Genomic DNA, 144,179 nt, shown 5'->3' on the forward strand with positions numbered 1-144,179 from the left:
AGTTAAGCTGAGTCCAAGGTATATCGGGCCGTATAAAATTCTTTGACGGATTGGACATGTTGCTTATGAGTTAGAATTGCCATCCGAATTGGAATTTGTCCACCCGATATTCCATGTATCTATGTTGAGAAAATGTATTGGAGACCCTTCTCGAGTCATCCCTATCAAAGATGTACAAGTTACAGAGGACCTATCATATGAAGAAGTGCCAGTGGCGATATTAGATCGGCAAGTCCGCAAGTTGAGAACAAAAGATGTAGCTTCCGTTAAAGTATTGTGGAGGAACAAAAATATGGAAGAAATAACATGGGAAGCAGAAGAGGAGATGAAGTCTAAATACCCTTACTTATTCTAGAATGAAGATAACAAGGATGCTGGTGGAAGACAGGATACATTGGAAGAAGAAACGGCTCTATGAGGTAAGCAATAATTTGAGAATACTCCTCCTTAATACAAAATGGTGATATGTAGATAATGTAAATACGCATAATACTTTGTGTAGCCTTGTGAAGCCATATGTTGGGCTTAATTGCTTGCAAGTTTTTCTAGTGACCATTTTATAGGGGAAAATTGATCGGAAATTTCCATTGGAATCCACGATGATTTAAAATCCCCATAAACCCTTACATTCGAGGACGAATGTTCCTAAGGGGGGGAGGGTGTTACAACCCATATCCACATGTGTTAGTTCATGCCATATATTAGTTAACATAAATCCAAGAAGGAATTATCTGTGAGATGATAAGAAGTCAATCCTATTGGTCTTAAGTGATACAAGAGTGTATAAGGGTGATTAACCAGTATTAGAAGTTAAACGAATCAAGGATGTTGTAACTCGTATTTTCAGGTAATCTAGCGGTGCTTAATACACTCAAGAGGTCATTTATTAAGTTATTTTAATCATATAATATCCGTATCATAAGTCTTGAAGTCAAACGAGTTATGAAACAAAAGTCGACAAAAGTTGTCGCAACTTAGGTTCATAATTTTACTTAAACATTAGGTCAAATGTTTCTAATCTTTTCTCATAATTTACAAGGAATTACGGGGTGATCTACCAACCAAATTAAATATCTATGAGTCTAGTTTCCAACGCATTAAACCGTTCATCGATACGATCTCGGAGTAGAGAGATATTCGCATTTTCGCGAGACTGCGCCAAGCACCTCTCTATGGGGCCCACTAAGTCGGTTTAAGATATTTGGACCTATATAGGATGACTCCAACCCGTTTTAAGTCAATTCTTTTCACTATTGTCAGACCTTAGAACCCTAGGAACATCCTCTCAAGGTTCTCTCAAGATTCAAGACCCAAAAAAGGGCAAACAACACAAATCAAGTGTCGGGAATTCCGTGGCGCTAGTAAGTCTCTTGTTCTTCTTGTTGTTGCTCATTTTTGTGTCGTTCCAACTCATGTGGGAGGTTGTTTTAAAGGGTTTATGTTCTGTAAATACTCCCTCATGTTCTTAATATCAATCCTAGGTGATTTCAAGCCTTCTAAAGTGATTCTAGTGCCGAAAAACACTAATTGATCGCTAGTTTCGTTTTTTTGTTGTTGTGGCAGCATTGGAGGGATATTTCATGGAAATTTACGGTCAAATTGGAGTTGTTATTTCTGTATAAAGGTAAGGAACCTCTTAATCTATATGTATTTAAGATTATCCAAGTTGCAGCTAAGCCATTGAAGCTAGAACTTGTGAAATATATATCGAAAGGCTTGGAAGTAATGTTATTGTTTTGTGGACTGTTTTGCGTGGTTGTTGGGCTGCGTATTTTACTACTATCTTGTGGAGTTTTGGAGGAGGAAGTGTGTGGAGAAACACCATATATATGTAGGGTTATGGGCTGATAGTTATTCGTAATATTTTCAGGTTGTTTGATACGACTACGGTGGTCGTCGTATGTATGGAGTGATTAGGCTGTGTGTGGACTATTTTGGGAGGCTCAATATGTTTATTATTGATGTTGTTTGGGCTGTTTGGTGATTATTTTGAATGGTGTGAGGTCATATATATAGGGGAGGTGCTATCCGTTTCATCGTAAAATAGGTTGTGGTCGATACATAATAGTTATGACGCTTAAATGATAACGATAGTATCGTTTATCTTATTGTAGACTAAGGAGTTTTGACAATTGCATAGCTTGAGATTGGGGAAGTATATACAAGGTATGTGAGGCTATCCCTTTCCTTCTTTTGCACGACTCCGATTGCACATAATGTAATGAACGATCTTCCAAGATACTCTACTCTTAGAAGCTAGCAGTACTTACATTGTTTTCCCTCTTATGGAACGATTGATGTTAATGTTGCTTCTCTTAGTCTTATGTTATCAATGTTGTTGGTACTTCCTGATTCTTATAAGGTTCATAGTGAAGAGTTAGTCCTAATAACGTGTACAGAGGATACCGACCTTACGTCACTCCGAAAGGTTTAGAATGTGATTCCATGAGTCGAACATGCATTATATATATGTATCTATTTTACTCTACAGAGCCACGCTATAGTTGGCCGGGTACGACACCTATTGTGCAACCACTGATCAGTTGGGTTTTACCGAGCTCCACGTGGCCGGGTACGATTCTACCGAGCCTATTATGGCCGGGTACGATATGATGATGATGATGCCCACAGAGGCGAATGCTTTAAAGGTTTATGTATTTATACATATGTATCATGCATTTCATGTAAGTAGCCCTCAGAGGTACTAAGATGTTACAGGTTGTATATTCTCTATCCTTGCTTACATTACTGATCGTATTTATGGTTCCTTGCCTTACATACTCAGTACTTTATTCGTACTGACGTCCTTTTATTTGTGGACGCTGCATGTCGTGCTGCAGGTCCTGATAGACAAGCAGGTGCAGCTCCCCCACCACAGTAGACTGTCCAGTTCAGCGGTGATTGGCGAGATCCCTTCTCCGGACATGCCTTGGTCTTGGTATGCAATTTTTGTTATAGACATTATGGGTATGTCGGGGCCCTGTTCCGGCTATGTTGCAACACTTATGTTCTTTTAGAGGCTCATAGACAGGTGTCGGCTCATGTATAGTTTGGTATGCCTTGTCGGCTAGTTTTTGTTGTATAGTCTTTCATAGTAGCATGGTAGCTCATACCTTATACGTAGTTTCTTGATTGTCTGGTCATCCCCTGCTATGTATGTTCATGTCGTCATATTTTATTGCTGGTTGTCCATGATCTAGGTCTACCATTTATATTGATCTAGTCAGCCTTAAAAGATAATAATGAAGGTTAGATGAAATGTACGTTGGTGCTCGGCAAGTGTGGTCGGGTGCTAGTCATGGCCCTTCAGTTTGGGTCGTGACATTTGATTTGAGAAACAGTTCGTGAGTTGACTGGCTCAGGGAATCGATCCCTCGACCTTTCTCCCGCCTCCTGTCCAGTTTCAGTCCGTTCGAATTGGGCTGTTTGGAGCCTGAAACTGAAATGGGAATTGGGCTTTTCACAAGCCTGGTTCATTGGGCCAGCAGTCATGAAATAAGTTCATAAGGTTTGGCCATTTCAAATGAAATAATTGTTTAGGATTTTCTTTTATTTTTAGAGACAAATAAATAGAAAATAATAGTCACTTTAGGATTGACCTTTAAATAAAATGTTGAAACGAGCTTCGCCCAACGAAATATAAAATTGGGGGCCCTCAATAAAAGCTAAAAAATATTTAGAAATTCGGGACGGGCCGTTCAGCGAATTTCACGGCCTTCCTTAAAATAAATATGCGTTAGATTCTTTAGGCACAATTTAAATAAAATAATCTTCTTAAACTCGGGTGCGCATTGATGCGACCCAAATCCAAATCTCAACGAAGTCAAAATGTGTTAACAAACACGGGTGCATTTATTGCGACGTGGTTCGAAACGCGTTTTCGCGACGTTGCAATTCTTTTAAAATAATAACAAAAGTAGTTTACGAATAAAAAGCACATAAGCTAGCATGTATTTAAATAAGATAAAATCAAATACAACAGTAATGAAACCGTGCTAGAACCACGGAACCCGAGAATGCCTAACATCTTCTCCCGAGTTAACAGAATTTCTTATCCGGATTTCTGGTTCGCAGACTGTGATACATAGTCATATTTTTCCTCAGTTCGGGATTCAACCGGTGACTTCGGACACCATTAATCTCCCAAGTGGCGACTCTGAATAATTAATAATTAAATCCCGTTCCGATTGTTCTTTAAGTGGAAAAATTCCTTTACGCCCTCGCGGGCGTAGGTGAAAAAGGAGGTGTGACAGCCCCGTTGGTGCTGGCGGAAATTTATCGAGAAATGACTCTATGCAAAGCAGGGGCTCAATTTTTCGAAGGTTGCAGCATCCTTCTGCAAATGTGGTTGATCGAGCACCTTCGCCATCATCCCAGATTCATGAGTTATGGTTCGAGCCCGAATAACTTTATCACTAGTTACGAGGAGAGGATAAAAGATTATAACGCACCAGAAGGCTTTGAAGCATGGGTCTCTCACTTGAAAGTTCTTAACGCAGGTCAGGTCGAGTGGACTATAGGATGGCTCCCGATGACAGAAGACATCTATATGACTGCTACCAAAGGTTACCTAATATTAATGGGTGTAAGGAGTATCCATCCATATGCACCGCAGAGGGTCTTGAGGCAATTGGGAAGATATCAGATTATGCTTGAAGATGAAGATCTAAGCACCCAGGTCATAGAGTTACATACATAAGCAGCATTGCCCGAGGCTATAGTTCAGCAGGATTGGAATAGTTGTCGGTATCTAAAAAATGGCACCCATGTACTAGACATCACCAAGGGGGAAGTAGATCCAAATTATGCTGCTTGGTTTGAGAAAATGTCTTATGTAAACGACGAGCCAGAGCCCGAAAGGCCTGCCAAGAGGCCTCATGTTCAAGCCTTTGATGATAAAATTCAGGAGAGGTTTGGGGGGAGAAGGAAAAGGAATATAAGGCCAGAATCCATGGCCTACGAGAAGAGTTGAGAAATGTCACCTTCAACAATGATTTGCAGGCATAAGAGGCCGAATGTGAAAGGAGAAGATTGGTGCGAGAAAATGAAGCCCTCAGAGCTCAGGTTCGACAGTTGAAACTTGAAGCTAAGAATCCAGGCCGAAGCAGGAAAGACGAAAGGCTTATTTACAACCTCACACAAAAGGTACGTGACTATGAAGATGACCTGCAGAAAGCTGAGTTTGAACTAGCAAAAGCACGGTCGAGGTTGGCTAAAAGCGCCGAAGGGCGTGCAACTTTAATTCAACGGATGAAAGAAAGATATGAAAAAGGGGTCACAGGTTGGGAAAAGGCAATTGGCAACCTCGAGTGTGAAATGGCTAAACAAGCCAAAGATTTTAAGGCTGAAAGAGAACATTGTTACGCCTTAATGGCACGGTTAGAAAGAGACTTGCAACAACTTCAAGAGCAGAACCAGGTAGCCGAACGAACTTTGGAAGCCAGAACCGAACAAATTGGGCGTTTGTTGTGAGAGAAGGGCGTCATAAGAGAGCGAGTCAAAAGGGTCGCTAACTACATCGCGATGAAGTGCAGTAGCTATGAGGATATGACTAGATCTATGTTCTTCGCTACTGTGATGATTTTCGTTCGCCGGGTAATGGAAAATCTCTACCACCTCCAAGGAAATTTAGCGAGTCGGTCCGCGGCAAGGCCGAATGATGCCCCGCGAGTCCCGGGGGGAATTGAGGCACTGATATATTCGCGATTTCTTGAGTCTGTATTTTCTTTCCGTTAAAGTTTGCCAGTTGTTTTGGAGTCTGTATTTCTTTTAACAGAGTATGTGGGTTGATTATTTTTCTTTAGTCTGTATTTCGTCTTTCATCAGAGTCTGTTAGTTTATGTTTAAGTTTATTTCCGAATCTTATTATGAAAATTTAAAAATTCCAAAATGTTTTATTTCACACTTATCTCCAAGAACTACGCTTGGTCTGATTAATGCGGGGTCATGATACGTAGGCAATCTCCATAGGATTTGACCGTAACAAAATGATAACGAGAGAAAGAAAATAAGAGGAAAACAAGAGAGTAAAGAAAAAAAAGAGAAAAGAGAGAGAGCGGAAAAACAAGAAAGAAAAGAGAGAAAATAAAAAATCAAGAGAGAATAAAAACAAAGAGAGAATGAAAGGAGGGAAAAGAAAAGAAAGAAAAGGGGAAGTTTGCAATTAAAAGGCTGAGATGACGCATGCAACCGATCAAATACATAATAGAGACGGTTAACTGTTTAGGTGCATTCATGGCCAATGTGCGGTTACCAATCTGTTAAAACCCAATCGCTAACAAAGTTATTGTTGATGCATTGAGTCCAGGCAGGTGGTTAGTTGATTGGCATTCTGGCAACTCACTCATACAACACCCGATCGAAAGACAGGTTGAATATGGCCGACCAGGAACCGAAAACCAGTATTGTCGACCCATCGAACAAAGTGGAAGAATTGGATGTTAATGCAATAAAGGAAGAAATGTATAAGCTAAAGCAACAGATGGCTGAAATGTACCAAGCCTGGGCAAAGGGGCATCCACCGCCAGTCTATCCTGCTAACCCTGCTTATATCCCACCATCAGCCCAACCTTCGGAGCCTCCTACTGTGAACTCATCTCCAGCCTTTCCCCTCTACCAACAATGCCAAGGCACCACCTCCCATACATCACAAGCTCCTCCACCCAAACAAGTCCCCTACCCTCCCCTACCAATTACACCTGTTTTTGTGGCACCTCCACCTGCTACATTCTACCGATCTTCCAGTGAACCCCTGTTCCAAACTCACGACAACCAGTACTATCCCCCTGAACCCACCTTCAAAGTTCCAGAACCATATCCTTACACCCCTCATCTTGATCTCCCGATAGAGACCGAGAATCCACCCAAAAATCATGAGCATGAAGAGATGATCAGAAAGGTCAATAGCTTAGAACAGTCGTTCCGAGATTTGAGGTGGTTAGGAGGTCAAGTAAATGTGGCCTATAAGGATTTATGTTTGTTCCCAGATGTTCAGTTGCCAGCAGGGTTCAAAATGCCCAAGTTTGATCTATACGATGGGAATGGTGACCCAGTAGCACACTTAAGAGGATTCTGTAGCCATATGAGAGGAGGAAGTGGAAGAGATGAATTGTTGATGGCATATTTCAGCCAAAGTCTAAGTGGATCAGCCTTAGAATGGTATACCAGACAAGATCACAACAGGTGGTACACATGGGACGATTTGGCCCAAGCCTTTGCCTGTCATTTTCAATACAACCTCGAAATTATCCCAGACCGTCTGTCATTGACAAAGATCAAGAAGAAGCCCGGTGAGAGCTTCAGGAAAATGGATTCCATTGGAGAGAGCAAGCAGCGAGGGTTGACCCTCCGATGAAAGAAAGCGAGATGGTTTATTATTTCTTGCAGGCTTTGGAACCCACTTATTTTGGTCACTAGGTGTCAGCAGTAGGTAAGTCCTTTAATGAAGTCGTAAAAATGGGAGGCATGGTTGAAGAGGGACTCAAGTCCAACAAGATCATGAGTTATTCCGTGATCAAAGCGACCACTCATGCCATTCAAAACAGTATTGGGGGTATGCTCGGGAAGAAGAAGAAGGAGGATGTTGCGACAATTGAGTCAAGAGCTTGGGTTGGATCCAGGAACCTTCCCCGTTCCTACAACCAGCCGTGAACCTATCCCCAAAATTACCCCCACACTCCATATAACCCACCAAAAACCTATACCCAACCTCCCGCTCACTCACCACAAAATCTGTACCAAGATCCACAAAATAACTATCCACCCCCAAAAGCCTACAGAAATCCTTCTAGAATGGGATTTCGACCCAACCAAACCTTTAAGAATGAGAGGTTGTAGAAGCAAAAGACTTTCACTCCATTGGGAGAATCATATGCTAGTTTATTCCATAGACTAAAACAGTTGCGCATGTTGAATCTGATCGAGGCTAAATTGTCGAATCCCCCTCCCAGAAATCTTGACCGCTCGGTGAGTTGTGAGTATTGTTTAGGGGCCCCGGGACATGACACAGAGAAATGTTGGAAATTGAAAAAAGCCATTCAAGAACTCATTGACACCAATCGGATTGAGGTCCAAGCTTCGGAGGCGCCCAATATCAATCAGGATCCCTTGCCAGCCCATCATGAAACAAATATGATTGAGATACTGCATAAGGTAGGGGAGCCTAAGAGGCCTTCGTAAACTGTCATGTTGATTCGGGCTAGTGAAGTCAGGCCATTTGAAAAGTCAGCAAGTGAGAAGTCTGTGATCAAGTTGAACAGAGCAAATAATGAACCATATGTGGAGGTCACGAAGGGGTCCTCAAGTGACGTTGCAGGAAAACATGAAAAATAAAAAGTGGTTGTGCCAGGAGTGACGAATAAGCCTGTGGTAATTGTGAAGGGCGCCCCCGCAGATCCTGTCAGTATCAAACTGGTAACTAAATTACCGATAATCAACAGCAAGGCAGTCCCATGGAATTATGAACGAGTGACCATGACTTACAAAGGGAAAGAGGTTAAAGAAGAAGTGTGTGAGACTTATGGTTTGACTCGATCGGGGAGATGCTTTGCCCCCGAAAAGTTGAGAAATGCTAAGACATCAAAAGATAATCCAGTGTTGGTGAAGAAAACGGTGACTGAGGAAGAAGAAGAAGAATTTCTGAGAAAGATGAAAGTGCAAGACTATTCCATTGTGGAGCAGTTAAGGAAGATACCAGCTCAGATCTCGCTCTAGTCATTATTGATCCATTCAGACAAACACCGTCAGGCTATGATGAAAATCTTAAACGAAGCCCACGTTCCTGACAAAATCTCAGTAAACCACTTGTAAAAGATAGCTAACAAGATATTTGAGGTAAACAGAGTCACTTTTTCTGATGATGAGTTGCCCATGAAGGGTACCGAGCACAATAAAGCCCTCTATCCAACAGTGAAATGTGAAGATTCCGTGGTTACTCGGGTACTGGTTGACAATGGGTATAGAACGAACATTTGTCCTCTCTCCACATTGAACAAGCTGAAAGTGGAGGATGAAAGAATTCACAAGAACAATATTTGTGTTCGGGGATTCAACGGTGGAGGGGAAGATTCAGTCGGGGACATAGTGCTTGAGCTCACAATAGGGCCAGTTGAATTTACTATGGAATTCCAGGTACTCGATGTGGCTGTTTCTTATAATCTGCTGTTGGGATGACCTTGGATTCATGCTGCCAAAGCGGTCCCTCCTACTCTGCATCAAATTGTCAAGTTTGAATGGGATCGATGGGAAATTGTCGTACACAATGAGGATAATTTGTGTGTGCCCAATGATGCCATTGTTCCGCTCATAGAGGTTGAAGACGACAAGGGGCCATGGGTTTATCGGGTTTTCGACACAGTATTGGTAGAGAAAGTTCCAGAAGGAAAGTGCGTTCCAACTCCAAAGGTAGCTACTGCATCTGTCATGGTAGCCGTTGAAATGTTGAAAAATGGTTTTGTACCGGGCAAGGGTTTGGGTGCATCTCTGCAAGGTATTGTGCAGCCAGTTTCTTTTCCAAAGAATCTAGATACTTTTGGTCTGGGGTTCAAGCCCACAGTCGCAGACGTGAGAAGAAATAGAAAAATGAAACAGAAAGCATGGGCATTGCCAAAGCCAATCACGCGTCTGTCCAGATCGTTCAGGCCAGGTATCAGAAAGGAACTATTGTCAAAGGTTCCTGGATCACTTATTGGTGCCGATGGAGACTTGGAGAAGGGGTTCGAAAGGTTATTCGCCGAGGTTAACATGGTTGAGGCTGGGGAAGGGTCCAGCAAGGCAGATGTGCAATTCGTGGGACCATGTGCAAAAGTCAACAACTGGGAAGCTACTCCTCTTCCTACCCGGAGGGAGTCTTGGTAGTGGATTTTGATTTTCTTTTAGTTGTCAGGATTATTACAGGGTCTGTAATTCAGATATTATGTTACGTCCAGTTGGATGTGTTAAAACCCTGTTATCTTTAAATTCAATGAAATGCAATTGTTCTTTTCCCTTCATTTCTTCTAATTTTATTTTATTTTTCTTCTTTTGTATAGTTCTTTTTATGCTAATATCAATGACACGACATGCAAGAGGAATCTTAGGCCCGGTTTTAAAAGCCAATCTAACTCTGAAATAATAATACAAGAAATTGAGTGTGATGACGAGTTGGAATTTGATGATGAGGCCTATGTAGAAATTAGTAAGGAACTAAGTCATTTTGAGGAAAAACTCAAACCTAATTTGAACGATATAGAAGCAGTTAATCTAGGGGACCAAGATAATGTCCGTGAAACTAAAATAAGTGTACATCTGAAACCTCAACTCAGGGAGGAGATAATTAAAGCATTGTTCGAATACAAAGATGTTTTTGCATGGTCCTATGACGACATGCCGGGTCTAAGCACTGATTTAGTGGTTCACAAATTGCCCACTGACCCGGAATTCCCCCCTGTCAAACAGAAGCTGAGAAAGTTCAAAACGGATATGAGTGTAAAGATCAAAGAAGAGGTCACCAAGCAGTTCGATGCCAAAGTCATTCGAGTCACCCGGTATCCCACCTGGTTAGCCAATGTTGTGCCTTTGCCGAAGAAGGATGGCAAGACTAGGGTGTGTGTTGACTATTGGGATCTCAACAAGGCGACTCCAAAAGACAATTTCCCATTGCCAAACATCCATATCTTGATCGATAATTGCGCCAAACATGAGATTGGTTCTTTTGTGGATTGTGACGCGGGGTATCATCAGATCTTAATGGATGAGGAAGATGTAGAAAAGATGGCATTCATCACGCTGTAGGGAACATACTGCTATCGGGTCATGCCATTTGGCTTGAAGAATGCTGGGGCAACCTACATAAGGGCAATGACAACAATATTCCATAATATGATACACCAGAATATTGAGGTGTATGTGGATGATATGATCGTGAAGTGTAGAAAGTAGTCTGACCATGTCAGGGATCTGAGGAAGTTCTTCCAAAGGATTCACATGTACAATCTCAAGCTCAATCCTGCAAAGTGTGTTTTTGGGGTGCCGTCTGGAAAGTTGTTGTGGTTCGTAGTCAGCCATCGGGGCATTGAACTGGATCCATCGAAAGTCAAGGCCATCCAGGAATTGCCACCTCCGAAGAATAAGACCGAGGTGATGAGTCTGTTGGGAAGATTAAATTACATCAGCCGGTTTATTACTCAGCTCACGACAACCTGTGAGCCAATCTTTAAACTATTAAAGAAAGATGTTGCGGTCAAGTGGACAGATGAATGATAGGAAGCCTTTGATAAGATAAAGGAGTACTTGTCAAGTCCACCCGTGTTGGTCCCGCCAGAACTAGGGCGACCTTTGATTCTATATTTGACGGTTTTGGACAATTCATTCGACTGTGTATTGGGTCAATATGACATCACTAGTAGGAAGGAGCATGCCATATATTATCTCAACAAGAAGTTCACATCTTACGAGGTTAAGTACACTTAGCTTGAGAGGACGTGTTGCGCCTTAACTTGGGTAGCCCAGAAGTTGAAACATTATTTGTCCTCTTATACTACTTACCTCATTTCTCGCTTGGATCCGTTGAAGTATATCTTCCAGAAGTCTATACCCATGGGAAGGCTTGCAAAGTGGCAGATCTTGCTCACATAATTTGACATTGTCTATGTGACCCGGACCACGATGAAAGCACAAGCATTGGCCGACGTCTTGGCTGAGAATCATGTGGATGAAGAATACGAACCATTGAAGACTTACTTCCCTGATGAAGAGGTAACGCGCATTGATGAGTTGGAACATATTGAAAGGCCAGGATGGAAACTTTTCTTTGATATGGCTGCTAACATGAAAGGCTTTTGCGTAGGAACGATACTTGTCTCTGAAATATGGCATCATTACCCTGTTACGGCTCAGCTTCGGTTCTACTATACTAACAATATGGCGGAATACGAGGTATGCATTCTAGGTTTGAGGATGGCTATGGATATGGGTGTCCAGGAAGTCTTGGTTTTGGGTAACTCGGACCTGCTGGTGCACCAAATTTAGGGAGAATGAGAAACACGGGATTTGAAACTCATACCATACAGACAATGTTTGCATGATCTTTGCCAGCAGTTTCAGTCAATAGAATTCAGGCATATCCCAAGGATCCATAATGAAGTTGTCGATGCTTTGGCTACTCTGGCGTCAATGTTACATCATCCAGATAAGGCTTATGTGGACTCTTTGCAGATTCAGGTCCGTGATCAACATGCTTACTATAATATGGTGAAAGAAGAATTTAATGGGGACCCATGGTTCCATGATATCAAAGAATACATCAGGATGGGGGTACATCCGGTACATGCCACAAGTGATCAGAAAAGAACAATTCGACAATTGGCAAGTGGATTTTTCTTTAGTGGAGAGGTGTTATACAAAACAACCTCAGATCTTGGATTGCTAAGATGCATAGATGCCAGACAGGCCACAGCTATCATAACTGAGGTACACTCTGGAGTTTGTGGACCGCATATGAGTGGGTACGTTCTGGCAAAGAAGATTCTCTGAGCAGGTTATTATTGGCTCACCATGGAGCGAGATTGCATCAGTTTTGTGCACAAGTGTCATCAGTGCCAAATGCACGGAGATTTGATTCATTCCCCACCATCTGAATTGCACACAATGTCGGCACCATGGCCCTTTGTTGCTTGGGGCATGGATGTCATTGGGCCAATCGAGCCAGCAGTATCAAACGGACACAGATTTATTCAAATATCATCTGTCGGTTTGGGATTCCGAAGGTAATCATCACGGACAATGGCGCTAATCTCAACAGCCACCTGATGATGGAGACATGTCAGCAGTTTAATATTATACATCGCAATTCCTCCCCATATCGACCCAAGGTGAATGGAGTAGTCGAGGCAGCCAACAAGAATATAAAGAAGATACTTCGAAAAATGGTGGAAGGTTCTAGGCAGTGGCATGAAAATCTTCTGTTTGCATTGTTGGGCTATCGCGCTATTGTCCGTACTTCAGTAGGGGCCACTCCTTATTTGTTGGTGTATGGCACGGAGGCAGTAATACCTGCAGAAATTGAAATCCCATCCCTTCGGATCGTCGCTGAGGCGGAAATTGATGATGCCAAGTGGGTCAAAACCCGCTTGGAGCAATTAAGTCTGATTGATAAAAAGAGATTGGCAACAGTATGTCACGGCCAACTGCACCAATAGAGAATGGAGAGAGCATATAACAAGAAGGTACGTACACGGAAGTTCGAAGTGAGTCAGTTAGTGTTGAGACGTATCTTGCCTCATCAGGCTGAAGCAAAAGGAAAGTTCGCCCCAAACTAGCAGGGGCCATTTGTCGTAACTAGAGTGTTGTCCAATGGCGCGTTATATTTGACAGATGTAGAAGGAAAATGTGTAGAAATGATTACCAATTCCGATGCAGTCAAGAGATACTATGTATGATTTCTTTGTTTGATTGTACTTGTTTGTATTTGGCATATCTTGAAGATTGAAATGATGAAGGCATTTTGTTCTGCTATCTCAACACTTTATCCCTCGTCATCCCTTTTGAGCCTTATTTATTTTCTTTCTTACCCCTCTTTCGGAATCAGTAGTGAATATCAGAAACACAATCGTGAAAGATAAGAAAAAGAAGAAAGAAAAAGAGAAAGAAAGGAAAGATAAAGAAAAGAATGAAAAAAAAGGAAAAAGAAAGAGGAAAAGAGAAAAGAAGAAGAAAAACAATAAAAAGAAAAAGAGAAAGTAAAAGAGAGAGAAAAAGAAAGAGAAATGAAAAAATCACAACAACATAGTAATTTCTATGACATGAACTACGTTCGACTTGATTCCTTTTAAGGATACGTAGGCAGTCTCGCGGTTCGATATCATCAAAATAAACATCCAAAAGCCCCCAAACAAGAAACTGGGGTAGACATCGTGGTTGTTGTGAGAAATCTGATTACGAAAGTTGTAATTTTAAACCATTTGAATTGTTTTGAGCCCTGCATGCCCTTTCTTTCTAACCCTGTCCAAAATCCCACATTACGGTCCAAAGAAAGACCTTCTGATCAGTCTTTGAGAAATGCCAAGTCGAGCAGGTAAAGGTAATTTATGTCAGGGGCAGCACTCTGGTTCAAGCAGGAGAGAAATAAAATGAGAGAGTCTTATTGGTGAAAACCTTCACAGGCACCGTAAGGCGACGGGAGTTGAGAGAAATAAAATGAGAGAGTCTTATTGGTGAAAACCTCCACAGGCACCGTAAGGCAATGGGAGCTGAGAGAAATTAAAATGAGAGAGTCTTATTGTTGAAAACCCTCACGGGCACCTTGAGGCGAAAGTGAGGTGGAAAGTCAACAAGTGAGAAAGGTCTGTTGGTGGAAAACTATTTCAAGGCACCGCAGGATGAACAAGGTCAAGGTTTGGGTAAAGTAATCAGGTCATGGAAATTCTGAGGCGACAAAGTACGACAACTGAAAGTTGATTGGTTGGACAGATTGGGCCGATTAATCCGAAATGCATGTCATGATCATTGGTACCAGCTGTTCCACTCAGATAAGTTTCTTTTTTCTTTTTCCCTTTGTAGCAGTCATCTGGTTTTGGATTCTTCTTATCCTTATCTCGCAAAGTCATTGCATTTTATTTTCTTTTGGGTTTATTTGTCTAAGATGTTTTAATTTCAGTCTTGTCCCAAGTAAGGGGAAAAGAATTTCAAAGCTCACTACCAACTTCCAAAAATTGCAAATCACAATGTGGTCAGAGCATACTAAAGACAGCATGATGTAAGGTGGAATGATTTGGTAATATCATGAGAGATGCAAAAGTTTCAGATAAAGGGGTTAGAGGTGTGAAACAACAACATGGGTATAGAACACTCGGTTTGTCAAAGGTCGTGGGAGTTGAAAGTTAGTCAAAAAGTTAAAGCGGTTCAGGGCCAGGTCGGGAAAGCCATTCAGAACAAAACAATGCAGTGGAAAGATTTTCAGCAAGAATGCCATCAGCTAACCACCACCATAAACTGACAAATTTTCTTTGATTGAAACAGGGGCAGAAAACTTGTTTGTTTCGGAGAAACTCTCCGTAGGGGAAAGAGAAAGCATCAAAATAGGTTTGACCGTAAACTTTCAAGACCCTCCTGGAAAATGAGACCTAGTTTAAAGTTCAGAAATAGCATAATCTAGCATAAATGTATCCCAAAAGAATATAAGTTAGCTTAGAAGTTTGCATGTTCGATATAGGATTCAATTAGGAGTTTCCAGGACCCTCCTGAATAATGGGACTTAGCTTTAAAATTTCGATTAGATAATAACATTTAGCATAAGCTCTGTTGTAGGGTAGTATAATTCAGACATGAAAGTTGTCACCCTTAAGATAAAATTTGACATTTGATTTTCAGGACCTTCCTAGATAATGGGGAATAGTTTAAAGATTCTCTTAGATAGCAAGATTTAGAAGAAGTCACACCTGTAGAAGATATAACTTAGATTTAAAATTGTCGTTTAGTTAAGAGTTGTCAGGACCCCCCTACATAATGGGACCTAGCTTTCAAATTCTTAGTAATATTTGGTAATATGATTCAGTTTAACACTCACATATATGCCTAGTTACCAAACTAGGGCAAAAAAATTTCTTTGTTTTTGTCTATTTTGTTGAAGTCAGGAGCCCGCCTGGAGAGCAGGGAATACATTTCAAGATGAAATCAGGAGCCCGCCTGGATAACAAGGGAGTACAATTTAAATTTTAGCTTTCAAATTCTATGTTTTGTCTATCTTAAAGTCAGGAGCCCGCATGGAGAGCAGGGAGCACTTTCAAGTTGAAGTCAGGAGCCCGCCAGGAGAGCAGGGAATACATTTCAAGTCAGCAATCAGGAGCCTGCCTGGAGAACAAGGGAGTACAATTCAAGTTTTAGCTTTCAAATTCTTTGCTTTGTTTATTTTGAAGTCAGTAGCCCGCCTGGAGAGCAGGGAATACGTTTCAAGCGCATCAGTCAGGAGCCCGCCTGGAGAACAAGGGAGTACAATTTATGTTGTAGCATTTAAATTCTTTGTTTTATCTATTGTGAAGTCAGGAGCCCGCCTGGAGAGCAGGGGATACATTTCAAGTTGAAGTCAGGAACCCGTCGGGAGAGCAAGGAATACATTTCAAGTTGAAGTCAGGAGCCCGCCTGGAGAGCAGGGAACATATTTAAAGTTGAAGCAGGAGCCCGCCTGGAGAGCAGGGAATACATTCAAGCGTAACAGTCAGGAGTCCGCCTGGAGAGAAGGGAATACATTTCAAGTTAAAAGTCAGGAGCCCGCTTGGAGAGTAGGGAATACTTTTAAATGCAGCAGTCAGGAGCCCGCATGGAGAGCAGGGAATACTTTCAAATGTAGCAGTCAGGAGCCCGCCTGGAGAGCAAGGAATACTTTCAAATGTAGCAGTCAGGAGCCCGCCTGGAGAGGAGGGAATACTTTCAAATGCAACAGTCAGGAGACCGCCTAGAGAGCAGGGAATACTTTCAAATGTTGCAGTCAGGAGCCCGCCTGGAGAGCAAGGAATACTTTCAAATGCAGTAGTCAGGAGCCCGCCTGGAGAATGGGAAGCATCTCAGTTTACAATTCAAGGCGGCAACAAAGGAATTTTACCAAGTGAATACAAGACAACAAGGCAACAAGAAACACAAGAGCAAGTTTGAAGATCTAGATAGGATTTTGTAAAACATAGATCATAGTCTAGTCTAGCTTCTTTTATTTTAGACATAGTGTAGTAAGGGGTTCAGTAAGCAGTAATGGCAATAGCAGCAACAGTGAAAGCCCAGCTTCACGGTAGTCCCAGCTACCAAAACTTTCCGAACTACACTGACCTGATTCCTCTTTAGCCAAGGATATGTACGCAACCCCGGAAGCAGGTTGCGGTCAAATCTTTCAATAATGCTTCCCACGGAGGATTCAAACGGGCAAAAATCGCTCGTATCCACTCACTTATCTTTGCACGAAAACTCTTCGTGTTTCCGGGCAAAGAGGGGCAGCTGTGAGCACGTGATTTTTGCCCTATATGAATTACTCCCACAAATTCAAAAAACAAATTCCCATTATTTGCAATTTCGTAGATTTTTGTAGCATTTTTCGTTAATTGTTTGCATTTGTCTGCGCATGTTAATTTTCTTTAAATTCATGAAAAATACAAAAAATATGTTGCATTTGCATTCAAGATTTAATTCTATATTTTTAGATTTATTAGCAAATTAGTTATTTTAAGAAATGGAAAATCACAAAAAATAACTTATTTTTACACTTTTAAATTTTAATTTTGAATTTTGGCAGTTTTCCTTTAAATTTGGTTTTAATTAATTGTGGTTGTTATTATTTAGAGTTAATTATCTGAAGTTGGTAAGATAATTTGATTAATGTAGTTGTTATTTTTAATTTGTGGAAAAGGAAAAGAATTTTGGAATAATAAAAGAAAAGAGGGAAAAGGGATTAGAGAGGATCATATTTTGGGCTAAAACCAATTCAATTTCCCCCAGTACAAACGAAAATTCCCTTCATGCCCATCTAACCAAGCCCAGATCCGCCTCCAATACCTGGTCTGCCCCACTCAAATGAAAACGACATCGTTTCATGGGCAACAGATCAGGACCATCGAGGTTTCTTGATCGGACGGTCCTAAAGATGGGATCGTCTGATATTTAAATGTATGAACCACTCAGACCCCCCCCCCCTCGTCGTCTCCAACACTACCAAAGACCCCAACTCCACCCCACCGTGCACCGCCGCCGGAAATCGCCCCACAGCGGCGGTAGGTCTCCGATGGCCACCGGATTTACACGCTAGATCCCTCTTCTTCTCCTCATTCCGAACCCACACTCCTTTCCCCTCAAATCCCACCAAAACTCTTCGAATGTTGGATAAAAGAGGATGACCAAGATCCTAATTCATCCAATCGGGTCCAAACTCACACCAGAGCTCCCCTTCCCCTTCCTCATCATGAATCCACCATCAACCCCTTTCAAATCCCACCGAAATCCCTCAAAACTCTGAAACCCTAGCCGCCGCCTTTATTCTCTACGGTGGTGGTTCCACCTCTGTTTAACCCTAAATTAACACCCTAGGACCGTCCTCTCTCCCTCATCCCAAATCCTCACTCATATTTCTTCCAACATCTCTGGAACTCCTCGAATATCAAATCGAAGAGTCGAGCCATGAGAGTCTAAGGTCGAAATCATGCATGCAAGCAAGCATTTTCATGAATTTTCCGGTTGTTTCAAGTCGGTTTTGACACAAAATAGTGACACTCGTTTGTTCCTCACCAAGAACAAATGTTTGCCACTGTGTTGGGTCGAACCAGTGCCTCAGTTTTGATTTCAAGTCTAGCTGGTAAGTCCCGTTCGTCTTTCCTCTTTTTTAATTTGTTTTCTGATTTATTAACTATCCTGCTAGATTTTTGGTTTGGTCACTGAGCTTAATTAGTTAGCTTAATTAGTTCCCCGCCTGTTTGTGCTTGTTAATTAGTTGATTTGTTTGGTTTTTAAGTTTTCTAAATTTTTTTGGGTTTCATCTTTGGGCTCTGAGGTCAGTCTAAGACCTCATGTTAAAGGAATTCTATTTGGTTTGAATCTGAGCCCATGTCTGTTGAGCTATTTGTTCAATATGACCCATTTGGTTCTCAAAGTAAAAACAAGGAACTTGAAGGGTAATTTACGGAATTGGGGTAAGGAATCTTGTTCTAACTAACTAGGAAGCTGGGGTTGGGGCTGTTATGAATTTCTAGATTGTACATTAAGGACCCTTAAGCTAAAACAAGAACTAAAAGGAGGGTAAAGGGTAAATAAGTAGTTCTGGGGACTGCCCTATTGGCTGGGCCTATAAGAGGTATCATTCTTGCCTTTCAAGGCAAGATTTGAAGAGCTAAAAATCCCTAAAAATTCCAGACGACTAAAAACTTCAGAAAATACTGTTTCATTAAGTTCTTCTGCTAATTTCTGCAATTTTCCTAGTGATGCAACAAGTCCCCACTAGCTGACCTTAGAAATGAATTAAAATCAGCTTTGTTGAAGTTTTATTGGTCCATTGTTTGGATTGAACTAGTTTCTTGTCGTTTACTTCAATTTCTGGGTTTGAAATTTGATTTTGGAGCTGCTGGTTAGTTCTGTTGATTGGTTTCTGTTGCTAACCCTTGCTCTTGTTACTGCTCTTTGCTGATCTTCTTACCCTTCTCTTATTTGTGCTCTCAGGTACATTTTCTTAAGCTTTACTTGATGTAAGTACTATAATGAAGATGGAAATAAAAGCTAAAAGCATGGCAATCAACCTGGCATTACTATTTGCATGTTATTGTTGTACTTTGGTCATTTGAAGTGTCACGAATTCTGACACTGTTATTCGATGAGATTGATTCATATAGTTGTAATTATATTAGGACTATGGAACTTTTGTATGAGAAGATTCAGTTGTATTAAATGAACCCTCGACTTGTATGGCTTTAAGTGATTTAGATCTGCCATTATATCTGAATGTTAGCATTTAAGGGGGAGTTAATATGCAGTTTGTTCTGGTAATAAGTGTGATTATGTATTTAGTGTTTAGTTGATATGTATTTGGTGCTTGAATGAAACAATGTTCTTGGCTCATGATAACATTTGGTCTCCATGCTTGCCTACTATTCATCCGGTTATTCATGTGTAAGATAGTTTTATGATTAACAGTTATTGTGACTTAAGAATAGTACCAAAGATTTTCTCTTGAAAATTAGATTCATAGTGGCAGTTCCTCCTCTTGGTTATTCGATCATTTTAGACGGGTATTGGATTGTTAGATTTGTGCCATTGAACAATAATGAGCCCTAAAAAATTGAATATGGGTTCTTACATTGGCACAGTAATTTTGGTTTTAATTACTGAAGTATTGATAGGAATTTGTTCAAACGTCCGTTTCAGTAATTGGGCCTCTTAATAATGGGTTTGATATTTTATAAATCGGATTTGCAAGATACTAAATACTTCTTGAATATTCGTAGAAAGCCTTTAAGGCCGTTTTAAATACAATTGTGATTGTGTACACGTTCGCATGATATGATTACAGTTCTAAAAACTAATTCGGAGTATGCGTTCGCGCAACTTCGAACAAACCTTCTTAATAATAAAATGGGTTTTCGTAGGTTATTAATTAAATTAGCTCATATAGTCCGAGGTGTGTCGTCTACCATTTAATCATACAAAATGACAAATGTTCGTAGGTTTCTTTAGGCACGCGCAACTTTGGCCAAACTTTTCTTTTTTTATAATAATAAAGCGTTATTAATTGTGGACACGTTCGCGTGACGTGATTTTTTGACACGCCAAATAAATGGGTACACGTACGCGTGACCCGTTTCAAGATAATTTTCTTAATTAAAAAGCGGTAAAGGATAAATGCACATAGGATGTAAAGACAGTAATTAAACAATTTTAATAAGCCAAGTATGATCAAAGCGACCATCCTAGAACCACGAAACTCGGGAATGCCTAACACCTTCTCCCAGGTTAAGAGAATTCCTTACTCGGAGTTCTGGTTCGCAGATTGTAATACAGAGTTAATCTTTTCCTCGACTCGGGATTTGAACCGGTGACTTGGGACACCATAAATCTCTCAAGTGGCAATTCTGATTTTTAAATAAATAAACAATCCCGTTTCGATTGCCCTTTAGTTGGAAAAACTCCCTTATATTTATACCCTTTATGGGGTGTAGTGAAAAGGGAGGTGTGACACATATGTATGTTGCAAGTGTGGTATGAGGGGTCACATTCAAAGACATTTTCATTTGTCTCGCCAGATCATGGGAAGGGGTGCGACGCAGCAAGCCAGTTTTGCAGCTACTACATCCACAACGCCTCCCCCAGCCCGAGGCACTATAGCGCATGCAGGGCGTGCAGCAGTTTGGGGTGGTGTCTAGAGCCCGGGATGGCACAACATGCTTTAAGCTATGAGAAGGTGTCCAAATTCGGTGGCTTATCCAAATGTGGTTACATGTATATTGACTATCCAATCGCATGATGTGTATACGCTTATTGATCTGGTTCCACTTTGTCATATCTCACTCCTTATGTTGCTATAGAATTTGGGACAGAACCGGAACAGCTTTATGATCCATTCTCTGTATCTACTCTCTGAATGATATGTATCATTCGCTAAGCCTCTCTATCATGATTATCTTACTTACAACCTCTTAGGGAATTGAGTTTTATAATAATTTCTTCGAATTGAGTCACAACTCTAGGTTAATATTTCCCACTTGCTTCCCTAAATTCTCAACAAGGGACTATACCTGATGAATTTCTTACAGAACCTTTTGATTCAATGGATAACATCTGCTCAAAGGTGCTTATCCATGCACCGCTGTAATGTTTATCTACGTGGTGTCATATCCAACGTAAAATAGCCTAATGCTGAGATCCTTCATGAGCCATTATTTTTCTCTCATGTGTACGTGGCTCCTATAGTTTAAACAGTCAATCTACTCCTTTTTGAGCATTATCTTAAAACCTTTTCACTATCTAGTAACCTGAGGAATATCTCAGCTCCCATCATATGTGTACATGTCAATGGAAGCCATCACTTGTACGCATAAAGTATCTGTGTCACGACCCAAACAAAATGGGCTACGACGAGCACCCGGTGCCTTACCCAACCCGTAACATATCTTTCTTATCATACTATCATGGGTAAATGAGCTTGAAAACTCGTCATGAGATAACAAGAATGAAACATAAGGGAATACACAACATATGACGACCCAACATGATATACAAACTTATACATGTGACATACGGGCCTATAAGGCCGACATGACCATTTGTAAACTCAAAACATAAGCCGAAAAGGCCATACAAGTATCCATACACTTGACAATTGTCTATAAACCTCTAAGAGTACCTAATATTTTAAAGGTCAGGACACGGCGGCCCCCCCATACCAATCAATACATATCCAAAGCATACTGACCAAATAGGAAACTCCGGAGCAAGTGGAGTGCACCAACACCTTTCGCTGAGCTGATAGCCTACTTGGAGAAATGTCGACCTGCCTATCGGGACCTGCGGGCATGAAACGCAGCGTCCCCAGTCAAAAGGGACGTCAGTACGAATAAAGTACCGAGTATGTAAGGCAGGAAAACATAAATAAGAACAGTAATGTAAAGAGAGATAGAGGAGATACAACATGTAACATCTGAGTGCCTTTGGGAGCTACTTTCATGAAATGCATAATAAATATATATATACATAAACTTTTAAAAAGCATACGCCTCTATGGGCATCATCATCATCATATTGTACCCGTCCTCAAAGAGGACTCGGTAAAAAAACGTACTCGACCAACATAAGGCTCGGTAGAATCATACCTGGCCACGTGGAGCTCGGTAACCCCAACTGATTAGTGGTTGCACAATAGGTACCGTACCCGGTCGACTACAGCACGGCTTGGTAGAGTAAAATAGATACATATATATAATGCATGCTCGACTCATGGAATCACGTTCTAACTCATTCGAAGTGATGTAAGGTCATTGCACCTTCGATTAACATTATGGACATCCCTACCATCAATATGAACCTTAGTAGGAGTTAAAGATCATACAAACTTATTTAGAATAACTTTATAAGGAAAGAACAACATGGACAACCTTAGTTTCTAGGAGTAGATCCGTTATGAATTAGCGTACCATTTATGTTCATGTCACTTTAGATCATGCCAAAAGAAAGAAGTAAGTGCCTTAACATACCTTGTATATTCTTCCCAACCTCAAGCTATGCAATTTCACGGCTCCTTAGTCTACAATAAGAGAAATGACACTCTCGTTATCGTTTAAGCGTCGTAACTATAATGTATCCACCATAACCTATTTTACAATGAAATGGACATCGCCTCCCCTATATATATGACTTCACACTAGTCAAAACAATAACAAACAGCCCAACATACCCCTATCACTTCATGCATAACATGACAACCATAATAGTGTCAAACAATCCGAAAATGTTACGACGAACGACCAACAAACAACATTGCCATTATGTGGTGTTTCTCCTCACCCTTCCTCCTCTCAACTCCATAAAATAGTAGTAAAAGAGACAACCTAATACCAACACGAAACAGCCCAAAAACAGTTCCACAAATTCATCAACTCAAAAATAATTTTTCAGTTTACTTAAACACGTTTTGACTTGTCTTTTCTTTCAAATTGAGAAATACAACCAAAAGTACATCATTATACCTATTATCCAATAAACCAGCCATGAATTCAACTTAAAAATAAGTTCACAACCAGCCAACCATTACACAAGAACAAACAACATACCATTCTTTCGAAACTAGCTAGGTCTATTCTTTACGATCGAGTTACAACTCACAAACGCATAGATAATGGAAGTAGAAGAATAAACTTACCTTGAACTGAGTATAACCCATGAAACCTAGTCCGTTTTCATCAAAAATAAGTTCCTCAACACGTCTAAAAGAAGGAGAAAGAGAAACTAGCAATTTGTCCGGACTTTTCAGCACTACAATCGCATCGTAACACCCGGAATACCCTAGGGTTTGTGTAGGATTTTGGGGGAGGAGTTGCAGGGGTTCAATTAGGTTTTCAAGGTCTGGAAGATGGCTGAAATAAATGAGTTGATAATCCCTTAAAATACCCCTCTTGGCCGACTTTGGGGCTTTTAATTGAGTTCCCTCACTTTGGTAAGTAGGTGATGCACCTACTTGTCACCTACCAGTCTGTGCAGTCTCGCAAAAATACAAGTATCTATCTACTACGACTTTGATCGACAAACGGTTTAATGATTTAGAAACTAGACTCATAGATCTTTAATTTGGTAGGTAGATCATCCCCTAATTCCAAGTATATTGGGAGAAAAGCTCGGTTACATTTTACCTAATTTTCAGTACATTTATGAATGGAACTTGTGATGACCTTTTTCAACTTTTGTTCCATAACTCGCTTGACTTTAAAACATAACACCAACTATCATATGACTAAAATAACTCATACTATAATCTCTTTATAATGTTAATAACCCTAGTTTCACCCCAAATGTACATGGCAAAACATTCCAACTTGTCGACTTTCGATGAAACTTATTTTCTTTAATTTGTTTAGCTTCTAAGCCTTCAAACCCTCTTTCTACTTGGTATCAATGATCCTAAATATTTGTAACCTCCGCGTTAACATGATGAACTAACTTTGTAAAGTTTTCAAAGATGATTCCATTTTTGAGCTTACATTAATTGACTTATGACGTACTCTTACGTACGAAAACGTGGGGTGTAATAATTTGAGAAATTTGAGATTTTTCAAAATTCGTCATAGGAAGATCTTTTGTTAGCCCATCTCAATATGACTTTCATGTCCACTTAGATCATTCCGCAATAAGTAGATCATTTTGTGCCTAGTATTGCAGCTTAAGAACTATTATGGCATAAACATGTCTAGCTCACAGCAAAGTGTTCATTCTCTGTAACCAGCAGCTGTTATCATCCCAATTTTAAGATGTTCTAGTTATATGGTTTCACTTGTGAAAGGTTCAAATTAGATGTCTTAGGTTTTTGCACTTGTCACGAGCATATTGATTTGAAAGACAAGTTTGTTGTATTTTTAGTCCTCTCATATAGGATCAACTACCGGGAAGAGTTAAGCTCTTTAAATAATAATAGTCTCATAAGTGCTCAACTTCTTTCAGCCTGGTAGGCTTGGGACGTAGTTTCCTTGTAGCAATAATATTAAGAGCGAAACGCATCTTCATGTATTTTGAAACTCATACCACTTTCAAAGTGCCAGAATATTCTCATTTCAAGTAAAACTGAATTTTTCCCTACACTCAAGTGGGCTACTAGTGTCACGTACTCGACTATTTCTCTTTGAGACTTACTATTGCTGAACAATACACATAGGGAATGAAACAATTTTTACTATCCTTTTATGACTCATAGTCATCCAAGAATAACTGATGCTAATGTCTTTATCCTCCAAATCGTGCCTCATATATTTCACATGTCTAAAACGACTTATTTCTTTTACATCTTATGATCATGTACATGGTCCCTACATTATCAAGGCCTACTAGGCAACTTTATGCCTTATTTGTTGAATCAATGATGTCATCACAATGATTAACCATGTTAGCGCTATTGGTGGTAACCTTCATGTCTCTTAGGATAAAATCTCTTGAAATACTCTGCTCGGCACATTGATGGATTCTTGAACAATTTCAGCCCGATCTCGAACCTCGTTATTCTTATTTATAGTAGATCTATGGGGGTTAAAGTTTCAAACATGTCGAAGAGGAAGCATCATCCCATGATCGAATATATTGGGTAAGAAATATTTATGGTCATATTCATGCTAGCACATTTTAGAGTAATTTTTGGAGGTTGGCAAAGGTTTAGTTTGGGTGTTCGGCATAGAGATTTAGAGTTGAAGAAAGTTTTAGTCTATGTATAAAAAGGTAGTTGGAAAACATTTGTCTATCATTCCGGTGAAAGCTAGTGAAGCCCAGTTAGTCGATAATTGGCATATGAGGGGTATCTTATTGCCATCCTAGTTAGATTAGTCTGGGAGTTGAGATTGCCTCTGTTAATGTGGCATGGAGAAGTATGTGAGTCGAGGAGTCCACCTCAATGGCCGAAAGTGTTAAGGAAAGAAAATATTCTAACTTGTTTGTATAGCCAAATGGTTGTGGTCCGAAAGGTGCTTTCTATATGTTATGACTTAAAAGATGTATAGTTCAAGTGAAGGTACCACTTCTGTTAATCTAATGCCATAATGTTGAGATTAGTGTTGTTAATATACATTGTAATTCTTTGTCGAGTTGTGGATGTGTTGTTATGATGGTTTTGGTGATTCCCTGACAGGTGGATAGGCCCAATTACAAGAGAAACTCTGTCGAAATTTCTGAAAAACTAAGAGTTAGTAAAACAAATTGGACGCTTGGAATGTGTGAACGAATAGAGGAATTATGTTAGATCGGTATTTGATGTTGGAATTGAACTAGAAATGTTGATATTTGGTAAACATGTTTTTCATCATATCTATAAACATGTAATATTTTTGAAATTATTAATGAAACTGCTAATGGAAATAAAATGGGAGTTGTTAATAAAATATTTTTAGTGTTCGATTTATGGAGTCTCCTATTTATTCATAGATGAGTTTGGAGAGAAGGAAATTTAATAGGATTGCTCGGTCAGGTTCACTCGGTTGAGCACCGATTGCACTCCCTGAGTTTGGCACGTGACATTGTCAAAGACCCCTTTTTTTGCCCAGCGATCCTTTCTTTTGTGGGCCTGGGGTCGCACCTGTGATGCCGCACCTGCGAAAAATCCATCGCAGGTGCGGTTCTAACTTAGGCTCGGAAGGCTCGCACATGCAGAACTCATATGTGCATCTGTGGAAGTCTAGTCGCACCTGCTCATTCGCTTATGAGTGGCATTGGCTGCACTTGCAATCCTAGATGGGCAAGGCCAAACTTTACAACTGTGGCTCGATGACCCCTTTTACGGTGTCGCACCTGCGGCCCAAAGTGCGCAGGTGCGATTGCACTAAACCCTAAACTCACAGCCTAGCTTCAGCAATCACACAAGTCAAGATTTGATCCGGATTCAATCCGAATCACAAACGGGAACCCCGAGACCCCGTCCGAATATATCAACAAGTTCCAAAATACACAATAGACCTACTCGAGGCCAAAAATTACATCAAACAACATCGGTTCCACAAATCACAAACCCAATTCAAGCCTATGAAACTATGAACTTCTGTATTCCAAAACTAATGTCGATTCGTACCAAAACAACTCCGATTGACTTCAAAGTTTGCACACAAGTTATAAATAACATGATGGGATGATTCCAACTGCCAAAATCGGAATCCGACCCCGATATCAATAAAGTCAACACCTGGAAAGTCACATAACCCTAATACAATATATTTGCATATATAGAGATCATGTCCATAGGTTTTCTGCACTTTCGCATATCATATAGAAATCCTGCCTATAAGTTTCGGCATTTCTACATATAGAAATCATGACTATAGGTCTTCGGCACTTCTGTATTTTACATTTATCATTAGGCAAACAGTTATAGGTTAAGTAATAATAAATTTCATTCTAGATACCATGTCTATAGGACTCCTGCACTTTTATAATCGTTTTAAAACCAACAACGCCTAGAAATCATGCCTATAGGAGTAACCAGTTGAATCTGATTCGTTTATTTAATCTACAAGTCTAAAATCAGTAGTAATGTCGTTTAACATCTACAGAACTTATGTGTTTTCTACAATCAATAAGCCTTCTTTAAAATCAGAGTAAGCATTGTTAGATATCATGCTTATAGGTCTCAACTAGGCAAGCTAGTAGATAATTGATTAACTGCATCAGTCTTTGATAAATTACAACTAGGGAAGGCTAATTCGGACTCCTCATCTGAGAAATATGTGATGAATCAGCCTATCCTACGCTTTAATTTGATTCAGACCATAACCAGTACTTGTAAGTCATGCTAGCCAATTTGTTTCTTTAAATGAGGAGGCATGTTTGAGCCCTTTAAACTGTTATGTGTTCTCCCCATACCTGCCTTATATGTTTTGATTGTCGCCCTAGAATTTTATCCTTTTAAAACTCTGAAAAGCCAAATCTCCCTTCCCTTTAGGACTAGTAGTCCCAAATGCCTCCGGGACTGATAGGATTGGGGCGGGTACTAGCATGCAATAAGTAACGATACTATTCCGCGCTTAATACCTTAACGGGGTGGGAAAGGGTAGATATGGATATGATGACCGGTGCGCTAATACCACGTGTAACCCCTCTTTTGAGGAGTGATTACCGGGTATTGCATTGACGTGATCCATATTATTTGTAAACCTAGGACCCCCTTTCTTTTTAACTTGTTTTATTGTCCGACTATTTCCTTAAAATTTCTGCTTTCTTTATTCTCTTCAAACTTTCAATTTGCTTGTAATAATATCTAAACCCCTTCTTACTTGAGCCCTTAATTGTTTATTTGATTATGTGAAGTCACAATTATAACATGGCCGGGAACCACACTAGTGGATCTTGAGGGGTGCCTAACACCATCCCCTCGAGATAATTTCTAGCCCTTACCCAAACTCTGGTTCTTCAAACTCAAACCCTTCTTAGTGTCTTAATGCACTTAATCATTAGGTGGCGACTCTTCAAGTTCCAAAACCCAATTCCCAAAAGGGAACGAGTTGTCCTCCCAAATGTCACAAGCCCAATTTCACGAGAAAAAGGGGGCGCGACAGATAAGTGTTTTTAATTCGGATTTGTTCATTATCAATGATTCCATCCTTTCTTTTTAGCAGTTAATTGATGAATATAAGTGAAGAAATTGGGGTTTGTTTTAGTAAAAACATTTCTAAATGAAATTTGATGATTTGAAGGTAGATTCGAGGTAGGAATTGGATGAAATTGGTATGGTTGGACTTGTATTTGAATGGGTATTTGAAGTTTATGAGTTTTATCGGGTTTCTGGGTGCAGGCCAAGGGTTGACTTTTTGAGTTTAATAAAGATCGAAGCTTTATTGTTTGGGGTAGTTTCCTACGAATTATTTGATGATTTTATGTTATTTTGACTAGATTCGAGTCGTTCGGAGGTCAATTCGCATGTGAAGGGATTTTAGAAGTATTGATTCACGTGTTTTGAGGTAAGTAACATATCTGAATTTGGAATTAAGGGTAATTATCCTAGAGAACTATGTTATTTGAGATGTGTTAAGGTGACACACGTGGTAGGTGACAGGCGCGTGTGCGTACAACGGAGTATTCAGATCCGAGTGGACTTTAGACTATTACCGAACTTGTTTTGCTACCATGCCTCGTAATATCCGTATTTGCTCTACCTTTTGTTTATTTAGCTATGATTCATGTTAGAAATTATTTCTAGGCTATGTGTTTACTTGTTTGAGGAATAATAGGGCTAATCTTGTTGTTTTGAGCTATTTGCCTTAATTGTAGTTATATCCTCAGTCATAATTCTTCATTTACCCGTCATACCTCAGTCTATGAACATTATTTGTTGTTACATCACGTGTTGTTGTTGTTTTCAATATGTGATATTCTATGGGTTGAGTTATATGAGATTGTGATCCCTCGAGACTTGAGAGGTTGATGATTGATGTGGCTCATAGAGCCGTGTTGTGAGTTATATTTTGACCAGGTTGTACGCCACAACAGAGTGATATTTGGATCGAGTTACATGTCGTAATAGATTAATATTTAGATCGGGTTGCATGACGTAATAGATTGATACATAGATCGGGTTGCGCGCCGCAACAGAGTAATATTTGGATCGGGTTGCACGCCTCAACAAATATATATTTGGATTAAGTTGCAAGCCGCAATGGTTTTATTTATTAGCGCTTGGACCAGGATTTGTCCCTCCAGAGTCTGATATTACAGTGAGCACGTGCATAGTGAAATTTATGTTCTTTGGTTACACTGCTGAGTGTAGTTGTGTGTAATGGTGAGGGGCATTGTGCCAGGCACCATAAGCATGCTAAGTGTTGTTATTCTTGATGGTTTCACCATTATGTTATAGTCTTGACATATATATTTGACATGTAGTTATAGAGATGTAGTTTTCTCATGCTAGTTGGCAAAGGATATGTCTTACCTATGTTGGACTTTGACTGCTTTATTTTGAAATTATGTCTAGATTCATGTAATTTGTTAATGAGCTAAACCTAAAATCATTGAGTTATTTACTTTTCTGTTTCCCTTATATTTTAAGTTCTTATTAATTATTGATGTTGTTCACTAAATATTTTCTTCTGATCTCGTTACTGCATTCAACCAAAAGTTAGGTTTGTTACTTATTGAGTACATGAAGTTAGTTTTACTCATACTACATTGTGCACTTCATGTGCAGATCCAGGTACTTCCGGGCACTGTGATTGCTAGAGTTCGCACTTGTACCAGTTGAGGAGACTACGAAGTAACTGTTATGTCGTTCACAGAACTTGGAGTTTTCTTTCATTTACATATGTTATTACTATTCTACTGTTCAGACAGTTGTATTAAGGGATTTGGCCTTGTATTTTGACATTCAGTAATGCTCATGTACTCGTTGACACCAGATATTATGGATGGTTGTAGTAGTATTGTCGTTGTTTTTTTTTCGATATTTAATGATATTTCCACTATTTGAGATTATCATGTCCTGCCTTATTTGCTTCATTGTTATTGTGAAATTGTTGGCTTGCGTAGCAAGTAGTGTTAGGATCCGTCACAGTTCTGGTGGGAGTTGAGTCGTGACAATAAATTCGTTCGCTACGTGCTACGTGTTTGGGGTAACATTTACGCAAAGTAACCAGTGTATATGCGGATATCAGGTGCTTTTCTTATTGTAGTAGTATAAGTACTTTATGCTTTACATGCTTTGTGTGATCTCTTCTTATTGCATGACTCCTTTGTCTTCTTTTCCATGTTAGTATCGTGCACATATTTATTCACATGCTAGTTTAACATGAGAGATTCTATGTATGTAGGATTACATGTTTGATGATAGTTATGCTTTATACTTATGCACTTTTATCAGTATATAGAATATACACATCTTTTTCTGATTATGGCATATTGAGATTATTCCATGTGACTTGTGATGATTATGACACATTGAGATTGGTCTGTGTAGTTTGTTATAATTATGGCATGTTGAACTTGACGTGCAGTTGCATGTGGATATGGATCTGTTCCTCTAGAGCAACTGAACACCGAAATCCTACTAACTATATGCACACAAATTTGTTTGACACTTGAGAGTGTCAGTTTGTTATAAAGTTTGCGCTTTCATCATGCATAGTCATTGTAAAATCTTGTTAAGGCATTTCTTAAGAATGTTATTTGATGCATATTCCATTTATGTAATGTTTGATATATTAGCATATTCATTGATCATGATATCTAAGGAAGCATGTTTTACATCTATGCTTGATTGTGCATATTATATATGATATTTTATTTTGTGTTTACTGTGTTATTGTGTATGTTTATAAATAATACAATTTATAAGGAGTAAGTATTTTTGTCAAAACCTCACACTACTTCATTTGTGTTAGAATTGATACTTACTCAATACATGCTGATGTATCGATCCGGACGATCATTTTGAGTATGTTAGCCCCGATCCCCTATTTATTGCCTCCACTAAAAACCTACAGATAGGATTTCTATATGATATGCAGAAGTGCAAAAACTTATAGGCAGGATTTCTATATGATATGCGAAAGTGCCGAAAACCTGTAAATAGTAATACCTATGAGCATGTTGCCTACCCTTTGCATACATAAATGACCCTCCCTTTTTTTTTTACTAAAACCCCATAAGTTGCTACAAATTATTACAGATCAGAATGAATCAAAAAAATAAAATTACATCAGAAATTAAGTTACAACCAATGAGCCTAATTCAGACTCAAGGTCTAACAATATGAGATGAACCAACTTCCAGGATCAGGTTTCCAAAGCCTTTCTCATGTTTGGGATGTGTCAAAGTTCCCAAGAGTCTTAAAGGGCTTCGGGCAATGCTTACACCCAAACACATTGCAGAATTAAGAGCATAGTGCAGTGTGAAAATGTCAGCCCTCAGATGTCCAAGTTCAGAGGGAACTCAAGGTCCCAAAGCAAGGCTCATAAAGGAGGGGCAGAACTTAGAATCTAAGTGTAAGTGTAAGTGCACAGGGGGGAATCAGGGAGAGCCATGGCAGGCTGGTGGTCGCGCCCAGCAATTAGGAGTGCTGTCACACCCCTGACTACCCTGTTAGCCAAATTTTAAGAGTTGGAATCCACTGAGGATCAGGTTCAGACCTAAGCAGCAATTTGGATGTTTTCAGTCCATGAAACATAACTCAAACACATAGAAGGGAGTGGGGGTATAGGGAATTCATAACAAATATGTATAATAGATGCAAAAAGAGAGTGGCATATTCAGTACATAACATGAACAGCAAAGTAGACAAGAGTGTAGCAATTGTAAAGTAAACACATAGGGATGGTGCTGAAATCAAAATTAAGACATACCAGTTTCAGGAAAACAAATAAATGAAAGCTGAAGTCTTGTAAACCAAAATGCAAGCAAACAGTACAAAAGATCTCAGAAGATAGTAGAGTATTAAAAGAATATTGTAATTGAGAGATGTGTGTGTAAAGTATTGAATTCGAAGTGTTGAACTGAAGGTTCAAGGTGTCTAGGTGCAGAAGGGTCGTGCCCCTTTTATAGTGCAGAAAACAAGTAAGAAAAGGTAAGGGAATAGCTTGCAATCAATCATATGGATTCTGATTTCAAACGGGTAGAAGACAATTAAAGAAAGAATTGGATTAAAAATCTTTTCCAAAGTAACACAAGAAGGGTAAATACATAGGGCTTATTTAAGGAAAAAGTCCAATGGTACACGGTTTGTGAAAAAAAAAGGAAAAGGAATCAATCAAACAGCCGGTAAAAAATCGAAATTGCAGGCTTTGTTCGAATGAACCAAGTCAGGAAAAGGTACAGAAGGTTCAATTAGAGAAAATCAGTAACAATCAATCAAACCCTATTAAAAGGAATTCGGAATCAATCAATAGTTGTCAAAACCCTATTGAAAGAAGAATTTCTCATATATAAAGCACACAAATATATGAATCAAGAAGAAACTGTCATGTTACTTAGTAAAGAGTCTAACATAGAAAGGTTCAGAATCATAAGCAAAGGGATACAAGTCTAGTTTGCAGGCTCACAATGAGTCTGAGAGTCCAGGGTCCCAAAGTGGAACCCTAACTCGCACACAAAAGATCAAAATTGCCAAGAAATCCCCAAATCTTAGGGTTTCGAATTGAGTTAAACGATAGAGATGAGAAGTCAAGCCACTCGATAGAGGCCCAGGAGTCTTTTCCAAAGACTTATGAGAAACAAACAGACGTGATACACAGTCTAGAGCATGGAGAACACATTTTGAGAAAAAACTCAGAACTTAAATAAGTTCTTAGGTAAAAACAGATGAATCATGCTTAGTAAGAACATAAACATAGTCCAGTAAAGCAAACAACATCAAAGAACTCACAGTAAATACATATACTAGAAGAGTAAGGAAAACATAACACGGATTAACATGAGAGTACAGGAGAAAAGAAAGTAAAGAACCCCGGACAACTTAGGGATTCAGAGAAAAGCCTAGAAATGAGAAAGGTCTTGAGGAAAGTCAGATCTTGAGTCTGCTCATATTGCTTGAACACGCCGGAATAATGACCGGAGAAGCCATAGATCTACGGAACTGAGAATGATCTGAAGAGAGCCATCGGAGTCGGGCCTTAAAACATCGAATATCCAAGGTTGAGTGGTGTAGGGGAGTGAGTACAGGCCATCCATGTCCTGAGAAGCCATGGATTCCGGGGGAAACATGGTAGAATAAGGTGGGAGATGGCTAGGGTTTCAGAGAGCTTGAGAGTGTTTTGAGTGACGAAGGGTTTCAAGGCGGTGGGTCAGGTGAGAATGAGGGGATTAGGGTAGTCGTTTAGGTTTTATTATGGAAGGGTAAATAATGGATGTTGATCTGAATGATCAACAGCCTAGATTTAAGAGGGTAGGTGGGAAACCGGGAAGGGTCATTTGAATTGGGTTATGAGTTGGGTCAAAATTGAAATTGGGCCAGTTCAGTTGGGGTTAGGATTGGGTCAATTAAGGGTTAAAATTGAAATGTAAAATAGGTTGTAATTGAAATGAAGTGCGGCTAAATGTTAAATAGCCAGTTTTTCCTTTTTATTTATAAAAATAGTAATATTGATTTTAAAAGTGAATTAAAAGTACTTAGCCAACAAATAATATATAAATATCAATTTAAAAATACTGGAACAAATTTTACAATTATAAAATGCTATTAATCTTAAAATAGGCTATAATTGTAATTATATGCAATTTAGTTTTAAAAAATACTAAATAAATTTATAAAAATATGCAAAAATCATATTAAATATATTTTGGTATAAATATGGTAATAAGATAAATTACTCGCCAAAATTGATGATTTTGGGAATAATTATGGATTTTGTACTGCTAAAATGGATAGTAAATTGATTTAAAAACTCTTCAAAAGATTTTGAAAAATACTAAAACACTTGGGTATGCTTATGTATGCATATATATATTATTTTGAAATTATTTTATATATAAAAATACATAGGAAAAAAATTGGGTATCAACATTATCCTAATCCAAATCATGAAAATTCCCTCTAAGATAGCCTAAATCTGAGCTCTCTAACTCAAAATATGACAAAATAACCAAAACCCTCGAAATAGAGTACTTAAATATTCTGCCCATGCATATTCACCTCGATTGCGATGAACAAATATTCCAGCTTCCCAAACACCTTATGCGAACGCGGCCCCAAGCTCACGATCGCGACCCTCTAGCTGCCAATACTCCGCAAATGTGGAACAAACCATGCGATCACGAAGGCTAAGTACCTCACATGCTGACTATCCTTTCTTTCTTCGTGAACGCTACTACCTATATGCGAATGCGAAACACACTACTGCTCAAGCTCCGTGAACTCCAACTCCCAATCGCAAATAGGTAGAGCCAAAACTCACCTGCCGCCAAATACCTTCCGCGATCGGGAAGAACAAAAGAATACCAGAAGACAGTTGATGCAATTCTTGGAAAAATGGCCTGAAATACACCTGAGGCCCTCGAGATCTCGTCCAATTACATCAACCAATCTCAAAATATAACACGAACCTGCTTGAGGCCTCAAATTTCATAAAACAACATCAAAACCATGAATCACACCACAATTCAAGTCTAAAGAACTAATGAACTTTCAACTTCCAAACTCATGCCGAATCATATCAAATAAACTCGGAAAGACCCCAAATATACATGCAAGTCCCAAATGACACAACAGACCTATTCCAATCCTCGGAACTAAAATCCAAACTTGATATCAACAAATTTAACTCCCAGTTAAACCTACAAACCTTCCAAAGTTTTAACTTTCCAACTTTCGCCAATTCAGGCCAAAGCAACCTATGAGCCTCCAAATCCAAATTCTGACATACGCTGTAATGACCCGAACAGTAGTCTCATGATTTACCGCTCTGTTTCCCCCATTTTTACTTCTTATTTATTTTTCTATCGGTTCTATATGTGATTGGGTTGGTTGGCTCGGGTTCGGAAAGGATTTGGTAAGGTTTGAGATACTTAGTCTCTTTTAAGGAAGCTTAAGTTGAAAAAGTCAACGGGATGTTGACTTATGAGTTATAGGGCTCGGATGTGAGTTCCGATGGTTCGGATAGCTTCGAGAGGTTATTTGGGACTTAGGAGCATGATCAGAATGAGTTTTGGAGTTTTGGAGTAGATTTAGGCTTGAATTGGCGAAATTGAATTTTGGCGATTTCTGGTTGATAGGTGACATTTTGATATTGGGGTCGGAATGGAATTCTGAGAGTTGCAGTAGTTCTGTTGTGTCATTTGGGTTATGTGTGCAAAATTTCAGGTCATTCGGACGTGGTTTGCTTGTGTTTTTTATCAAAAGCATAATTTAGAAGATTTTGGAATTCTTAGGCTTGAATCCGATGCGAATTTGGTGTTTTGATGTTGTTTTGAGTGTTCCAAAGGTTGGAACATGTTTGAATGAGGTTATGGGATATGTTAGCATGTTTGGTTGATGTTTCGGGGGCCTCGGGTGAGTTTAGGGTGGTCAATCGGACCATTTCATGTTGTTTGGAATTGCAAAAAAAATTGTTGTGTGTTGCAGAGGAATTAGACCTTCGCGTTCACCAGTATTCGCAAACGGTTAGTTGGTGTAGGCTGGAATTTAAGTCTTCGCGTTCACGAGGAAGGCTCCGCGTTCAAGAAGGGTTGAGTGATCGAGCATCGCGTTCGCGAGGGAAGCTCCGTGTTCGCGTAGAGGAAATTAGTCAGCTTGTTTGGAGGTCGAGTTGTTCATCACATTTGTGAGAGAGGGGGTGCATTCACGAAGAGTTGTCTAAGGAAGCATCGCGTTCGTGATGGGCAGGTCGCTATTGCGAAGAGGAAATTTTGGTCAAAGTTTATTTGTTCTTCGCGAACGCGAGGCTTTGACCGCGTTCACGAAGAAGGAAATGAGGCTTGGGCAGAATGTTTAAATTGTTGTCTTGTCTGCGATTTTGGGGCTTATTTCCACCATTTTTGAGCATTTTTGGAGCTTTTTGAAGATTATTGAAAAGGGATTCAAGAGGAATCACTTGGAGGTAATATTCATTGACTTAAAACTTGATTCTAATGTGAAATCTACCTAATTAATCATGAAAATTAAGCCTAAAATTGAAGAACTAGGGCTTGAAATAGGAGACCTAGAATTTGGGATTTGAGGGGTCGTTTGTCGTTGGATTTTGATGCTTTTGGTATGAATGATCTCAGGGAGTAATAAGGAATCCATTGATGTAATTTTTATCAAAATCTGAGACGTGGGCCCTGGGGTCGGGTTTTGGTAATTTCGGGATTTATGTTGTAAATTGACTATTTTCGCTTGGGCTTCGTTCCCTTAGCATATTTTGACATCATGATTCTGATTTTGGATATATTCGACGCGTGTGGAGGCTGATTCGAGGGGCAAAGGCGTCACGACAAAGAGTTTGGACCAGATTGAGGTGAGTAATGATAGTAAATGATGTTATGAGGGTATGAAACCCCAAATTGCACATCATTGTGCTATATTGTGGTGATGCGCACGCTTGATGACAAGCGTGGGGTCGTGCACTGTTGGGGATTGTGACTTAGTCCGTCCCGAATGACTATTTTACCGCGTATTTGACTAAAATCTATTTGTGAATATCATATTTTGGGATGAATGCCATATTTGGGCCTCGTGCCAACTATTTGAACCCTTAGGGGATTGTTATTGATATTTCCTCATTGTTTTGACTTTATACTTGAACTCAATCATGCTATATTCCACTGTTTTTTATATCTCAGCCATGTTTACTCTACTTTAACACTTAAATGATATTTTAAATGATATTTTGGGCTGAGCACTATGTTTTACTATTGCCCGAGTGGTTGTGAGATTTTGACTGAGTAAGGCCGAGGGCCTATATTGTGAGGATACACTGATTGTGATTATGAGGCCGGGGGCCTGAGATTTGTACGCCATGAGGTGGCTTGTTGATATAAGGCTGAGAACCAATATGATTATGCCACGAGATGGCTTGATATTGCGCTTGGGACATAAGGGGCCCCTCCAGGAGTCTGCACACCCTCAATGAGCGCGGCTACCCATTGTAATGTGAGGTATAGCTCGAGGGGCTGGTATTGTTGACATTGTTCCCGAAGGGCAATCCTTTATGTGCTTATCTTTCTTATTTGTCTGTCATTTACCTGCTTAATTGTTAAAAAGGCATTTCATGAAGTTTGAACTGAATTAAAATGACTTTACACATTATCACTGCTTTACTGTTTTTACTGGATTTTATTGCTTCCGTATAACCTATAATGTGCCTTACGTGATTTCTTGCTTTCAGCCTTTATTTGTGATTATTATTCACTAAGTTGGAGTGCTCACTTTACTCCCTGCACCCCGTGTGCAGATTCAGGCATTGCTGATCCTGCCAGCGAGGGTTGAAGGCTCTCGGCAGATTTTGGAGTCAACGAGGTAGTTGTTTGTCGTCTGCAGTCCCGTGTTTCTCCCCATTTATCTCATTTCTTCCTCTTTCTCAGTTATTCGGTAATAGCTTGGTAGACATTTCAGACTTGTAGTGTATCGATAGATGCTCATGACAAGTGACACCCCGGTATCGGGTTGTGTTGGGTTTTATTTCTGCAAGCTATAATGTTCACTGCTTACTCTTGGATTATTTACTACGTTTTAGACTTAGTTCTTATTGTTTAACTGCTTAAAACTGAAATGGGAAAGTGTTGGCTAGCCTTGTCTTCACGAGAGGTATCATCACGACCGGGTCCGGGTTTATGGTCATGATAAGTTGGTATCAGAGCCTAGGTTACATAGGTCTCGCAAGTCATGAGCCGATTTAGTAGAGTCTCGCGGATCGGTACATAGACGTCTATATTTATCCTCGAGAGGTTGCAGAACCTTTAGGAAAAACTTCATATTCTTGAAATTCTTGTCGTGCGAATTTGTTGATCCGGGTGCTAAACTTCTATTATTCTATTCTCTCATAGATGGTGAGGACACGCGCTACCGGTCAGGATGGACGACCACCAGTACCACCAGCTATGGCCACTAGAGGTCGGGGACACGGTCGTGGTCGCGTTAGGGGCACCAACTGTGCCCATTGTGATTCCTGGTCATCTAGAGGCCTTGGCTCAAATTCTATTAGTTTGCACTGGCCTAGCTCAGGCGGTTTCAGTCACTACAGTTGTAGCTACTTCTCAGGTTGGGGGAGGCACTCAAACTCCCGCCATTGGCACACCTGAGCAGGTCATTCAGGGACTTCAGACACCGGAGGCACATCCTGCCCAGCCGGTTGCAGCTGCTCAGGACTATGTAGTTCTTGCCATGCCAGAGCATGAACAACGTAGGTTGGAGAGGTTTGGTAGACTCCAGCCTCTGACCTTCAGTGGTGCAGAGGGTGAGAATTCCCAGGGTTTCTTGGATAAGTGTTAGCAGATTCTTCGTACAGCGGGTATTCTGGAGACCAGCGGTGTCGCTTTCACTATTTAGTAGTTTTCTAGAGCTGCCTTCACTTGGTGGGAGACTTTTGAGAGGCGTAGGCTTGTTGGTGCAGCACCCCTTGCCTGGCAGCAGTTCTCCATTCTCTTTCTAGAGAAGTATGTACCGCAGTCTCGTAGAGAGGAGCTGCGCAGACAATTTGAGTAGTTGTATCAGGGTGAGATGACTTTGACGCAGTATGAGATTAGGTTCTCAGAGTTAGCTCGCCATGCTATTTAGTTGGTTCTGATAGATAAAGAGAGGATTAAGAGGTTTGTTGATGGCCTCACTTATCAGTTTCATATTCTCATGACCAGGGAGAGGGTGACTGGTGCTACTTTTGAGGAGGTTGTGGACATTGCTCGCAAGATTAAGTCAATTCGTTGCCAAGAGCAAGAGGAGAGAGAGGCCAAGAGGCCTCGAGGATCTGGTAGTTATAGTGGTGCTCTTTCGAGAGGTCAGTTTCAGCACGGTAGTGGCTGTCCCTTTAGGCATGCTTAGCCAGCTCACTCAGGTTATTGTGGGGCATCATCGGGTCATGGTTCTCATAGTTCTCATCAGGGACAGTTATCACTTAGTGCCCTTCCAGCTCAGAGTTTGTTCTGTGCTCCATCAGTTCAAGTCTCTTTTATGCCGAGTGCATCTGCTAGTCATTCCAGTGCTAGGGGTTCCCTTCAGTTCCCGTCTCCAGCACCCAGGAGCTCTATGAGTGTGGAGAGATGGGTCTTATGTTGGCGCAGTGTCCTCGTCGTCTGGCGGGTCCATCTCAGCAGAGGGGTCAGTCATTGGCTTTAGCGCCTGTTACTTCATCATCACCCACCCAGCCAACTAGGGGTGGAGGTCAGTCAGCTAGGGGCCGTCCTGGAGGGGGAGGTTGATCAGGTAGCGATTGGGCCCATTTGTATGCACTTCCAGACAGACCCAATGCTATTGCTTCCGATGTTGTTATTACATGTATTGTTTAAGTCTGCCACAAAGATGCCTCTGTATTATTTGATCCCAGGTCCACCTTTTCTTATGTGTCATCATACTTTGCTCGTTATTTGGGTACGCCATGTGAGTCCCTTATTTCACTTGTTCATGTATCTACCCCGATGGGTGATACTATTATTGTAGACCATGTGTACCGGTCATGTGTGGTGACTATTGGGAGTCTGGAGACTCGTGTGGATCTTTTATTATTGTGTATGACAGATTTTGATGTCATTTTGGGCATGGATTGGCTATATCTATGTCGTGCTATTCTGGACTGTCATGCCAAGACAGTCACATTGGCTATACCGGGTGTGCCATGGATTGAGTGGCGAGGTGTGACTGATTATGTTCCTAGTAGAGTGATCTCGTTCTTGAAGGCCCAGCGTATGGTTGGGAAGGGTTGTCTTTCGTATCTAGCCTTTGTGAGGGATGTCGGTGCAGAGACTCCCAGTATTGATTTTGTTCCAGTTGTGAGAGAATTTCCCGATGTGTTTCCTGCAAACCTGTCGGGCATGCCACCGGATAGGGATATTGACTTTGGTATTGACCTGGTGCTGGGCACTCAGCCCATTTCTATTCCGACGTATCGTATGACACCAGCGAAGGTGAAGGAGTTAAAGAAGAAGCTTCAGGAACTCCTTGATAAGGGGTTCATTCGGCCTAGTGTGTCACCTTCCGGTGCGCCGGTTCTATTTGTGAAGAAGAAGGATGGCACTATTAGGATGTGCATTGATTATAGGCAATTGAACAAAGTAACAATCAAGAGCAAGTATCCCTTACCTCACATTGATGATTTATTCGACCAGCTTCAGGGAGCGAGAGTGTTCTCCAAGACTGATCTACGTTCGGGTTATCACCAGTTAAAGATTAGGGAATCGGATATTCTTAAGACAGCTTTTAGGACCCGATATGGTCATTATGAGTTCTTGGTAATGTCTTTTGGGCTGACCAATGCCCTAACAGTGTTCATTCATTTGATGAACAATGTGTTCCTACCTTATCTCGACTCATTTGTCATAGTCTTCATTGATGATATTCTGGTGTGTTCACATAGTCAGGAGGAGCACGCGGAGCATTTGAGAGTTGTGTTGCAGAGATTAAGGGATGAGAAGCTTTATGAAAAATTCTCCAAGTGTGAGTTTTGGCTCAGTTCAGTGGCTTTCTTTGGGCACGTGGTGTCCAGCGAGGGTATTCAGGTTTATCCGAAGAAGATAGAGGCGGTTCAGAGTTGGCCCAGACCGTCCTCAACCACAAAGATTCACAGCTTTCTTGGTTTGGTGGTTTATTATCGCTAGTTTGTTCATGGATTCTCATCTATCGCATCGCCCTTGACCAAGTTGACTCAGAAGGGTGCTTCATTTGTATGGTCGGATGAGTGTGAAGAGAGCTTTTAGAAGCTCAAGACAGCTTTGACCACGGCACTAGTGTTGGTTTTGCCATCAGCTTCAGATTCATATACCGTGTATTGTAATGCTTTGAGAGTTGGTATTGGGTGTGTATTGATGCAGGAGGGTAGAGTTATTGCTTATATGCTTCTCGTCAGTTAAAGTCCCATAAAAGAACTACCCCGTTCATGATTTGGAGTTGGCTGCCATAGTTCACGCGTTGAAGATTTGGAGGCATTACTTGTATGGTGTGTCTTGTGAGATATTTACTGATCATCGTAGCCTCCAACACTTGTTCAAGCAGAAGGATCTTAATTTGAGGCAGCGGAGATGGTTGGAGTTGCTAAAGGATTATGATATCACTATATTGTACCATTTGGGGAAGGCCAATGTGGTGGCCAACACTTTCAGCCGAAAGGTGGTGAGTATGAGGAGTTTGGCATATATTCTAGTTGGGGAGAGACCTCTAGCAGTTGATGTTCAGGCCTTGGCAAATCAGTTCTTGAGGTTAGATATTTTGAAGCCTAGTTGGGTATTGGCTTGTGTGGTTTCTCGGTCTTCCTTATATGAGCGCATCAGAGAGCGCCAGTAGGTTGATCAGCATTTGCTTGTCCTTAAGGACAGAGTTCAGCACGATGATGCCAGAGATGTGACCATTGGTAATGATGGGGTGTTGAGGATGCATGGCCGGATTTGTGTACCCAATGTGGATAGGCTTTGGGAGTTGATTCTGGAGGAGGCCCATAGCTTGCGGTAATCCATTCATCTGGGTGCCATGAAGATGTATCAGGATTTGAGGCGGCATTATTTGTGGAGAATAATGAAGAAAGACATTGTGGGATTTGTGGCACTTCATTCCTGTGTGTACTACCTATTCTGTAGAGTGGTTGGCTGAGATCTATATTCGGGAGATTGTTCGTTTGCATGGTGTCCCAGTTTCAATCATTTTAGATTGGGGCACTCAATTTACTTCACAGTTTTGGAGGTCTGTGCAGCAAGAGTTGGGTATTCAGGTTGAGTTGAGCACAGCTTTTCACCCTCAGACGGACGGGCAGTCCGAGCGCACTATTCAAATATTGGAGGACATGTTGCGTGCTTGTGTCATGATTTCGGAGGGTCATGGGATCATTTTCTACCTCTTGCAGAGTTTGATTATAACAATAGCTACCAGCCAAGTATTCAAATGGCTCCATATGAGGCTTTGTATGGGAGGCGGTGTAGATCTCCAGTTGGTTGGTTCGAGCTGGGTGAGGCTAGGCAATTGGGGACAGACTTGGTGCAGAATGCTTTAGAAAAGGTGAAGGTGATTCAGGAGAAGCTTCGTATAGTGCAGTCGAGACAAAAGAGTTATGCTGACATGAAAGTTCGGGATGTGTCCTACATGGTTGGGGAGAAGGTTCTGTTGAAGGTTTCGCCCATGAAGGTTGTTATGAGATTTGGGAAGAAAGGAAAATTGAGTCCTCGGTTCATTGGGCCTTTTAAGGTGCTTCGGAGGGTTGGGGAGGTGGCTTTTGAGCTTGCTTTGCCACCCTGCTTGTCGAGTGTGCATCTGGTATTTCATGTTTCTATGCTCCAGAAGTATATTGGGGACTGATCGCTGCCAACTCCACACTACAAAAAGGTATGAAGAAAGGGTCGCAATAGCTTTTACCCGATATGACGGTCGGGATCGATTTCCACAAGGAGCTAGGAATGGAGTCGAGTATCTTTCTAGACTAGAGTTGTGTATTTGTTCTAATGTCACTTCCATACATTTTTGGATTTTCGATTATAAACTACTATTATCAAACTATTAATTGAAACAAGATTATGTTACGAGATAATTGGTAAGTTGTATCTAATGGGAAGAAAGGCACTAGGGTCGTGACATTACGTAGGTGGCTAATTGATGAGTAGATGTTACTAAAGTTCGATTGACATAGTTGGGAATTATGCTATAACCTTTGCACAATTCTACCCACTCTCACACCTCTTGGTAGAGAGAGTGATTTTGCCCAATTGACTCTCTCAAGACCAAACGGGTAGGCAAATTAGCTCAAGAAACTAGGGTTCAAGTTGGGTAATTACTTTCTCGAGGTTTAACCCTTTAATTGGGACTTTCAATTCTCTTGAGCCCATCCCAATTCCCTGTTGGGACAATTTTGGAGACTTAGGCTCTCTTTCTCAAGAAGAGCCAAGTCAAATTAGCACAAACCAGTGTTTGCAACCACCAATTCATAGATTAAACCATAAAATTGACCTAAATAACAAACACCCATAGTCAATCTAACAATAGATGGCAACCCATCAATTACCCACACTAGGGTTGAGCCACAACCCTAGCTAATGGGTTTACCTACTCATGTTTGAAGGAGAAAATAGAGAAATAGATGAAGAACACGGCATATTAATTAAATGCTAAATTAAAATACAAGAATCTATCGTTAATTTGAAGTTAAGATGCCAAAAATGGCTACAGATGAAGTTCCCACGAGCGCAGCTAAGTTATGGATATATCTCATGACCTAATAATGGTAATATGTTCTATTTATACTAGGCTAGAAAAACTTGACAAAAATACCCCTGCGGGATCAGTGCGGGCCGCATAAAATAGACCGTGGCCGCGCTAGGCTCTTGGACTTCAATTCTGGGCTCTCTGACTTGGGCTCCGTGGACCGCATAGAATGGACCGCGGCCACGAAGGCAGTTGTCGCGGTCCGCATAACCATGACCGCGGACCGCATTGGCATTTACCATCTCTCTGAATATCTCTTCCGCGGACCGCACAAAAAGGTAGTGCGGTCGTAGAACCTTTACCGCCGACCGTGCAATGTGTACCGTGGCCGCGTTCCCTGAAGCCTGGTTTTTGTCATCTCCCTGAATCACCTAGTGCGGTCTGCACTAGGACTGTTTTCCCTCAATTTACTTTGTCTTTGATACTTGAGCAGGTTTCACTCCTTTTTAGCCGATCTTTGACATTTCGTCACTTTGTCGATCAAACCTGCAATCAAGCACAACTTATGAGCCTTTTGAGACTATTTTGTAACGATTTATAATCAAAGCATAGACAAGAAGGAGCATGAAACTCGTTAAAATCCCTACTTATCAACTCCCCCAAACTTAAGTCTTTGCTTGTCCTCAAGCAAACAAAATAAGACCTACCCCTTAAGGGAAAATCCAAGTATTCCCAACTATCCTAAATTAACCTCAACAAGCATCAATTGTGACTAACAATTGCCCTCAATACGAATGAATCATTCACAACATTTAAACTTTGAAAAACTATGGATCAAGTGTGACACAAGAGCATCAAGAGTTGACTCATTACATCAAAGAACTCTCTCAATTACTTTGGTCATTGTGGAACCCAAACTCGCACATCCTCAACTCTCCCTAAGCAAACCTCACCTTTTAGAGTATTAGCACACAAACCGAGGTTAACGGGAATTCACTCATCTCTCTCAAGGAAAGGCCACAAATCCGGCTCTAAGTACCATATGTTTGCCCCTCATGTAAGTATCCACTAATGTAAGCGTCATTCAACTCAAGATCATATAGGCCTTTTGAGGAGTCAATGTGAAGGCTTTTGGTTCAGGGTAGGAAATGTTTTTGGTCTAAATGGGTTCCATCTTCCCTTAAGCACTTCTTTTGACTCATTTGGCACTTCTTATGCACTTCAAAACGTTTCTCCTTTTTTCAACTTTTTCAACACCTTTTTTTCTCTTTTGTTTTTTCTTGAATCTCTTTTTATTCTTTTTCACATTGGGCTTTCTTTTTGTCTTTTTCTTTTCTTTTCTTTTTCATTGCCTTCCTTTTCTTCGCTTTAGTACATTTTACCACTTTGTTCCCTCTCTCGTCTCTCCCCCCAAACTTAAACTTTTGCTATTGCTCAAGGGAAGATCGGGTACCAAAAGAGGGTATATTTTAGAACGGATATAGGCTTATAGTATTGGTTCTTGAAAGAAAAAGGTTTAAGACTCAAAAGGGTTAACTAGGGATTATATCATTGGTGGGCTATGGAGTTGTCCAACTATCATTTGGATCAAGGAGATCCTATAATCACTTCTCAAGTTAAATTTCACTCAAGATTTCGCCTCAATAGACATACAGGGCAAGTTATAAATCATTGGCTCGGGACTTGGACTCACAGTTCAATTTCTCACCACACAAGCTCAAGGATTGCTAAAGATATAGAGTTGGGGGCCCACAACAAACTTAGACACGATTGAGCACACAATAGTCCCGAAAGACCACATGATGATTGTTTGGTCAACACAAGAGTCTCAAGGTCACGACTTTCACCATCCTAAACACAACAACTTGTCTTTGATCATGGGATCAAAGGCAAATATGTTAGGCCCAAATGAAGCTTTGCTTGAGGTACCCTTAACTATAAGCTACCAAAAATAAAAACAAAAAAACGGACTCAAACCCTTAAGAAGGTTTTCACGCCATCCATCATCGGGAAGAGCCACCCGGTTCACACAATACTCCACCTTTGGAAAGAACCGTGGCATTAAGAAAACCAAAGGCTTATTGAAGCGTCAAAACGAAACAGAAAGCTACAAGCCTATCTAAGAAGTTAAAACGAGGAATTTTTACAAAAATAGAAGATAGAATGAATATGTACAATAGAAGATTTGAATATACAATGGGGGATGAATATATATAATAATGTAACTTTATATACAGACCAAAGGGAAGAAGAAAAAAATGCGATAAAAGTAGCTAAATGTAAAGTTATATACAGACCAATAGAAGAACAAAAGGACATAAAATGTAACAATATATACAGTCATCCATAAATGTAGGGCGCACCCCCTCAAATAAAAGCTGGCATTGTCCTCAATGCCAACTAAACAAATAAGCACCAAAAAGTATAAGGAAAGGATATGGGAACTCCCTACGCCATGTCCGTCTGTATGGGATCATCAATGGTCCCCGGGTTCTCTGTATGTGTGGGAACCTTAGACTGGTTCCCGGTCTCCTGCTGCTTAGCTGCTGGGACTGGGGCCTGGACCTGGACGGGCTGAATATCAGGAGCATCCTGTGGCTGACTGAAGGAAGCTTCCAGTTTGTCCGCCAACTGGTTGATCACCTCATCTGCACTAGGGAGCTTCCTTTTCTTCTTAGGAAGCCTCTGTGTCTGCTCCTGCTGTGGCTCTGCTACTAGTACTGCTGGTGGAGCTGGGTCCTCAAATAGAAAATCTAAAGGCAGCTGGTCTGCCTTCAGTCTGTCCACATCCGCTCTAAGCTCCTTCATAGACTCCTTGGAAGCCCGTGTTTTGCGCAGCTTCTTGTGCTCCCTGGAAAGCTCCTTCAAGGCCTTGCCATGTGAATCCACTGCCTTAGCCAAGGCAGCCTGAGAATCAAGGATTTTCTGCTGATTGGCAAGAATCTCCTTAAGTGAATCCTCGATAGACTGGGGCACCTACACTGGCTGTGGTGACGACTGAGCTGCAATGGTGGAGGTCAATATAGATAACTTGGACGAAGCAATCGCCATCCAGTTGTTCAAGCTATGAAGTGTCTGGCTCAGCTGGTGGGCGGTGATAGGATGGGCCTGGGAAGATGGAATCCCCGGTCCAGCTGAAGTAGAGGGGCCAGTAGTAGTGGAAGGTCCGGGAGGCATGTCAGCAACTGTGGAGGCAGGCTCAGTGGAGGGCTCTACCGTAACCAGCTCTTCAAACTGGCCAAGGCAGAAGCAGGCGGCTTGTAATTCTTGTCCTTGGGGTTATCTGACCCCTTCAAACTATACCACGAAAACAAAGCCACAGGTTTGACCTTGATGTCAAAAGGTCTCTTCTCCACCTCCAGGTCCCGGAAATACATAGTGAGGGTGCTGGGAAAAGGGTAGTTCCGGTCATGCTCAACCCCCACTGCAGAAATGATGCGGGACATCACATTTCCCACGTTGATTGGGTATCCCGCCATAATAGATGCAACAAGAACAACCCGAGCAAGTGGAATAGTCTGATCATGGGTAGTGGGGTCGAGCCGACTGCACACAAAAGTCAACCACCCCCTAGCCTCAAAGTTAAAGGTCCTCCAAAGTATTTTGACCCCATACTTGCAACCACTCCGGAACCGTACCCGGGATTGCCAGGTATGAAGCTAACCACGGACGAACCTCCTCGCCCATTGCCAACTTTTCATTATAAAGGGACTCTTCTTCATCATTGAACCCCAAGTATTCATTTAGTGCCTTCCCGGTATATTTTTGTTTTGCACTTTGGTCACTTTAGTGCCCTTCAAGATGTGGGCCACATTGCTATAAAACTCCTTGACCATGTGCTCATTCGCCTTCACACAATTATCTTTAAAGTGCTCCCAACCCACTCGAGCTCAAAACTGTCTATGTACATTGGGGTGTAGGGGTAGAGGGTCTCTGCCAATGAAGCTCCTCTCAATAATCAACTTTCGTGTCGGCCACCATTCCCTAAACTTGTGGAACGCCACTTGGCTGACGAATCTAACATCCTAAACAGCGGGATTTCTAGTCAGGTCAATACCCCCAACCTGAGGCACACCACCCACAGGTAACTCCCCATCTCCCTCATCACCTCTAGCACCCTCTCCAGATATTGAAGTTGTTGGAGAGGTAGAGTATTCATCCCCACTACCTACTGCTGAGCCCTCAAACAACCCAGAAGAAATGTTGATTGAAGCTTCAGCATCGGGGGATGAGGGAGGAGTGTCTCTATGTATGGCCCTCTCCGGATACGGGATGTATAGTGGAACTGAATTTGAAGAGATCTCCCGGGAGGGCTCGTACTCACTCCCCGAGTAGTCAATGGCTCTGTCAGCCGCTTTTATGGCCTTCCTCATGTCTTTGATATTTTTTATAGCCTGGGAGTGAGTTTTACCATCCTTTGCTTCCCTCCCCGGGAAGAATCACCTCGACCGGGTTGTTTCGAGCCTTTGCCTTGTTGTTTAACCATTTTCTGCAAGCACAAACATCTAGCTTTGTTAGTATCAGCACAGGAAATGAATCAGTTATGGAAAATGAATTTCAAAATAGAAGCCTAAATGTTTCAGAAGATGTTGCAGACACAGTACACCGCGGACCGCACAAAAAGGAGTGCGGCCGCACTGAAGGCACCGCGGACCGCATAAAAGTAACTGTTGTCCGCATTGGGGGTTAAGTCTAAAAATTCATCCTCTGAATCTCACCACCACAGTCCGCACAAAGTAGCATCGCGGCTGCGGTGGGCCAGCGCGGACCGCACAAAATGCAGTGCGGCTGCGCTGGGCAACAAGTCAATCTTTCAGAACATAAGCATTGCGGTTCGCACAAAGTGGTACCGTGGACTGCATCAGAGCACTGCGGACCGCACAAAAGGGACTACAGTTCGCGGAGGGTGCTTAGCCAAGGCACTGAGTTAGGGTTCATGGGCTTTGCCTTTTTGTTCAAGTTTTCACCTAACTTTGTTCCTACTCAATTTACCTAGTTAATAATAATCCTCAGGCACACAAAATTTAACAGTTAAACTAAACTATCATCAAAATTGAAGAATTAAGGGGGGGAGGGGGGGAAGAAGTCTACACAGTTAATAGAAAAGGGCATAAAATGAAATTAAATAATTAAAACAACAAGAAATGGTTGAATTGTTACCAGACATTTGAAAAGAAGTGAAGAAACACAATGCAAACAAGCTATTACGAAGAAGAGGGAAGATGAACAGTAATTTTTAGGTCTCTGAGAATCAGTTTTTCGAAAAGGGTAACTGGTGACCCCTAAGGTTAATTTATAGAAAAACTTGTAGGACCCGGTCATAACTACCAGCGCGGCCGCACAAAACGGACCGCGGACTGCACTGGGTTTGTTCAAAAGAAGCTTGAGAAGGCAACCTCCGCAGTCCGCACAAAACGAACCACGGACCGCGCTGGGTTAGTTCAGAAGAAGCTTGAGAAGTCAACCTTCGCGGTCCGCACAAAACAGACCGCGGCCACGGAGGTCCACCACGGTCCGCACTAAATAGAATGCGACCGTGATGGCAATCTTCAAAGAGTACTTCACTTGGCCTTCACCAGTGCGGACCGAACAAAGTGCAATGCGGCCGCACTGGCAACTTCAGAGACTGTTCAATTTTTCCAAAATGTTTTGCACTGTATCAACACAATCCCTGCAACATCTCACAACCAATTAGCTCAAAAATCAATCCTACACTACAAAGAAAATCAAAGAAAACAAGAAGAAAAAGACATGGATTTCCTCCCAAGATGCGCCTAATTTAACGCCGCGGCACGACGCATGTTACCATCACATCTCTTTAGATGAAGAAGTGCCACCACGTGGCTGTTATCAAATTTTCCAAGATAATTCTTGACCCGGTGCCCATTAACTCTGAAAACTTCACCATTTTTGTTCCTTAGATCAAGAGCACCAAATGGGGTCACAAACACAACTTCAAATGGCCCACTCCACTTTGACTTGAGCTTACCCGGAAACAGACATAACCGAGAATTGAATAAGAGAACCATATCTCCAACCTTTCTCCTTACCCCGAGAATATTTGTCATGGAGGTACTTCATTTTGTCCTTATACAAGAATGAACTTGAGTAGGCATGGAATCTAAACTCATCGAGCTCATTGAGTTGTTCAACACGAAGATTTGCCGCAACATCCCATTCTAAATTCGACTTCCCCAAAGCACGCATGACCTTGTGCTCTAACTCAATCGGAAGATGACAAGCTTTTCCAAATACCAACCGGTACGGAGACATACCAATCGGAGTTTAAGCCGTCCGATAAGCCCATAGAGCGTCATCCAACTTCTTCGACCAATCGGTCCTATTAGCATTGACAGTTTTTGACAAGATGCTCTTAATTTCTCTGTTGGAGACTTCCACTTGACCACTAGCTTGAGGATAATAGGGGGTAGAAACCATATGATTGACACCGTACTTGGAAAGAAACGTGTCGAAAGCCTTGTTGCAAAAGTGAGACCCCCCATCACTAATAATCGCACAAGGAGTGCCAAACCTTGTGAAGATGCTCTTTTTAAGAAATGCCAACACACTCCGGGCTTCATTATTAGGCAAAGCCAAGGCTTCAACCCATTTTGAGACATAGTCAACTGCCACGAGAATGTAAGTATTCCCACAAGAGCTAACAAATGGACCCATGAAATCGATGCCCCAAACATCAAAGATATCCACTTCTAGAATCATATTGAGATGCATCTCATCTCTTTTTGAAATTCTACCCGCTCTTTGGAACTCATCACACCTCTTCACCACATCGTCCGCATCTTTGAACACGGTGGGCCAATAGAATCCACAACTAAGAACTTTCGAGACGGTCCTCACCCCCCCATGATGGCCACCATAGGGTGAAGAATGGCAAGCCGCTAAGATACACAATTGTTCTTCCTCCGGGACACATCTACGAATCACACCATCCGTGCAAATCTTGAACAAGTATGGCTCATCCCAATAGAAATCCAAACTATCCTGCTTGAGCTTCTTCCTTTGGTTAGAAGAGAGCTCACATGGGATTATTCCGGTCACAAGGTAATTGGCAACATCGGCAAACCATGGCATATCCTTCATTGACACCGCAAGGAGTTGTTCGTCAGGAAATGAATCATTGATCTCAAGGCCGTCACAAGGCCTCCCCTCCTCCTCCAAACGGGACAAGTGGTCTGCCACTTGATTCTCACTACCCTTCCGGTCAACAATTTCTAGATCAAACTCTTGAAGAAGTAACACCCATCTCATCAATCTCGCCTTGGAGTCTTTCTTGGTCATCAAGTACCTAAGGGAAGCATGATCGGTGTGCACTATAACTTTGGCTCCCATAAGGTAAGGTCAAAACTTTTCCATAGCAAACACAATAGCCAAAAACTCTTTCTCGGTGACTGTATAGTTCCTTCGAGCCTCATTCATGGTCTTGCTTTCATAGTGCACCGGATGAAACATTTTGTTGATTCTTTGGCCCAAAACAGCCCCAACTGCAACGTCACTAGCATCACACATGAGCTCGAAAGGCAAGCTCCAATTTGGTACGGTAATGATGGGGTAGAAAACTTGAGCTTGAGAAGATCGAATGCTTGCATACAACTCTCATAGAACAAGAACTTTGCATCTTTCTCTATCAACTTGCACAAAGGGTGTACCACTTTGGAAAAATCTTTTATGAACCTCCGGTAAAAACCCGCGTGCCCAAGAAAGCTCCCCACCCCTTTGACAGAAATTGGGGAGGAAATCTTGAAATCACCTCTATCTTGGCTTTGTCAACCTTAATTCCTCGCTTCGAGATTTTGTGACACAACACTATACCCTCTTCAACAATGAAATGGCATTTTTCCCAACTGAGTACGAGGTTTGTGTCTTCACACCGGGCCAATGCTCTATCCAAATTTTTCAGACACTCATCAAAAGAATCCCCAACCATGCTGAAATCATCCATGAAAACCTCCAAGATATCTTCCATCATGTCGGTGAAAATAGCCATCATGCAATGTTGGAAGGTTGCCGGAGCATTACACAATCCGAACGGCATTCGAGAGAAAGCGAATGTGCGGTAAGGACATGTAAAAGTTGTCTTCTCTTGGTCCTTCGGGGCAATTAAAATTTGATTGTACCCCGAGTAACCATCCAAGAAGCAATAGAAAGCATGCCCCACAAGACGATCTAGCATTTGGTCAAGGAATGGCAATAGGAAATGATCTGTTCGGGTCACCTTGTTTAGCTTCCGGTAATCCATACATACTCTCCACCCAGTGACCGTGCGAGTAGGGATGAGTTCATTATTTTCATTGGTCACCACAGTCATACCACCCTTCTTCGGCACACATTGCACCGGAGAAGTCCAAGAACGATCAAAAATAGGATAAACCACACCGGCGTCTAACCACTTGACAACCTCTTTCTTCACCACTTCTTGTATTGCCTCATTTAATCTTTTTTGATGCTCCAAAGACTGCTTTGCATCCTCCTCCAAGATGATTTTGTGAATGAAAAATGTGGGGCTTATTCCCCGAATGTCACCTAGAGTCCATCCAATTGCCCTTTTTCGCTTTTGAAGCACCGCCAAAGTGGCCTCAACCTGCATGTTAGTAAGGCAAGAAGAAAGAATAACTGGTAAGTAGCATTTGAACCCAATAATTCATACCTGAGGTGTGGAGAAAGTGGCTTCAACTCCAACACCGGTAGCTCCTCAATTGATGGCTTTGTTGGTGGAGTTTTCTGATTTTCAAGATCCAAATATAGCTTCCGCGGCTCATAAGAATAAGATACCATCCCATGTAGGCCATTGACACACTCCACTCTACTTGCATCATCATTGACATCCATGTTAAAGAGCACTACTTCAAGAGGATCTTCCACATTGATCATAGCACTGGTATCATCCACAATCACTGCTGTGACAAGGTCTACAAATTAGCACACCTCGGTGCTATTGGGATGCTTCATAGATTTGCAAACGTGGAAAATGACCTTCTCATCTCCCACTCGGAAAGTGTGCTCACCCGCTTCAACGTCAACCAATGCCTTCCTGTTGCAAGGAAAGGTCTGCCCAAGATAATAGGAACCTCATAGTCCATCTCACAATCCAAAATCACAAAGTCGGTCGGCAATATGAATTTGTCCACCCGGACAAGCACATCATCAATAATGCCCAAAGTTCACTTCATTGATCGATCCGCCATTTGAAGTCTCATTAAAGTTGGCCTAGGTTGCCCGATACCCAAAGTTTTGAAAACCGAGTAGGGCATCAAATTGATACTATCTTCCAGCTCACAAAGAGCTTTGGCAAAATCTGCACTTCCAATGGTGTAAGGACTGGTGAAAGCACAGGGATCTTCAAGCTTCGGGGCCATTGAATGCACTTTATCACTAACTTGGTGAGTCATCTTTATAGTTTCATAATCCATAGAACGCTTCTTTGTAACCAAGTCCTTCATGAATTTTGCATAACCCAGCATTTGTTCAAGTGCCTCCACCAGAGGCATATTAATAGATAAGCTCTTCATCATGTCAATGAACTTTTTAAACTGATTATCATTCTTCTGATTTGCGGGCCTTTGATGATAAGGGGGAGGTGGCCTTGGCAGAGGAGCCTTGGCTTTTGGCACAACCAGCTCGGGCATGTCAATCACGTGTTCCCTAGACGGGTTCACTACATCTTGGGTTTCTACCTCGGCCTCACCAATATCAATCCTCACATCATTGTTCACATTCTATTCAACCACATCTTTAACAATCAAAGGTACATCATCATCCCGCAACTCAACATCTTCATCCACAACTTGTTTTTGCTTTAAGGCATTCACATCATCGCCTCTCCCACTTCTTGTTGTAACCTCCATCACATGATTGTTATTTTTACCCTTCAGGTTCACTACCGTAACACTTGGTAGAGCACCCTTCGGGTGATTATTCGATGACTGAGAGATTTGGTCTAGTTGCACCTCCAAGTTTCGGATAGAGGTGTTGTAAGAAGCTAACTGTGCATCCGAATCCGCATTCCTATTCATCATCTGCTCGAACATCATTTCAATTCTACCCATATCATTACCAGATGAACTAGGATCTTGAGAAGGGAAGTGGGTGGATTGTTCGGTTGTTGGTACATTGCGGGTGTTTGAAATCCTTGCCCCTAGTTGCCTTGGTTTCTATTGTTGTTCCACCCGCCTTGATTGTTGTTGTTGCCCCAGTTGCTGTTATTTCCATTCTAGTTGCCTTGGTTGTTGTTCTGATTACCCCAATTGTTGTTTTGGTTGTTGTTCCAATTGCCACCACTTTGTTGTTGATTGACCCAATTTCCTTGGGGTCGCCATTGTTGGTTTGAAGAGTTGCCTCTATTGCCTTAATAGTTGTTGACATATTGTACCTCTTCACTTTGGTCATCATAACCATCATTTTGACACCCATCATATTCATCAACAAATTGCTCAGAATTTCCTTGATTTTGTTGCCTCCTTTGCCTTCTCTTGTTGACAAGCATACTAACACCCTCCATGGCATTCACTTGGCGAGGATTCTGAACTTGTTGCAACTGTGCCTTAGCCAATTGATTCATCGTAGTGGTAAGTTCAGCTATCACTTGCTCGTGATCATATAATTCCTTGTGCAAATGGATAACCGTAAGGTCACCTTAAGGAACATTTTCTCTACTCTGACATGCTAAAGAAGTGTCCGCACTTTCATCAAGTACATCACATGCCTCCTCATAAGAAAGTTTCATAAAATTGCCCCTGGCCAATTGGTTAACAATGCATTGATTTGTAGTATTTATGCCCCGTTAGAAGGTTTATTGGATCATGGCCTCGGTTATATCATTATTTGGTCACTCTTTCACCATCGTTCTATACCGCTCCCAAATCTCATGCAAAGGTTCCGTTGAATCTTACTTGAAGGCTAATATTTCATCTCGAAGTGCCCCCATATGACTAGGAGAGAATAATTTGGCAATAAACTTGTCCGCAAACTCATCCCAAGTTGTGGTGGAATGGTTGGGGAGTCTCTCGAACCAATCCAATGCCTTTCCTCGAAGTGAGAATGGGAAAAGTCTCAATCTCAACGCATCCTCAGACACATTAGTCTGTTTACTCCCCCACCATGTATCTACGAACCCCTTGAGATGTTTGTAGGCATTTTGATTTCAAGCGCCCTTGAAGTACCCACATTGCTCAAGTAAGGTCAACATTACATTGGTTATCTGAAAGTTGCCCGCCTGGATTCGGGGTAGGACAATAGTACTTGCGCAGCCCTGGTTCGGTAATACTCTAGGATCCACTCTTGGAGGAATCGGGGGAGGGTCTGGAATATTGTCATTTGGATTAGCATTGGCATTCCGGCCTCTCTATTGACCTTGAGGTGCAAGAGGCACCTCATTGTTTTCAAGATCATCTACCGCCTCCCCCGCTATCACGTTTCCAAGAGGATCATTAGCGTTGTTTAAAGCCATGTTGGTACCTGAGTAATGACACAAACAAGTAAGTAACAAAGAAGGAAAGAAGAACAATACCCAAAACTAACTAAATAGATAGCCAAAACCGTTAGCTCCCCGACAACGGCGCCAAAAAGTGATCGCTGCCAACTCCACACTACAAAAAGGTAGGAAGAGAGGGTTGCAATAGCTTTTACCCGATATGAGGGTAGGGATCGATTTCCATAGGGAGCTAGGAATGGAGTCGAGTATCTATCTAGACAAGAGTTATGTATTTGTTTCTAATGTCACTCCCATACATTTTTGGGTTTTTGATTATAAACAACTATTATCAAACTATTAATCGAAACTAGATTACGCTACGAGATAATTGCTAAGTTGTATCTAATGGGAAGAAAGGCACTAGGGTCGTGACATTACCTAGGTGACTATTTTATGGGTAGATATTACTAAAGTTTGATTGTCATAGTTGGGGATTATGCTATAACCGTTGCACAATTCTACCCGCTCTCACACCTCTCGGTAAAGAGAGTGATTTTGCCCAATTGACTCTCTCAAGACTAAACGGGTAGGCAAATTAGCTCAAGCAACTAGGGTTCAAGTTGGGTAATTACTCTCTCGAGGTTTAACCCTTTAATTGGGACTATCAATTCTTTTGAGTCCATCCCAATTCCTTGTTGGGTCAATTTTGGAGACTTAGGCTCTCTTTCTCAAGAAGAGCCAAGTAAACTTAGCACAAACCAGTATTTGCAACCACCAATTCATAGATTAAATCATAAAATTGACCCAAATAACAAATACTCATAGTCAATCTAACAATAGATGGCAACACCCATCAATTACCCACACTATGGTTGAGCCACAACCCTAGCTAATGGATTTAGCTACTCATGTTTGAAGGAGAAAATAGAGAAATAGATTAAGAACAAGGCATATTAATTAAATGCTAAATTAAAATACAAGAATCTATCATTAATTTGAAGCTAAGATGCCAAAAATGGCTACAGATGAAGTTCCCACAAGCGCAGCTAAGTTCTGGATATATCTCATGACCTAAAACTGGTGAAATGTTCTATTTATACTAGCCTGGAAAAACTGGACAAAATACCCCTGTGGGGTCAGCGCAGGCCGCATAAAATGGACCGCGGCCGCGCTAGGTTCTTGGACTTCAATTCTGGGCTCTCTGACTTGGGCTCCGTGGACCGCGTAGAATGGACCATGACCGCGGAGGCAGCTATCATGGTCTGCACAACTATGACCGCGGACCGCATTAGCATTTTCCATCTCTCTGAATATCTCTTCTGCGGACCACACAAAAAGGTAGTGTGGTCATGTAACCTTTATTGCGGACCGCGCAATGTGTACTGTGGTCGCATTGCCTGAAGCCTGGTTTTTGTCATCTCTCTGAATCACCTAGTGCGGCCGCATTCGACTTTGTGCGGTCCACACTAGGCCTCTTTGCCCTCAGTTTACTTTGACTTTGATACTTGAGCAAATTTCACTCCTTTTGAGCCGATCTTTGATATTTCGTCACTTTGTCGATCAAACCTGTAATCAAGCACAACTTATGAGCCTTTTGGGACTATTTTGTAACGATTTATAATCAAAGCATAGGCAAGAAGGAGCATGAAACTCGTTAAAATCCCTACTTATCAGGGACCCATCTCATGTTCTGGATTTCAGCACGGTTCAGTTGGATGGTGATTTGACTTATGATGTGGAGCTACCAGCTATTTTGGAGCGTCAGGTTCGAATGTTGAGATCAAAGGATATAGCTTCAGTGACAATGCAGTGGAGAGGTCGACCCGTGGAGAAGGCCACCTTGGAGACCGAGTGGGAGATGTAGAGCAGATATCCTCGCTTGTTTGAGGCTTCAGGTATGTTTCTTGGCTCATTCGAGCACGAACGTTTGTTTAAGTTGGGGAGGATGTGACGACCCGGCCAGCCGTCCCATGAGTTGCTTCTCTATTTCTCCCATTTTGGCTTTGTATTGCTTTGTCTATCGGTTCTATATGTGATCAGGTTGGTTGGCTCAGGTTCGAAAAAGATTTGGTAAGGTTTGAGACACTTAATCTCTTCTAAGGAAGCTTAAGTTTGAAAAGTAAACCAGATGTTGACTTATGTTTTAGAGGGCTTGGATGTGAGTTCCGATGGATTGGATATCTTCGAGATGTGATTTGGGACTTAGGAGCGTGATCAGAATGAGTTTTGGAGGTCCGGGGTAGATTTAGGCTTGAATTGGCGAAATTGGATTTTTGGTGATTTCTGGTTGAGAGGTGAGATTTTTATATAGTGGTAGAAATGGAATTTCGAGAGTTGCATTAGTTCCATTGTGTCATTTGGGGTGTGTGTGCAAAATTTCAGGTCATTCGGACATTGTTTGGTTAGGTTTTTTATCAAAAGCGTAATTAAGAAGATTTTAGAATTTTTAGGCTTGAATCTGATTGCGAATTTGGTGTTTTGATGTTTTTTAGTGTTCTGAAGGTTGTAACAAGTTTGAATGAGGTTATGGGATATGTTGTCATGTTTGGTTGAGGTCCCGGGGGCCTCAGGTGAGTTTCGCGTGGTCAATCGGACCATTTCATGTTGTTTGGAATTGCAGAAAAACTGTTGTGTGTTGCAGCGGAATTAGACCTTCGCGTTCGCGAGTAGGTCCTCACATTCGTGAAGGGTTAGTTAGTGAAGGCTGGGATTTAAACCGTCACGTTCGCGAGGAAGGCTCCGAGTTCGTGAAGGGTTGAGTGATCGAGCATCTCGTTCGCGAGGGAAGCTCCGCGTTCGCGTAGAGGAAATTGGTCAGTTTGTTTGGATGTCGAGTTGTTCATCGCGTTCGCGAGAGAGGGGGTGCGTTCGCGAAGAGTTGTCTGAGGAAGCATCGCATTCGCGATGGGCAGGTTGCGATCGCGAAGAGGAAATTTTGGCCAAAGTTGATTTGTGCTTCGCGAACGCGAGGCTTTGACCGCATTCGCAAAGAAGGAAATAAGGCCTGGGTAGAATGTTTAAATAGTCGTCTTGTCCGCGATTTTGGGGTTTATTTCCACCATTTTTGAGCATTTTTGGAGATTTTTGAAGAGGATTGAAGAGGTATTCAAGGAGAATCACTTGGAGGTATGATTCATGGACTTAAAACTAGATTCTAATGTGAAATCTACCTAATTAATCATGGACATTAAGCCTAAAATTGAAGAACTAGGGCTTGAAATTAGAGACCTAGAATTTGGGATTTGAGGGGTCGTTTGTGGTTGGATTTTGATGCTTTTGGTATGAATGAACTCAGGGAGTGATAAGGAATTCATTGATGTGATTTTTACCGAAATTCGAGACGTGGGCCCAGGGGTCGGGCTTTGGTAATTTCGGGATTTGTGTTGTAAATTGTTTATTTTCGCTTGGGCTTCGTTCTCTTAGCATATTTTGACATCGTGATTCTGATTTTGGATAGATTCGACACAAGCGGAGGCCGATTCGAGGGGCAAAGGTTTCACGGGCTAGAGTTTGGACCGGATTGAGGTGAGTAATGATTGTAAATGATGTTCTCAGGGTATGAAACCTTGAATTGCACATCGTTGTGCTATATTGCGGTGACGCACACGCTTGATGACGAGCGTGGGGTCGTGCACTGTTGGGATTGTGACTAGTCCGTCCCGAATGACTATTTAACCGCATATTTGACTGAAATCTATTTGTGAACATCATGTTTTGGGCTGAATGCCATATTTGGGCCTGGTGCCAACTATTTGAACCCTTAGGGGATTTTTATTGATATTTTCTTACTGTTTTGACTTTATACTTGAACTTAGTCATGCTATAATCCACTATTTTTCATAACTCAGCCATGTATACTCTACTTTAACACTTAAATGATATTTTGGGCTGAGCACTATGTTTTACTATTGCCCGAGTGGCTGTGAGATTCTGACTGAGTAGGGCTGAGGGCCTATGATGTGAGGATACACTGATTGTGATTATGAGGCCGAGGGCCTAATATTTGTCCGCCACGAGGTGGATTGTTTATATGAGGCCGAGAACCTATGTGATTATTCCATGAGATGGTTTGATATTGCACTTGGGCAGTAATTGGCCCCTCCAGGAGTCTGCACACCCTCAGTGAGCGCGGGTACCCATTGTGATGTGAGATATAACCCGAGGGGCTGGTATTGTTGACATTGTGCCCGAGGGGCAATCCTTTATGTGTTTATCTATCTTATTTGTCTGTCATTTACCTGCTTAATTGTTAAAAAGGCATTTCATGAAGTTTGAACTGAATTAAAATGACTTTACACATTATCACTGCTTCACTGTTTTTACTGGCTTTTACTGCATCTGTATAGCCTATAATGTGCCTTACGTGATTTCTTGCTTTCAATCTTTATTTATGATTATACTCACTGAGTTAGATTACTCACTTTACTCCCTGCACCCCTTGTGCAGATTCAGGCGTTGCTGATCCTACCAGCAAGGGTTGAGAGCTCCCGACAGATTTCGGAGTCCACGAGGTAGCTGCTTGGCGTCCGCAGTCCCGTGTTTCTCCCCCTTTATCTCATTTCTTCCTCTTTGTCAGTTATTCTATAATAGCTTGGTAGACATTTCAGACTTGTAGTGTATCTATAGATGCTCATGACTAGTGACACCCAGTATCGGCATGTGTTGGATTTTATTTCCGCAAACTATAATGTTCATTGCTTACTTTTGGATTATTTACTACGTTTTAGACTTAATTCTTATTGTTTGACTGATTAAAACTGAAATGGAAAAGTGTTGGTTGTCCTTGTCTTCACGAGAGGCTCCATCACGACCGGGTCCGGGTTTAGGGTCGTGACATACGCCTAAGTCCAAATCCAACATACGAAGTTTATGGAATCATCAAAACATCAAAAAAAGTTATTCATATCGGATATTTATATCATACCAATAAATATAATTTTTGTGTTTTGTATATTTTTATTATTTAATTATGATTAAGTGATATATCTTTTCTCGACACGTGCGTTGCACGTGAGCCACTTACTTAAAGCTTATTTAGATTAGATGATAATTGTACATAGATAAGCTTTAGGTGCTAGAGACTTTTTTATGTGCTGAATTCACTTATAATAAGTAGCTACTTGTTTGGATAGAAATATTAAAACGTGTAACACACAATTGATGTATTTAGTAAAATAATTACTTAATAAGTTGTTCCTTTATTAAAATAATTAAAATACCCTTATTTATTTTTTATGAAAATTATATATTTAAATGTATATTAAGAAAAAAAGAATTATAAATATGGATCGGAGAGTAATTAATTTGATCAACTTTACCTTCTTGTATCATTCATGTATAATAATATTAATTGCGCCTTGGTATAATTATCTTTTCAAGTTTGATTGGTACCTTCTAGAATACTTGACCCCTGCCTTTTCTATTTTAATATACATGTCATACTCGAATTATACATCTTTATCAAATACACCTTCAAATCTCATTAGCGGATATGTAAGATTGAATTGCATATTAGTTATTTTTTTATCTACTAAAAATTACGTAACAAATTTAAGGGAAAGATCCATATGTCTCATGTGCCATTCTAGGACGTTATTTGATTTCTTAATTGATATCTTCCTCATATTGTCATGTTTTTTTTCTTTTTGTTAGCCTTATCACAAATAATGAACTCTTCTTCCTCTCCCCATTTGGATAAACGGGATTTAGGTAGAGGCAACATAAACTCAATAAAAAAATATTTATGATATGTGGAAATAAATTAAAGTGAGATTTAATTTATTAAAGTGAGATAAAGAAAAAAGGGTAGAAGGAATTGATATATTTATCAAAATGATTGATTTTAGTGTTGCTTTCTACATGTACTTATGTAACTTGAGGAATACAACAAACTAAAATAATAGAATGAGAATTCACAGAATTAACTATTGGTACACAAATACATAATAACAAAGTTATGAGTAGTGTGGTAATAATTTATTGGACATTCATATTTATAGTTATTTATTTCATGAAAGATTTTGGTGCAAAATATTTTTATACTTCGTTAGAATTGGCTGGTAGTCTCACTTCACATGAAGAAGCTTGGGATACATATTAGAAATATAGTTGGAGAAGAAATAGTCAAATGTAAATGAGCCATTGTCCATCTACTCACATGCACTAAACATAAATATGCTACCTAATTGTAATTTTTATTTTTCTTGTTGTTTAGTTTTGTGAACACCTAATTTTGCACTATTTAACACCTCCTAAAGTTATTAGTGTTTTGTTATTTTAATTATTTTTCTCAATTTTTGTGATTTTAATTGCATATTTCCTATCATAAAATACTAAAAAAAATAGTTCTTTCTTCATTTGTGCATTTTAAGAATTAACTAGTTGATTAGTTGGTGAATTAATCTAGTTAAGTGATCATTAGAATAAGTTATTTAATTAATTTATTTGTATAAAATTAGTTTAATAAGTAGGATTAAGGAAGAAATTTGGCCAAATTTGAAAGAAAAAGTGTCCAAGAGTGCAAGATAAAGGCTGCCATTGAAAGAGTCTGAAACTACGTAGTTTTGCCTCAAAACTACGTCGTTTCACTAAATGAAACAAGATTAAATCATACCCATCCATTCCATCTTGATCCAATGGATCTCATTCACTCTTGGCTTAAGTATTTAAAGCCTCAAAAATCTGAAAATTATCCTCATTTTCACCCATAATTCTTTTCTCCTTCTTCTCTCTTCTCTCTCTCTTCACTCTCTCTACGCCGCCCCAGCTCCACCCACCGCCGCTGGCCAGAAATCGCCGCCGCCGGCGGACCACCTCCAAACACCTCCAAATTCACACCATGTAATCTCCACAACTTCCTCCTTCCATATCTCCAAACCAAATCCTTCAATCAGAGAAGAAGACTACTTGGATTCGATGCAATAAAAATGAGAGAAATAAAATGAGAGAGTCTTATTGGTGAAAACTCACACGGGCACCATGAGGCGATGGTAAGAAGAGAAATGAAAAATAAGAGAGTCGTTTTAGTGAAAACTCGTAAAGAGCACTATAAGGCGAGAAGAAAAATAAGAGAGGTCAACTTGTGAAAACCCGCAAAGGGCGCCCCTGATCGAAAAGAGGATCCTTACAGTCATCGGCACCGACAGAGTCCTGGCAAGGTTTCTCGATTTTGAGGAAAAAATTGTGATGAATTTCTGAGAGTCGGACGGTTTACACAGATCAGGCATCCAGTCCAAAAGGCATGTCATGTTCATTGAAGTCCGCATGTACTCCAGATACGTCCTTCTTTCCTTTCCCCGGAAGGGACACTTCTTGTTTTAAACTCATTCTCCATTCCATTGTTTGTTTTCTTTGAATCCCTTTCGGTTTAACACTGTTCCGAAACTAAGACAAAGAAAGGGTGGCAAGACTGATTTATAGGGTTCTCATTTGGTGCGAGCTAATATGCAGAAAGGCACCCAGTCTCATACGGGCATCAAGTCGACCCCGACTAGCCATGGCGGACGATGCTTCGTAATCAAAACTCTTAGAAAGAGAAAATCAAATGGAGTGCCTATAAAGGCAAATGAAGTTGAAAAGGTTGAGTCCCATGTGGCTAACCGTCTCGGCAAAGAGTTGAAAAAAGCCAAGGCATCCCAAATGCTCTGAATTTGAAGTTGGGAGAAAGAAGCCAGAAAAGAAAGGCCATCGAAGGCGAAATAAAATTGGAAAAGGTTAAGTCCCACGCGACTAGCCGTTGCAGCAAAGTTTGAGGAGTCGAAAGTTCCCCAATGCTCCGAAGAAAAGAAAAGAAAAAAAATGATGAAAAAAAAAGAATATAAAAAAAGAAGAAAAAAGAGAGAAATCAGAAGGAAAAGGCCTAAGAAGGCAAGATAAAGTCGAAAAGGTTGATTTCCACCAACCAATCATCATGACAAAGTCTAGATAAGCTAGAGTTTCTCCAGAGTCAGAAAGGCAATCGGTATTCAGGAAGCAACCAGGTTCAGTTGAAAGGGCCGAGATCAATTGATTAAAACAATCAAGGCCACAAAACCAACCACCACTTTGAAAACTCACAATTTCTTTGTTTGAAGCAGGAACACAGTATGCAGAATGGTGATTTTAAAAGAACGAATGTCACCAAACCTTAACCCAGGTAGAACATTTTCACCTAGGGGATCCAGCTCATTGTTCCGAGTAGAAGCACTCTTCGCTCAGGTTGTTTTTACGCAGCTTAACTCAGGTAGAACTTTTTCGCCTAGGGGGATCCAGCTCATAGTTCCGGGTAGAAGGACTCATCGCTCAGGTTGTTTTTACGTAGCTTAACCCAGGTAGAACCTTTTCGCCTAGAGGGATCCAGCTCATATTTCCGGGTATAAGTACTTTTCGCTCAGGTTGTTTTACATTAGCTTAACTCAGGTAGAACCTTTTCGCCTAGGGGGATCCAGCTCATATTTTCGGGTAGAAGTACTCTTCGCTCAGCTTGTTTTACATTAGCTTAACCCAGGTAGAACTATTTCGCCTAGGGGGATCCAGCTCATAGTTCTGGGTAGAAGTACTCTTCGCTCAGGTTATTTTTACGTAGCTTAACCCAGGTAGAACCTTTTCGCCTAGGGGGATCCAGCTCATATTTTCGGGTAGAAGTACTCTTCGCTCAGGTTGTTTTACATTAGCTTAACCCAGGTAGAACCTTTTTGCCTAGGGGGATCCAGCTCATAGTTTCCAGGTAGAAGTACTCTTCGCTCAGGTTATTTTTACGTAGCTTAACCCAGGTAGAACCTTTTCGCCTAGGGGGATCCAGCTCATATTTCCGGGTAAAAGTACTCTTCACTCAGGTTGTTTTATGTAGCTTAACCCAGGTAGAACCATTTCGCCTAGGGAGATCCAGCTCATAGTTTCCGGGTAGAAGTACTCTTCGCTCAGGGTGTTTTACGTAGCTTAACCCAGGTAGAACCATTTCGTCTAGGGGTATCCAGCTCATAGTTTTCGGGTAGAAGTACTCTTCGCAAGTTTTACGTAGCTTAACCCAGGTAGAACCGTTTCGCCTAGGGGGATCCAGCTCATATTCCGGGTAGAAGTACTCTTCGCTCAGGGTGTTTTACGTAGCTTAACCCATGTAGAACCGTTTCGCCTAGGGGGATCCAGCTCCTAGTTTCCGGGTAGAAGTACTATTTGCTCAGGGTATTTTACGTAGCTTAACCTAGGTAGAACCGTTTCGCCTAGGGGATCCAGCTCATAATTTCCGGGTAGAAGGACTCTTCGCTCAGGGTGTTTTACGTAGCTTAACTCAGGTAGAATTGTTTCGCCTAGGGGGATCCAGCTCATAGTTTTCGGGTAGAAGTACTCTTCGCTCAGGTAGAGTCATAATCGTTTCTTCAAAGAGTATCAAAATCCAATCTAAGGTCAACGCAAGCGAGCAGGTCAAGAATCAAGATTTGACTCCAGAAGACGCATAGATAGGAATTTTGTACTCTTAGTTTGCAGACATATATAGTACTCTTCTCTTTTTCTTTTTTGATGTAAGAAGCAAGTAACAGCAATAGCAACAACGACAGCAACAGCAGAAACAGTCTTAACTCTAGTGTCCAGTAGTCCCAGCTACCAAGTTTTTCCAGAACTACACTGACCTGATTTCTTTATAGCCAAGGATATGTAGGCAGCCTCGGAAGTAAGGTTCGGTCACTTTTTTTTCAAAAAAAAAAAATTTGCTTCCATTGGAGTGACATGTGAGCAAAAATTAGCTATGGCATTCACTTTTCTTTGCACGAAAACTCTTCATGTTCTCGAGCAAAGAAGGGCAGCTGTGCACACCTAATTTTTGCACTATTTAACACCTCCTAAAGTTATTAGTGTTTTGTTATTTTAATTATTTTCTCAATTTTTGTGATTTTAATTGCATATTTCCTATCATAAAATACTAAAAAAAATAGTTCTTTCTTCATTTGTGCATTTTAAGAATTAACTAGTTGTTCAGTTGGTGAATTAATCTAGTTAATTGATCATTAGAATAAGTTATCTAATTAATTTATTTGTGTAAAATTAGTTTAATAAGTAGTATTAAAGAAGAAATTTGGCCAAATTTGAAAGAAAAAATGTCCAAGAGTGAAAGATAAAGGGTTGCCATTGAAAGGGTCTGAAACTACGTAGTTTTGGCTCAAAACTATGTCGTTTCACTAAATGAAACAAGATCAAATCATACTCATCCATTCCATCTTGATCCAATGGATCTCATTCACTCTTGGCTTAGGTATTTAAAGCCTCAAAAATCTGAAAATTATCCTCATTTTCACCCATAATTCTTTTCTCCTTCTTCTCTCTTCTCTCTCTCTTCACTCTCTCTACCCCGCCCCAGCTCCGCCCACCGCCGCTGGCCGAAAATCGCCGCCGGCGGCAAACCACCTCCAAACACCTCCAAATTCACACCATGTAATCTCCACAACTTTCTCCTTTCATATCTCCAAACCAAATCCTTCAAAAATCCATCAAACTTCTTGAATCTTAGATCTAGGAAACTTTCCTGTCACTTTTTTGCCCAAATTCTTGAAGCTCCAACCACTACTAGCCCACAATACTCACATAAATGGATAGAGCTCCTCAAGACCTAGCTATTGATGTCAATTTCACCATGAAAATCCGGCGATCAAAATCCGGCCAAATTCCGACGACCTCCCCGAACACCCTCTTTTGGCATACCACCATTTTTTCGGTCACTTGAATTATAAAATGGTAAAAATCCTATTATTTTTCGTGGCTGATTTTTTATTTTATTTTTATTTTTTCAGATCTTATTTTTGTCTATTATTAATTATTTTAGCATTAGTTTTTGAAGTTTGAAATGTCAAATTTTCTGTTTTTGCACTTGTTGAAGTAGTAAAATAGTTTTGTGTTGATAAAAGTGAGGTAGTGAAAAATACTTAAGAGTATATGGTACTTGTTTGATTGTTTATTTACTACTTCAAGACTCTTTGAGTACAACACTCAAAAGTCAAATTGTTTGGTAAGAAAATGTAGACCTTTGGATAGTGTTTGAGTAAAAGTCTATCTTTGAATAGTGGAGAGCAGATTTTGTTTGAAATACTTGACAAGATTTGAACCAGAAAATCTGGCATTTTGAATTTAAGAGCAGATTTTGTAGAAAAATCTGTCTAAAAGATTGATTTTTAATTTTTTTTGAAATAGCTGATTGTTTTGATATAAAAGGAGGACACTCCATCTTACTGAGGGAGCTCTAAACACACAAAAAAGAGAAAAAATCAGTAGCTATAATATCCCTTAGCAGCTTTTGTGAGTTGATTCTTAAGTGAAAGTAGTCTTGAAAGATTTTTCTGGAGTTACATAATTGTACTGTTTTGCTGGGGTATTTCTAGTTTATTTTCTTGAGTTTGAATCTGCCGGTTGTCGCTGTCTTTTGCTGTTGTTGCTACCCGTTTAATTGTTTTGCTGTTGATTTTGGAAAGAGCTGACTTTTCTGTATTTGTTCTTCTTTCTGCTGTCCAGGTAATTTTCGGACCATGTAAACTCATAAAATCGAGTTGGAATGAAAGATAATGAAGCTGAAAAATATTAGTAGCTTTATCCTTCTATTGTAATTCATTTTTATATGCTCTTGAATGTTTGCTAATGTTATAATGATATGTTAGTTAATTAAATTGTGTTAAGCATATTTAATTATTTTTATTTTTGCAAAGCATTAGATATAATTCCACTGACATTTTGTTGTCTGAAAAGAGCATATATATTAAAATTTGAACCCTTGTAACCATGTTTGTCCCTTTGTTGTCACCAAGCTAAGTTTTCATTATTATTATTATTATTATTATTATTATTATTATTATTATTATTATTATTATTATTATTATTATTATTATTATTATTATTATTATTATTATTATTATTATTATTATATTTTAGAGTCCCAATAATCTTTTTTTTATCTCTTAAAAAATACTTATTTAGTAAGGTAGTTAAGTTGTAGATTAGAAAGACAATCTGTAAACTTATTTTTGTAAATAGTTGGCTACGGATTGCAAATAGCAAGATATGGTCAAATCTGTAACATAGCTTTAAAAGGCCATATCTGCAGATTTAAAGTCCAAAAGCATATGGGCTTTTGAATTTTGTCTTGGACATGAGCCCATTTGACTCCATCAACCCAATAGTGGGCTGCCTCATTCAATGTCAAGACAAGCTCACATCTTACTAGTTTTAAGTAATGTCAATTGATAATTTTCTCTCATTACTCTCATCTTTTAAATTAGTACTCATAACAATAATTTTCTCTCATTAGTTAAGTTGTAGATTATTATTCAAATCTTTTCTTTAATTTTTTTTTAAAAATAAATAAAAACGGACATAAGAAAAGCATAAAAATCAAATAAACCACAGTTTATCCAAGTTTAATTCAAGCCAAATGTAGTCAATAAAGAGACCGTGCTAGAACCACGAGACTCAGGGAATGCCTTACACCTTCTCCCCGGTAAACAGAATTCCTTACCCGGACTTTATTTTCGCAGACCAATAATAATAGAGTCAGACCTACTTTTGAATAGGGATTCAAATAAAAGGTGACTTGGAACATCAGTAGAAATCAATTCCAAGTGGCGACTCTGTAAATAAAATAATCCCTACTTCAAATTTGTCACTTTAATTGGAAAAGCTCTTTAACCCACAATCCATAACATTTTACACTTATCTCTTGGAGGGGTAAAAAGGGGTGTGACAAGTTTTATTTTGAACTACTTATGCACTAATTTGAAACAGAATCTCGTAAATTTCTGTAATAAGCTAATTTTCTATGAAGAATCTATGCATGTGCCCCAAATTCATAATATGTCTTATATGCTATGACTTATTTCATATTATAAGATATTTTAAAACTAATAAATTCGTGGGCTTAGACAAAAGAATTGCAACAATGTACACAACTACAAACATCATAATCAAGTTTAAAAACCAAGTGAAACTAAAATATTGAAATAATCAACGTAACTATCTCTGCGTATATACAAGTCTAAGAGAGAAAAAAATATTATCAAAACATCTTGCAAAGTGAAAGCTAAATTAAAAAAACACAAAAAGAATTACTTGATTAATTAGGTGAAAACCAACAATGAAAAATGGAAGGGGACATAAAATGAAGAGTAATATTTAAGCGACTTAGACATATTATAATTGGAATTTTTCTCCTCTCAAAAATAAAATCATATATTAGAAAATCTTAGCAACATAAAATTAACTTATATTTTGCTAGCTTTGCAAGCTGCTCATAGGTTTGATGTATTCCAAAGTTAATTGTTGAAGTTCGTCCACTTTACTTCGACAACGTAGCAACAACGAACCTATGTTCTTTTGATGCAGAATCACTAGTAGTGGTTAGTACTGCTGTTAATAGGCTCATTGTATACGGAAAAAATGACTGGTTTAACCTTCTCGGTATATTCTAAAACTGTTGAGTCCGATTCCCTAGCATTTACAATAAATCTGTGAAAATTATGGCTTCAATTTCAAGTAATAGAATGAAGAAGGCACAATTTTCTTTTAAAAACTCAAAGTTTAAGAAAATGTAATCACTTACGGAAAGTTCATTTCGAGGTTTGGCTTTGAAAGACCCAAAAATACTGACTTGTGAAAAGAAGATTAACGCACTTTGACAAATCGTGACATGACCAATTAGCAATATGCAATATTCGCTATTGGGAATTGTTTGTAAGGATATGATTTTTTAAAGGGTTTAGACGGTTAATGGATCATATGAATAACTGGCTAATTGGGCAAAAAGGCAGGCAGAAGAACATATGTTCATTATTGCTCGAAATATTTATAGAGGCAACTATTCACTAAGAGCGACAATACGAAGCGTTGGCTATCGGTAGCGTTTGGAATATTTTGTAGGATTGTAGACTGATACAGATCTATGAATAAAAGGATATTATACTAACTGAAAATGTTGGTTTATGTTTAGTTAACAATGGCATGCTGAAAATGTTGGTTTATGTTTAGTCAACAATGGCATGCCAATTGGAAGAGTTGGTGGAAAGAGTTGGTGTGGATGCTAGGAGGAAGCTTCCTCCTTTGATGTCACCCATGACATCAAGAGGAGGTAGTTTGATGTCAGCAATGACATCAAGAGGAGGTCTTTACCTCTATAAATAGATGCACTCCTTCACTTGTAGAAATCATCCCAAAATAATACAATATATTGTAGTGAGTAGAGAGTTAAGAGAGAAATTCTCTTAAGTGTAATTGGGAAATCTCCCCTTCCTTTGTTAATATTAAAAGGGCAATTGTTCTCTGGTGGACGTAGGATTATTTTGATCCGAACCACGTTAAATCTTGTGTTCTTTCTTTTACGTTTCCGCTAACAATTGGTATCAGAGCGACAGGATTCTTTAACGATCCAAGGAGAAAGAACAAGCAAATATGAGTTCCATGAAGTTTGAAATTGATAGATTCAATGGACGCAACAACTTCAATATCTGGAAGATCCAGATGATGGCGTTACTGCGGAGGGAAGGTTCAATCCATGCTATTGACGGAAAGTATCCTACGGATATATCAGCTCCCGACAAGGAGAAGATTGAAGGGGATGCATTGAGTGCAATCCAACTATCCCTTGCACCTAACGTGCTTTGTGAAGTGAGTACGGGTACCGAAGAGACGGCCAAACAGTTGTGGGAAAAGCTAGAAGGGCTATACCAAGACCGATCAGTGACAACAAGAATGTTGTTACAACGGCGTCTTCACACATTTAAGATGGGGTCAGGTACTTCGTTACAAGATCATTTAGATGCGTTTAATAAACTTGTCATGGACTTACAGATTGCAGGAATTAAAATGGAGGAGGAGACGCTTGCATGTGCTTTGCTATTTTCATTGACTTCGGGATATCGTGATATTGAGAATTAAATGATGTATAGCAAGGAGCCTATCAAGCTTGAGCAAGTGCGGCAGACACTTAACTCTAGTGATGTGCGGAGGCACATTGAAGGAGATAGAGATGACCAGACAAGTGGCCTCTTTGTAAGAGGCCGGACTAGCCAACAGGGAAAGACCAAATCAAAGCACAGATCAAAGTCTCGTGTGAACAAGAAGAATACAGAGTGTTGGGGTTGTGGCAAGAAGGGGCACTTTGAACGAGATTGCCCAATGTCAAAGTCCAAGGAAAAGGCGAGTGCATCTACAGTTGAACAGGTACATAATTTTGATAATGATTATGTACTAACAATATCGTGTAATAATAATAGTAGTTATGAAAACAAATGGGTGTTAGACTCTGCTTGTACTCTGCATATGACGTTCCGAAAAGACTGGTTTAGCAGCTACGAGAAAAGTGGAGGAACCGTAGTAATGGGAAATAATGCAACTTGTGCAATAGTTGGCATTGGCTCAGTTCGGGTTCGCTGCCATGATGGAATCGTAAGGACTATTACACAAGTCCGTCATGTTCCTGATCTGAAGAAGAATTTGATCTCCTTGGGTACTCTGGATGAACAAGGCTACAGGTACATGGGCGAAGCAGGAACTATGAAGGTGACTAAATGTTCTTTAGTCATGCTGAAAGGCAAGCTGGAGAACGGCCTTTACACATTGGCCGGAAGCACCATTGTTGGCTCTGCAAATTCATCTACAGTGCAGTTATCTAATTATGACAAGGCAAGACTATGGCACATGAGACTGGGTCATATGAGCGCACGTGGACTGGAGATGTTGAGCAATTGTAATCTTTTGGAAGGTGAGAAGATCAGCACGCTTGACTTCTGTGAGCACTGCGTTCTAGGGAAGCAGAAGAAGGTCAGCTTCAGCACTGGCAAACACAAGACAAGAGGAGTGCTAGACTACATCCATTCAGATTTATGGGGTCCTTCTAAACTTCCATCGAAGGGCGGAAAGAGGTATCTTCTCATTTTTATTGATGATTTCTCACGAAAGGTTTGGGTGTATTTTTTGAAGGCAAAAAGTGATGCTTTTGAAGCATGTAAAGAGTGGAAGATTTTGGTTGAAAATCAAATGGAGTGGAAAATCAAGTATCTTCGCACAGACAATGGCTTGGAGTTTTGCAATGAAGAGTTTAATGAATTCTGCAAGGTTCATGGGATCTCAAGACATAGGACTGTCAGGCATACCCCACAGCAGAATGGAGTTGCCGAGAGAATGAACAGAACTCTTCTTGAAAAGGCTCGTTGTATGCTCCTACAAGCCAAAATGTCCAAAGTATTTTAGGCTGAAGCAGTTCACACTGCTGCTCATATTGTCAATCGATCTCCAGCATCGGCAATTGACTTTAAGACTCCGAATGAGGTATGGTCAGGTGAACCCTCTAACTATTCATACTTACGAGTATTTGGGTGTCCAGCTTATTATCACGTTAATGAAGGAAAGCTTGAACCAAGGGCTAAGAAGGCCATATTCGTAGGGTATGTGGATGGAGTAAAAGGGTACAAACTTTGGTGTTTGTCTTTACTCAAATTTATAGTTAGTAGAGATGTCACCTTCGATGAATCCTCTATACTTGATCCCCGTAAAGTTTTCGTGGAGTTTTCAGGAAACAAGAACAACGAGCAGGTGGAGCTTCCGGTGGAGCTTGCCAAGGAAAAGGATCAAGAGACTCAGGTTAAAGATGAGTCAGAGGATGTAGGCATTGAAGAACTTGCTGTCAATGAACCATACACAATTGCGAAGGGGAGGGAGAAGAGGTAGACACGAGAACCGGAACGCCTTATAAATCAAGCAAACTTGATTGCATATGCGTTCGTAGCTGCACAAGAAGAGATTAAAGATCTGGAGCCCTCCTCGTATATTGAAGAAACTTCTTGCAAGGATGCCGCACAATGGCGGTTAGCCATGACTGAAGAGATGGAGTCTCTTCACAAGAATCAGACATGGGTCTTAGTGAAAAGACAAAAGGGGAAGAGGACAGTTGGATGCAAGTGGGTCTACCGAAAGAAAGAGGGAATTCCTGAAGTGGAAGATGCTAGGTTCAAGGCGAGATTGGTTGCAAAAGGTTTCAGCCAAAAGGAGGGAATTGACTACAATGAGATTTTCTCTCCGGTCGTGAAGCATAGCTCAATTCGCGTGCTACTAGCATTGGTTGCACAATTTGACTTGGAGCTTCAACAGCTTGATGTCAAAACTGCTTTCTTACACGGTGATCTAGAAGAGACAATCTATATGGATCAACCTGAAGGTTTCCTAGTTGAGGGAAAAGAAGATCACGTATGCCAACTAAAGAAGTCTTTGTATGGTTTGAAGCAATCCCCTAGACAGTGGTACAAGAGGTTTGATGCATTCATGACTACACATGAATTCTCAAGGAGTGCATTTGATAGTTGTGTGTATCACAAGAAGATGTCTGGTAACTCAATGATTTATTTACTGTTGTATGTTGATGATATGCTTATTGCTTCTAACAACATTACAGAGATAAATGCTTTGAAGAAACTATTGAGTAAGGAATTTTACATGAAGGATTTAGGAGCTGCAAAGAAAATCCTTGGTATGGAGATTTCAAGAGAAGACGATGTTGTACATCTTTCTCAGAAGAGGTATATTGAAAGGATTCTCGAAAGATTCAATATGCAAACGTGCAAGCCTGTAAGTACACCATTAGCTCCTCATTTTAAACTTTCAGAGTCACAAATGCCTCAGTCCGAGGATGAGGTGGAGTATATGTCAAAGATTCCTTATGCCAGTGCAGTTGGTAGTATTATGTATGCTATGGTATGCACACGTCCAGATATTGCTCAATCTGTAAGTGTGGTAAGTAGATACATGTCCAACCCAGGAAAGAGGCATTGGGAAGTTGTCAAGTGGATATTGAGATATCTCAAAGGAGCTTCTGGTGTTGGTCTTACCTTTCGAAAAAGTGGTACAGGTATTTCAATTCTCGGTTATGTGGATTCTGACTATGCAGGAGATCTTGACAGAAGAAGGTCCACAACTGGATACATCTTTACCCTCGTTGGCAGTGCCGTCAGTTGGAAGTCGACTTTGCAGTCGATTGTCGCTTTGTCTACGACAGAAGCATAATACATGGCAGCAGCGGAGGCGGTAAAGGAAGCTATCTGGTTGAAATGTTTAGTAGCGGAATTGAGTTTGGTTCAGCTGGAATCAACTCTTAGATGTGATAGTCAGAGTGCTATTCATCTAATGAAAAATCAGAGATTTCATGAGCGCACTAAACACATTGATGTCAGATTTCATTTTATTCGAGATGTTATTGATGAGGGAACTATCAAGGTCGTGAAGGTTATCACAGAAGATAATGCTGCAGACATGTTGACCAAGATAGTCCCGCTCGCTAAGTTTGCACACTGCAAGGACTTGGCGGGGGTGTGCATCAACTGATGCAACTCCGAAGAGAACAGTTGCTAGGTGAAGGTGGTATGTTCAACAATGGTTTGATTCTTCTTGTTTCTTACAACGGGGTTGCCCAGTAAGCTTAGAAGTTTTGGCCAGAGTTGTTCACACGCTCGAAACACAAACCAAGGTGGAGATTGAAAATGTTGGTTTATGTTTAGTTAACAATGACATGCTGAAAATGTTGGTTTATGTTTAGTCAACAATGGCATGCCAATTGGAAGAGTTGGTGGAAAGAGTTGGTGTGGATGCTAGGAGGAAGCTTCCTCCTTTGATGTCACCCATGACATCAAGAGGAGGTAGTTTGATGTCAGCAATGACATCAAGAGGAGGTCTTTACCTCTATAAATAGATGCACTCCTTCACTTGTAGAAATCATCCCAAAATAATACAATACATTGTAGTGAGTAGAGAGTTAAGAGAGAAATTCTCTTAAGTGTAATTGGGAAATCTCCCCTTCCTTTGTTAATATTAAAAGGGTAATTGTTTTCTGGTGGACGTAGGATTATTTTGATCCGAACCACGTTAAATCTTGTGTTCTTTCTTTTACGTTTCCGCTAACAGATGTCTTAAAGACTGTGAAGAGTCACCACTTTCACTAATGTAAAGGATCACATCCCTTCAAATAAATTTGGTGTTTGTTTTAAAAACATTGGTATAAATAAGGTACTTAAATTATTTAAGAAGGGCATTTAAATAATTTATCTTTTTACTTAAGAGCTTCCCATTTATTTATATATATATATATATATATATATATATATATATATATATATATATATATATATATATATATATATATATATTCAATCCCACTCCAACATATTCTTCAATCTTATCCTGCCAGTCTGCCACCCACAAACTAAACAGTTATTCTTTACTTCAAAAGTGTAGGAAAGAAACGATTAAGTGATATATCTTGAATTTAAAATATCACTTATTCTTTGAACATCCAAATGAAATACAACGTAATTGTGGTCTTATTTCTTAAATTAGTCTCCTATTAGATCAGGTGGATGGAGTCTCGTCCAATAAATTCATCTAAGATTTCTAATGGAAATGAAACATTAATATATATATATATATATCATACATATATCTTAAATTTTAACAAATATTAAATATGAACTATAATATTAACAATTTAATTGAATTCAATAGCAAGAAGGTAAAAATTTGAACTCATCAAATTTAAATTTTCGATCTAGCTACGTGTTCTAACTTAGAGAACCTAGATAGAGGTCCTTTTATGTTTTTTAACTACAGTAATCACAATAATACTACTCCCTCTGGTTCACTTTACGTGATTTTTTTAGCTTTTTTTTGTGATCCATAATATTTGATTTTTTTAGATATCAAGAAGGAATTAACTTATTGTTTCCAGAGTTTCCCTTGGAGTAAAAAGCCTAAGAGTAGTTTGTTATATTATCAGTGAGCAAAGTAAGGTTAATATGATCAATTTCAATTTCAATTAATACTAAAAGATGAATTCTTTAATGTGTAAAAAGAGGCAAAAAATCACTTAAATAGGATCTGAGGAAGTAGTAAAGGTAATTACTGTGCCGAGGAAATTCAGTTACCAATAAAGGAAAGCTATATAAATTCATTTCGTTAGGATGAATGGTTGCTAGGGATTCCCATTGACTGATTCTCTTTGAATTCAAATGAAGAACCTCATGACCATGACCATGAATTCATTCAACATGATTCGTTCATGGAATGAAGAATAACAAATATAATCAGAGGCAGATCCAAGATTTTAAGTTTATGAGTTCATGTCGCAATTTCAAATTAATATACAATAATAACTGGGTTCATAAATAGATATTTATAGATATTTAGTAAATTTTTTAATAAAAATACAGAGTCTACGCAAAAGTTACTGGGTGTCCGGAAACCCGTATACTGCACGCTAGATCCGCCCCTGAATATAATGAATTAGTTATTCAAATTAAACCATCTTTGGACCAACACTACGAATGAATCAGTTAGAGTGAAGAGCAAATGAAGACTGAAGTAACAACCATTGAAGGTGAACAATGGTATATCACGTAGCCGCTATTTTGTCTTAGTTTTTATGTTCTCTGTTTTGTGACCTTTTAAAATCTTAACGGGTAAACTGGAGACTAGTGCTTGAGTTAATTTTGTGAGTGATTTTTGTTTATTTTGCTATATCGAATCCAGTTCCCACAAAAAAGTCTGCCCGTGTATATCAAATATTACATCAAATCAGGGGCAAAGGAGAATACTGATAAGGATTTTTAAAGTTGTGATTTTTTACCAACATGTACAATGAGCCTATTTTCCTACAAGGGTGGCATGTAACAAGGATAGATTAAAGTAGATTTAAATCTTTTTACTGTGTATTGACTGTCTTAAGTTAATTATAATTAGAGTTTAGAGAGCTTTTCTTTGAAGTACCCTATGGAGCCTTTAATTTGTTTTCCTTACAAATTGTACCTTCATTTCCTCTTGCTATCTCGTTTACTGGATATATAGTTAAAAGCTTGCCAAAACCTCCCACTATCTGATGTTGTATTTAATTAAAAGCAAAAAAATAATTTAAACTTTGGTTAATTTCACAAAATAAATAGACAAAAACAAAATAAAAAATAAGGGCAAAGGAAGATTGTTACATCTTTCTCAATCGAACATTTCATGTACGATTAAAAAAAGTCAGTGGAAATATTTCTAAAATGATACGCAATGAGTTAGCCTCTCCAACCCCCTCGCCCCCGGAGAAAGGAAAATAGTGTCCTTTAATAATTATTCTGCTTTGTAACTTTACAATTATTAGCTTAACGATTCTCTGTACGACCAAAGAAAAAGGAAGAAATCAACAATTATAACAAGTGTCCCCTAAAGAGTAGAAGACCTTTTACTTATCTGCTAACTTTTCCTTTTTAATTCGCCTTTCTCAATTAGAGCTGCTGCAAGTACTAGCCTTGACACAATGGTAAAACATATAATCTGTGTGATCACAAGAACATAGGTACAAGTTGTAAAGATAATTTTTGGAGAAATATAAGGTAAAATTGTGCATAATAGACAATTAGACCCAACGTGATCAAAGCAATGCCGCACGTTGCAAGAGCTTTATGCATATTACAAAAGCCCACACAACGAAACTCCGTTTGGATTATACAAACTATAATAGAATATAAAAATTGATTCATACTCTCTCTGTTTCAGTTTATGTGAACCTATTTTCTTTTTGGTCCGTTCCAAAAAGAATAATTTCTTTCTAAATTTAGAAACAATTCAGCTTAAACTTCCAATTCTACCCTTAATGAGAAGTTTTTATAACCACACAAATACTCTGAACCACTTTTTGACTTGTTTAGGACTACAATTCAAAAAAAATTCATTTTTTCTTAAATTACGTACCAAGTCAAACATGTTCACGTGAAGTGAAACAGAGGGAATATCAATTAATTTCTAATTAATTTAAAAAGAGAGGCTCATACAAACCATTCATGTGCCATGAACCATGCAGTGCAAAAAGTGAAAACCACCCTAGAAGCTGCACACAGGAAGACACAAAAGTAGAGTTTGGTGGGCTTGGAAACTTAAACAAGACAGCACAGGATACAAAGCAAGAAAGAAGAGGACCTTCTTCATAAAGGGATCTTCAGAAATTGGCCATATATATGTCCCTTCTCAATAAGGATTACAGCTGTATATGAAAAAGTAAGAACTACTAAAAGAAAAAGGCTAATCAAGGTCTATAATATAATATACGTGTAGAAGTATCTTATAGCCACTATGTTTCTGCACCAAATGGAAAGGGTCCATGAGAAGCTAAATTTTCCAACAAGCAAATACGAGTGACATGAAATAAAGAAAGAATCCCTCCATGCAAATTGAATTTATTGTAATCCAAAAATGTAACTGTCATGTAAATGCTGGGATGTTTTCACTTTGTTCTTTCTTGACTTCTGTCCTCACTTTAAAAATTCGGCATGATGTTGTTTTCCAAGATTATTAGCCAAAACATAGTTTAACAACTTAAAAACTTTGCCCTAGTTTTAGTAATTTGTGCATAACCAGGTTCATTATATAAGCCTTTGCTAATATTCTCAAATAGAACTTAGTGAATGATGAGATAAAAATAACCGCATAGTTTAAGGGTAAGATGACCACCAAAAAATCGTTGTGTTTGATTAAAAGAAGAGTTTATTTAATTATATACATACACCAATCGTACGTGGAAATTCTCTTAACACTGTTAATGTATAGTTTTACCTATTTACAAGTCACTTATCATATTTTCAAGGCTATGCTTGCTATGAGAAATATGTTCTTGGTTTTTGAGTGACCTAAGACTATAAAATTTCTTTACCATGCTTCTATATTAGTTAAAACTCTAAACATCGAAAGTGGTTTGTGTTTAAAAAAAAAAAATGAGATTTCGGTCAAAGCTTTAACTTTAGAAGAACTCGGGTTACTGATAATCAAAAATATATATGAAAGAAAGTAATTTTACTAGCAATGATATAATCAGAAGAAAACAAGTAAACCAGTATATTCAGATAGTTTTTCGTGTCCCTTACAATTGACCCACTCTCCCCCTTTTATAGCTATTTTGGGGATATACGTTTTGCCTTTGTCATAATAAGGCCATTATGGATAACTAAAGACATTAAATGCTATGTTACATAATCATTGCATTTAATACAGATTCTCTAACATTTTTAGTATTTAAGGCTCAATAAATACCGTATTTATACTCCCATGTAGTGTCAGATTCATTCCCCTTAATTCTTGGACTTCAATAAGTATGAGCGCTGAGTCTTTTACATAACCGCTCGTGCCTCTTCCTTTGCCTCTGCTCGTATCTGTTGCAACTCGTGCCTCTTTGCCAGTTGTAACTCTTTGACTAGTCTATGTGTCATGACACGTCATCTTTACACCACTTTAATATGTAAACTTAATTTTTCCCAATACAGATAGTCCCCCCCACTTGCCATTTATTCATCGATTGAATATTTGGGAAGTGGATTTCATGAAAAATGAGTATTTTTGTCACCATTAATGTTATGACTGAATCGATGTTTTAATTGTTACTTCCATTTAATACTCTTCACACGTGTCATCTTTTCATCTCCTTTTAAGGCTTTTTCACAGCTTCACTATTCACGAAGCGTCAGTTATCATTATTATGGTCCTTCCATCATTGTACCTTTTCCTTTGGCGGTTGCTTATCAATATAAATATAACTTCCTTCTTTGTCTTTACCACATAAAGTTTTCTGAACATCCAATTTTCTCAAATCTCTTTTGCTTCTTCATCGTATCATCATGTCTTCATCAAACCCTAACCCTAGAAAGGTCCCCATAGTTGATAACTTCCCTGATATCCCCAGTAGGATCAGAAGAGGAGGTAGGCTTCGTAATTTAGGATCTTCATCCTTGCGTGGTTCTTCCCTTCCTTCGCCTAGTTCTGGCCCTTCTTCTAGAACTAGAGGTTCCCTTTCACACAGATCTTCTTCTAGAGGTAAGGAATCTTCTGAACCTCTTCGTGAACCTCTAGTAGAGGAGATAGTTCTCGTGGAACTATCTTTCTATAACGACAAAGAATCTCTTAGAAATCAAGTATCTTCTTTAGATCACGCCGATATCTATCCCACTCAAATCACTGAAGGTTTGATTTCTTTAGTTCGCAGAAACTGCCATTGGGATCATGACTTTCCTATCATTATTCCTAATGCAAATCAAAGAATTACCTCCTACTTAACCGGATTTTCATTTGTCTATACGTACCCTTTCACTTTAGGATTCAAACCTGCTATTGATCCTGTAATTCTCGAGTTCTGTCGCTTCTTTGATATTTGCTTAGGTCAAATTGGCCCAATAATATGGAGGGTTGTCGCCTATTTGAGGCACTTGACCAACACAACCAGTGTGCCTTTTACTTTCCCGCATCTGATTCACCTTTACTCCCCTAGACTCTTTCGCAATGGTATTTTTACACTAGTAACCAGGAGCAAAAGAGTTCTAGTTAGCCCTGAAGATGACAAAGACCGTGGCTGGTATGCCAGGTTTGTTGCTGCCCCCACTATTAGTTTAGTGGGTGATGAGAACGTTCCCTTCCCTGAGAAGTAGAATTTTGCACGTGAGTCTTCTAACTTTCTCGTAACTTTTTCTTCAATTTTGTTGATTTTTCTAATTTTGCCTTTCTTTTTCAGCAACCATGGAAGTTGTAGAAGAGGTTCCCAATTTTCGTGATTGGGTAGACAAGCTATTGAAGATTGCGCCAGTGGATGGTAGACCTTAGAAGACCATTTCCCAACGATTTGGTTGGAAAGTAAAAACTCATGGTAAGATCTTTTATCTTACATATATTTTTTATTTATCTGAACTAAGTTCAATCCTTTTTTCTATTAGGATTTGCTATTCGAGGAGTCACTGCCGAGGCGGTCACGGTTTCTCGTATCTCTTTGGAAAGGGCCCAAGAAATAATATTGGGTTCTTCATCGAAAAGAAAAGCCATTAATGACCAAGGCTCTGAAGAAAAGGAAGATGGGGCTCTTTGATAACAAGGCCACGGGCTCGAAGACGCATCATTTATGATGATGAAGAAGCATATCCCCGCCGTTCCATTCCCCTTACCGAGTCTATTGAAGCCCCGATAGTGATTCTTGATGATGATGTTGCTTCCGCTGCTGCTCATGACTCTGTTGAGCAGTTTTTTATCACCGAGTTTGGTGGTGAAGGCTTAGGCCCAGTTTTGGATGAAGCACCTCTAGCTTCTTTTTCTACACCTATATCTATGACTCCTTCTTTGCCGATCTCGGCTGTTTTTGTTCCTCTCCAGACTGTCTTTACTACTTCCACTGTTCCTGTTTCCACTGTTCCTCCTTCAATAATTCCTCCCCCAATCATTCACCGTGCTAAAGTTGGCTCCTCAAGTAGGAGTGGTGCTATGAGGCTAGTGATCATTGAAGTCCCTACTGAGGGTAACCTCTTAAGGAAATCGGGTCAAGTAGATGTATGGCTAAAGCCCTTAATCAGACTAATTGAAAGAGCCAAGCTAGATATCCTTAACTCCTTGACTTTGATGAATGATATTGTGCACGCTTCTTTAAAGGTATTTCCCTTCTCTTTTCTCCTTTGCTATGCTTTAAAATTTTCTTATCTTTGAGATTCTTATTTCCCTTCCTTTTTGTAGGCCAATCTTATCGGCACGGAGATGATGAAAAGGGTTGACCTCTCAAAGAAATTAGTGCGTGATTCTCAATTAGAGGCGTGCAATTGGAAGGAACAGTATGAAAGCCTTCAAATTGATGTGGAGTACTTAGAAGAAAGTAAGAGTACCTTGGAGCAACAAGTACGGGCCTTGACTTCAAAGTTGGCAGTTGAAAAGGCTTCCTCAAGTCAAGCGGATAAAGAAAAGGCTCATCTTGAAACCTCTTTCTCCGAGCAGCTGTCCAAGGCAAGTGAAGAGATTAGAGAGTTGAAGGCTCTCTTGGATGAGAAAGAGGCTTATGCTGGAGAGCTCGTGTAGAATTTGACTCAAGCACAAGAAGACCTCTGAGCTTCTTCTGATAAGGTTTGTGCCTTGGAAAGTTCCCATGCCTCTCTTCAAGCTTCTTACACTTCTGCCTTGGCTGAAAATGAGAAATTAAAGAATGAAATTGCTGATTGAGAAAGGGATTATGAAATCCTTGAGGATAAATCTGCCATTGAAGTGAGTTGGGCGTTTTTGAATTCTCGCCGTGATACCCTAGTTGAAACTAACCAAGAGACTTTTAACTTGGAATCTGAGTTAGCTAAAATCAATGAAACTATAGAGAAGGCTCAACAAACTCAAGATTTTCCTTCTCTCATGGCTGAAGCTTCCGTGAACATTGAAGTTGATACGGGTATCCCAACTCCTTCAAGCCCAGTTGAGCCCGCTGCTGTTGATGCACCTACTTCAGTTCCTTCATCTTCTTAGTGATAAGGTTAAGTCATTTGAATTTCTTTTTGGAAACATTGTGGTAAAACCCTTTGTCTCATTTAAGGGTTTGTTTTGGAAATTCAAGTCCCTAGGCCTTTCATGGGGCAATTTGTATAAACAATTTGCAGTTTATGACTAAGTTCGTACTTAGTCTTAAGCTTTTTAATATTAAGAAGTTTTCTCTTTACTATCTTGAACTTTCGCTTAGTTTATTCTTGTCTTTATTTCTAAGGACTTATAGAATAATTTGCATTTTTATTCTTTAAAAATGCTTCTATTAACTTCATGAATATTTACATTAATCATGAATTTATAAAAGAGGGGCCTTTTATATTCGACACTTAATGAAGAAGACGTATCAACTTCATAATGGTGTTAGCATACGATAAAAGAAATAGGAATACACATGTTTCTTTGAAATAACTATGACAAGTTTTTATTTGAACTTTGTCTAGTTTTGAATAACACTTTACACATATTTAAATTACATCTATAACTTTCTCGTAACTATTTTTCTTGTAACAGATTTAAAAAAAATAGATACAAGGTTTTTATCTATAACCCGTGTCAGCACATAACCTTTACCCTAACTATGGTAAGGTAATAAACACGAGGTTTTTTATCTATAACCCGTTTCAGTACATAGCCTTTACCCTAACTATGGTAAGGTAATAAACATGAGGTTTTTATCTATAACCCGTTTCAGTACATAGCCTTTACCCTAACTATGGTAAGGCTTTTCTTTGGCCTTAGCTCGTGACTTTGCTCTGTACTTCATTCACTGAGTGAACTTTTCAGGGCTTGATCTTCTTTGCCTTCCTTATACACATGCCCGGGTATATTATGTAGTCCCACAAGTGTTTGAGCATTGAAGTATGAAGCCTCGAGCACTTGATAGTTACTCTTATTTGGTCCTTTCCCTGTAAAGGAAAAATATACGGGACTCGGAGGTACGATTATAGATGAAGACTGCTTAACCTGTTTGAATTTCTATCAGAATAATTGTAACCCTAGGCCAGGAAGTTTAATTTATTCCACGTGCCTTGCAGGTCGTGACTCATCATTTAGTACGGGTTAACATTTTGCTTATCATCTAAAATCGTTAGAAAAATTTTAACAATTCAAAAATTAAATTTTAATATATGGGTACCTGACCGTGGGTATTCTTCAGAAATAATATCTCTTTAGATGAACATCATTCCAATATGACGGAAGTATCTTGCCATCAATTATTTCCAGCTCGTATGCTCCTTTACCTGAAATATCATGAATTCTATAAGGTCCTTCCCATGTTGGCCTTAATTTCCCCGAGTTAGCTGCCTTCGTAGATTAAAAAACCTTTTTGAGCACGAAGTCCCCAATTTTGAAGAATCTGAGGCGTGCTTTTCGGTTGTAGTATCGTTCTATGACCTGCTTCTTCTGTGCTGCCATTCTTATTAGTCCAGTTTCTCTTCTTCCTTCAAGTAAATCAAGATTTACACGCATTTCCTCGTCATTAGATTCTTCTGTCGCCTGTGTGAATCGAGTACTCGGTTCTCCTATCTCAATTGGAATTAAAGCTTCAGCTCCATAAACCAATGAAATGGTGTTTCTCCTGTACTTGTTTTTGTTGTTGTGAGATATGCCCATAAAACACCAAGTAACACTTCTGGCCAATTACCTTTGGATTCCTCTAAACGTTTCTTTAAATTGTTAATAATGACTTTGTTTGTTGACTCAGCTTGCCCATTACCCACCGAATGATAAGGTGTGGATGTAATCCTTTTGATTTGCCAACTTTGAAAGAACTCTATGATTTGAGCGCCTATAAACTGAGGGCCATTATCACACACGATTTCCTTTGGCACACCAAATCGGCATATTATATTCCGCCAAATGAAATCTCTAACTTCCTTTTCTCGCACCTATTTGAATGCTCCTGCCTCCACCTATTTAGTAAAATAATTAGTGAGTACGAGCAAAAATTTTACCTGACCTTTTGCTTGTGGTAGTGGACCCACGATATCCATCCCCCACTTCATAAATGGCCACGGTGCAATGACCGGATGTAGTAACTCCGCAGGCCTATGCATATTATTACTGTACCTTTGGCATTTATCACATTTATCCACGAAACTTTCCGCTTCTTCTTCCATTTTGGGCCAATAATAACCTTCCCTAATTAAGGTTCTTACCAATGACCTTCCTCCTGCGTGATTCCCACAATGCCCCTCATGTATTTCTCTCATTACATATTCTGTCTGAGAAGGTCCGAGGCATCTTGCTAAGGGACCACCAAATATTGTTCGGTAAAGATTGCCTTGCTTTAAGCAATACCGAGCATCCTTTTTCCGAAGCGCATGAGCTTTTTTCTTATCTTCAGGGACAGTACCATAATGCAAAAAAGCAAATCTCGTTCCTCCAATCCCAAGTTAAGTTATTAAAATTTACCTCATTATTATCAAGGTCGAGAACTGAATGAAACAAATGAATAACTGAAGCATTTCATTGCTTGCCATGTTTGCCGCAGATGCAAGATTAGCTAGGGCGTCGGCTTCAACATTTTCATCCCTTGGTATTAGTGTTACTTTCCAGGTTTGAAATTGCTTTATCAAATACCATACCTTCGCTAAGTATTGTTGCATCCTTGCTTCCCTAGCCGTATAAGTCCCCAGCATTTGATTAACTACGAGCTGTGAATCGCTTTTGATTATAATCTGATTTATGCCGAGTTCTCGTGCTAGTTCTAAACCTGCAATCACAGTTTCATACTCTACCTCATTGTTAGTTATAGAGTGATAGTTTATGGCTTGTCGAATGATTTCACCTCTAGGTGGTACCAAAACAATCCCTAAACCAGCACCCTTTACGTTAGATGAACCATCAGTAAACAAGGTCCAAGTTCCTTGGTTAGCTCCGTTGAACACCTGCAACTTCTTTTTGCTTCTAATTGCATCCCTTGGCTAAAATCAACGATGAAATCAGCTAACACTTGAGATTTTATAGTAGTTCTAGGTTGGTAGGTGATATCATATTCACTTAATTCTATATCCCACTTAGCTAACCTACCCGACAATTCATGCTTATGTAATATATTGCGTAATGGATAAGTAGTTACTACAGCAATAGGATGACATTGAAAATAAGGCCTTAATTTTCTAGATGCCATGATTAATGCAAGTGTAAGCTTTTCCAACTGAGGGTACCGTGTCTCTGCATCTAACAAAGATTTGCTAACCTAATAGATCGAAGATTGTTTACCTTGGTCCTCACGGACTAAAACAGCACTTACCGCTACTTCTGAAACAGCAAGGTAGATGAGCAGTTTTTCCCCAGCCTTTGGTTTTGCGAGCAATGGTGGATTTGATAAATATGTCTTCAAATTTTTGAGTGCCTGCTGACATTCCTAGTTCCATTCAAAATGATATTGCTTTTTAAGAGCTGAAAAGAATTTAAAGCACTTTTCTGATGATTTAGAAATGAATCTTCCCAAGGCTACAATTCTTCCTGTCAAACCTCTGTACTTCTTTTTTGCTTGAAAGCATATCAGGAATTTCTTCAATGGCCTTAATCTGTGCGGGATTCACTTCAATACCACGGTTAGAAACAAGAAAATCAAAAAACTTACCTGACGTGACACCAAATGCACATTTCTCCGGATTTAATTTCATATTAAATTTGCATAAAATCTGAAATGTATCAGACAAGTATGATATATGATCTTTCGAATGCTGAGTTTTAACGAGCATATCGTCTATATAAACCTCCATGGTTTTTCCCAGATGTTCTTGAAACATTTTAGTAACCAGCCTTTGATATGTTGCACCAGCATTTATGAGACCAAAAGACATTACTTTATAATAGTAAGTCCCCCTGTCTGTTATGAATGAAGTTTTTTCCTTATCTACCGGATCCATTTTGATCAGATTGTACCCTAAATATGCATCTAAAAACTTAATAGTTCATGCCCTACAGTAACATCAATTAGCTGATCTACATGTGGTAGTGGAAAAGAATCTTTAGGACAAGTTTTATTAAGGTCTGTGTAATCCACACAAACTCGCCACTTACCATTCTTCTTTATAACTACGACAGTATTGGCTAACCAATTAGGATACTTTACCTCGCGAATGGATCCAATCTTTAGCAATTTTTGAACCTTTTCTTGAAACACCTGATTCTTGAAAGTTCCTTGCTTTCTTTTCTTTTGTTTGACAGGAGGGTACGTTGGGTCTTCATTCAATTTGTGAGTCATTACCTCTGGTGGTATTCCTGTCATGTCAGAGTGGGACCAAGAAAAACAGTCCACGTTAGTTTTCAAAAATTCAATTAACTTACCTCTCATTCCTTGGCTTAGATTAGCCCCTATGTAGACTTTCTTATAGGGCCATTGTTCAAATAACATCACAGCCTCTAGTTCTTCAATTGTTGTTTTGATATTTTCATTTTCTTCTGGTTCTTGAATGGTATTAGGCCTTGAATCCACATCTGTCTGCCCTTGTTCAGTTGAGGTTTGTGCTGTGGTGCCCTCAACTGTCTTCTGTGATTGCTATTTTTCTTTTTTTTCGTACTTGAATCTACTATAGAATTGATGCTCCTGGATGTAAGTTGATCCCCGCGAATTTGACATATTCCCCATGGTGATGGAAATTCAATAACTCAATGCAAGGCTGAAGGAACGACATCCATTTCATGGATCCATGGTCTCCCAAGGATCATATTGTAATCCATCTCCATATATACTACTTGAAACTTTGTATCTTTGACAACTCCTTCTGTGAATGTGGTGAGTGTTACCTCTCCTTTTGTCACAACACTAGAATTGTCAAATCCATATAAAGTATGTGCCTTTGGTATTAATTTATCCTCATCTTGCATCTCACGTAATACTCTTAGCAAAATAATGTTCACGGAACTACCTGGATCAATCAAAACTCGTTTCACATTAGTATCATGTACAATTAAAGATATTTCCAGGGCATCATTATGAGGAGATAATACACCGTCCGCATCAGATGTGATGAACCAGCCAGTCGTCTCATGAGTTACAACTCCGTTTTACCCCATTTCTTCATCTTTATGCTTCGTTATCCGAGTTTTATGTGGTCGAGTGGATTGGTTTGTGTTTGGTGTAGTTTTGGTAAGAAATGAGACACTTAGTCTCTTTTAAGAAGGTTTAAGTTGGAAAAGTCAACCTGATGTTGACTTATGTTTTAGAAGGATCGGATGTGAGTTACGATGGTTCGCTTAGCTTCGGGAGGTGATTTATGACTTAGGAGTGTGATCGGAATTGGTTTTGGAGGTCCGATGTACAATTAGGCTTGAATTGGCGAAGTTAGTATTTTGGTGATTTCTGGTTGATAGGCGAGATTTTGATCAGAGGGTCGAAATGGAATTCCAAGAGATTGTTGTAGCTTCGTTATGTCATTTTTGATGTGTGTGCAAAATTTCAGGTCATTCGGACGTGGTTTGGTTGAGTTTTTGATCGAAAGCATATTTCGGAAGTTTTTAGAAAACTTAGGCTTGAATTCGATGTGAATTAATGGTTTTGGTGTTGTTTGAGGTGTTTTGATGATTGGAACAAGTTTAAATGAGATTTTAGGACGTGTTGGTGCTTTTGGTTGAGGTCCCGGGGGCCTCGGGTGAGTTTCGCGTGGTCAATCGGACCAAATTGGAGTTTGGGAAGCTGCAGAAAATCAGTTCCAGCAGTTGCAGACAGTTGTTCTTCGCGTTCGCGGGAGGACTCTCGTGTTCGCGAAGAGTCTGCTGAGGGAGGTGAAGGTTTGGCCTTCGCGTTCACGAGGTAGGTTCCGCATTCACGAAGGGTGGTGAAGCTGTGCATCGCGTTCGCGAGAGGAAACTCGCGATCACGTAGAGTAAATTGGGGTCCAAGTAATTTCTTCATCGCGTTCGCGTAAGGTTGTCCGCATTCGCGAAGGTATGGGAGGCAGAAGCATCGCGTTCATGACTGGGTTGACGCGTTCGCATAGAGCAAACGTTTATCAACGAAATTTTATGCTTCGCGAACGCGAGGCGTTGACCGCGTTCGCGAAGGACGGAGGTCAGACCTGGGCAGAAAGTTTATTAAACATTTCATCCGCGATTTTGAGTCATTTTTACTCCAAAGCTGAGCATTTTGAGAGTTTTTTGAATCTAATTAAAGAGAGATTCAAGGATAATCGATTGGAGGTAAGATTTTTGAACCTAAAACGTGATTCTAGCGTGAAATTAACCTAGAAATTCATGGAACCTAAGCTAAAAATGGAAGAACTAGGGCTTGGGATTTTGAACTTTTAAATTGAGATTTGAAGGACTATTTGAGGTTGGATTTAAGAACTTTTAATATGTGTGAGCTCATGGGGTGATAAGGAATCTAATGATGTGAAAATTTTGGAGTTTCGAGAAGTGGCCCCGAGGCTCGGGTTTTGCTAATTTTGGGATTTTTGATATTTTTCGATTGTTATAGATTGGGTTTTGTTCCCTTACCATATTGTGACATATTCGTTCTAATTTTGGATAGATTCGACGCGCTTGGAGGCCGATTCGAGGGGCAAAGGCATCGCGAACTAGAGTTGTAGCCGGTTCGAGGTGAGTAATGATTGTAAATGATGTCCTGAGGGTTTGAAACCCCGGATTGTACATCGTAGTGCTATATTGAGGTGAGACACGTGCTGGATGATGAGCGTGTGGTCTTTTACTACTGGGGATTGTGACTTGGTCCGTCCCGATTGATGATTTTACCGCGTATTTGACTGAAATGTATTTGCTATCATCATGATTTGGGCTGATTGCCATATTTGGGCTTCGTGCCAACTATTTGGACCCTTTGGGGATTTTTATCACAGTTTCCTCACTGCTTGACTTATTATTTGAACTCAGTCCTGTTGATATCTACTGTTTTACAAACTCAGCCACTTTTACTTAGATTTAAAACTTAAATGACATTTCTACATCATGTTTTGGGCTGAGAACTACTGTTTTACTATTGCCCAAGGGGCTTGTGATGATTTTCGGACTGAGTGAGGCCAAGGGCCATATGTGAGGATATGCTGAGTGATATGAGGCCGAGGGCCTGAGATACTTTATGTTCCACGAGGTGGCTTGAGTGATGTGAGGCCGAGGGCCGAGTGATGTGAGGCCGAGTGCTGAATGATGATTCCATGAGGTGGCTTGATATAGCGCTTGGGACGTAAGGGGCCCCTCTGGAGTCTGCACACCCACAGTGAGTGCGGGTACCCATTATGATCTGAGAGTGAGCCCAGGGGCTGATACTGTTTTGAGTGATTGATACTGAGCCCGAAGGGCAGATACTATGCTGAGAGTGATCCCGAGGGCTGATACTATTCTGAGCAATTGATACTGTACCCGAGGGGCGGATTTCTAATTGATATTTACCTGTTAAAATTTCCTGTTTTACTCGTTTTAAAAGGGATTTCATTTGATTTCTTCACTGATTTACTGCCTTAAGTGATTTTACTACTTTATATGGAATTCCTTTGTACATTTACGTATTTTCATACTTTCAGCCATTATTTATAATTATTACTCACTGAGTCGGAGTACTTACATTACTCCTTGCACAATGTGTGCAGATTCAGGCATCACAGAGTCCGCTCCTGAGTGATGATTCTCCCAGTCCAGGCAATGATTCGGAGACTACGAGGTAGTTGTTGGTGTCCACAGCCCGTGCCTCCCTCATCTTAGCATTTTCATGTTTTTAGAACTATTATATCGGATTTAGTGTTCGGTAGACTTGTATCTGGATTTCTTAGTTGCTCATGACTTGTGACACCCTGGTTTGGACTGTGTCGGGATGGTTTCTACTGTTATTATCGGTAAATTCTGCAATTTATGGATATTATATTATTTTTTATTACCGTTTTGTGATAATTAATTGGTTAAAAGAGGTGTTCTGTTTTGGTCTGGCTGGCCTTGTCTTCACGAGAGGCGCCATCACGACCGGGTTCGGGAATTGGGTCGTGACAAGTTGGTATCTGAGCCTAGGTTACTTAGGTCTCACGAGTCATGAGCAGGTTTAGTAGAGTCTTGCGGATCGCTATGGAGACGTCTGTATTTATCCTCGAGAGGCTGCAGAAACTTTAGGAAAAACTTCATATTCTTGAAATTCTTGTCGTGCGAGCTTGTGGTCTGAGTACTAAACTTCTGTTATCCTATTCTCTCACAGATGGTGAGGACGCGAGCTACCAGACGAGGTGGTTGACCACCAATGCCACCAGCGGAGAATACCAGAGGCCGTAGACGCGGTCGTGGTCGTGGTAGAGGCAGAACAGCAAGGGCAGCACCTGTAGATCCACCAGCTGCCCTAGCTCCGGATCAGGCTCCAGCTATGGATGCTCCAGCAGCACCAGTTCAGGCACCAGCTGTGCCCATCATGATTCCGAGTCTTCAGGAGGACTTGGCTCAAATCTTATCAGTTTGCACTGGCCTGGCTCAGGAAGTTTCAACCACTACAACAACAGCTACTTCACAGGCAGGGGGAGGCAATCAAACCTCCGCTGCTCGCACACTTGAGTAGGTAGTGTAGGGACTACAGACACCGGGGGCACCTCCAACTCAGCTGGTTGCACCAGCTCAGGAGTTTGTTGTGCCAGTTATGCCGGATGATGAGCAGCATCGTCTTGAGAGATTTGGTTGACTCCAGCCTCTATCATTCAGTGGTGCTGAGGGCGATTCCCAGAGTTATCTGGATAAGTGTCAGCGGATGCTCCATATAGTAGGATTCTTGAGGCTAGTGGTGTGGCATTTACAACCTTTTAGTTTACTGGGGCTGCTTTCACATGGTGGGAGGCGTATGAGAGGCGTAGGCCGGTTGGAGTAGCGCCCCTTACTTGGCATGAGTTCTCCACTCTCTTCTTGGAGAAGTACGTACCGCAATCTCGCAGAGAGGAGCTACGTAGACAGTTTGAGTGGTTGCGACAGGGGGATAACTGTGTCACAGTATGAGTCGAGGTTTTCTGAGTTGGCTCATCATGCTGTTTGGATGGTTCCGACAGATCGTGAGAGGATCAAGAGATTTGTTGATGGCCTTAACTATCATCTCCGTATTCTTATGACCCAAAAGAGGGTGTTGGGTGCTACATTCGAGGAGGTGGTCGATATTGCTCGCAAGATTGAGACGGTTCACCGTCAAGATCGAGAGGAGAGGGAGGCCAAGAGGCCTCGATGATCGGACAGTTATAGTGGTGCTCCTTCGAGGGGCCAGTTTCAACATGGTAGAGGTCGTTCTTTCAGGCCTGCTCAGTCAGCCTACCCAGAGTATCGCGGGGCATTTTCAGTTTGTGGTTATCATGGGTCACAGTAGGGTCAGCCTTCACTCAGCACCCTTTCAGCCTAGAGTTCATCTCGTGCCCCGTCAGCTCAGGGTTCTTCTATGCCGAGTGCATCAGCTGGTCACTCCGGTGCGAGGGGTTCCCTTCAGTCCCCCTTCTCCAGCACCTAGGAGTTGTTTTGAGTGTGGAGAGTTTGGACATGTGTGGAGGCAGTGTCCTCGTCGTATTGCTAGTTTATCTCAGTAGAGGGGTCAGCCCTCGACTTCTACTCCAATTACTTTACCACCCACCCAGCCAGCTAGGGGTGGAGGTCAGGCAGCCAGGGGTCGCCCCAGAGGGGGAGGTCGATCAGAGGGCGGTCAGATCCGTTTCTATGCACTTCCAGACAGGCCAGATGCTATTTTTTCAGATGCTGTCATTACAGGTATTGTTTCAGTATGCCACAGAGATGCCTCTGTACTATTTGATCCCGGTTCCACCTTTTCTTATGTGTCATCATACTTTGCTCGTTATTTGGGTATGTCCCGTGAGTTTCTTGCTTTACCTGTTCATGCATCTACCCTGGTGGGCAATACTGTTGTTGTAGATCGTGTGTACCAGTCATGTGTGGTGACTATTGCGGGTCTGAAGACCCGAATAGATCTATTGCTATTGAGCATGGTGGATTTTGATGTCATTTTGGGCATGGATTGGCTATCTCCATGTCGTGTTATTCTAGACTGTCATGCTAAGATAGTCACTTTAGCTATGCCGGGTGTACCACGGATCGAGTAGCGTGGTGTGACTGATTATGTTCCTAGTAGAGTGATATCTTTCTTGAAGGCCCAACGTATGGTTGGGAAGGGTTGTCATTCATATCTAGTGTCTGTGAGGGATATTGGAGCTGAGACTCCTAGTATCAATTCTGTCCCAATTGTGAGGGATTTTTCTGATGTGTTTCCTGCAGACCTGTCGGGCATGCCACCAGACAGGGATATTGATTTTGGTATTGACCTAGTGCCGGGCACTCAGCTCATTTCTATTCCTCCATATCGTATGGCACCAGCAGAGTTGAAGGAATTGAAAGAACAGCTTCAGGAACTCCTAGATAAAGGGTTCGTCTGGCCTAGTGTGTCACATTGGGGTGCACCGGTTTTGTTTATGAAGAAGAAGGATGGCACGATGAGAATGCGCATTGATTATAGGCAATTGAACAAAGTAACAATTAAGAACAAGTATCCTTTGCCTCGCATTGATGATTTATTTGATCAACTTCAGGGAGCGAGAGTGTTCTCCAATGTTGATCTCCATTCGGGTTATCACTAGTTGAAGATCAGGGATTCAGATATTTTTAAGACTGCTTTTAGGACCAGATATGATCATTATGAGTTCCTTGTGATGTCTTTCGGGCTAACTAATACCCAGCAGCGTTCATGCATTTGATGAACAGCATGTTCCGGCCTTATCTTGATTTGTTCGTTATAGCATTCATTTATTATATTCTGGTTTACTCTCATAGCCAGGAGGAGCACGCGGGGCATTTGAGAGTTGTGTTACAGAGATTGAGAGAGGAGAAGCTTTATGCAAAACTCTCCAAGTGTGAGTTTTGGCTCAATTCAGTGGCTTTCTTGGGGCACGTGGTGTCCAGCGAGGGTATTTAGGTTGATCCGAAAAAGAAAGAGGCAGTTCAGAGTTGGCCCAGACCGTCCTCAGCCATAGAGATTCGTAGCTTTCTTGGGTTGGCAGGCTATTATCGCTGGTTTATCCAAGGATTCTTATCTATCGCCCTTGACCAAGCTGACTCAGAAGGGTGCTCCATTTGTATGGTCAGACGAGTGTGAGGAAAGCTTTCAGAAGCTCAAGACAGCTTTGACCACAGCTCCAGTGTTGGTCTTGCCATCAGCTTCAGGTATATATACCGTGTATTATGATGCTTTGAGAGTTGAGATTGGTTGTGTATTGATGTAGGAGGGTAGAGTTATTGCTTATGCTTCTCGCCAGTTGAAGCCCCATGAGAAGAACTACCCTGTTCATGATTTGGAGTTGGCTACCATAGTTCATGCACTGAAGATTTGGAGGCATTATTTGTATGGTGTATCTTGTGAGGTATTCACCGATCATCGCAGTCTTCAGCATTTGTTCAAGCAAAAGGATCTTAATTTGAGGCAGCGGAGATGGTTGAAGTTGCTTAAGGATTATGATATCACCATATTGTATCATCCGGGAAAGGCCAATGTAGTGGCCGATATGTTGAGCCGAAAGAAAGTGAGTATGGGGAGTTTGGCATTTATTCTAGTTGGGGAGAGACCTCTTGCAATTAATGTTCAGGCCTTCGCCAATCGGTTTGTGAGGTTGGATATTTCGGAGTCCAGTCGGGTGTTGGAATGTGTGGTTTCTCGGTCTTCCTTATATGATCGCATCAGAGAGCGCTAGTATGATGATCCACATTTGCTTATCCTTAAGGACAGGGTTCAGCATGATGATGCCAGAGATGTGACCATCAGTGACGATGGTGTGTTGAGGATGCAGGGCCATATTTGTGTGCCCAATGTGGATAGGCTTAGAGAGTTGATTCTGGAGGAGGCCCATAGCTCGTGGTATTCTATCCATCCGGGTGCTGCGAAGATGTACCAGGATTTGAGGCAGCACTATTGGTGGAGAAGAATGAAGAAAGATATTGTGGGATTTGTAGCTCGGTGTCTCAACTGTCAGCAGGTAAAATATGAGCATTAGAGACCGGGTGGCTTACTTCAGTAGATGGTTATTCCAGAGTGGAAGTGGGAGAGGATCACTATGGACTTCGTGGTTGGACTTCCTCGGACTTTGAAGAAGTTTGATGCTATTTGGGTGATTGTGGATCGGCTGACCAAGTCCGTGCACTTCATTCCTGTGTGTACTACCTATTCTTCAGAGCGGTTGGCAGTGATTTATATCCGGGAGATTGTTCGGTTGTATGGTGTTCCGGTTTTCATCATCTCAGATAGAGGTACTCAATTTACTTCGCAGTTTTGGAGAGCCGTGCAGAGAGAGTTGGGTACCCAGGTGGAGTTGAGCACAGCATTTCATCCTCAGACAGACGGACAGTCCAAGCGTACTATTCAGACATTGGAGGACATATTGTGTGCTTGTGTTATTGATTTTGGAGGTTCATGGGATGAGTTTTTTCCATTTGCCGAGTTTTTCTACAACAACAGCTACCAAGCAAGTATTCAGATGGCTCCGTATGAGACTTTGTATGGGAGGCGGTGTAGATCTCCAGTTGGTTGGTTTGAGCCTGGCAAGGCTAGACTATTGGGGACAGATTTAGTTCGGGATGCCTTAGAGAAGGTGAAGGTGATTCAGAAGAGACTTCGTACAGCGCAATCGTGTCAGAAGAGTTATGCAGACCGGAAGGTTCGAGATGTATCCTACATAGTTGGTGAGAAGGTCTTGCTGAAGGTTTCACCCATGAAGGGTTTTATGAGATTTGGAAAGAAAGGGAACTTGAGTCCGCGGTTCATTGGGCCTTTCGAGGTGCTTTGGAGGATTGGGGAGGTGGCTTATGAGCTTGCTTTGCCACCCATCTTATTGAGTGTGCATCCAGTATTTCATGTTTCTATGCTCCGGAAATACATGTTTCTATCCAGAAGATGAAGGTAGCAGAAATGAGGATGTTGAGGTGGATGTGCGGGCATAGTAGGATGGATAATATTAGGAATGATGATATTCGAGAGAAGGTGTGTGTGGCTCCCATTGATGACAAGATGCTGGAAGAAAGGCTCAGGTGGTTCGGGCACGTTCAGAGGAGAAGCCCAGATGCTCCGGTAAGGAGGTGTGAACGGCTGGTTGTGGAGGGCTCGAGAAGAGGTAGAGCGCGGCCTAAGAAGTATTGGGGGGAGGTGATTAGGCAGGATATGGAGATGCTTTAGATTTTTTAGGACATGGCACTTGATAGAAATATGTGGAGGTCGAGTATTAAGGTTGTAGGCTAGGAGGTAGCTGAGTATTATCTTATGTCATAACTTTGGGGGACTAGTTTGGTAAGGATACTATTTTGCTTTTGCTTGGTATCATGCCTCTTGATTTCATGTTTTTCTTATTTTTCATATATATATATATATATGTATTTCTTTCATATTGTTCTGTGGTGTTACTAATATTGTTTTCTTTTGTTCTTTTGTCCTTTTGTCTTATTGAGCCGAGGGTCTTTCGGAAACAGCCTCTCTACTCCTTCGGGGTAGGAGTAAGGTCTGCATACATGCTACCCTCCCCAGACCCCACTAATGGGATTACACTGGGTTGTTATTGTTGTTATGCTCCGAAAGTATATTGGAGATCCGTCTCATGTTTTGGACTTCAGCACGATTCAATTGGATGATGATTTGACCTTTGATGTGGAGCCAGTAGCTATTTTTGGTCGCCAGGTTCGGAAGTTGAGGTCAAAAGATATAGCTTCAGTAAAAGTACAGTGGAGAGGTCGGCCCATGGATGAGGCTAACTGGGAGACCGAGCGGGAGATGTGGAGCATATATCCTCACCTATTCGAGGTTTCAGGTATGTTTCTTGACTCGTTTGAGGACGAACGTTTGTTTAAGTTGGGGAGGATGTGACGACCCAGCCAGTCGTCTCATGAGTTACCGCTCCGTTTTTCCCCATTTCTGCTTCTTTATGATTCGTTATCTATGTTTTATATGGTCGAGTGGATTAGTTTGTGTTTGGTGTGGTTTTGGTAAGAAATAAGACACTTAGTCTCTTTTAAGAAGGTTTAAGTTGGAAAAGTCAACCAGATATTGACTTATGTGTTAGAAGGCTCGGATGTGAGTTCCAATGGTTTGGTTAGCTTTGGGAGGTGATTTATGACTTAGGAGTGTGATCAGAATTAGTTTTAGAGGTCCGGTGTAGAATTAGGCTTGAATTGGCAAAGTTACTATTTTGGCGATTTCCGGTTGATAGGCGAGATTTTTATCCGAGGGTCGGAATGGAATTCCGAGAGATTTCTGTAGCTTCCTTATGTCATTTGTGATGTGTATGCAAAATTTCAGGTCATTCGGACGTGGTTTGGTTGGATTTTTGATCGAAAGCGTATTTCAGAAGTTTTTAGAAAACTTAGGCTTGAATTCGATGTGAATTGATGGTTTTGGTGTTGTTTGAGGTGTTTTGATGATTGGAACAAATTTGAATGAGGTTTTAGGACATGTTGGTGCTTTTGGATGAGGTCCAGGGGGCCTCAGGTGAGTTTCGGGTGGTCAATCGGACCAAATTGGAGTTTGGGAAGCTACAGAAAATCAGTTCCAGCAGTTGCAGACAATTGTTCTTCGCGTTCGCGGGAGGAACCTCGCGTTTGCGAAGAGTCTGCTAAGGGAGGTGAAGGTTTGGCCTTCGCGTTCACGAGGAAGGTGCCGCATTCGCGAAGGGTGGTGAAGCTGTGCATCGCGTTCGCGAGAGGAAACTCGCGATCTCGTAGAGTAAATTGGGGTCCAAGTAATTTCTTCATCGCGTTCGCGTAAGGTCGTCCGCGTTCGCGAAGGTATGGGAGGCAGAAGCATCGCGTTCACGACTGGGTTGACGCATTCGCGTAGAGAAAAATTTGGTCAACGAAATTTTATGCTTCGCGAACGCAAGGTGTTGACCGCGTTCGCGAAGAAGGGAGGTCAGCCTTGGGCAGAAAGTTTATTAAACATTTCATCCGCGATTTTGAGTCATTTTTCCTCCATAGCTGAGCATTTTGAGAGCTTTTTGAAGGTGATTAAAGAGGGATTTAAGGAGAATCGATTGGAGGTAAGATTTTTGAACCTAAAACGTGATTCTAATGTGAAATTAACCTAGAAATTCATGGAACCTCAACTAAAAATGAAAGAAGTAGGGCTTGGGATTTTGAACTTTTAAATTGGGATTTGAAAGAACATTTGAGGTTGGATTTGAGAACTTTTGATATGTGTAAGCTCGTGGGGTGATAAGGAATCTAATGATGTGAAAATTTCGGAGTTTCGAGAAGTGGGCCCGGGGCTCGGGTTTTGCTAATTGCAGAATTTTTGATATTTTTCGATTGTTTTCGCTTGGGTTTTGTTCCCTTAGCATATTGTGACATATTCGTTCTGATTTTGGATAGATTCGACATGCTTGGAGGCTGATTCGAGGGGCAAAGCCGTCGCAAACTAGAGTTGTAGCCGGTTCGAGGTGAGTAATGATTATAAATGATGTCCTAAGGGTTTGAAACCCCGGATTGCACATCGTAGTGCTATATTGAGGTGAGACACGCGCTGGATGCTGAGCGTGGGGTCTTTTACTACTGGGGACTGTAACTTGGTCCGTCTCGATTGATGATTTTACCACGTATTTGACTGAAATGTATTTGTTATCATCATCATTTGGGTTGATTGCCATATTTGGGCTTCGTGCCAACTATTTGGATCTTTTGGGGATTTTTATCACAGTTTCCTCACTGCTTGACTTATTATTTGAACTCAGTCCTGTTGATATCTACTATTTTACAAACTCAGCCACTTTTACTAATATTTGAAACTTAAATGATATTTCTACATCATGTTTTGGGCTGAGAACTACTATTTTACTAATGCCCAAGGGGCTTGTGATGATTTTCGTATTGAGTGAGGCCGAGGGCCATATGTGAGGATATGTTGAGTGATATGAGGCCGAGGGCCTGAGATACTTTATGTGCCACGAGGTCTCTTGAGTGATGTGAGGCCGAGTGCCGAGTGATGTGAGGCCGAGTGCTGAGTGATAATGCCATGAGGTGGCTTGATATAGCGCTTGGGACGTAAGGGGCCCCTCCGGAGTATGCACACCCACAGTGAGCGCGGGTACCCATTATGATCTGAGAGTGAGCCTGAGGGGCTGATACTGTTCTGAGTGATTGATACTGAGCTCGAGGGGCTGATACTGTACTAAGAGTGAGCCTGAGGGGCTGATACTGTTCTGAGCGATTGATATTGTGCCCGAGGGGAGGATTTCTACTTGATATTTACCTGTTAAAATTTCTTGTTTTGCTTATTTTAAAAGGGATTTCATTTGATTTCTTCATTGATTTACTGCCTTAAGTGATTTTACTGCTTGATATGGAATTGTTTTGGGCCTTTACATGATTTCATACTTTCAGCCATTATTTATAATTATTACTCACTGAGTCGGAGTACTCACATTACTCCCTGCACAATGTGTGCATATTCAGGCATCGCAGAGTCCGCTCCTGAGTGCTGATTCTCCCAGTCCAGGCAGCGATTCGGAAACTACGAGGTAGCTGTTGGCGTCCACAGCCCCATGCCTCCCTCATCTTAGCATTTTCATGTTTTTAGAACTATTGTATTGGATTTAGTGTTCGGTAGTCTTGTATCCGAATTTCTTAGTTGCTCATGACTTGTGACACCCCGGTTTGGGCTGTGTCGGGATGGTTTCTGCTGGTTTTATCGGTAAATTCTGCAATTTATGGATATTATATTATGTTTTATTACCGTTTATGATAATTAATTGGTTAAAAGAGGTGTTCCGTTTTGGTCTGGCTGGCCTTATCTTCACGAGAGGATATTACCAGGGCATCGTTATGAGGAAATAATACTCCATCCGCATCATCAAATGTAATGATGTCTTCCTCTAATACATGTCGCACCCGTTTCCCTTGGGTAATTGTGACTTTGGAAATTTTATTAGCTGTAGTGTACGTTACGCCATTGATGTCTTCACCCCCGCTTATAACGTTGATGGTCCTTTTTGGAGAAGGCGGTTTAGGGGGTTCTTGCATATTCTTCTTGTAAGCTTGCTTACCTTTCTCACTGAATAACTCGGTGAGATACCCTTGTTTTAATAAATGATCAACTTCACTTTGTAGAAATCTACAGTCTGCTATTTTATGCCCGTGATCATTATGAAACTCACACCAATGATCAGGGTTGCGCCTGTTTGGATTTGATCTCATCTCTTTTGGCCACCATACCTTGTCACACATGCTTTTCGAAACAGCTACGAGCTCAGAAGTTCTCACATTGAAATTGTAACCGCTAAATCTCGCTTTCAAATTTCTACTATCGTCTCGTGACTCATGGGTGTTTTGGTCATTCCTAAATCTTGATGAAGAGCCTGACTCTCTATTTCTTGATCTGTGATCATACCTTTGATTGTCCTGTTTTGACCGTGAATCTTTTCCCGCAGGTCCCATATATGGCTCGTACCTATTTTTATCGAACCTTTTTTCGGTTTTCGCCCGTCTCGAACTTACTTTTTCTTCTTTTTGGAATCGTGGAACAGTATCTTCTTCTATCCTTAGCTTCGTGTTATACCTATTGTAAACGTCATTCCATGTTGTAGCTGGTAATTTATGAAGACTTTCCTTGAGTCGCCTCGTAGCTTCTGAACTCTTTTCATTCAAAATAATTGTGAAAGCTATAGTTGCCCAATTATCAGGTACACGTGGTAATGTCATTCTTTCACGTTGGAATCTGTCCACGAACTCCCTAAGCAATTCTGAGTCCCCTTGCTTGATCTTGAAAATATCTTCCATTCCTTTTTCGAATTTTTGAGCTCCGGAGTGTGCTTTGATAAAAGAATCTGCAAGCTCAGCAAAAGAATTTATAGAATTTTTGGGTAAAAGGGAATACCATTGTTGGTTTCCTTGGTTTTCTTGAATGTTGTCATTGTTGTTCGACATGGTCGATGCAATAAAGAAAGTTAAGCTAAAAGAGGGTAGATTATCAGATTTTCGGTAACGGAACCAATTTGTTTAACCAAAAAATGAGATTTCGGTCAAAGCTTTAACTTTAGAAGAACTCGGGTTACTGATAATCAAAAGTATATATGAAAGAAAGTAATTTTACTAGCAATGATATAATCAGAAGAAAACAAGTAAACCAGTATATTCAGATATTTTTTCGTGTCCCTTACAATTGATCCACTCTCCTCCTTTTATAACTATTTTGGGGATATGCGTTTTGCCTTTGTTATAATAAGGTCATTATGGACAATTAAAGACATTAAATGCTATGTTACATAATCATTGCATTTAATATAGATTCTCTAACGTTTTTAGTATTTAAGGCTCAATAGATACCGTATCTATACTTCCATGTAGTGTCAGATTCATTCCCCTTAATTCTTGGACTTAAATAAGTACGAGCACTGAGTCTTTTATATAACCGCTCGTGCCTCTTCCTTTGTCTCTGCTCGTATCTGTTGCAACTCGTATCTCTTTGCCAGTTATAACTCTTTGACCAATCTATACGTCATGACACGTCATCTTTACACCACTTTAATATGTAACCTCAATTTTTCCCAATACAGTTTGCCGTAAAAACAATTATAGTTGAAGCTTGAGTATTGCATAGCACTATATTTAGTCGACTCGTAGTTAAAGCATGATATATTCTAGGGTAGATTCTTGAAAGAGCAGCAAAAATTGTTTTGCTTTATGTTGTTTCTTTTTTGAAGTGAAACAGTAACTGTAGGGCCACAGGATCAATAAATGATATATGTGAATACACATATGTTCAAATGTCAAAAGAAAGAACAATTTAGACCTGAGACATCTTCTATTTCAACAAAACTCAACAGACACACACACGTTACTCGAATAAAACAACTTAGGTCTGAGGCATCTTATATTTCAACCTACCCTCAAATTGTTCTCTCTGAATTTCCGAAAGAATAATTCAATAATCATAGGACAAAAATGGAACATCAATAAATCATGGCAAGATTCTTTTGAAGTCCTGAAGCCCAAACAAGTAGCCATTAAAGTCACATCACTTGGAAACATTGGTACAATATGCATGTGCACTTGTTTGAAGTGAATTTCCATGATTTCGTTCAATGCTTTACTAGCAATAATACTCAGTATTTTAAAAGCTGCGGGAGTGAAGTGAGGCATTTTACTTGAGGTGTAAGCTTCGAGGTCCGGAACCTAAGCCCATTGAATATTTAATTTTTAATATTTTGATACATTAATAAGATAAGCTTTTAAATAAATAAAAAGTAATAGTAACAAAAGAAAATATAGAAAACTCAAGAAAATTATAAAATTGGTGGGATATATATACATACATACATACATACATACATATATATATATATATATATATATACACACACACATAGTGATAGCTCCTAATAATTAAATAATAATAATAATAATAATAATAATAATAATAATATAAATTTATCGTTTGAAAACCTCTAACCAAAAGATCAATCCCAAATACTCATTATAATCCAAATAAAATATTTTTTGGGATAAAAATTTAGAACCATGTCAAGTAGCTAGATTGATGCCAAAAGGAAGAGAGCAAAAATAAAAAAAAAATAGATGAGGAAAATGAAGCACGAAGAAAGAACCCTCAAGTGAGAAGCACAATATTGGAGGACAAAACTCTTACTCTGCTTGTATTATACATGCATGCAAAGAGCCAAAGAATATTTTGGTTACTTAGTGAACGATAATGAGAAATGGTTATGAAATTAGCGTTAGAAATTTTAAAAAGTCTTTAATTTGACTTTTTATTTATTTATTTATTGGTTTGAGAATTCATACTGAGCTGATTATTGAGTATTTAAGTATAAAAAGGACTTATAAAGCAATTTTGCTTCCAATTTGGAAAAATTGTATGGACGTATGTCCCAATTGAATGTCCGAAAGGTTGGGACTTATACATAATTGTCCATACGGCCGGAACTTACCCGTTTTTAACCTGCCACATCTCGGGATTCGCCTCAACACTTACCCAAAAAATGATTTTAAAATGCTGATATCACGTGTATAAATAAAAGTTAGATGTAAAAATTTCCGTTAATTTCACCTCAATTAAAAGAACTTGATGTGGTAAAAGAGAAAGATAAGATTGTTAAAATGAAAATAAAAGTAGCGGGGAATAGCGTTACTAAGAACTAATAAGAGGTGTTTATCACCCGCTCGATTTCCTTTTATGTGAATATATTTGGTTGAATACGTTATTTAAGAAAGAAGGAATCTTTTTTGGAATTTAGGCTCTTAAATGTATCATTATATTTGTATGTGCGAAAATCATGTCATTAAAGATATTACGAAATTTAAAGTTGAATTATTTTAAATATAAAATAAAACTTTTCTTTTTGAAAATTGCGGAAAAATATAATATCAAATAAAATTAAAAAAAAATACGCAACATGTAGAGAAGTTGCCCCTCTGAAACAAAACAAAAATATTCCAAAAAACGGAGTACATGCAAACTTGTAATATTCCCTTTTTCTTTCAACCAGTATCCTTTTGATCATTTATGAATTTGAAGCTCATGTAGTAACCTTATAGTTATTGCTAACTACTTATTCGCTGAATTCAACACCTGTATGCAAACTAGAGCAATGTCTCAAATTAATTACTGCCTCCGATTTCAAATATTATTTTGATAAGCCAAATTATTTTAAAATATTTATTATTTTAGAAAACAAATGTTAATACTCTGTAGTACTTTTTCTTCTTATATCCACCCGTACTGCTTTAATTAATATCGTGTAATTAAGTGAGACGATTAGAGAAATAAAATATAATTTAGACAAACACTCAGATGATTATACTATTAAATATCATAAACCATGACCAAAAAGTAATACTTTTCATAGGCATTTGGACAATATTTGGTTGAATGAAAAGAAAAAAAGTATTTGAGAGTTGATTGTTAAGTAGGTAGTCAAATATTTTTCTTTTCTATACTAGTAGTATTAGTGTTAGTCTTATATATTCTTATTGTAGGATTTTGAAGAAGAGAATTGCAAAAAATTTCTCTATATTTATGAATGCATTGTTGTACAAGAGGACTGTGCATTTATATAAGTACTAACTATTTAGAAAGAATCAAAAAATAAAAAATAGCCTATGAATTATGTACACTTGTCCTATTTCTACTAGCTCAATTCTAACAATATAACTAATTATTATTCCTTCAGCATATGAGTCTTTGTGTGTATGTGAGAAGGATCTAGAATGTGACCATGCTTTGAACGCTCGAGATTAGATCCTTCATTGTTTTGCTTGTTGGCTGAGATGATGATACGTTGCTTGTCACATGTCTTTTCAAAGGATGGGATAAGACCAAGTCTTAACATTTTTTTGTCCAAATTTACTTTGTCTAAGACCTTCAACCCTTTCTTCTCTTCTTCTTCATCGATTCCTTTCTTCTCTTCTTCTGTATCAATTCCTTTATGAGAAATCAAATAATTAGGGTGAGATCGATGTATTCCAACATCCCTCCTCAAGTTGGAGGGGATAGCAGATACCCCAACTTGCCAAGAATCGATTTGTGAGAAGGCCTTGATAAAAGTTTGGTGAATAGATCGGCAAGTTAAAGTTTTGAGGGAATAAATGAGAGGGAGATGAGACCGGAAAGAAACTGTTGCCTGATAAAATGGCAATCGAGTTCAACGTGTTTGGTTCTCTCATGAAAGATGAGATTCCAAGCAATGTAAATGGCTACTTGGCTGTCAGAAAAAATTGGAACCAAAATCCGAGAGAGAGAGAGAGAGCAGATAGATCTATGAGTAGACGAGTTAACCATGTGAGTTCATCTACCAATCGATGCATTGAACGATACTCAGCTTCAGCGGAAGAGAGATACACAGAGGTTTGCCTTTCGATTTTCAAGACACCGGTGAACCATCTAAACTGATGAAAACCCCACCGATATAATGACGACTATTACAGTAAGGAGCCTAATCAGCATTACAGAAAGCCAATAAATCAAAAGAGGGCTGAGCATTGAGGAACAAACATTGGCTGGTATTAGAACGAAGATAACGAAGGACTCGCAAAGCTGCTATGAAATGCCCAATGCAGGGGTGTTGCATGTATTGGTTGACGGTCAGAATGGTAAATGAAATATCAGGCTACGTGTGGGTCAAATAACTAAGCTTTCCAACAAGACGATGATAGAGGGAAGCATCAGAAAAAGAAGCTCCAAAATTGGAAACCAATTTGGAAGATGGGTTAAGTGGAGAGGAAACCAGTGATAGAGTAGAGCAATCAAATTCAGCAAGCAGGTAGTGGTATGTTTCCTTTGAGTTTAATAATCCCATCATGCTCCATTAAAATCTCCATGCCTAAGAAGTAGTGAAGAGGCCCAAGGTGCTTCATTTTAAACGCAAAATGTAGAAATGCTTTAAGATCTAATAATTCACTAGAATTATTTCCTGTGATTAGAATATCATCAACGTATGCAGCAACAATAGAAATGAGGTTCCCTGTTTGATTAAAAAATAGGGAGTAGTCATTTAGAGAGGAAGAGAATCCCTTAAAACTGAGGGCTCCGGCAAGCCTGACATACCATTGTCTTGAAGCTTGCTTCAAGACAGAAAGAGGCTTTTTAAGTCGACAAACATGGTTAGGGATGGGGGAAGATAAACCAGCAGGGAACTTCATATAAACCTCTTCCTGCAATCCCCATGTACAAAGGCATTACATACATCAAATTGAGAAATAAACCACCCTTTCTTGACTGCAATAGAAAGCAAACATCTGATTATTGTCATTTTTACAAGCGGAGAGAAGGTTTTTGTGTAATCAATACCTTGTCTTTCCACATCACCCCTTATAACCAGTTTGCCCTTTAACCTTTCAACAATACTATCAGCATGGTACTTGACCTTGTAAACCTATTTACAGGAAAGTGCTTTCTTGCCAGAAGGTAAGATAACAACATCCAAGGTGTGGTTCTCTTCCAAAGTTTTGAGTTCAGAATCCATGGCTTGGACCCAACATGGATTGGAACAAGCCTGAGTGTAACTGGTAGGTTCTGAAATGGTAGAGAATGATTGAATAAGATATTGATTAGAGGCAGAGAGTGCAGAAAAAGAGAATGTAGGTCACCGTTAAGGAGAGGAAAAATAAGAGGTGGTGAGATTAGTAAAGTAGATGTTATTGCAAACATAGTCTTTATGATAACAAAGTAGGGTTCCTATATTATCTTTGTTTGATCTCCTAAGGGGAATTGGTGGGTAGGAGGAGACAGGAGAAGGAGCAGGGGAAGAAGAAGAAGCAGGTGAATGAGCAGGGGAAGCGGAATGTGTAGGAAAACAAGTAGGATTGGTGTAAGGTATGGGTGTAGATTGTGGTGTACGTGAGTGTTGAGAAGGAGTATTAGGGGTGAAATGACTTGGAGGAGGAGGAAAAATTAAAGGAGTTTAGATTGATGGAGAAAAGGAACATATTGTTGTAGAGGTGATATAGGTGAACGGAAAAATATGTTCAAAAAAATAAACATCCCTAGAAACAAATAGTTTCTTAGTAGTCATATCCAATAGTTTGTAACCTTTTTGTCCAATAGGATAGCCCATGAAAACATATGCATTTGCTCTAGGTTCAAACTTTCCTCTATGATGTGACATGGTAGAGGCATAGCATAAATAACCAAAACTTCTCAAAGAAGAATAGGAGGGCGCCTGGTCAAACAATATTTCATAGAGAGTTTTACCTTTAAGCACCTTAGATGGAAATCTTTTGATCAGAAAAATAGTTGTCAATATACATTCTCCCCTAATAAGATATAGGCACCTTGGACTGAAACAATAGAGCCATGACTACCTCTAATAAATGTCTGTGCTTCCTTTCTACAATACCATTTTGTTAAGGAGTACCCACACATGAAGTTTGATGTAGAATTACTTGAGATTGCATAAATATAGAGGCAACATTGGCTTTCCCTATTTCTAAAGCATTATCTGATTTGATAATTTTCACTTTAGCATTGAATTGTCTTTCCACCATTTTTAAGAAACATTTCAAGAAAGAAAATGCATTGCTTTTTGTGCTTAACAAGTAAGTTCAAGTGGCTCTACTGAAATCATCCACAATGGTGAGAAAGTATTTATATCCATTACGAGTAGGAGTCTTATAAGGTCCCCATGTGTTATTGTAAATTAGATCAAAGATTTGCTTAGTTTTGATGTGACTAATTGGAAATGGTAATATAGACTATCTTGCTTGAGGACATACATCACAATCACAAATAGGAGTAGAGAGAAATGAAATAGAACTGGTGTATTTCATTGCATTGAAAGGCAAATGCCCCAATATTACAAGCCATAACCTTACATCAGATTCTATTTTTGCTAAGATAGAAAACGAAAAAGAAGATAAAACTGAATTAGAAAAAGAATTCTTAAACAAAGATGTTGTAGTCTTTGAAAATATGCTCCTAGACTTAGTCACATTAGACTGCAATAACTAAAGTTCTTCTTAACTTCACCAAAAACTTGAGGGCTCTTCATGAGAGGGCACTACAAAATGTACCCAAAAGAAGTGAAAACTAAAAGACACTTGAATTTTTGACAAAGCCTATGCACAGAGAGTAAGTTGTATCTGAAACTAGGAATATGAAGAACATGTTCTAATACTAGACCTGGAAATATGGAAACATTGCCAGAGTGAGTGACTTATATTCTAGAAGAATTAGGAAATCTCACCATTATTGGAGTAGGTAATTGTATTAAGAATAAGAATGTATTGGCATTGAAACACATGTGCTCAGTTGCTCCTGAATCTATGATCCAGGAGTTATCAAGGTTAAAATTAGCAATTGAATAACAGGTTGGGGAGTTAGTAAGTAACATACCGGTAGTAGAATTTGCATTAACCTCCTGAGTGCCTCTCTGCCATGTTTGCATTTGATTCAAAAGGCTGACCTATTGATTGAACTGGTCTGATGTAAGCTTTTGAGCAAACTGAGGTCCTTCTATTATGTTGCTATGAACTTCTCCTGCATTATCTACTACACTAGCTGAGTTTCCTTTTGCAGTATTTTGGAGCTTCTTGTTCTTAGTAAACTTAAAATCAGCAGGGAAACCTATAAGTCTATAACAATTTTCAATTGTGTGATTAGTCATTTTGCAATAAGAAAACATCTATGCATTTTTCTTCCCTTTATATCCTGAGTTTCCTTTGAAGGAATTGTGTCCAATCTTCCGTTGAGTGTTGAAGTGAGAACCAGTAGAGGTTTGATGGCTCTGAGAAGCTTGGTTTCTCACCATAAAGGAAGAACCATTTGTTGGAAAGTTAGAACTGACAGGGATTTCCCTTTGATTCTCATCTTGCATGAGAAGGGAATATGCTTGATTGACTGAGGGTAATAGTTTGATCATGAGAATGTTGCTTCTAGCCTGTCCATACAACTCATTCAATCCTATGAGGAATTGAATCAGTCTTTCATCTTCCTTAAATTGCTGTATTTTCTTCTTACCACCACAATCACAATTGCAAGAATAGTATATGTCAGTGTTATGAGTGTCTAACTCATCCTATAATCGTCTAATTTTGGTAAAATAACTGACAATATCTACTGATCCTTGAACTAAATCAGCTAGTTTTTCTTGTAGGTGGCGTAATTTGGCTTCATTTGGTTGGACAAACCTGTGCTTCAGATCCAACCACAGATCCTTAGCTGTTTTTTAATAAAGGACACTATCAGCAATCACCTAGGTCAGAGCATTCAACAACTATGATGTAACCATATGGTTACATATGTTGCAAGTTTGAAAAGTAGGATTAGTTGGGGTTGGCATATGGCATGATCCATCAATAAAACTCAATTTGTTCTTGGCTGAGAGTGAGATTAAGATAGATCTGCTCCATCCAGCATAACTTCGACTATCAAATAGTGGGTTTACAAGCATCATCCTTGGTGCATCAGATGCATGAGAAAAGTAGAGATGTGTGGAATTAATGGTATTTCCACTGCCTGTTATTGTCGATAATGATCTATGGACGATGGGAGTTTCAGTAGTATTAGAAGGAGACATAACTGATTTAGAAAATTGAAAAGAAGAGCTAATGCTCTGATACCATGTAGGATTTGGAAGATGAGAATTGCGATATTTTTCTGTATACTTCTGAATGAATTGTTGTACAAGAGGACTGTGTATTTACACAAGTATTAACTATTTAGAAAGAATCAGAAAATACAAAATAGCCTATGAATTATGTACACTTGTCCTATTTCTACCAACTCAATTCTAACAATATAACTAACTATAATTCCTTCAGTATGTGAGTCTTTCTGTGCATGTGAGGAGGATCTAGAATATGACCATGCTTTGAACGGTCCAGATTAGATCCTTCATTATTTTGCTTGTTGGCTGAGATGATGCCACGTTTCCTATCACGTGGCTTTTCAAAGGATGGGCTAAGACCAAGTCTTAGCATTGTTTTGTCCGAATTTATTTTGTCTAAGGCCTTCAGTCCTTTCTTCTCTTTTTCTTCATTGATTCCTTTCTTCTCTTCTTCTGTATCAATTCATTTATGAGAAATCAAATAGTTAGGGTGAGATCGATGTATTCCCACACTTATTCTCATATTTCTGTTAGTACATGTTATTTTTTTCGTTCAATTTTCTTATTATCTTGTTGTTGTTATTGCTAGTTGCTACTGCTTCTTTTTTTATTTTTCCTTGAGCCGAGGGCCTATCGAAAATAACTTCTCTTCCTTCTCAAGATAGGAGTAAAGTCTGCAAACGCACTACCTTCTCCAAACTTCACCTGTAGGATTACGCTGATTTTGTTGTTGTATTTGAAATTAATTGTTAAAGGGGAGTATATGAAAATTGAACTCGTGTTTGGACTTGAGTTTCACTTGAAAAAAAAAAAAGTCAAAGTTTTGCTAGTGAAAATTATTATTTCACTTGAAATAAGCATTTTGTGCAATGACATATTATTATGGCCAAATAATTAGGAGTCTCTCTACTACCCCAGCAGTAAATAGTGACTTCCTTGAAGAAAGCTTTTTTCCAAGATGTAATGATTTAGGTGCATGCAAGTAGCTACCGCAATGACAGAAAAATTACCAACATTTTCTGGGTTATTTTCTAGTTTGTATTGTATTCAACAAGAACACTGGAAACGGAAGAATTGCTATAAACTTTTGAAGATTACGAAATCTTTGACATCCTTCATTTTGTTTTTTCTTTTTCAATTGCTAAGCAAAACTAAATATGCCAACAACTTACCACGAAATGTTGAATGTCTTGTTACGACGAGGTAGTGCACAAAGAAGGAGAAGAATTGAAGTAGTCAAATAGATGATGAGGAAGGCATGAGCTTTTGAGTGACAACAAATACAATTTACATTATTCACTGTATTATTTTCACCTCCATACAGACTAGGCAAACCTAATTCACTATCTAATAAAAAATTTACAATTTATAGAACGTAGTACATTTGTGAAATGCATGGAGTTACCTAGGGCAAATTAAATGGATGTAATAATGGGGAGGTGTTAATCATCTCTATACAACTAGCTTATTTGGAAGCTTCAACGTTACTCCAGTTTGATGTCCTAATGGAGATGAAAGTAGAAGCTTTTTCATCAATTCTAGACTCAGCTACCCGTTGACCTCTATCTTCATCACTTGGCCACACTTTGTAAGCCTTCACGCAATCATCCTTATAGTAATCTTGATCTCCTCTTCGTGTTCTCGAGCTCTTCGATTTGAACAAACTAAAGAAGGAGAATGATGAGCTCTTCTTGCCTGCCATGGCCTTGATGTAGGAAAAAAAGAAGTGTAAGAAGTGTAATAGCTTGTTGGTTTCAAATAGAGTGAAGCTCTACTGAATTTATAGTGGTAGAGGGAGAGTGATACGAGAGTGGAGAATCTTAAGGATTTGAAGAGGTAAAGCTTTAGATTATGATTGATGGTGGTGATTAAATGAATGTGAAATTACAGAGAGTCCTGTTAAATACATGGGCAAAGAACAAGTTATGAGAACCATTGCTTCCAAAAGCTGACCAACGTCCTTAATGGAATTGTTTTTTCGTAAGGTACCAAAAAGCACTACTTTTGGTGGTCCTTCCTCTGCATTTTCTTTTCCAACCTATCATTTGACGACCAACTTTGAAGAAGTTTAAATTATTTAACGATTTATTTTGATTTTAGTATCATATTCTTTGACTTAAGACTATCTTTTGGTTCATTTGATATTTCTGGACTTTGAGATATGGCTTGTTTGGATCTCGAGGGGCTCGGAGAATATTTGGCACCATTACATGCAATTTGGAAGTTTAAGAAATTTTAAAAGCAATCTTGGTCCTTGACCTTAGTATTTGCATTTTGATTCATGTTTTGAGACCTTGGATAGGTATGTATAATATCTTGGACTTGTGAAATAATTGAGATAGGACCCAAAGGGCTCGGGTGAGTTTCGGCATATTTGAAAAAAGTTTGAGAAAAAATTGACAGCAGAAGCAGGATGTAGAATGGCCAGCAGTCCAGCACGCACTTCGGGAGTGCGGTCCACACTGCTGATCACTGAGCTGCAGGTTTCCAATTCTTCTAGATTAGTGCACCTGCTATTGCATCCACAATGAAGGAAGTGCAGCCTGCAGTGCCCAAGTGTGCCCAACACTGCTATGATTTTCATAATAGTATAATTAAATATGGAATTTTGTGATTTTTATTTAATTATTCACCATTTTGAAGACTTGGATGTAACGACCTGGCCAATCGTTTTGAGCGTTGTAGCCCTGTTCCCCCATTTACTGCGTATTTCATGCTCAATTATTGATATGTGACTTGCCGGAGAAGTTGATTTGGTTTCGGGGATGTTTTGGAATGAATTGGAACACTTAGTCACAAGGTCGGAAGCTTAAGTTGAAAGAGTTGACCAGATATTGACTTATGTGTAAACGACTCCGGAATGGAGATTTGATGGTTCTGATAGCTCCTTATGGCAATTTTGAATTTAGGAGTATGTCCGGATAGTGATTTGGAGGTCCGTAGTTTATTTAGGCTTGAAATTTCAAAAGTTGGAAAATTAGAAGTTTTGAAAATTGGAAAATTGACCGAGAGTTGACTTTGTGGTTACCAGGCTTAGATTTTGGTTCCGAAAATTGAAATAGTTCTAATGTGTCATTTATGACGTGTGAAAATTTGAAGTTAATCATACTTGATTTGATAGGTTTCAGCATCGAATGTAGAAGTTAGAAATTCATAAGTTCATTAGGCTTTAATCGATGCGTGATTCGTAGTTTTGGTATTATTTGATGTGATTTGAGGTCTCAACTAAGTTCGTATCGTATTTTAGGACTTGCTGGTATATTTGGTTGAGGTCCCGGGAGCCTCGGATGGTTAACAGATCGAATTTGGAACTTAAGTCATGGTTGGGTAGACTTGGACTGGTGTGATCGCACCTGCGAAGGTCATGGTCGCAGGTGCGAGGTCGCAGGTGCGTGGATGGCATCGTAGAAGCGGCGATGACATTGCAGAAATGGTGTGGAAGGAAGTGGGCAGTGATCGCATGTGCGGTGGTTTTGTCCGCACCTGCGAGGTCACAAGTGCGGAGAAAAGGTTGCAGGTGTGAGGTCTGGGAGTGAGCCTAGTAAGTGCAGGTATGGAGCGTGTTCCATAGATGTGGACTAGCATTTGCGCATGTTTGATCGCATATGTGGAATTGGGCTGTAACGGGTGGTTCACAGAAGCGATGGAAATCTCCTCAAAGCGGAATCGCAAGTGTGGTTAAATGATCCACAAAAGCGAGAACCTCTGGACAGTGTATATAAATGTAAGGTTCTGAGGTTTTATCATTTTTGGACTTTGCAAACTCGGATTAAGGAGATTTTTGAGAGAGATTTTGAGGGGTTTCTTGAGGTAAGTCACTCTTGATAGTTTTTGTGCAATAATATTAATTACCCATTGCATTTCCCACCTAGTTTATGTATTTGAACTGGAATTTAGGGAGCTTTGGGCTAGGGATTGGAGAATTAAATTTGGGAATTTGTTATCGGAATTTGTTAAATTTGGTATGGTTGGACTCGTGGTTGAATGGGTGTTTGAATTAAGTGACTTTTGTTGGATTCTGAGACATGGGCCCGAGGTTGATTTTTGAGTTGACTTTTTGACTTTTGATTAAGAACTTAGCATTTTTATATGGAATAGCTTTCTATAGCTTAAGTTGATTGTATCGAATTATTTGTGGCTAGATTCGAGGCATTCAAAGGTTGATTCGCGAGGCAAGGACTTGTTGGAGTAGAGATTTGCATGGTTTGAGGTAAGTAACACTTCTAAACTTGGTCTTATGGTATGAATCTCTAAAATTAAGTGCTATGTTATTGGTGTTGAGGTGACACGCATACTAAGTGACGGGCATGTGAGGGTGTACCGTAGTAATTGTTATTCAGTAGATTCCTTGGAACTGCGTGGTTATCTTAACTGAATATTATTACTACCCTCTATGTGTTAGAGCATTTGAGCTGTGATTTATGTTAGAAATCAAGTTTAGGCTATGTGTTTGTTCTATAGGGACCCAGAGTGGTCTTTCTTTGTTGTTGAGTTATTTACTTAATTGCAGTTATGTACTCAATTGCATTCATCATTGCATATCATATCTCAGTCTCTGCTATCATACATTATCACATCATGTATCATTGATTTGGGCTGCTTGGCATGAGTGTTGTAAGTCCGAGAGACTGAAAAGATTGATGACTGAGTGAGGTCGAGCGTCTTTTTTGAGTGATATTAATGGGATCGAGCTGCATGCTGCAGCAGTTACCATTGACTCATGATGGGATTGGGTTGCACGGCGTAGCAGGTATTATTGATTCACGATGGGATCAGGTTGCACGCCGCAGTAGGTTTTATTAGCACTTGGGCAAGATTCGCCCCGCCAGAGTTTGCACCCCCACAATGAGCGCAGTTGCTATAGATTCATGATGGGATCGGGGTGCATACTGCAGCGGGTACCGTACAGTGCTGAGTGATTGAGCGTGATGAGTAAGAATTGAGACAATCAGGTTGAGTACGCGAGGCTTTTATTGTGTTGCATCACATACTATATGCGTATTGACATGTAGATATAGAGATGTCATATTTCGCATATCATTCACACTTGGCATGTTATATCTTTGTTGAACTTAACTGTTAAACCTGGAAGCATGTCTACATTTTATGTAATGTTAAACTTTGTACTTTTTCTGTACTATTTGAGCTCGTCACTACTTTTAGCATAAAGGTTAGACTTGTTACTTATTGAGTTGGTTGTACTCATTGTTGAGTTGGTTTTACTCACACTACACCCTACACTTCATATGTCGATCAGGTGTTTTCGGGCACGCTAATTGTTGGTCTTGGAGTTTCAGCTATTCGGAGATTATTGAGGCAGCTGCCTTGGCATCCACAGACCTTGACTCTCCTCCCCTATCTCTTAGTTTTACTTATTATGTTCTACTTTCTCAGATAGTATATCAGACTATGTTATTGTATAGATGCTCATGTATTCAGTGACACCCGGGTTTTGGAAAATTCAGTATTGAGTTGTGACATTTTCATCCGGTTTTATGAGATTTTTACTTACTTAAACCTATTTCAATATATTTTGAATTTAGAAATGTTGATATGTGTGAGTTGTCGTCTTGCCTAATATAATGATAGGCGTCATCACAACATGTTGAGTTTTGGGTCGTGACATTAAGATCTTATTCTTGAAGAGTTTTGATCTAGAATTTCATTTATAAGTATGTGGTACGTAATTATAACTTGGATCTACGATTATTTTATGAATCTAACCTAAGATCTATCATTTGAACATTGATTTAAGGTGAAATTTGATGATTTTGAAACCTAGATTTAGAATAACCTATAATGTGTTTGGATCATCTAAATAGACTTCAAATGGAAATCCAAGCATAGATTTGGACTCATAAGGTTATGGATCAACGAGCATAATGAGAGTTGATTTTACTTAGGGTTTGACTATGTGGGCCCGAAGTTGACTTTTTCACTGGTGACTTAGGGCTAGATTTGAGTATAGAATTAATTCCTTTAGTCTTTTTCACCTTATTAAGTACTCTTTTGGCTAAACCGAACTTGTTTGATAGATTTGGAGGCAGGAAAGATGATTCTTGAAGGCTAGAGCTAGCTTGAGACCAAAGTAAGTTGAGATTTGACTTCAATGAGGGACTTTATCCCAAATCAACATCTTACCAGTCATTTTGAGCAATTACACTCAGTTCGGTGGTCTAAGGTTATGAATAGTTTCATATAGTGTATTATGAGTTGTTTGTATCGTCGTTTTTGATTTTCAGGTGATTCAAGATTGATTTTGAAGAATGATTCTCATCTTTGAAGCTGTAAGTTAAAGGATTTGACCAAGTTTGACTTTTATATATTTGATCCTAAATCAAAGTTTTGATGGTTTCGTTAGGTCCAGATGGTGATTTTGGACTTGGGCGTATTGATCTCGTCCAAGTCACACCTCTGTTCGAGGTTATGAAACAGTCGATGCAATAGAAATACCCAACAGAGTTGGGGTGGAATTCCACAAGGAGTTATATGAATGGGATAAAATAGTATATATTTGAACTAAGCACGTGAAGTATCTAAATTGCACTTCCACAAATATAGTTGTGTTTTACTTCTAAAATTACGCTAAGGATTACAATTCGAAATATATAAAACTAGAGAATGTTGTTTTTGGATGTTTTTTAAATAGCGTAAAAGGCCTAGGGCTATGACCTTCACCTAGGTGTTTGCCTAACGGGTTGTAGACTTTATAACTTAATTTATTGGTCGGGATGTATTATAGCTGTCAACACTCAAGTACCCACTTAATACCTCTCGGTAAGAGAGTGATTTTGTCCAATTTGGCTTTCTCAAGTCCAAATGGGTATTGAACAAAACAGTTGATAAAATTCTCAAGCCGAGTTTTACTATCTCTAGGTTCAACCCTTTAATAAAGACTATCAATCTCTTGATTTCATCCCAAATTCTTGTTAGCCAAGTTTTCCTAAACTATGTCTCCCTTTCTCAAGTAGAGACCAAGTCAAATAGGCATGAACTAATATTTGCAACCATTAATTCTACAATTAAAAAGCGAGAACAAGGCTAAATAATAAACACCCAACCATAAATAAGCCATAAATCAAACACCCAATAGGTTTACATAGTAGGGTTGGGTCACAACCCCAGTTAAAAATCTAGCTACTCATAGTGGGTAAAGAAGAAAATAGAGAAGAAAAGATGATGAAACTCATTTTGAAAGATTAAAAGACAAATATCCAATGTTAAATCACCAAAGTAAGCTAAAGCTGCCTAAATCAGTAAGGAAAAATGACTACAGGAGTTCCAATATTCAAAAGTTGACCTGATTTCGTGAAACTAGTCTATTTATTCAATGATAGAAATTTCGGACAAAATTGCCCTTTCAAAGGTTCTGCGGCCGCACAATTCCATGTGCAGTCCATACCTTTCTTCAAACTTGACAAGAGCTGGCTCTGCGGCATGAGGCCGCATCATAAATGTTCTGCGGTCTGCACAAATCTGAGCGTGGCCGTGTGGCTGACTTATGGGGTCGCATAATAATTGTGCGGCCCGCACTTCCTTGATCTTCATATGCATACTCTCTGAACTTCTAGTCTTGGGTAGCTTCTACGACCACACAATAATTATGGGGTCCGTACTTTGCACTAAGGCTCTAATGGATTTCCCTTTGCATCCTACGACTGCAAATGGAATTCTACGGTCCGCACTTGGGCCTTCGTGCCTAATTTTTGTACTTGAGTTCAGATCACTCCTTTTTGAGTGGGATTTCATCTTTGTGGCTCATTTCCTAATACTCCTTCAATTAAGCATCTTTGATCAGTTTTCAAGATTATGATTAAATGTTTTTTGACTAAAACGAAAGCAAAAAGGCGCCAATAAGTAGTCCAAATCCCCACTTATCAACTCGCCAAACTTAAGATTTTACTTCTCCTCAAGCAATTAAAGTAATTCCTTCCTCCACAAGTTAAAAGCTATTCCAGCTAGCCTAAGGTGCATCAATCACACATCAATTGGGGCCAACAATTACCCACAACACTAATGAATTATCAACAAGACAATGATTTGAAGTTATAAGCACAAATAGTTCTAATGTGACACTTGAGCATCAAGAGTTGACTTTATTCATCAAGGAAGCTTGCTATTTCATGTAGGTCATTGGGATCCCAAACTTCTCCTCCTCCTCTACTCTCCTTTAGCATATCTCACTTAATAATGTAGCACTCAATTCAAGGATTTGTGAAAAGTTCGCTCATCCCTCTCAAAAGAATGTCACAAGTACGGCTCTAAGTACCATATGCTTGCCCCTCATGTAAATCACCACTAATGTAAGTTCACTCGGCTTGAAATCACATAGGGCTTTTTTGGAATGTAATAAAGGCTTTTTAGACTAAGGTTGGATATGCTTAAGCAATCCATTTTCTCTTTTTGGCTCATGTTTTTCCGACTCTCTGAGGCATTTTCTTTTTCCTTAGGGGAACTAGAGACTTAACATCACTCTTTCTTGGTCATGATATTCCTTTTCTACTTCTTTGTTATCTCCATACTTTGCATCATTGCTTTTCTTTGAATCCCTTCAATTCCTTAACTTATTCACTTTCTTTTTGCATTTTTTCTTTTGTTCTTTCTTTCTTTTTCTTTGCCTTTCCTTGTATTCATTTATTTTCTCATTTTGTGCCTTGATTATACTTTCAAACTCCTCGTGTCTCCCCCAAACTTATGTTTTAGCTAATTGTTTCTCAAGAGTATCAAGAAAAGCTCGGGTGCAAAGAGAGGGTCACTACAAAATGGGTAAATGCTTGTAACGTGGTTATCAAATAAGAAAGGTCTTAGGCTCAAATAGATTGACTAGGTATATCAACATTGGTGGGAAAAGGAGAGCCTACAATCACTTATTAAGCCAAGAAAAACGTATAATTTCGCCTAGAAACATATTCGGGGCAAGTTCTAGACCATTCGCACAAGTACTTGGACTTGCAACAAAAAAATCTCACCTCTCACACAGCTGGATTGTTAAATAGGATAGAGTCGAGGGCCCACAACACCCGTGTTCAATATTGAAAATCACTAATGGTTCAATTAAACCACTCGATGATTGCTTAAGTAAACACAAGAGTTAAAAGGTCACTAACTAGAGCTATTGCTCTCCATGAACTTGTTTATAATCATAAGCCCGTAGTAAAGTGTGTTGGTATCAAGTGAATCATGCTTGACTCTTCTAGTTCGACTCAATTATGTCCTCTTATTTATTACTACTAGTATTCTTACCTAAACATAAAAAACGGACTCAATCCCGTAAGAGAGTTGTCACACCATCCATCGTTGGGAAGAGTCACCTTTTTCACACAAAAAACACCTTTGAAAAGAACCGTGACATTAAGAACAAAGACTTATTGAATACAAGGATTACCACCCTCAGGCTCCTCCAACTGTATCACTTCATCCTCTACTCAGGGAGTAGCTGGGTTGGTGAACATCTGTAACATCGCCTCAGCGGTATGGGCAGTGAGGTCTGGCTCCTTAGACTGGCCAGCTGGTGCCACTGGTGTTGATGGTGCTGCTGGAGTTGTCTCCATCAGCAAGTCAAATGGAAGATCCCCAACTGTTGCTATCTTGGTCATCTCCTGTCTCAACCTATCAAATGACTTCTTTGAAACCTGGGATTTCCTCATTTTTTTCACCTGCTTCCCAAGCTCCTCAATTGGTGTTCCATGTGCCACTAAGGTGTCCATGATGGTCTTCTGGCTTTCTAGACTCTTCTTCAAAGTCTCCTCCACTTTTGGAGGAATTTGGGGAGCTGGGGTAGATGTTTGGGCTGCAACAGCATTGGATATGTCAGACATCTTTGCAGTAGCTGTCTACTTCCAGTTGTTAAGACTCACCAGTGTTTGGGAGACTTGCAGCGTCAAAAGTGGAAAAGTAGAAGATGAATGCACTGATGCTGATGGCCTGGAAGATGGAAGTGGAGGAATGTCAGTCATACTACTAGAAGGCCTAGCTGTAGTGATAGGCATGTCAGATGAAGTTGTAACTACCACCGAAGGCTCATCAGACTAGCCCATGGTAGTAGTTGGCTGACCCTTGTTCTTGGGGTTCCTTGGGTCCTTCAAAGAGTACCATGTGAAGGGCTGCTTCGCTCGAACCTTTGTATCAAAACCCTTTGAATCCACTCCCACATCCGTAAGATATTTCGTGATAGTGTTTGGATACGGGTAGCAGCTCTCATGCTGCCTACCAACCAGAGACATATTGGCCGACATGATGGCACCCACATTGATTGGGTACCCGACCATGATGGAGGAAACTAGGACTGCCCGTGGGACTAGGAGATTGTTTTCATTCCAGTTTTGATCTATTCGGCTGCACAAAAATGTTTACCAACCCTTAGCTTCAAAGTTGAGGGTGTTCCGATAAATGGGAACCCTTGCTATGATCCATGGTGGTGGTGGTCCTAGGGCTTCCAATATCACTGCTAGCCATGGGCGAGTTGCATCACTCAATGCAAACTTCTCCAAATATTGTACCGGCTCCACATCCTTGAGCCCCAAATATGTGTTCAGTGAGGTCAGATTGAATCTGACTTTTAGGTTCCTCACTTTAATCAACTTAGTCCCCTTCTTATATACACCACATTGGCGTAGATTCCCGGACTAAGTGCTCCTTGGCTCCACCACGCTTTGAGTGAACCACGTCGACCCTTTTCACTCTTGAAACTGTCTTGCCAAATTCAGGTTGTACCTATCCAAGTCTTTCAACACAAATTGACACTCAAGTGTGAGCGATATCTGATCCCACCACTCTCGGAACCTATTGAAAGCAGTTAGGCTCACGAATCTATCCTCCCAAAACTCCTTCTTCTTTGACCTCTCAAGGTCGGAAACTCGGGTATCTCCTCCTCGACTGTCATCTGGAATATCATCATCATCATCATCATCAGTTGTGACTGGTGCGGCGAGGGCATGTGAGGAAGAGGGCTCTAAACCCTAACTGTCATCTTCCGAACCACAGAAGAGCTAGCTGAGGAGGAAGGATCATCTCTGAGATGGAACTTCCCCGGGAGCTTCTTTGGCTGTGAATGTGCATCGAGTTGCTCTTGTACTGAATTACCTTCAGATCCTTCCCTAGACGAGACATAGGAATTGGACTCAGCAGGATCCGATGCTCCCCGGATATTACTTTCATTTCTATGACCCTTTGTACTAAGAGTGGTATGGTACTCTTGCATCGGCCTCGGGCGGATTCACCCCTCCCTTTAGATGTATCACCTCGTCCCCGAGATCTAACCATTTTCTACAATACATAGCAACAAGAATCAATTATAGTTTAAACTTAGTGTATCAGATAGTTGCAGATGAAAACCAAATGCATGGTAAAGAAGTGCGGCCCATACATTTTTTAGTACAGTCACAGATGGGAATGTGCGGACAACATAATTTTGAAGTGCGGCCACAGTGGTGATTCTGCGGTCCGCACAATTGAAGTGCGGTCTGCACAATTTTAAGTGCAGCCGCACAATTTCAAATTCAAAAATGCAACTCTCTGATAATAGAGAAATGCTCAATCTGTGGCCGTACACAGTTTTCTGCGGCCGCGGTTCAATTTCAGCAAACCGCATAATTTTGAATGCGGCCATGCACAATTTGACATGGTAGTGGCAATTAAACATGATAAACAACTCACCCAACCGCATATAGCAAGTAGGCAGTTACCCACACAAATTTAAGTTCATGTGATGAAGAATTTGACATTAGGTCTAAATACAACAAAGCTAATTATTACCAAAAGTAAGAGAATTGAAAATTTTCAAAAATGAATTGCACATAATGAAGTGATGCTAAGGAAGAATCAAGATGATGAAATGAGTGCTAGATGTGTGAATCAATTGAGTGCACAGTGTTTGTGTTTGTGATAATTGTTTAGAGTTTGTAAAGTCTTAATTGTAGTGAGAAGGCCACTATTTATACTTAGCATGATCTGGCAAGGGTTCAAGAGCTGAGTGCAGCCGCACTTTTTCATGTGCGGTCTTTTTACCCTTTGGTGATTGTGCGGTCCACACATTTTTTAATACGGCCGCACATTTTTGAATGCGAGCGCACTTTGGCAATTTCTCTGGCAGGCAAACTTCAGAGAGTGTGCAATTTCAGCTTTCCCGTTATGGGTCCACGCAAAAAGTGTACGGCCGCAGATCCTCTTCTACTGTAGCATTCAAAATTGTGCGGTCCGCACAATAAATGTGCTGCCCACATTTTTTCCTTTCTTACCCAATTTTTCTGAGCATAGTCCTTGTAAAGCACACTCATTCCTGCAACACACTTCAAAACCAGTTAGCACAAAATAGGACCCATCTAAGAAAGGAAAAAGAAAAAGAAATAGACACATGGGTTGCCTCCCAAGAAGCGCTCGATTTAACATCGCGGCACGACGCAGATTACCGTCATCACTTGAAATGAATATCCGCCACGACCTGGACATCATGAACTTTTCCCATAAAATGAATCACCCGATGACTATTGACTCTAAACACTTCATTATTTTTATATTTCAAGTCCAATGCACCAAAAGGTGTCACACCCACAACCTCAAACGGGCCACTCCATTTAGACTTTAACTTTCCCAGAAACATCTGTAACTGAGTATTGAACAACAACACAAGATCACCTTCTTTAAACTCCTTGTTTCGAATGTACTTGTAATAGAGGTACTTCATCTTCTCCTTGTATAAGGACGCACTTGTATATGCATGGTACCGAAACTCATCTAGCTCATACAATTGTGCCACCCTTAAGTTGGCGGCAACATCCCACTGAAAATTCAACTTCTTCAAAGCCCACATGGCTTTATGCTCAAGTTTTACCGGAACATGACAAGATTTTACGAACACCATCCCGTATGGAGACATTCCAATCAGTTTTTTGTAAGCAGTCCTATATACCCATAAAGCATCATCGAGTTTCTTTGACCAATCTGTTCAGTTAGCATTCACTATTTTGGACAAAATTCTCTTTATCTCCCGGTTGGAGACTTCCACTTGACCACTTGCTTGAGGATATGTCACGCCCCAAAATCCGAGGAGGGCGACCGACGCTCGACCTGGTAACCCCAGTCAAGCGAACCTGGGTGCCTTTCCTATCCCACGTGTTAACCCGCATTCTCATTATCCGTAAACCAAGTGAAATAGCCATTTATGATTTAAATATATTCTTACGAGATTTACATAATATACATGGTTATTTAGTGTGGTTTACAAGTTACACTGCCCAAATACAAAATACATAAGTACATAACCCACATTTCCTGTCTACGGAGCCTCTAGGGATACAAAAGAGTGTTACAATACTTGCCGGTAACAAGGATACCTTACCTTATGTAAATACCAAAATATGATTGCCGGGAGGGAAAAGCGGCATGAGCCACGTAGGGCTCCGAGAGGAAAAAGGGGCTCACCAATACAGCTGATGGAGAGTGAAGGAGTGCTACTGTCGGTGGACTGGAGTACCTGATATAGAACCACCTACAATCATAACACGAATGTAGCGCCCCTGGCAAAAGGGACGTCAGTACATTTGAATTGTACTGTTATGTATGAACAAACTTTACCCCAAGTAAAATCAAGAAATATATAGGTAACAAACAGTAATAGAATCAATAATCCAATGCACATGAAAGGATCAACCAAAGCCAAACAAGTTCCACAATCTTTTCTTTTCCCCTTTTAACATTATTTCATCACATCAATGGTTTCACAACTTTCACATATTTTCATTTCAATAGTGATTTCGATCACTTTTCCACCCTTATTACCTCGGCCACCCTTATCACCACAACCCACACTTTATAACTTCGTGTTGCAGCGCGCAACCCGATCCCACCGGACAATCAAATTTCACACGACAACAACAATAATTCACAAAGATTTTTCATAACATCAATACCATTTCCATCATATGCAACAACCCGTATACAATTTAAGTCATAGCAATAATTGCCCGCGACAAGTCACTTATGATATTACCACAGTTGTTTCAATTGCATCAGTTACGATTTCTTTCCATCATTTGTTACACAGTTCATACCACATTCAGACATTTACACACACACTTGGTTTGTTTCCATTTACTTACACCATTATATCGTGAGACTTAACCAACAACATTCAAAGCATATTAATCACAAGATTCATCATTTCAAGGAAGCACAAGTTCATATCAAAAATTCATACATTTGGGCCCAAGACACCATAGATGTCACCAAGCAGTAATTCATGTACAAGGTGTTGTCGTAATTGTTCAACTCATTTACGTCATTTCACAATACCATCTTTCATTACTTAGCACGTAGGGTTTTATCCATTATACACATTCCCACATTTGGACACATTAACGTTCTTTCATTTGTTAACACATACTCGCATATCGTTATCCTCAAGCATTTACAAGCTTAGAACATAATAAGGTAGGCACATCAAATCACTTTTCACAATCACATATAACACGGTGGTGTGAAAATCAACTAAGACAATCAATACATATATTTTCATACAAGGTACACATACCGTATGCTCGTCACAACAAGGGGATTCTACAAGAGTTAAAGTTAGCCATACATACCTCAAAGAGCTTTTCCTTAAGTTACTACAATGTTCCGGAAATTCTAGCAATGTCAATCTACTTCGAGACATAACAAAATTGAACACAAATTAGGAAGATATTCATAATTCTAACTCATTCGAGCATTTTATCAAACACCATATGTGCGTTAAATCTTTATGGTCCTTTTATAGAGGATTTCATCAACCCACAACCCATACTTTACCATCTTTAGCTCAACAATGTTCTACAACCTTTGACAACACATGCAAGCAAGATAACAACTCCAATACCCACAAACATTCTTTATAATTACCCATCTTTAGCTAAATTCAAAATTAAAGGTTACGGTATAGAATCTTACCTCAAGGATGAAGGCCTAGTGTGGTTTTCCTTGTTAATCCTTTAATATTTGAGCAAGAGTTGTAGAAGAATTGATGAGGGGTACTTTCTCACTCGAGGGCACTCTCTCACTCTAAAATATCTGATTTTTGCTCAAGAAATAGTCCCTTGAATCTATTTGACGAAATGAGGTCGTTTTATAACAAAACCCCGATTTTTGCACAGCCGCGCCGCATGGGGCGGCATGGTAATGAAAAATGTGTTTAGAAACGAAACTGGAGGTGTTCTGATAATTTACATAGCCTCGCCGCATGGGGCGGTGCGGTAGTGTAAAATTCTGTGCTGATATTGGTAATTTGGTCATAACTTTTGGTAGGAGTGTCCGAATGACGAACGGTTATTTGAGAGGTTGTGCATCACACAAATTTTATATAACTGGAGATATGATTGTCCAAAGTGAAGTCTTGTGCGCACTCATTTGCAACTTTCGTCTCTTATGAAATTTTCCAACTTGGCTTAGACTTAGGCCTCTCCTTAGACCCCAATTCACTTCTAATATGACTTATACACTTATTAACATATCCAATTTATATCCATAATCTCCTTAATCCTCATTTGCACGCAAGATAAAATATTTGGCCTACCTTGGCACCACGAAATCTTATATTACTAAGCAAAATTTTCTGGGGCTTTACATTCTCCCCTGCTTAAGATCATTTGTCCTCGAATGCATATCAAGTTTCATTCATTAGCCATCCTTATGTAACTTCTGCTTTTTTACATTATGAAATATATCATCAACCCCGAATTTGGCTAACTCCTTAAATTCCCAAAAATTTCGCTAGAGTTTCCTTTGTAACTAGACCTATCCACCTGTTAGAGGGCCCTAGATACATATCCTAACAACATATATATGTTTCATAGACATAACATAACTTGTAAAACACCAACCATGGCCGCATAGGCAACATACATAGTCAAAATGGAATAGTTTAACATAGATCAAATCAAAAGATAAAAGTTTAGAGGAACCAAATGCATGAAAGCTATTATATAACTATTCAAACAAATGTGGGTACTTCTTTCTCATTTCTTCGTCGGTTTCCCAAGTGGCTTCCTCAACCTGCTGGTTCCGCCATAACACTTTTACAGAGGCAATTTCCTTAGTTCTCAATTTCCGAACTTGCCTATCAAGAATGGCAACTGGAATTTCTTCATAAGATAGTTCTTCATTAACCTCAATAGCTTCAATTCACACAATAATAGACGGATCTCCCACTACCTTCTTCAACATAGACACATGGAAGACCGGATGTACCAATGACATCTCGGGTGGCAGCTTGAGCTTGTATGCCACCTGACCAATCCTCTGAATGATTCTATACGATCCGACTAGTCCGCTCTTGCAACATATCTTCAAGCGCCTGAATAGTCCGCTCTGCCTGACTGTCAGTCTACGGATGGAAGGCCGTATTGAGATTTACTTGAGTACCCAAACCTTGCTGAAATTTCGTCCGAAAGTTTGCTATGAACTGAGCCCCTCAATCCGAGATAATAGAAACTGGAGTGCCGTGAAATCTGACTACTTCCTTGATGTACAACTGAGCATACTGTTCTGCAGTATCGGTGGACTTGACTGGCAAGAAGTGCGCTGATTTCGTGAGTCTGTCCACAATCACCCAAATTGAGTCAAACTTGTGCATAGTGCGAGGTAATCCTACCACAAAATCCATATTGATCATTTCCCATTTCCACATTAGAATTTCTATGCTTTGTAACAATCCTCCAGGACTTTGATGTTCAGCCTTCACTTGCCGACATTTCAAACATTTTGCCACAAAGTCCGCCACATCTCTTTTCATGTTATTCCACCAATAAACTTCTTTAAGATCATGATACATTTTAGTAGAACCTGGGTGTACGAAATACCTAGAAGTGTGAGCTTTTGCCAAAATCCTTTCCTAAAGACTATCAATATCTAGAACACATAGGCACTCTTGGCACCGTAGGGTACCATCATCAATGCCAAAAGAAAAGATGTAATATTGTGTTTATGAATTCCGTCCTTCAGCTGTACCAACAATGGATTGTTGTATTGCTTTTCTTTTACCTCCGCTATAAGCGACGATTCAGCCTTATTCTACACAATTACTCTCCATTCACTAGAGTCCGCAAGACGAATTCCTAGACTAGCCAACTGGTGAACCTCTCTAGCCAACGACCTTTGATATATCTCCAAGTGAGCTAACTACCCATAGATTTCTGTCTAAGAGCATCCGCCACAACATTGGCCTTTCCCGGGTGATAGAGAATCTCAATATCATAGTCCTTGAGTAGCCCGAGCCATCCTCTATGTCTCAGATTCAACTCCTTTTGTTTAAAAATATATTGAAGGCTCTTGTGGTTCATAAATACATCAACGTGGACCCCATACACATAATGTCTCCAAATCTTTATACAAAAACTACCACCGCAAGTTCTAAACCATGTGCCGGATAGTTCTTTCCATGATTCTTGGGTTGTCTGGAGGCATAAGTGATCACCTGGCCATGTTCCATCAATAGTGAACCATCTATATCACATTTCTATTGCAACTTGCTCTTCCAAATTCTCAACAAATTATATTACTGGATGAGTTTTCTTATAGAACCTTCTATTTCAAAGGAATAACATCTCCTAGCCTGCGCACAACCTTAATATCATTAACATGCACGACAGTGCATCAAGTGTAATGTAACATTGTGCTCAGACCTTTCCTGGTCAACCTCTTTCCTCCTTGTGTGCCTCATAGGATTTAAGAAACCACTCCACTTTCCCTTGTAAACATTCTCGTGATCTCTCTTTACTGTTCAACACCACCAAAAACGCATATCAACACCCTTCGTACATATTCAATTCAGAAAGCGCCACTGGCCCGAACAATATATTGGTACTATCTTTTCTTTCTAAATGGAATATTCATTCCCATTCTATTTTGCTCATAGTGCATAATTGATAACCTTATTTTGCCACACACTTGTCTACCTCCTGTGAACTTGTAATATCATTGTGCCTGGTTTAATGAGTTTATCATATCGCAACTTCACCACCAGTAGTCTTACTTTCCATTATATGTAGACATGAACTATCTCTAGCTCCTTTAGTTACCATTCAGTGTCACCCTAGCGTTACGATTAGTCCTTTATACCTTCTATTAACACTTGTGCTCCAGGCGAGTCCACCATTATGATATGAACTGTTTTGCGATAACCATGGACATCTCAATTTATAGATTTTCTTCTTATTTCTTCTTGCCTCATTATTCCTAGCTAGTGAATAGCCACGCACTCTTCCACATGTTATGTGGTCTTTTTCCTTAATTTTTTTTAACCCGCTCACCTCTTAATTCTTGTTAGGATATTCGTGGAAAAGTGTGTTCATACACATATCACTTAACACTTATCTGCTTGTAAGGTTTCCATCAAGCCCAAATACTCTCTTGGGATATTATAGCATCATATTTATTTCTCCCACTCGTTCCACCTTTCTTAACGCCTTGGAACTTCAGTTGAATTGCAATTCCATAATTAACCCATTCTAAAAACTCGCAAAACTTTCACCTTTGATCTATAGTACTTCCTTGGGATGCATTGTCCCAAGCTCTCTAACAAGTATATAACCCCTTTACAAACCTACTCTTAGTTTCTAGGATCGTTGTCCCTATCATTCACATTGCCATATATGAAGAATTTACCTTCCTTAACCTTCCACCTTTTTGGAGGTACTAGTGGTCTATCATTAGCATATCCTTTCAGATAATCACATTATCCATTATCACTTTTCTAGACTACGCCTATCTTCAACAAAAATATTCAAACATCAAAGCTACATGGTCTTACTCTTGTTTCATTGTATTTAAGTGGCCTTGCTATGGCCCTTCCTCCCCCACTTAGGGCGAATGTCCTGGATTTTGACACAAGTCTTGAATTTAGCAACTTCATGGACATATGTTTCATTTCTCTATCCCTCACATATATGTTCGAGTATTAGGGAGATTGGAGTCACAATTGTATTAACCTCATAAGTCCTTTGCTCTTATTCAGCTACACGGGCTTGGGATTCCAATTCCTCATACCAATATCCTTTAGGAGTGTAACAAAACTTCGTACACTTATGGCATTCTTATAACATTCGTAGCATAAGGATCTTCTCATTATGGGTTCAATTGACTCTCATTTCATAGCTTCTTGTCTCCTAGGAGAGACTTGCACTCTCATCATCAATATCCTGGTCATGTCTCCCATATATCACGTGCTTATATAACCAGTTTTCTTTCACACCTTAGGATTATTTACATACTTCTCACTCTACCCACATGTGCTATTCAAGCTTATATAACACTTATTAATTCAATGTTTCTTTGGAGGTTACAATCATTTTTAACACTTTCTCGAATAAAGTATGCTTCTGGTACTCTGTACGTACCTCATATACTTGTACCATTCCTTCAACATAACACATATTCCATCTCCTTAATATTCAGGACTTTGCCCACTGGTCAATCCGTATGACAACATTACTTGAAATAGACGAAAGAGCGTTTAAACTTACCTTGAATCTCAACGCACGAGTTATAAGACAATCTTATAGTAAAGATTTATCGCACGATCTGGAGTGTTGAAGAAGGGTAACATTCCTAAATGTCCATGTAGCCTCCAACTTATAGATGTGGTCGACAACACACCGATAAGAAGGACTCTACTAGACATGGCTCCGAGACATCCTAGGACACTTTAAAACCTTAGGCTCTAATACCAAGTTTGTCACGCCCCAAAATCCGAGGGGCGCGACCGGCGCTCGACCGGGTAACCCCAGTCAAGCGGACTTGGGTGCCTTTCCTATCCCACGTGTTACCCCGCGTTTTCATTATCCGTTAACCAAGTGAAATAGCCATTTATGATTTAAACACATTCTTACGAGATTTACATAATATACATGGTTACTTAGCGTGGTTTACAAGTTACACTTCCCAAATACAAAATACATAAGTACATAACCCACATTTCCTGTATACGGAGCCTCTAGGGATACAAAAGAGTGTTACAATACTTGCCAGTAACAAGGCTCCGGCTATACCTTACGCAAATACCAAAATAAGATTGCCGGGAAGGAAAAGCGGCATGAGCCACGCAGAGCCTCGAGAGGAAAATAGGGCTCACGAATACAGCTGACGGAGAGTGAAGGAGTGCTACTGTCAGTAGACTGGAGTACTTGCTATAGAACCACTTACAATCATAACACGAATGTAGCGCCCTCGGCACAAGGGACGTCAGTACATTTGAATTGTACTGGTATGTATGAACAAACTTTACCCCAAGTAAAATCAAGAAATATACAGTAACAAACAATAATAGAATCAACAATCCAATGCACATGAAAGGATCAACCAAAGCTAAACAAGTTCCACAATCTCTCCTTTTCCCCTTTCAGCATTATTTCATCACATCAATGGTTTAACAACTTTCACATATTTTCATTTCAATAGTGATTTCGATCACTTTTCTACCCTTATAACCTTGGCCACCCTTATTACCTCGGCCACCCTTATCACCACAACTCACACATTATAACTTCGTGTTGCGGTGCGCAACCCGATCCCACCGGACAATCAAATTTCACACGACAACAACAATAATTCACAAAAAATTTTCATAACATCAATACCATTTCCATCATATGCAACAACCCGTATACAATTTAAGTCATAGCGATAATTTCCCACAACAAGTCACAGATGATATTACCACCGTTGTTTCAATTGCATCAATTACGATTTCTTTTCTATCATTTGTTACACATCTCTTACCACATAAAAACATTCACACACACACTTGGTTTGTTGCCATTTACTTACACCATTATATCGCGAGACTTAACCAACAACATTCAAAGCATATTAATCACAAGATTCATCATTTCAAGGAAGCACAAGTTCATATCAAAAATTCATACATTTGGGCCCAAGACACCATAGATGTCACCAAGCAGTAATTCATGTACAAGGTGTTGTCGTAATCGTTCAACTCATTTACGTCATTTCACAATACCATCTTTGATTGATTACCACGCAGGGTTTTAGCCATTATACACATTCCCACATTTGGACACATTAACGTTCTTTCATTCGTTAACAAATACTCCCATATCGTCATCCTCAAGAACTTACAAGCTTAGCACATAATAAGGTAGGCACATTAAATCACTTTTCACAATCACATATAACACGGTGGTGTGGAAATCAACTAAGACAATCAATACACATATTTTCATACAAGGTACACATACCGTATGCTCGTCACAACAAGGGGATTCTATAAGAGTTAAAGTTAGCCATACATAGCTCAAAGAGCTTTTCCTTCAGTTACTACAACGTTCCGAAAATTCTAGCAATGCCAATCTACTTTGAGACATAACAAAATTGAACACAAATTAGGAAGATATTCATAATTCTAGCTCATTCGCGCATTTTATCAAACACCATATGTGCGTTAAATCTTTATGGTTCTTTTATAGAGGATTTCATCAACCCACAACCCATACTTTACCATCTTTAGCTAAACAATGATTCTACAACCTTTGCCAATACATGCAAGCAAGATAACAACTCCAATACCCACAAACATTCTTTATAATTACCCATCTTTAGCTAAATTCGAAATTAAAGGTTAGGGTATAGAATCTTACCTCAAGGATGAAGGCCTAGTGTGGTTTTCCTTGTTAATACTTTAAGATTTGAGCAAGAGTTGTAGAAGAATTGATGAGGGGTACTTTCTCACTCGAGGGCACTCTCTCACTCTAAAATATCTGATTTTTTCTCAAGAAATGGTCCCTTGAATCTATTTGACGAAATGAGGTCATTTTATAACAAAACCCCGATTTTTGCACAGCCACGCCGCATGGGGCGGCGTGGTAATGAAAAATGTGTTTAGAAACGAATTTGGTCATAACTTTTGGTAGGAGTGTCCGAATGATGAACAGTTTGAAGAGTTGGAAACTAGACTAAAAGACCTTTTATATGATAGGTTGTTCATCACACAAATCCTTATATAATTGGAGATATAATTGTCCAAAGTGAGGTCTTGTGCACACTCATTTGCAACTTTCGTCTCTTATGAAATTTTCCAACTTGGCTTAGACTTAGGCCTTTCCTTAGACCCCAGTTCATTTCTACTATGACTTATATACTTATTAACATATCCAATTGATATCCATAATCTCCTTAATCTTCATTTGCACGCAAGATAAAATATTTGGCCTACTTTATCACCACGAAATCTTAAATTACTAAGCAAAATTTTCTGGGGCTTTACAGGATGATAGGGGGTCGTGACTTTATGAGTGAGACCATACTTGGAGAGTAAGGTATCGAAAGCCTTGTTGAAAAAATGCGACCCCCATCACTTATGATAGCCCATGGAGTACCAAATCTTGTAAAGATGTTCTTCATAAAAATGCCACCACACTTCTCGCTTCATTGTTGGGAAAAGCAACAGCCTCAACCCATTTGGAAACATAATCAATCACGACCAAAATGTAGGTGTTTCCACAAGAACTCACAAATGGACCCATGAAGTCAATACCACACACATCGAAAATATCAATCTCCAATATGGTGGTGAGGGGCATTTAAGTTTTCTTTGAGATTCCATCTGCCCTTTGACATTCATCACAATGATTGACAAGATAGCTTGCATCCTTGTAGAGAGTGGGCCAATATAAACCGCAACTTAACACTTTGGCCGCCGTTCTTGCTCCACCATGGTGACCACCATACGATGAAGAGTGACAAGCCCCAAAAATTTCACTTTGCTCCTCCTCCGGTACACATCTTCTAATCACTACATCCGTACAAATCTGGAAAAAGGTATGATTCACCACAATAGTAGTCTAGACAATCCCGTTTGAGCTTCTTCCTTTGGTTTGAAGAGAACTCAATCGAAATGATACCACTCATAAGATAATTTGCTAAATCTGCGAACCAAGGAACCTCCTTCATAGAAATAGCCAAAAGTTGCTCATAGAGGAAGGAGTTATTGATTTCAAGGCCAGCATTCCACCTCCCCTACTCCTCCAATCGAGACAAGTGGTCCGCCACTTGGTTTTCACTTTCTTTTCAATCTTGGATATAAATATCAAACTCTTACAACAAAAGTACACATCTCATCAAACAATCTTTGGAATATTTCTTGATCATGAGATAACAGAGTGCCACATGTTCGTATGAACAATCACTTTTGCACTCATCAAGTATGGGCGAAACTTCTCAATAGCAAACACAATGGCAAGAAGCTCTTTCTCCGTAACAATGTAGTTGACTTGGGCACTATTCATGGTGTTACCTGCATAATAGACCAGATGGAAGATCTTTTTGGTACGTTTCCCCAAGATAGCCCTTACCGTTACATCACTTGCATCGCACATGAGCTCGAAAGGAACACTCCAATTTGGAGCGGTAATAATGAGAGTAGTAGTCAACTTGAGCTTTAGCAACGCAAAGGCTCTCATGCAATCATCATTGAAATGGAACTTGTCATCTTTCTCCAAAAGCTTGCACAATGGGTTTACCACTTTAAAGAAATCCTTGATGAAATGCCTGTAAAATCCCGCGTGGCCTAAGAATCTCCGCACGCCTTTGACTAAAGTTGGAGGTAGATGTTTAGAAATCACCTCAATCTTTACCTTTTTGACTTCAATGCCATTCTTTTGGATCTTGTGGCCAAGGACAATGCCCTCCTCAACCATGAAATGACACTTCTCCCACTTGAGCACCAAATTTGTTTCTTCACATCTTGCCAACACTTTGTCTAAGTTTTCTAGACAATCATCGAAAGAATCCCCGAACACCAAAAAGTCATCCATGAAGGCTTCAAGGAAATCCTCCACCATGTCCGTGAAGATAGCCATCATACACCTTTGAAAAGTCGCTGGTGCATTGCACAACCCAAATCGCATCCATGAGAATGCGAAAGTACCATAAGGACATGTGAAAGTGGTTTTCTCTTGATCTTCCGGAGCAATAAGAATTTTATTGTAACCGGAATACCCATCAAGGAAACAATAGAAAGCACGGCCGACCAATCTATCAAGCATTTGATCAAGGAAGGGAAGTGGGAAGTGATCCTTCCTTGTGACTTTATTGAGCTTGCGATAGTCCATTCACGCTCCCCACCCGATCACTGTTCTTGTAGGAATCAACTCATTCTTATCATTAGTGACCACCGTCATGCTCTAATTATTTGGGACATATTGAACAAGAGAAGTCCACGAACTATCGAAAATTGGGTACACAAACCCGACATCCAACCACTTGATGACCTCCTTTTTGACAACCTCTTGCATGGCATCATTGAGTCTCCGCTGATGTTCAATAAATGTTTTGGAACTTTCCTCCAAGTTGATCTTGTTCATGCAAAATGTGGGGCTTATCCCCCAAATATCCACCAACGTCCATCCAATAGACTTCTTCCTCTTTTGTAGCACCACCAAAGTGGAATCTACCTGCACGTTAGTCAAACAAGAGGAAAGAATAACCGGTAAAGTAGAAGAAGGGCCAAGAAATTAATACTGAAGATGTGGAGCAATGGCTTTAACTCCAAAATGGGAGGCTCCTCAATAGAAGGCGTTATTGGAGAAGTGGTTCTATTCTCAAGATCCAAGGACAATTTACAGGGCTCATAAGTGTACGAACCTATTCCTTGCAAAGAATTCAAACACTCCATGTAACCTTCCATTTCTTTATCATCACAATTTAGCAATACGACCTCCAAAGTATCACCAACATTCAGTACGATGCTTGTTTCATCAATGATAACATCGATCACCAAGTCTACGAAAGAGCACACTCATTGCTATTTGGGTTGCCTCATAGACTTGCACACATGGAAAACCACTTTCTCATTACCAACCTGGAAGGTATGCTCTCCGGCTTCAGCATCAACTAGAGCCTTCCCCGTAGAAAGGAAAGGTCTCCCAAGAATAATCGACACCTCATAGTCAACCTCACAATCAAGAATAACAAAATCCATCAGTAGAATGAATTTATCAACACGAACCAACGCATCATCAATGATACCCAACAGTCTTTTCAAGGTATGATATGCCATTTATTATCTCATAGATATGGGTCTTGGTTGCCCAATTCCCAAAGTCTCGAAAACTGAATAGGGCATCAAGTTAATACTTGCCCCAAAATTAAGTGTGTGTTTATAATGCTGCACTGTGGGCCGGTCCCGAACCGGACCGGACCGGGCCCGCGGTCGTAACGGGCCTCACGGGCCTGGTGGTCTCTTTAAGCCCGTGGCGGGTTGGTCTTGTTTAGTAAGCCCACGAGCCCGGGACCGTTTAGCCCGGGACCGGATGGCGGGCCTGGTCCGGGCCCAGCGGGCCTAACAACTATAATTTTAATTTTATTTTTAACAGCCCAACGACCATATTTAAAAAGTAGTCGTTTGGGGCTTTTTTTGACCGTTTGGTATTTTAGAAAATGGCCATTTGGCCCCCGAACTTTATTTTAACCCCAAAATTTATATAATTATACTTTTCCCCATTTCCAACTATAAATACCCTCTCATTCTTTTTATTTTTATTCACCAATTCATCAATATCTCTCAATCTCTCTCAATCTCTCTCAATCTCTCTACTACAATTACTTAATTTATTGTTGAAATTTCGTGAAAAATTGTGAAGTTGTTGAATTGAAGTTTTCAAGTGTTCAACGATTTTCAATTTTCAAGAAGTTGTTCGGCAATCCGGTAAACTCGTTTTAACTCTTACGTTTTAAGAATATATTTTTGTGTGGTTTAGATTGCATAATTATAATTAATATGACATTTTCTTTGAAAAAAATGTTTGGTAAAGGAAAAGATAAAACCGGTGAAAGTAGTGGCCAACCAACTACCCTTCCCCCGGCTCCCCGACCTAGAAAAGATAAGCAAGTTGAAAGTAGTCGTCAACCTAGACGTCCTCCTCCTTCTTTAATTCTTGATAGTGATCACCCTTGTTTTCAATTTACCGATAGTGAATTTTACCATAATGTTGCACCAGGTGAAAGATTAGATGATGAAATTATGAATGCTCTTTATCCTAATGAAACCATCTTAGAAAATATTGAGGAAAATGAGGATGATGATGAAACCCAAGCACCGGATTTAGATGATACACCTACTCGTCCTCTTAATAACCCAACTGATGCACCGGTCGACCCACCTGTAGAAACTCCTACTTTTAATAGAGAACCTGCTAAATGCCTAGAAGCATCATTAGTTTTGAATTTTTTTACTCAAGTAAGAGAACAAAATATGGCTAAGTGTAAAACTTGTGGGAAATTAATGTCGCATAAATATACTGGAGACCGTAGCGGCACGGGATAGTTTGACTAGGCACATAAAAACACACCCTAGAGATAAGGCTAGATTTTTTCAAATGAAAGCGCAGCTAGAGGGGACAAGTGTAGATTGTGCGGTTAACCCTAGTACAGGTTCAAATCTAGTTTAACCAGGAATTAATACTGTCACCGGAGGTATTTTATATTACGATCCAAATAGAGATCGTGAAGAATTAGCAAAGATGATTACTGTTATTTGCTTACCTTATACTTTTGCTTCTAATCCTAATTGAGTTCATTATATTAGAAGAGTTTTTAATCCTACTTATAAAGGTTGGCCTCGCGCAACAGTTAAGAGTGATATTTATAAATTCAAACATGAATATGAACAATATTTGCGGTATTTATTTACTCATATACCTAATCGGATTTCTATTACTACTGATATTGGTAGAAGTGGTAATGATTGTGATTATCTAACTATTACAAGTCATTGGATAGATGAGGAATGGATAATGCAAAAACGCATAATTGCATATAGAATAATTAATTCGCGTCACATAGGTAAGTTTATAGCTAACACTGTTGCAGATATTTTTGCTTTAGCGATAAAATAATGGCAATTTCTATGGATAATGCTTCTAGTAACACTAGTGCTATAGGCATGCTTACAACAACACTAAATCCTGCATTTACTAATATTTTCCATGTTAGATATATTTGTCATATTTATCATTTAATTGTCGGTGATGGTATGCGAATATTAAACATAGAAATTGAAAAGGTTAGAATGGCTCTTAATTGGCTTTTTTATTCAAACCGTAGAAGTAGACTTAGAGAGTATTTTAAAAAATGTGATGAATATGGCCTTAGAGAAAGAAAGGTTCCTAAACCTTGCCCGACTAGATGGAATTGTATGTACGAAAGTTTAGTAGTTGCCTATGAATATAGAAACCCAATTAATGCAACGTTTAATTCTCGGGTAGGTGGTGAGGATGATGATGAAATGCTTACTACTCAAGATTGGACGAATGTTAAAATTCTTTAAGATTTTTTAGAACATTTTCAAATTGCTACAAATGCATTTTCTGGGCAATATTATCCAACTATTTCAAACTGTTTAGTTTATATTGCAGCACTATCTGATTTGTTTGTTGAATTTGGTGAGGGTGGGGACATTTATGAACTTGCTATAAATGAAATGAAACAAAAGTTTAAAAAATATTTTTTTCCTATCCCTCCTATTTATGGTCTTGCTGCAATGCTAAATCCTACAATGAAATTGGGAGGTCCTCATTTTTGGTATTCAAATATTTATAAGGTTTTAGATCTTTCAAATGAGGAAATTGCTACACTTGCAGATGCAAAAGCTTCAATTAAAATTAATGCTCAAACAGTTTATAATGCTTATCAACTTGCCTTAGAGCATGCTAGGCCAACTATTCCAACCCCTACTTCGTCTAGCTCACAATCATCTAAAAGAGTTGCGGGCTTAAAAGCTCTTAAATATTGGACGAAGTTCAGGGGTTCTCAAGGTGATAATTATGATGAAACTTCACATCTAAATGAGCTTCAAGTTTATTTGTCTCAGGGACTTGAAAAGGAGAATCCAGACGGCTCTTTTGATCTTTTGGAATGGTGGAAGGCAAGGGAAAAACATTTTCCGGTTCTTTCAAGGATGACTCGGGATATTTTATCAATTCAAGCTTCAACTGTTGTATCAGAGAGCGCTTTCAGTCAAGCAAGACTGCAAATAGGTGATCATAAAATAGTTACATAACTTGTATTTTGGCACATCTTCCTTAGTTTTTTTTTCCTTCTAATGTTGGTATTAGTACCTTGTTGTGCTCATTCCATTGGGGGAAGGATGACTAAGAAAGATATGCCATTTTTGGTAATAAAATTTATTGCTTCTACCCTTGAATATCTTTTTGCAATATTTCTTTGTCTTTACTTAGAATTATTTATAAGCTACAATATATACATAAGATACAATATATATACTACAAGAAAATATATAAGAGAATATATATATACATAAGATACAATATATATACTACAAGACAATATATTATGCGAATATATATACATAAGATACAATATATATACTACAAGAAAATATATAAGCTACAATATATACATAAGATACAATATATATACTACAAGAAAATATATAAGAGAATATATATACATAAGATACAATATATATACTACAAGAAAATATATTAGAGAATATATATACATAAGATACAATATATATACTACAAGACAATATATTATGCGAATATATATACATAAGATACAATATATATACTACAAGAAAATATATTATGCGAATATATATACATAAGATACAATATATATACTACAAGAAAATATATAAGAGAATATATATACATAAGATACAATATATATACTACAAGAAAATATATTATGCATGACAATTTAGTGTTTTACTATTGTTTTGTTATTTTCTTTTTCGTCAAGCACTTTAATAATTAGATCTGCATATATACTACATATATATTTTTAATATAGCCATGATACTACAAGAAATTGCCTTAAAAAAAAAACCGCTAGGCCCACGAAGACCACGAGCCCGACCCGTTAAGCACATGACCATGTGGGCTTAGGTCCGTCACGGGCCGGTTCCACCCATTGAGCCTACGAAGCCCGGGAACGCCAGGCACGGGACCGCCAGAGCCCAGGCCCACGAATCCCAGGCCCACGAAGCCCGGCCCGTTTGGCCCACGAAGGCCCGGGCTCGGCCCAGAATACAGCACTAGGGCTTTAGCAAAGTCGGCACTTCCAATGGCAAGAGGGATTGTGAAAGCGCTGGGATCTTCCAATTTAGGAGCCATTGAATGTACAATTGCACTCACTTGATGAGTCATCTTTATAGTTTCACAATTCATCGATCTCTTCTTTGTCACCAAGTCCTTCATGAACTTTGCATAACCGGGTATTTGATCCAAAGCTTTAACCAATGGAACATTAGTAGATAAACTCTTCATCATGTCAATCAACTTTTTGAATTGATTTTTTCCATTTTGCTTGGCAAGCCCTTAAGGGTATGGAGGAGGAGGCCTAGGCATGGGTTACTTAGCCTTTGGCACTACCCGTTCATGTATGTCAACAATGTGCTCCTTAAATGGGTTCACTTCATCATGAGTCTCCTCCATATTGTCATCAATGAAAATCATCACTTCATCATTTGCTTGCACTTCAATGCTCGACGTCTCATCTTCTTGTACCATTTGCTCATCATCCACTATTTTCCTTTGGCTGAGGTGGTATCATCTCCACCTTTTCCACTCCCTGTAGTAACTTCCATGCAATGTTCCGTGTTGTTCCCACCCTTTAGGTTCACCATCGTGTCACTTGGTAGTGCCCCCTTAGGACGAGTATTTAAAGATTCCGATATTTGCTCTAATTGAACTTTCAAATTGCGAATTGATGTGTTGTGAGAGGCTAGTTGCACATCGAAGTCAGTATTCTTCTCCATCATTTGTTTGAACATGTTTTCAATTTGGTCCATCTCATTGTTGGAAGAACTCGGACCATGGGAAGGATAAATAGGTGGGTTGATCAGTTGTTGATACATCGGGGGCCTTTGGAAACCTGACCCCCAATTCCCTTTGTTATTATTCCGCTCTCCTTGGTTGTTGCCTTCCCAATATCCTTGACTATTGCCACTCCAATTTACTTGGTTATTTTGACAATTCCAATTTCTTTGATTGTTTTGATTGTTCCAATTCCCTTGGTGGTTATGACCATTCCAATTACCATGATTGTTTAATTTCCAATTCTCTTGATTTCCTTGAGGTTGCCATTGTTGCTAATTTTGGCCTTGAGAGTTGTTTCTTTGCCCTTGGAAGTTGTTCACATATTCTACTTCCTCATCTTGTTCATTGTATGGTTCATCTTAGTCAAACCCAATATCATCTTGCACATAATTTTCCACATGGTTGTACACTTGAGGACCCTTTTGCCTTCTTTTTTTTACCTTCATACTAACTCCCTCCATTGCATTGATTTGCTTAGGACCTTGCACTTGTTAAAGTTGAGTCTTGGCTAGTTGATTCATTGTGGTGGTCAACTCGGCAATTGCTTGCCCATGATCATGAAATTCTTTATGCAAGTGAATCACATTTTGATCACATTGAGGAGCGTTTGCTCTACTTTGCCATGCCGATAAGTATCCGCCATTTCATCTAGAATCTCACAAGCTTCCACATACAACATTGTTATGATATTTCCATTGGCAAGTTAGTTGGCCACGCATTGATTGGTAGTATTGACCCCCCTATAAAAAGTTTTTTGAATCATAGCCTCCGTCATGTCATTGTTTGGGCATTTTTTCACCATAGTTCGGTACCTCTCCCATATTTCATGCAAAGGCTCATTGGGTTCATGTTTGAATGCTAGAATCTCATCTCCAAGAGTAGCCATATGCCCGGGAGAAAAGAACTTGGAAATAAATTTTTCCGCCAATTCATCCCATGTATGGATAGAATGATTTGGCAATCTTTCTAATAAATGCAAGGCCTTCCCCTGTAGAGAGAAACAAAATAGCCTCAACCGTAAAGCATTCTTGGAGACATTTTTCTGTTTACTTCCCCAACAAGTACCAACAAACCCCTTCAAGTGTTTGTAAGCATTTTGATTTGAAGCCCCGGTGAAGAATCCTCGTTGCTCTAACAATGTGAGAATAACATTTGTGATTTGAAAGTTGCCCGCCCTAATGCAAGGCGGGACTACGGCACTTGTGTATCCTTCATTTAGAAACACCTAGTGTGGAGCCACTCTTTATGGAGGTGGGGGTGGAACGAGAACGTTGTCTTGAGGTGGCCGGCCTCGTCTATTTTCTTGAGGTTCAAGAGGAACCTCTTCAACTTGATCATCTTCCACATCCACATCCCCCATAGGCATATTTCCGAGTGGATCATTGTTGTTGAGAGCCATTGTTTCACCAAAAAGATTAGTAATACGGAAGTAAAATAAGACAAACACACATAAAACCAAATATATAGCTAAATTCATTTTTAGATAACCATCAACAACACCAAAAATTGAAATCGTCCAGTCACACCTCTATTCGAGGTTATGAAACGGTCGATGCAATAGTAATATCCAATAGAGTCAGGGTCGAATTTCACAAGGAGCTTTATGAATGGGATACAGTAGTATATATTTAGACTATGCACGTGAAGTATCCAAATTGCACTTCCACAAATATGGTTGTGTTTTACTTCTAAAGTTATGCTAAGGATTATAATTCTAAAGATATAAAACAAGATAATGATGGTTTATGATGTTTTTCAAAATGTGTAAAAGGCATAGGGCTATGACCTTCATCTAGGTGTTTGCCTAACGAGTTGTAGACTTTAAAGCTTCTTTTATTGGTCGGGATGTATTATAGCTATCAAGACTAAAGTACCCACTCAATATCTCTCGGTAATAGAGTAATTTTGCCCAATTTGGCATCCTCAAGTCCTAACGGGTATTAAACAAAACAGTTCATAAAATGCTCAAGTCGGGTTTTACTATCTCTAGGTTCAACCCTTTAATAAAGACTATCAATCTCTTAATTTCATTCCAAATTCTTGTTAGCCAAGTTTTCCTAGACTAAGTCTTTGTTTCTCAAGTAGAGACCAAGTCAAGTAGGAAGGAACTAATGTTTGTAACCATTAATTCTACAATTAAAAATCAAGAACAAGGCTAAATAATAAACACCCAACCATAAAAAAACCATAAATCAAACACCCATTAGGTTTACACACTAGGGTTGGGTCACAACCCTAGTTAAAATCTAGCTGCTCATAATGGGTACAAAAGAAAATAGAGAAGAAAAGATGATAAAACTCATTTTGAATGATTAAATGACAAAATTTCAATGTTAAATCACCAAAGTAAGCTAAAGTTGCCTAAAGTAGTAAGGAAAAACGACTGCAGGAGTTCCAATATTCAAAAGTTAACCTAATTTCGTGAAACTAGTCTATTTATTCAAAGATGGAAATTTCGGACAATTCCATGTGCGCTCCGTACTTTACTTCAAACTTGATAGGAGCTGGATCTGCAGTCGCATAATTCTGGAATGCGGCCGCATCTTTAATGTTATGCGGTCCGCACAAATTTGAGTGCAGCCGTGTAGGGCCCTTCTACGGATCGTACAATTCTTAGTGTGGCCGTGTGGCTGACTTCTACTGCCACACAATAATTGTGCGGTTTGCACTTCCCTTGATCATCATAAGCATACTCTCTGAACTTCTACTCTTAGGTAGCTTCTGCGGCCGCACAATAATTGTGCGATCCGCACTTTGCACTAAGGCTCTGAGGGATTTCTCTTTGAATTCTACGTTCCACACTTGGGCCTTTGTGCCTGATTTTTGTTCTCGAGTTCAGATCGCTCCTTTTTGAGTTAGATTTCATCTTTGTGGCTCATTTCCCAATACTCCTGCAATTAAGCGTATTTTATCAGTTTTCAGGATTATAATTAAATATTTTTGGACAAAAATGAAAGCAAAATGGTGCTAATAAGTAGTCAAAATACCCACTTATCATGTATGCCCGAATTTACATTTGGATGTTTCTAGAAAGTTTTGGCCATAATTGCCGAAAGTTGGGAATTTGAAGGTTTGAATGTCCAAAAGTTTGACCGGGAGTTGACTTTGATGATATCTTGGATAGAGTGTTTCCGATTGTTAGAATATGTTTGTTATGTCATTTGCAACTTCTGTGCAAAATTTGAGGTAATTTTGAGTTGGTTTGATAGGAATCAGACTCTTGGTTGTGATTGTAGCGATTCATGAATTCATTGTGAAATTTCATGTGTTTTGATGTCCAATTCGTGGTTTCGCATGTTATTTTGGTATTTTGATCGTGCGATTGAGCTTGTATGATATTCTTAGACTTATGTGGATGTTCAAAGGGGGTCCCGAGGTGCTCGGGTGAGTTTCGAGGTGGTTTCGGACCATTTTGGAGTTGTATGCATTGCTAGTTTTCTGCTGATTTGTGGTATTTCAGTTGTTCTTCGCGATCATGAAGATGAGGTCGCAATCGCATAGTGTATTATGGGAGCTGGCTGATTTTCTTCATGGCGTTCACGACTGGAGGGTCACATTCATGTAGCTTTGTGAGGCCTGGGGCATCACGTTCGCAGTGTTGTGTCGCATTCACATATCAGCAAGGAGTTGGAGGCTTTGTTCATTGTGTTCGCACATGAGGCGACACGACCATGAAGGTCTAGCAGCGCTGTTCATCGAATTTCCGAGGGCTGTGCCGTGAACGCGTAGAGTTATTTTGTGGCAGTGTATTATTTTTCATCGCGAACATGAGAGTTCTTCCGCGTTCACAAAGGGCATCCCTGGAGCAGATCTATAGGCACTCTATTTCGGACCGTTGAGTTATTTTATCACATTTTTAGTTATGGAGCCCGGATTCAAGCAATTTTGGAGAGAATTTTCATCACATGGATTGGTATAAACCTTTTTGACTTGATATTGATTATATTACATGATTCTATCTTCGATTTTGGCATTTCACTGATAATTCTAAAAGAGAAATTGGGATTTTTTGTCTAAACTTTCCTAAAGTGAATAATTGGGTTTTGAACATCGATTCAGAGTTGGATTTAAGTGAAAGACGTATGGTTGGACTCGTAATTGAATGGATTTCTATAATTTGTGAGTTTTTATCTGGTTACAAGGTACGAGCCTTAGTTGATTTTTTGCTTGACTTTGAGTATTTAATTAAAGATTCAGCCTTTATTATTTGAGTTTGTTTTCTTTGGTGTTATTTGATGATTTTGAGTTGATTTTGTCCAGTTTCGAGCGGTTCGGTGGTCGATTCGTAAGGGATGGCATTTAGAGTATTATTTGGCTTTCTCGGAATTTGATTTGACTTGCTTGAGGTAAGTATCTTACCTATATTTGGTTGAGGCACTATTTGCCTGAGTTATTTGTGATAGCTACGTGCTATGGATGCGCATATGTGTGAGGTTTGAGCCCATGTGCAATCATCAATGTATTTATCTATGCTCGGGGTAGTGCTTAGGCTACGACATGCCTTGAATTGATTGTTAAACTTTATGATGTGTTTTTTCTCATACTGAAACTTTTTTGTGAACTATTTGATCCTTATTTGATGTTACATAGAGGCTAATTCCCTTAACATGATAATTGTTATTCCCGTGATGAAATTGCTGATTTGAGCTATGACAACACACTTTGCGCATGCATATACTTTAGCATGTCATTTATATATACTAGTCCAGGAGCGTGAAATCTGATACTCATATACATTTATTCTTATATGTTTGCTTCTGTATGATTTGGACTATATGCATGTGACCACACCAGGTGGATTATGTTGTTATGCCTATGACTACTCTGGGTGGATTGTGTTGTTATGCTCATGACCATGCCATGCAAGTTGTGTTGATATGCATGTGACCATACGGGGCGGATTGTGTTGCTATTTTTGTGACCATGCCGGGCGAAATTATGTCATTACGTCTGTGACCACGCGGGACAGATTATGATATTGAGCATGTGACCACGCCAGGCTGATAGAACATTGAATTGGCTATGCATATGTGTGGATGTAGATACATCCCCCTAGGGTCACCCTCTCATATGCCTTCTTGATGGTGTACATGCGGATTGTTAGAAACCGACGGGTTTTATGCCGGTGTGAGCTCTTAGAAAGCTGGTTGCTGGTTTGGTTTGGTTTGGTTACTGAAATTCTGATGTGGGCCTAAGAGTTGTGATGTGATTTCCCTTTGGATCGGGTTGCGCGCCGCAATAGATTGATATTTGGTTATTGTATTTCATTTTCATTTGCAATTTCATTGGCTGTTTACCTGATTTACTTGCATATTTTCCTTATATGCTATATTGTTGACTGAGTATAACACTTTAAAAAGAATCATGAGCACCAAGGTGGTTGTGTCCGTGACTTCTTGATTTGATTATATTTCTATTCTATACTTGTTGGAATTTATGAACTGTATTGGTGATAGCAAGTGTCATTTATAATTCTTGCTTCTATTATCTTCCTGAGGTTAGTTATGATACATATTGACTACATGGAGTCGGTAGTACTCATACTACACTTTTGCACCTTGCGTGCAGATTTGGGAGTTGACGCTGTTGTATGACGGGAGCTGGTATTGAAGATGTACCTACCTTTCAGATATAACTACCACTTGTCCTTGGTAGTTTTAGATTTTAAATTCTCTTTATGTATATTACAAACATGTGTTGTATCATTCCATACTAGCTTTATAGATCTAAGTATTAGTAGCTCGTGACTTGTACGACCAATCCTTAGAATTTTGTATGGATGTTCAGTATTTTACTCATTGGCTCTTATTATTCTCATTTGAGTTGTGATTAATGTTATTTAGCTTACCTAGCGGATTGGGTTAGGTGTCATCACAATTATGTGGATTTGGGATCGTGACATATATACAATGTGACGAGCGTATGTAATATGCAAATGCTAGGTGTATTATGTCGTGTAGTGTCTGGCCAAGCTCATGTAGATGTTAGCTGTACCGCGATAACAGTAAGACTTCCACGTTAGCAGCATAATGGAGCCCGGACAAAATTGTATAAATGCAACACTTCAGAACTTTTATTCACCAACTCCACTTTTGACGAACAACGGATCGACTTTGAGAGAGATTTCATTCCAATTCACCCAAACCACCGAAGTATGATCTTAACTACTATCTTGAGCAAATATAATCAGATTATGCCAATTGTACCCCAAATTCATGATTTAACAAAAGAAATTCAAAAGTTTTGCCGGACAAATAAAACTGTGATTTCCAGGAATTAAGTTTGTCAAGAAACTATAATTTGACGAATGATAGTGTACGGGATGACCTAAAAATACTATGGATAATCTCTAAATTGTATGAGTTGGTCATATAACTGGATTTGACCACTTTGACTTGGGCCTGAAGATTAAACCAGTGACTCTTGATTGAGATTGATTTATTTGGGTTTTAGTTGTACATTGGAATCGTTAATACATTATGTAGATTGACATTCATAGACAGATTAGGGAGGTCATAGCATAAAACATAAACTAAGGATTTAGGTAATTACATAGAGACTTTACCTTATAAATGCTTATTTTGACTAAATTGTATAGGGTAAAATATGTTATGTTAAGTGATCGCATAAGGAAGTTACACGTGGAGCCGAAAGCAGAGGATAGCCAAAACAGAAGGCAACTACTCTGTTTGTTACCGAGAAGAATGACGCTCATAAAGATGACATAAATGTCTGCCACCCGGAAGTATTTAATGAAGAATATTCTACATCATTTAGTATACTGCTCGTTATAAAGAATTTGGCATTCATATCCGCCGTTATACATTTTTTAATGGCCCTCATAATTGACATTAAAGAAAGGCTTGATCCTAGGACCTTGTTCCTAGGTACAACTATAAATAGTGAGCTCTATTATCATTTTAAATGACATGAATTTTCTGGCAAATTTATGCTATAACCTGTTTCAAAGCTTAATACAATTTTATCTTCTTGCTCTTTGATCTCATTGCTGTTGTGCCCGGAAACCCTGCTCCGGAACTACTGTTTTTGCTATTTTATCTCTAACTCAAGGCTAAGTATTGCATATTTGTCTAATTCTTCTATTATTTCATGATCAAATTAATTCACTTGTCTAGAAATTACGTATAAATTCAACTGTACCGTTTTCGGTTAAACAATTTGGCGCCCACCGTGGGGCCTATACAGTCGTGTAATTAAGTTCGTCC

General features: G+C 39.6%; 1 long non-coding RNA gene across 1 annotated transcript; it reads left to right on the forward strand.

Annotated features, from left to right (window-relative positions):
* Positions 1 to 65,105: 65,105 nt before the first annotated feature.
* Positions 65,106 to 66,514, forward strand: LOC142172802 (uncharacterized). Its single transcript, XR_012701774.1, has 2 exons — positions 65,106 to 65,531; positions 66,303 to 66,514. It is a non-coding gene; the product is annotated as an uncharacterized LOC142172802 (long non-coding RNA).
* The last annotated feature ends 77,665 nt before the right edge of the window (positions 66,515 to 144,179 follow it).

The sequence above is a fragment of the Nicotiana tabacum genome, chromosome 18, assembly GCF_000715075.1.
Source record: "Nicotiana tabacum cultivar K326 chromosome 18, ASM71507v2, whole genome shotgun sequence".
Classification (NCBI taxonomy): domain Eukaryota; kingdom Viridiplantae; phylum Streptophyta; class Magnoliopsida; order Solanales; family Solanaceae; genus Nicotiana; species Nicotiana tabacum.